Genomic DNA, 143,800 nt, shown 5'->3' with positions numbered 1-143,800 from the left:
CAACAGCCCATTCATGAAATGCCTTTTGCTATGGAAGCTAGCAAATCCCGAATAAATATAGTAAGAAACTCAAGATTAATGAAAAATATACGGTAGTGTAAACTAAACTAAAAAAATTCTATAAAATCTTCTTCCTCCTATCTATAATGATAGTTTCAAAACTCTCCCACATCAACCGTTGACTCGCCCGAGTCGACTCCTTTTTGAACATCGGTCGCTTTTTTGTCAGAGTCCACAGTTTGCATTACAAAATCAATCAAGCGTCACACTGAGTCAAGTAGGATTTGCTTTGGCAGCATTTTCACCTGCATCCGCATTTTAAAACACTGCCTATAATTATGGATGCATTACAAACCATCCATCACTTGGGGGAGCTTGTAAGGGTTGGGGGAAACTCTTGATTCTAGAAATAAAATTCCATGAAAAGAAATAAATAAGGCGAGTCTTAGAAAAGTCATCTTCCAATGAATACTCTCTTCAGAGAGTCTTCTACCTTAAATCCAAATTGGGCAAACTTGGATCTAGGGGAAACAAAACGATATGGTAACAAAGGTCCCAAGAACTACTAGGAATTTTTTCTCTCTCTAGAAAGTAGGAAATTTTTCGATTTTTTTTTAAAAAATATTCCCATGAAAAAGACTTAGCCAAACATTTAGAAACACTTTTTTTTTTTTTTGAAAAATATTTTTTAATAAAATTTTACTTACACTTGATACCATCAATCAAATGAGCTAATCAGGTACATGTGTGTGGAACATATGAACAAATGACAACTAATAAGGATAAATTGCCGAGAGAGAGAGAGAGAGATGGCTTGGATTTATTGAAGAAAAAATGGTTTCATTCTTTCACACTAGGTCTTTGGGAGGAATATAAAGTAGGTGGTGTGGATACCAAAACAAGGTAGTGCAAATATTAATCAGCTACTACTAGAAAATCTCTTTCCAACGAAAATTGGGTGGGAAAAGGGCAGATCTCGACAAGGATTTCTCTGGTCAGTGATTCCCTCAACCTCACTCAAAGCCACCTCCATTGCAAACAAAACACTAAAAAAAGAGAAAAGACAGTTCAAACATTCACAAAAGAGAGAAGAGGAACAAAAGGAAAAAGAGGACAAAAGAAAAAAGGTGACAGAAAAAAGCAATGGCTTGTACTGCTTTTTCTATTAGAGGCAGAAAGAGAGAGCACTCAATTCACACGTATACATATCTTACATTACAAAGAAAAAGAACCAACTTGGGTTTGATTGATCCAGTAGTAGTAGTAGTAGCAGGTGGGGTTTTTTTTTTTTTTTTTTCCCGACTTAGGATGCTCTCTTTCTTTATCCCAAGAGATGGAATCCACACCTTTGTCTACGTGTATATGTAAGAGAGAGAGAGGAGGGAGAGAGGCAGTGAACCTTATTCTCTTTTGTCGCCACTCTGACTTCTCCTGCAAATAAGGGCAAACAGGAGAGTCAACAACACTGTTACCATGAAATGTTCAACAGAGGACAGAGATGTGGGTGGAAATATCATTTCTCTAATAAATACATTTGCCTTGATATGGGAGCACATCGGGACAGTTTCGAGTGTCATTCATTGAGGTGGGCACTTACTGCATACACCAACTTCATTCATTGAGGCGAAACAACAATTACTCCAAAAGCTTAAGCTGTTGAGAGTGGTGTTATTCAATCATTTATACTTCAACACTCACTCTCATGGGGCCCCTCTTTTTTACTTTGGCCCTACACGCAGCACATGTGGCCCCTCTTTGGGTTCGCTGTACACTTGAAATTTTAAATATCAAGGAGCTCTTGGGTTATTCAACAAAGGACCTCCCATGAGGCAATAGTATATCATAAGTGATTTGTTTTGAGAAAGTAATTTGTTTCACTTAATGGGGGTTCCACACAAAAGGCAAATATCCCACACCTTGAAAAAGTGCATGGATGTGGGCCTCGTAAGGACATGGGCACCCTCCCCTTGGGAGCGAACAACGGACCTCCGGGGTTCCAACAAGTAGTATGGGGCAAAAGCAAAGATCTCACACAGGAAAAGTGAAAGAATGTGGAAGGGCTTATAAGGACTTGGCACTCCCTTAATGGCTAGCTTTTAAGGGTGAGTTCTAATTGGGTCCTTATGAGGAATATGAAATATATTTTTTTGGTAAGTGATGATACCGAAAGTTGGTCCCTTGATCCAGGGGTTGGTAGAACTCCAATCTGTGATATGCGCTCACAGAGTTATTTGAGGTTTTCCGAGGTTGAAGATGAAGTGAAGGGATCCAAAAAACGGGGATCTAGGTACCTTCGAGCGTGGGGGCTTTTTTAGGGAGAGGGGCTCCTACACCGTGATTCAGTGTGAAAGCTACGTGTCACGGCTCTATTGGCAAAGAGGTGATGATGGCGTGACGCTGTATGGAAAGCCCCTTTTTGCCTCTGGTGACGGCATGTGTCAATGAAAAGGTGGACAGGGAATGGGGACCAGAGGGGGTGGCTTTGCCGCGTGCCGAGGCCTTTTAGGGAGAGGGGCTCCTACACCGTGATTCAGTGCGAAAGCTACGTCTCGCGGCTCTATTGGCAGAGAGGTGATGATGGCGTGACGCTGTATGGAAAGCTCCTTTTTGCCTCTGGTGACGGCATGTGTCAGTGAAACGGTGTCCAGGGACATGGGGAACAGAAGGGGTGGCTTTGCCACGTGCCGGGGCCTTTTTTTCTTTTTTTCTTTTTTTCTTTTTTTTTTTTTTGGGGGGGGGGGGGGGGGGGGGGGGGCTTTACCGATTTTACCCATAAGAGTAGGTAAGCTGGGGTTTGGTGGGGACCCCTACCCCTACCGGTTTATTATATAAAGAGAAAAATGTTACATTCATGAGTACAAGACACCATCCAGCTCGAAATACATGAGAGAGGGGATCCAAAAGCTCGGGCTAGATAACCATAACACTAAACCTAAGAGATTACTCTTGAGTTACATAGTCTACTAGCTTGATGGGAGCATGTTGGGATCTTTGGGAGCGTCTTAAGAAATTCTTCTTGCTTCATTGTCCTCATCCACCAGAAGTGCAAAACTATTTTTGGTCATGTTGGATTGTGGCAATTTGGGTGAAATGTTCATTTCTTCATTCTATCATGTTTTTTCTTTTGTCCACTCTCTCTCTACTTTTCCATCACCTTTGGTCATTCTTAGATTTATTGATTTCCTCACTTGCTTTGGCTTTCTCTTCATTCTGGCAAATGTTGGTCTTGCAGCAGCTCTCTATTGTGAGATGGAAATCCCTACATATAATGCATGCTTTTGGTTTCCAGTCATATTCAATCCTATTGACGAATTAACTTCCGTAGAAGTTGCAAGATCAATGAAATCTGGGAGAGGGTCTCCTACATCAATTTCAATGCAAGTCATGCGTAGCTTAGTCTCGTTGATTCGGCGGTCTGGATATCCATGTACAATGGTTTTCCTATGGAGCTGGCAATCTTGCTCGAACCCTTCGGGATCCAAAATTTAATGCTTCGTTTGGTTGAACAAAAGCTCAGCAGCCGTCGGAATTTGGCTTGGATTTGGCATGCCATTCTACATTTGGTTGTCAAAATAGCATTGGACTATCTTAGATGTCTCCCATGTAATAATCACTTTTGTGCTGACGTGGATTCCTTGTCCCATTCTTATGACTTTTAAAGCAGATCCTTCCAAAAGCAAAGAATTTTGGTTTAATTTTCTAGGGAATGATGCTCTCTCTCTCTCTCTCTCTCTCTCTCTCTCTCTGAATTGGTAATGACAACCCTTCTTATTCTCCTACTCTTCGAGGATATGCCATGCAACCAAGCACTACTTACACTATTCTCCGAGGTAATTCAAGACAAATCAAAATGCTTGTCTCCTCCCTTTTGACTCCTTTTGACTTCTTATTCCACTACTCTCCGAGCCACCCCCGAGCAACCAAACAGGCCCTAACGTGTAGGCCTGGAAGACGGATCCAGATAGGGATAGAATTAAGCTTTAGCTTTTCCATATATATATGTCTGGCTTCCATCTCCTGCGAATTAGGGCCCCCCATCCCCCATAGTTGTGGTCTACATTCTCTAATACCTAGGTACAATCTTTTGGGTTGCTGAATTTAAACAAGAAGAAACCATTATTCAAGGCAAAGAGTTGAAATTCGCCCTTTAGCTTCCATTTTTTGGTGAGATAATCTTTTAATGCCATGAAGTATGTTCTTCTTCCAAGAAAATACCCAACTAGAATATTTTCCCATCTGTCCTCATCTTCTTGTAGCTCTTCATTTGAGAATTTGATCTTCGTGTTTCCTTCAATATCTCAAGAAGGTGCGATGTATGTGAGCTGAGACGAGGCTGTTTGCTTTGGTTGTTTTGCAAACAAAGAACTCTACGGCCAGGCAAAGTTTTTCTTCGAAGATCTGGTTTCTTTTTTTGAAGATTTGTTTGCTTTATTGCCCGGAGGATCGTTTTGAATTCAATGATGGTGTGCTAAGTTCTTCACCGATCTCCTTCAAAAATTGCTCTCATTTTGAATCCAACGTCTTTGTGCCTCAGTTCTTCTATCTCCTTCGAGAGTTGCTCTTTTTCTTACTCCGTCAAGAGCACATCCAGCAAAAGGCGCTGAGGATTGGGGGATTTGCAAGATTCATGCAGATGTTCAGAAAGCACACATTGCTCTGATGATACTAAACGGATCAGAATCATGGACCCAGACGAGATTCAACCCGACCACTAAACCCAGAAACCCTTTCATACGTGTAGAGAAGAGGGATTGAAGTGGAAGAACGGGTTATGTCCTTTAAAAGAGACAAAAATCTGATCTTGCGAAAGGAAGAAGAGAATCGATCCCTAGATTTATCAGAAAACCAAAATATCACGATTTCTAAGTTTTTCCCATCGTCCCTTTTTCTCTGCTTTCTTCCACTACAACCCTCGGACAGAGGGAGTCTTGTTAATATCTATGAAGCATGGGTGCAGGTACGACACAACACGACACGGGTACGTGGGTACGTGATTTTTCAAAAAAAAAAAAAGAGGGTGCGGGTACGTTCAGGTACACCGAATATAATAATATATTTGAATATTTTATTATATATTTATAAAAATTTAAAACAATAAATAATTGGAGAGCAATCAAATAACAATAACATCATCAAAATGAAAAATTCTAATATTACTCTTCATTTCATAAATGATTAAGTTTCATATTTCCTAACATGAGGCATCAATACATCATTCATTAGAAGAAAAAAAGTCTGTCGCCTTGACCAGTGTGTTGACCAGTGCCTGACAAGATGAATAATTTTTAGAAACCAAATTATAAGATTTTTTATACCGGACTTTTGGGATATAATAATGTTTGGACATGATAGATTTTATGAATTTTTAAAATTTGAAAAATACCCCGCCGTTTGGAAGTTACGAAAGTTAAAATTTTGACCCGACCCTTTTTCTTCGAATTTTGTACTAGAATAGGAGAGTTGACTTTTTTTCCTTTTAGATTTGGATCTTAAAACTATTTTTAATAAATCCAAATGGGGGGTATTCCGTTATTTACATGTAAATCTTAAGTAAATGGATATTTACTTAAGTGGTTTACATGTGGATACTAAGTACAGGAGAGGAGAGAGAAGAAGCAGGAAAGATTTACACCAAATGATAGAAGCAGGATGTGTCGGGTACGCGTGGGTGCGCACCCGACATGCACCCAACAACCAAAATTGGGTTTTTTTTCCTTTCTAAATATGGGTATGTACCCGGGGCGTATCCAAACGTACCCGCACGCAATACGTGTAGGGTACGGGAGCCCAGGAGAGTACCGTGCTTCCTAGGTTAATATCAATAGCAACCTCGGATTGGAACATATCAAGCGCCTGAGAAACAAATGAGAAGCCTTTGCGCTATCGCCAAATCCCGAAGAATGGGAGTTCTTCTCTGGTTGTGGAGGGATGGGAGCCGATCCACAACTAGAGTTATCAGCAAAAATCTCTCCTCTGACACGCCCCTCGATTTCACTCGGACTCATTTCTCCATAAGCAGATCTATGCGATGGTGTTCGTCCATGGAACCCCTCCATGCCCGAAGATCTTCACCTCCTCCTTCCATCCCCTTCCAAATATCATATCTCCACCCATTTGCCAGCATTTTCACTTACTTTTATTCTTTTCATTGAAAATGAATTTATTTCCAAAAAAAGACAAACAAAATGTGGAAATGTAGCAGTCCCTCATCCAATTCCTTCATTAAATAATCTACACAGCTCCATTTTGGCAATTGTAACAACCCAAGAATAGGAAATGGATGAGTGGTTGTTCTGAAATAAGGCGCTCCCAAGTGTACTCCCCTCAAGTAGACTCTTCCCCCGGGATTTATCAAGTTCAACTTTGATGGGTCTGAGTTTGGGAACTTCAGTCATAAGATGGTACCAAATGGGTCTTTCCGGTCATTTTAGACAATCGAATTCAATTAATGCGGAAGTGCTATTACTGCTTTACGTTTTGTGGAGTAGGGGACCTCGACCTGGACCATCCCATTATTGAGAAACTCCCTATTGCTCTGTTTGGTTACGTTTTTTTGAGTAAAATAGCAGGGAATGTAATTCTCCTGATTACCCGATGGGTGTTTGATAGGGATTTACCAAAAATTGAAATTTTGACCGCCGGTTATGTCGGGCGATTGTCGGTGACGTGTAACCCTCGAAATTCGCCGGACGAATTTCTCAAAATCAAAGGAAAAATGGGAGAATTTCTCAGGAAAATTCTTTTTCACCGTAATTGTCATAACTTTTTACTTTTGCTTGTAGTTTTTCCGTATTGTCATATCTTATTACATTTTGTTTGTATTTTTTCGTAATTTTCAAACTTTATAACCATTTCTCCGTAATGTTTCATTTAAAACTTTACAATTTCTGTTATTTTACTTTTTTTTTGTAATGATTACTATTTTTGCTTATTTTTGCTTTTGCTAGCAACCTTTGCCCCATGTGCGCATCTTTGCACCAAGGATGGCCACATGCCAAGAAGTGGAGAAGTTTGCTAGCAAATTCCTATAAAATAAAATAAAAAGGAAATGTAATCAACACTACTGTTTTTTTATGAGGGCACTCTCACTTTATTAAAAGTACGGTATGGCCCACACCATAGGATGATCCAAACCGTCCATTAGATGGGCCATAGCCTAAATAGGTTATGCTCCAAAACTCATTTCCATAGGATGATCCTAACCCTCCAATCTGAATGTTAGAGGGTTGATCCTAACCCTCTATAGATCGGAGGGTTAGAATCAACCTCTGGAAATAATTTTGGGGCATAACCTTTTTAGGCTATGGCCCATCTAATGGATGGTTTGGATAATCCTATGGTGCGGACCATACCGTACTTTTGATAAAGTGAGGAGTGCCCTCATAAAAAACAGTAGTGCTGATAACATTCCCCAAAAAAATCTTAAAAAATACGGTAAAAAAGCTCCTGCACATCTCCTACCCCTAACCAAACAACGTCGGGGAGATTTGCTCACAATCTCCCCGTTGACTGATTTCCTTTTGATTTCCTTTTTATTTCCCTTTGACTTCTTCTTCTCTAAATCCCCCCAACATCTACCAGCATCCAAACAGAGCATAAAGGTGATTTACTAGACCTCGGTCGGGACAATGCGATTAAAGAGATTTTAGACCGAATCAGAGATGGGTATTCATCTCCGAACTAGGGTGGACAGGAAAGCATTGGAGATTTTTTGGAGCTGATATTTACACCCTCCCTTTAATTTTTGCTACATTCCACCCTTCCCCTCCTTCTTTCAGAATTACATGCAAAGGGGGTGCAATTATTGTAAGACGCGTTAGTTCATAAGCCGAACGCGTTAGTTAGCCGAATGAGTGGACCATAGAGAGCGTCTAAAGAACGTCTCACGCATCAACCTCTCATAAAATTATTTCCCAACGCCCCACAAAGAAAACAGTGCAAGTAATTATCACTGAGTCTCTATCAGACTCGGACCGATTCCAGAATGAACTCAGCTAAAAGCTAAACAGAGATGAACATACCTGGTCAATCAATGGCGGGATTGGGATGTGGGTGTAAACAAAAATCTGATTTCAGTCCCTGAAAATGACACTCTTGGCGATCTCCATAAGCGGTTCAAGACACGCCGGAGCGAATTTCCTAGCAAAAAGATATGAATATGTGGAATTGGATCGCCGGAGTTCGTGAATCAGATCCGGCGAGATCTCGGCAGGGCCATAAGTATGTGGGTGGCCCCCAGTACTTCCGGTCCAATTAACCCTAGTGAGTGTAAAATGACTACACCCATTAGGGTCCTCCATTGACAAAAGAGTCGGAAAATAGTGTTCCTCCGGGTAACATGATTCAGTATTCCGGCAAGGCAGCCGGAATTTACGCCATAGCCTCTGGTCTCGGATCACGAGGACGGCGTGATTCCGGGTCAGAATAAAGAACTGAGATCCGACCCGGAAGTCCGAGAACTTCACCTCAGGCAACATAGCATCAGTCCCGCGGGCCGTGTAGCGGTCCCATAGTGTTGGCTCGTCGGAGAGGATCTCGATGAAGCTTCGGTATCGGCGGTGTCGGGGGGTGGATGAGGAGAATTGGGAGGGGGAAGAAAAAAGAGTGTGGTAAACGTAACGAAAGGAGTGGAGAGGGATACAATGTTGGGAAAGGAGGGCGAAAAATGAATTTGAAGGGTCATCTAAAAGGGCGGTGGCGAGGAGACGGCGAGCGGCGGAGATTAGGGTTGGGGAAGCGCGGTGGGTGTGTTTGGAGGCAATGAAACGGTTGCGGAAGACGCCGGTGGGAGGAGAGAGGAGGCGGGTTATGGTGGGGTCGGCGTGGATATAGATGTTGTAGAGTTGGTCTTGGTTGAGGAAGAATTGTTCCCATAGAGGAGAGAAAGTGAGGTTAGAATTGGTGAGGAAGAGGAATGCGATTTTGTTTTGGGAGCGATGGAGGTTTGGGATTGGAGAGGTGGAGGCGAGGGCGGCTCGACGGAAAAGGGCGAGATCGTCGAGCTCGTCGGGGATTGAGATTGGGAGGTTTTTTTGTGGGAGGATTCGCGGGGCGAATAGGAAGAGAAGAGGGAGAGAGAGAAAGATGGCGAAAGAGTAGACGAATGGGGTCGAGAACATGTTAGCCAGACAATATAGGAAAAAAAATAAACGAGTGACCGATCTTACCTGTAAGAAGATGAGTAAAGAAGTGAAGAGAAGGAAATGAGATTGGGGTTGTTTAATAAGAGGGAGTAGTAGAGGGGAGCAAATGAAGGGAGAAACAAGATCTCATGAGGGAGATTAGGGCTTTCCTTGAAAGATTAAAGGGGAGGGGGAATTGGGAATTGGGAAATGGGAGACAGAGAGAAAGGGAAAACACTGGTAGAAGCAAAGAAAAGTTGGGTTGAGGGTTTTTCCATAAAAGGGGGAGAAAAATAGGGTTTTAGTTTGGGAAGAGATAAGGAAAAGGAAAGCGGAAGAAGAAGACTAAGGAAAGGAAGGAGATGAGATGAAATTTGGGGGAAAGTGAGAGAGTGAGATTTGTTTAGTTTTGTTTTGTTGTAATATCGGATTCGGACGAGAATGAGATCTCAATACCTGTTCAGTCGTCCGATCATGACGGCGTTAGAGGACCGTTTCTCTTCCCTGTTTGAAACACGATCTGACATCAGCTAACGCCGTCAATCCTACCGTCAAAGAATCAACCACAAAAATTAAAAAAGAGAAGCGTGGCAGTAGCTCTACTGCTTAAAGTCGTGCTCTACTTAGTTTCAACATTGAATAAGATATAAAGAAACTTAAGAAAATCAGTGTCTTCCAATTTGCATTTTGTCCTTAACGTAGATACTATTCCCTCATACGACCTCAGTCAAACATGTATTTATAAAATGAACAGCTTACGAAAAAAAAAATTTATTTTTAATTAATTGACTTAGAAATAAATTTTAATTAGTTTATATTATGGGTAAAAGACGAATAAGTTGCATGTTAAGTATGAAATGGATGATGACTGGGGTGTACATACGACCCTTTTGCCCTATTCTTTTTCTCTAAAGTTTTTTGGTTTTGTCATCCAAAAGAAGAAAAAAGAAGAATAAGGTGCGAGGAAAAATGAAAAGTGCCGGAAAAAATAGAAAAGAAGAGGAAGAAGAAGGAAAAAAGATTAAATCGGTATAAATCGACTTAAAATGGAGTTAAATCTACAAAAATCAGATCAGATTAACAAGAAATATTAACTACTAGCCAAGGTTAGATTTATCATAGGGTGCAACTCAGGTCGGGTTCAACCGGAATTTTCGGTGGGTTGAATTCGACTTCTCAAAATTTGGGTCAGGTTCAGGTTCGGGTTGGGTTCTGGTTGGGGTATCGGGCAATCCGACCTGACCCAAATCCCAACTAAATTTTGAAACATCCCAAAAATCAAAGTTTATTTCTTTAAAAAATACAGGTTAACCCAACCCAACCCGATCCAAATTGGGAAATCGGCTCGTGTTCAGGAGAATAATAATCAGTTGGCTCGAGTTCGCACCGTCGGGTTGAGAGCCTGGGTGTCGGGTTCAGGTTGGAGGATTAGAGTTTTGGGTTGGCATCAACCCGACCCAACCAGAGCCAAGTTGCACCCCTAATTTATCACCTACTAGGAACTCATGATGGTGAAATTTATCAACAAAAGTGAAGAGTCAAATCGAGAAGGTCAGTTTTATGGTAGAGATTCAAAAGATTAATGCTTGTGAAGGTAAAAATTTATCAGCGAGGAAGATCAGATTTACCACGAGAGGATAAATGATGAAAGTCAAAGTTATTGATATACTGCTCGCTTAGATTCATCATTAATTAGTAACCCAAGGTTAGACTTATCATCGAGAATGAAGGAAACAACACATAAGTGATAGCACAGGATCACGTGCATTGTCTCACCCACATGCAGAACATATACTGAGCAATAGTCCAAATGTTTTTTCTTGGGAGCAGATATTTCTAGTTTTCTACCCCTGATATTTGGTATCTTCCACCCACCATTAAACACTATCATCTCGAAGAAAGAGAAGAAAAAAAAAGCAAAGTGGCAACATCAAAGTAGATGACCCACGTAGGAAATGTGTAACAGATTAACATTGCATCAGTCTAATGGACTTAATAAATTATTATTGCAGGCGAGACAGAGACTGCAAGAGAGAAGGCTCGTAGGAGAATTCAAGTTGAAGTAGCCCAGCTAGAGAGAAAAACTATGTACATACAAACTCAAACAGGACTCAAATTTTCCCCTCAGCACCTCAATTTCATAACTGAAAAATGCAAATGGGTTCTTCAAGTCTGCAGCTCCATCATTCCCTGTTGTGCCAGATTTGTAGGGTTTGAATCACGTCTTACTTCGGATTTAGCTCTAACCTTACTGAGTTTCTCTGCATTAGGCATCTTGTTAACTGTAGTTCGATTGGGACGCCTCACCGACTGTACTCCAACACCTGTTCGCGATCACAGAAAAAAGAAAATGTAGCACTGATTAGTCTAGAGAAACCAAAGTTTCAATATAGTCATACCCAACAGAACAAGTAAATAGATCAGAAACCCGCTAAGTTATCGGCTGTTTTGGCTCGTTTGTTCACAACCATATACATAATGAGGAATGCTAGCGAGACCGAGAGTAAGACCGAACAGGGGGCCATACAAATGGGTTCCCGCTGCACCATTACAAGTGACGTAAGCCAGACCTAGGTTTAGGAAAATCAACAAAAACCAGATTTTTTATTATTATTTTTGCATGCATGGCACATTCTCATTGTTGGGCTCTTCCATCGGTCTTGCTCTACGTCACGATATCATTTTCCTATGCATAATTGCAAAACATAAGCATGCAGGATAGAACTAATAATAGACTGAATATAAGAGAATCACCAATTAGTAATCAATCCATAAAATTTCAGTATGTATTCGCGTGTAGTTGCAAAACACACCCCAGCAAAAGAAACAAGTAATCATTCAGAGACCAGAAAAACCAGCAATAGTCAGAAACCATTGAGGTTCCTGTAGCAGTGTTTTTCTAGCTTTTTTTTTTTTTTGGTTGGAAAGCAGGGATTGAAGCCACAACCTCATGTCTCTGATTTGCAAAGCACTTCCAAATGAGAGGGAAGTTGTGCTTTCATACAGAGGTGGGCATGTGGGCAAGCACAACATTACCCTCCAATCGTCTATTCAGATGAATTTCAGTAAATGTTTTTCCCACTATAATAGGCATCACAAATTTTCTTTTAAGAAATTATTACTCCGTAAAGTCCACACTCACCAGTGCTAGGTAGGGACAAGCGCTTCTTTGCCTGTGTATCTGGTTGCTTGGGCCTCTCTTTTGGATTACTGTACGAACGGGGACCCACTCCAGAAACTCGGGAGTTGGCTTTTTCAATTGACTGTTCAAGTGATGTGTTGGGTTTTGGCTTGACAGAGAGCGTGTTGGATGAAGAGCCACTTCCATCAGAATTGGATGGAACAGTTTTCTGATTCGAGATGTTTGAATGGAGACTAGGCTTCTTGGTGGTGGAAATGAATTGATTCTTGGCGATGTTCTTTCCCCCTATAGATCCTTCCTCGTGGACTGTCACTCCATCTGTAAGGTTTATATCGACAAACCGGTTTTCCCAAGGACGAACGGCCATCCATCGCTCCAGCCAGTTCCAACCCCAATTGTTTCTATCTGGTTCAAACCCTGCAGGTGCTGATGGCTGCCTTGATCCTGCTTGCCACTGGAGAGGAAAAAATACGGCCATGGTTACTTCCAAGGAGCAAAAACAAAAAAACAAAGAAGCAGCTTCGATAGAAAAATGGAAAAGAAAAAAGAAAAGGAGAAAAAAGAACAAAAACAAAAACACAACAGCTAAGGAGTGAGCAAAATTTTCAAAGATAATGTTAAATGGAATCACATGACTCTTGATTCTTTGGTGGAATTTCTGTCCCACTTTATGTGCGGTGAGAGGGACAGCTGACCTAGTAGGCCCCCACCAGAAATGTGATCTGAAAGATTCCCTCCCAATTGGAGATATATCTGCTGGATAAATGCCTGCAAATATGAACGGGTAAATTTTCTTACTAAAACCCTCCATTTTTATTGAATGGGTTAGGATCAGCCAAAATTTCGTTCAGTAGATTACCAATAAATGTCATTATTAGAAATTGGAGATCAATCATACTTGACAGGTTGCATCATCCAAAACCAACACTACTAAATTTTGATGATAGCACAAAAGGGAACCCCGTGCCCGTCCTAGTTGGGAGAGTTTTTAGGAAACATTTAAGAGAAGTAACCAAAGCCTATTTGGGTCTAGTTGGAAAGAAATTGAAATGAAGTGGAAATGTGAGCCCTCCTCACTAGCCTTCACATTTTCAATAGACACTCCTAAAATCGTACGGTAGAAGGTAATTCTAAACATGTAAGCTCATGGGCCCAAACTCATTCAGTACAGAGTTTTTAGAAATCATTTAAGAGAAGTAATCAAAGCCTATCCGGGTCCAGTTGGAAAGAAATTCAAATGAAGTGGAAATGACAGCCCTCCTCGCTAGCCTTCACATTCCAAAAATGTAAGCTCATGGGCCCAAAGTCATTCAGTACATTCGTGGAGGCTTGCAGGGTTGAGAATGGAGATAACTGATACTTTCAGAAGGATAAACTTGATGTTTGAACACAGGCTAAAATAAGCCAAAGAAATTGCAGAAATTTTGGCAAGGCACGCGGTGGAAAGAGAGGAGCTCATGGTAGGAAAAACATTTTTGTTGCAATGTGAACTGATGCAGAAAAAAAAAATAGTTTTATCATATTGGCAACAGCGACAACTTGTCCTACGTTTTCATTTTGTACTGCTATTTTAGCTCCTTTGGAATAAAATCAGTTGTTACTGCTCAAAAATATTGGAAATAAAAAAGAGGATTGATGGAGATTACAATCCAGTAAATTGTTTCTGAATTATCAATTGAAGTATAATCCCTGTTCAAAAAAAAATCAATTGAAGTATAATAGAGCTTTCAATATCAGCCAAAACAAAGATAGTGTCATCATGCACTACGGATTAGAAATCATTCTTCATGGAGCCTCTGTGTTTGATTTCCTTCTATTTATAATTTTATTGATGTGACTAGTTTTACATGCGAAAATTGTGAACTTTCCCATTCCATCCTCTAAAGCTAAAACATACCCAGGGATATCATTCAAATAATAAAAATAAAAAATAAAACATAGGTAGGCTTTGTAAATTATGTATACGCATCTTTGTCTTATCTAATGGTATGGGAAACCCGTACATGTCCTAGATTATGGAAATCCAGAGTCTTATCCCCATTCCATGTCTACGTCTGCATCTATTTTCATATATGGGTATCATAGATGATGAGGCTAACCTAAACAACATTGATGTTTCTTCATAATGAGGAGTTATTTAAATTTTAAAATTCTGCAAGTATTTCTCTCCTTATCAATGACAACCAAAATCATCCGTAGATTCATATACTGGTGATGAATTTAAAATTTCACAAGAACAGGCAATAGGGTTTCAAAATTGGTAGTACAAACAACCACAAAGACACGGCAATCTCTACGGTGACAAACAAAAATGTCCAAAGCTAATAATCTATCAAAAAAAGCATAAGCATCAACGTGTACTTTAAGGTAAACCCGGTCAACTTAATAAACAGTAATACGGCCCAACATTTGAGAACAAAAGGCAAAAGTAACAGAATTAATGAAACATGGAAACGTTTTCAAGCGAGAAGAGAGTGACTCCCACAGTTACATGAAGTTTTTCAGTTATTTCAAAAGGAGAACTACGGTCTACTTTAAAAAGAAAAATTCAGCAGGAACAACCTGGCATTTTGATCCTTTAAAAATCCTTTATTGGTCAAATTCATTACAAAAAAAAAGCCGAGGTATGTGTGTGTCATATTTGACAAAAGGCTTCAATCCAAGGCTCACCTGATGAGCCAGGGCATATGCCATGGCTCTCTCACGCTTGGCCGCAGCTTCTTGTCTCTTTAACAACTTCACTTGAATATCTTCCACGGATCCAACGCCATCACACCAACCTTCCTGGATCGGCAATCGAACCAAAGAAATAAGGTGGGCATATTAGCATTCCTCTTTTCATATAAATTTTCTACTCTGCATTAAGTTCTTTTTCTACTCTGCATTATTGTTCACATGACACACTAAGAGGTAAAGAATACAAAAACTTTTAAGAGAATTCATAACATGTTCAGAAGGGTGAGACCAGGTTTGACCCCAGTAAAATATGAAATGATTGCCATCATCAGGCAAAAGTCACAGGTAATTTGATTGTATATAGGGGTGCAACTCGGGTCGGGTTGAGGCCAATCCGGCCCTGACCCGAGCAACCATTCACTCAACCCGAACCCGAGTTCCAACCCGATGAGGTTCAACCCGACCCGACCCAAACTCAACCCGAACCCGACCCGAAGGATACCCAACCCGACCTGAGTTGCCCAATTTTGTATATCGGCATGCCTATCATGTTTCAGTAGTTCAGTTGCCCAACTTGCTTTACCTCTATCTCTCGAACACGGGCCTCGTGTACAAATTGTTGCTGAAGCTTTTGGTGCACCAGCTGACTCTCCAGTGCCATGCGAACACGCCTCGCTCTAACACGTGCCTGGACTCTCACCAAAGCTTGCATACATCGAAGTGTTATTGCAGCTTGTTTTCTCACAGCATGGCCCCTTACAAGTGCCTGAAGTCGCACCAATCCTTTCAAAGCTCGCAGAGCTCTCCTAGCCTGACACATAAAACAAACCTTCAAAGCACAGTTTCCTATGAACAGAACTGCAATAGTCAACAATCCAAAATGTCAAACATATATTCACACAAGATTCTACATTAACTCAAGGACCCACTTGCTTTTTTTGCTTTTTATAGTCAAATTAACATCAAAGGAAAGGACATTAAGATTATTTATTTTTCTGAACCAATTATAATAATCAAATATGAGAACTTATATGGTGGCCGACCATTGTCATGAAGGGCGGAGAGAGAGAAAACCTGTCTCCCTTGATTTTTAATGCAAGGGAAAGCACAGTGTTTGACTTTTCCTTGGTTCAAAAACCAAGGCAGGAGGTCTTGTCTCCTTCCGTTCTTTACAACCTCACGGTCGGGCATTATAAAAAAACTCATCAAATATTAGTTTTTCTTTTAGAAAAATGACAATTGTTACAGAATCACAAACTGGTTAGGATTTTGATCACCACCAAACTATTTGACTGCAGTTCATTTATAGAGAGCCGGATTACTGTGAGAAAAAGGTATGAGACCATAAGTAAAAGCTCAAACCCAAATGCTTTTGTTGGATATAGTTGGATATATGTAATAAGCTTGAGCGCATAGATGTAATTATGCTTCTCCATTATTAATAAATATATTAGTGAGGGGGAGATCATCTCTCTAACTCACTTTTCTTCTCTAATTCTTTCTCTCAACATGGTATCAGAGCCCTAGGGTTTTTTATCCCTAGGGAAACCCCTTAGCTTCCATCTTCTCCATTCCTCAACCCTAACCCCTTTCCTCATCCTCCTCTTTATCTCTCCCTAACCCCTTCCTCATTCTCATCTTCATCTCTCCCAAGTCCTAAACCTAGCCCTAACCTTCCCCATATCCAAAACAGATTTCATCTTTTTGCCCCCCTCAAACCCACTCGCGCCCCCCTGAAAACCCAAACAGTCCGTGTTTTGCCCCCCCTGAAACCCACCGCGCCCACTGAAAACCCAAGCAGCCCGTGTTTTGCCCCCCCCTCAAACCCCCCCCGCGCCCCCCCTGAAAATCCAAGCCGTGTTTGGATCATAGTTACCGGATTCACCATACCCCCTCCGATCCGCGATCCGGGGTCGCACGATCCGAAACGTGGTTCACTAACGACCCGGATCGCCAAAAATGACGAACCGCGGCGACCCGCGGGAGAGAAAGAGAGAGAGATGCATATAGACTAGAAGAGAGATGGAGAGAACTACAAATTTTATATATTTTGGGTTGAATTGGAACTAGAGCTTTATTTTGAAAAAAAATATGTGGGCATACATGAGGTTTTTTTATTTTTTTATTAAATGGATGTAGTATGGACTATGGAAGGATATTCATATATTCCAACGGGAACTTTCTTTTTGAAAAAATATGTATGACATACACGAGGTTTTTATATTTTGTGTATTAAATGTGGGTAGTGTGTACTATGGAATGACATTCTTGTAAAAATATATGAAATTATATATATATATATATATATATATATATATATATATATGTATACCCTCATCGTACCGCGTACCAGACTACCATCGTACCCCGTACCCGTTCCCGTACCGCGTACCGGAACGAACCGCGTTCCAGGTAACCTTGGTTTGGATTTCTTTGTTAAAAGCCTTATTTCTTTCCATCTTTCTTTGATGTGTTAGATTTCTCTCTTCTTACTACGTCTTCGACATCTTCCTAGTCTCTATATGGGTCTCTCTATGCACTTGGTCCTTTCTTGTGCGCTTTTTCTATGACCTTCTTGATGGATTAGTTAGTTCTTCTTCATCTTCTCTACGTCTCCCCGTTGGAGCCCTTGGTTGTGGTTTCTTTGTTTCTTGATCTTTGTTGTCTTGATGGATCCTCCTGTCATCGTTGATCCATCTCTTGGCATGACCACTGAGACTCATGCTTCTACCACACCGCCGGTTCCTTCTTCATCATCTCCCCCTTCCTTGGCACCTGTGGAGGGTTCATACCCACAGTTGAATATTGCCAAGTTTGATGGACCTAACTACCTTCTCTGGAAAGTTGCAATTGCGACCTATCTCCTTGGGAGAGGTAAGGTTAGTTTTCTTCGTCAGGACCCCTCTCCACGTACGGACCCGTCCTTCACCCGTTGGGAAATGGAAGATGCCTTGATTCGTAGTCTTCTATGGCAGAGCATGACGCATGTCATTTCATCCACGATGGTTCTCCTTCCCACTGCGAAGGAGATTTGAGATCATACCGCTGACACTTACTCTGGGGTTGAGAATTTCCGGCGTACTTGCTCTACTTACTCTGAGTGGATGCGTCTTCGTCGTGGTGATCTGTCCCTGGAGACACATTATGGCCAGTTTCTATCCTTATGTCAGCAGCTTGACATCTACTTACCCCTCACGTCTGATAACAATGTTCTTCGTCGCCAGCGTGAGCAGATTCGGGTTGTTCACTATCTTGAGAGCTTAGGCCCTGAGTTTGCTTCCTTCCGTCAGCAGGTCCTTGACTCGGGCACTATTCCCTCCTTACGGGAGACTTATTTACGAGCATAGCAGTGTCTTGATGATCCATCTCCCAGCCTTCCATCTGAGAGTGCAGCTCTAGTTTCTTCTGACAGTTCTGGTGGGTCTCGACCACCTAGAGGAGGTGGCTACTCTACTCGGGCTCGTGGCCGTGGCGGTGTTAGTGCTGGCTGTGGTCGTCCTTATTGTACTCATTGTCATAGGGATGGCCACCAGATTGAGACATGCTACACACTACATCCAGAGCTTCGCACAGGCCAGTCAGCTCATCTCACTGTGCCCGGTCCGTCTGACAATGTGACCTCTTTGCCTTCTCTATTTCTGTTGATGAACCTTTCACATTCCCGAGATCAGATTATGAGGAGCTGCAGCGGTTCAGACAGAATGCCTCCCATTATACTGCTGGGTTTGCTCAGCCAGGTAGCTCACCCACGACCTTACTTTCTAGCTCCGGGTCCTGGATTATTGACTCGGGAGCCTCCAATCACATTACTGGTAACTATTCTCAACTTGCTTCTTTTCATTCCATTCGGACAGGAACTCAGGCTATTACTCTTGCTGATGGGTCCACTTCTCCCATCACTGGTATTGGCACAATTTGTCCTTCACCTAATATTTCTTTATCATCTGTTTTATGTGTTCCAAAATCTCATTTTAGCTTATTGTCTGTTAGTCAATTAACGAAAAATCTCCAGTGCTCCATCTCATTTTATCCATCGTATTGTGTTTTCCAAGATCTTTCGACTGGGAAGACGATTGGATCGGGTCGTGAGGTGGATGGTCTCTACCGCCTTGACTGTAGACGTTCTCCTACAGTCCCGCATACATCCGTCGATGCCTTTCAGTGACACTGTCGTCTTGGTCATCCATCCCTTCAGCGCCTTCAGCAGTCGTCTTATGTTCCATCTTCTATTTCTCTATTCCAGTGCGAGTCGTGTGAACTTGGGAAGCATCACCGGGTGTCCTTTCCTTCCCGAGTCCTCAGTCGTGTCGATAGTCCTTTTAGTTTAGTTCATTCTGATGTATGGGAGCCCTCTAGGGTAGCGTCCAATAATGGTTTTAGGTATTTCGTTGTTTTTATTGATGATTATTCACGTATGACATGAATCTAGTTGAAAGACCGCTCCCAGCTCTTCAGTGCTTTTCATGTTGAGATAAATAACCAGTTTAATTGCAATATCAAATGTCTACGTACTGATAATGCTCTCGATTCTCTTCTACACATGCTTTTGAGGATTACCTTACAGGTCATGGAATTATTCATCAATCTTCGTGTGCCTACACGTCGCAACAAAATGGTGTCGCCGAAAGAAAATTGAGATACCTACTTGAAGTTACTCGCACGCTCTTGTTTCAAATGCGAGTCCCTAAATCTTTTTGAGGAGAGGCCGTGTTGACGTCATGTTTTCTTGCAAATCGTCTCCCATCTTCTGTCCTTCGTGGTTCCTCTCCTTTTCGTCTATTGTATCCTCAAAATGAGCCGTTTCCTCTCCTCCCTCGCGTCTTTGGGTGTGTCTGTTTCGTTCACCTTCTTGGACCTAGTAGGGACAAACTTGATCCTCGGTCAGAGCGTTGTGTCTTTCTGGGTTATTCTAGGACTCAGAAAGGTTATCGCTGTTATAGTCCTCGTTTACGAAGATGGTTTGTCTCCGCCGACATAACATTCTTTGAATCAGAACCTTTTTTTGGACCTTCGACTCCTCCTGCTCCTAGCTCCATCCCGGATGAGGTACCCTTGTTTCTTCCTTCGCTTGCTGACCCTGTCCAGGTACCACTCCAGCCTGCGCCACACTCAGAACCGGCACCCTCTTCTTCAGTTCCAGTGGTTCGCCCACCCATTACAAAAGAATATCAGCGACGGGTGCAGCAGATGAGGCTTCCACCTCCTCATCTGCTACAGTCGAGGTCCCACTCATGCCTACTGAGGTATCTTCTTTACCATCATCTGCTATTACTTCTGATTCTCCCATTGCTTCTCGTACTCGGTCTCATTCTACAGCCCATCATATTTCTCAATTTGTTTCTTATGATCGACTAACGCCTTCTTTTCAAGCCTTTGTTTCTTCCTTGTCCTCTGTCGAGTTACCCAAATCATTACAGGAGGCTCTTAAACATCCTGGCTGGTGAGCTGCTATGGATCTGGAAATGGGGGCACTTCGATCCAACCAAACATGGGAACTTGTTTCTCTTCCAGCTGGGACTCGACCAGTTGGTTGTCGTTGGGTCTTCTCCATTAAGTATTTACCTGATGGCAAAGTTGAACGGTTGAAAGCTCGTCTGGTTGCTAACGGGTACACTCAGACCTTTGGGGTTGACTATCATGAGACTTTCTCCCCTGTAGCCAAGATTACTTCAGTTCGTGTCATCTTATCCATGGCAGCTAATCATGGTTGGCCTCTGCATCAACTTGATGTGAAGAATGCCTTTCTGCATGGCGATCTACAAGAGGAGGTTTACATGGAGCAGCCTCCAGGGTATGCTGCTCAGGGGGAGATGTCCTCCTCTGTTTGTCGCCTTAAGAAATCCTTATATGGCTTGAAACAATCTCCAAGAGCATGGTTTGGTCGATTTAGTGAGGTCGTTATTCGCTTTGGTCTTAGACAGTCTGCAGTAGACCATTCAGTATTCAGTTATAAATCCTCTGCAGGATGCATCCTTCTGATTATGTATGTTGATGACATCATTATTACAGGAAACAACTCAGGAGGAATTCAAAGGTTGAAGAGTTTCTTACAGACAGAGTTTGCTACAAAAGATTTAGGTCGACTTAGATACTTTCTAGGAATAGAGGTGGCCTATTCTTCTCAAGGAATATCTCTATCACAGAGAAAGTATGTGTTAGACCTACTAGAAGAAACAGAAAATCTTGGAGTAAAGCCTATATCTGTGCCTATGGATCCTAGTGTGAAACTTATTCCAGAGGAAGGAGATCTGTTGGAAGACCCTGGCAGATATAGACGACTAGTTGGCAAGCTCATATATCTTACAGTTACTCGCCCAGATATCTCTTATGCAGTTGGAGTAGTCAGTCAGTTCATGAGTGCTCCTCGTACTTCTCACTGGGCGGTAGTAGTTCAGATTCTCCGTTATTTAAAAGGAGCACCAGGGAAAGGACTACTATTCAAGAAAAATAGACATGTCAGAATAGAAGACTATTGTGATGCAGATTGGGCAGGATCTCCAGCATATAGGAAATCAACCACTGGCTATTGTACATTGGTGGGGGGCAATCTGGTGTCTTGGAAAAGTAAAAAGCAAGAAGTTGTTTCGAAGTCAAGTGCTGAGGCAGAATATCGAGCTATGTCCTATACTAGTGGGGAGCTCCTTTGGTAACGTTCCCTCATGGCGGAGATTGGTTTTCCTTGTTCTTCTTCAGCACAGCTTTATTGTGATAATAAAGCTGCAATTTACATAGCCACCAATCATGTTTTCCATGAGAGAACCAAGCATATAGAGGTGGATTGCCACTTTATTCGTCAGAAAATTCATAAAGGAGAGATACAGGTTTCTTTTACTCGATCTGTGGACCAGTTAGCTGACATATTTACGAAACCCTTGCCTCAGTCAAAGTTGAATGATATTTGTAGCAAGCTAGGAATGTACAATATCTACATTCCAGCTTGAGGGGGAGTGTTGGATATAGTTGGACATATGTAATAAGCCTGAGGGCATAGATGTAATTATGCTTCTCCATTATTAATAAATATATTAGTGAGGGGGATCATCTCTCTAACTCACTTTTCTTCTCTAATTCTTTCTCTCAACAGCTTTAAAATTGAGCAATGACTCGTAAAGTGTAAAAAAAGAAGAAGAAAATGATGTGTCAACCAACATAAAGCAACTATAACTAATTTCATGCCAACCTCCTGGGAAGTCCTCGTGTTGCACCCCTGTCTCTATCTTACCATTTGAAAGAAAAACCTTATTTCATGTCAATCTAGACGATGACAGATTTAAATTGGAACTGAAATGGTGGCTAACTACAAATCCTGCTTCTACTGACTGTTAAATGGTGACAAGAAATGCATTCATACCAGAAATGCACGAAAAGCAGTTTGGATATGTGTGGCAGCCCATTCCTCTTTCGCATTCTGTTCAATTTGAGAAGCATTCTGGACGTGAAGGGAGCTAGTAGGAGAGGTTCCAGTGTTTGAGATTGGCAGGGAATTGGCATCTGTTGGTGAAGAAGCATTTTCTGCAAACTCATCGTCAAGAATAGCACTTTCAATCTCAATGGATTGCTTTCTTCGGTGCCAAAATCGACTAGCATGTACAGTTTTCTGCAATACTTCCAGAATAATTAGTAAAACCGGATAGAATTGAGAGATGTGGAAAACAATAGATGATGGGATCTAGCAGTATTACCATTCAAAAAAATAAAATCTAGCAGTATTAACTGATAAATATAGATATATTAGGAACGGACATGACTCAGTTAAGAACAACAACCAACATTGTAGATGCGAGTTACAGGCCCATAGTCTGTTAGGGATTCTCATTACTGAACATAGAAATTTCAAAACATAATGTCCACTTATTTTTTCAGGGAAGTGGCATCGAGAAAAAAAGGCTTTTCCATTTTAGAAATGAAAATTCTATTAAAAAAAGGAGGTGAATTCCGTGTTGTACAACAATTATCTTTGACTATTGTTAAAGAGTCCTTGTAGGTGTAAATCTCTTTAAATTCTTCAGGTTAAGCAACTAAATCAATCTTTCACAAATTAGGAAAGATTTTAAAATCATAGGGTTTGTTTTTTTTTTGGAATGGTAAAATCATAGGTTCTTTAGGCACCATTAAGTAGAAAACTTACGGCGTGTTTGGCAACCATCTAAGTACCGGATTCTCCTGATTTTTAGGTGTGGAGGATGAGTAAAGCAAAAATATCTCAAAAATTGAGTTCGGTAAGCTGACCCGCTAAGGTCCGTTTCTAAAATGTTGCCTTCTTTTTAGACTAAAAAGTAGGATTTTATGGAGCGACAAATTGTCGCTTCTCGCGATTCTCATCGACCCGTTTCTCGCCCGATTAATTAGGCGAGAATGAGAAGCCTTGCCGAACCCGCCCTTAATTCCTTAAAGATCTTAGCTTAAAGAATTCCATTTTTAATAGCTAGCTTAAAGAATCCTTTTTCATTAGGAAAGTTTAAATGGATAAAACATAACATTCATTCATTCATTCACACACACACACACAGACATCAGAAAACTTTTTAAAAAATCAGAAACAACAATAAAATTACTAAGTTTTCATTTTTCATTCAGACCCATTAATTGAAATAGAAACTACTTTGATTATTCAATATCATAATATAAATTGTTTGCAAACAAACTTGTCACATACAAATCATTCATTTCCCATCTAAACCCATGCATATTAGATAATAATATTAAAATTATAACAGACACAAGTTCATATCAATTCTCCATGCATAATGGATAATAATAGTCTTAAAATTTTAAGAGACACAAGTTCATATCAATTTTCAAAGTCTCAAATATCAAATGACAAAATCAATTATAAAAAATGGTAAGCCATCATTGTTGTCCTCGTTATCATCATCTCCCTCCTCGATGAAAGTAATGCCCTCAAGCACATGCAATGTGCCTGAATGACTTGCATGTGCCTGAATGACAGCACATACTGACATATGTTCCCAAAAGAACGTGGAAAAAGGAGTGAAAGTATGTTTCAGTGTTAATATTTATGTGCATATTCATTTTTTAAAAGTAAGTGCGCATGCAGTAACCATAAAAAAATAGTGTGAAAAATAAACAAAAAATTTCTAATCTCACCAACTCCACCAGCTTCTATTCTTAGTCAAGAAGATGGCATGTAATCCCCACTTCGAATCTCAGCCAAGAAAGCAACATGCAGTCCCCACCAACTTCTAATCTCATTTTGGGGAGAGAGAGAGAGAGAGAGGTGATGACTGACAAACAACCATTCTCTGCGGTGCTTTTGTGTTTTTTCCCGTGCAAATAATGAAAAAACAAAAAACTAGAGGAAAAAAAACATTCTGCAATCCTGACCCACAACGCTCATTTCTCCAAATCCCTCCTTTTGAGTGGTAAAAGAACAAAAATTTTCGAAGCGACGTGAAGTCGTTGTCAGAAAGAGGCAGAATGCGAAATTTTGCTGAACGAAGACAAAGTTCATGTGTTGACTTTTAGTCCATAGCTACTTTTAATCTCAACCAAAGAATTTGGAGAAAAAATAAATAACTTGCGTTCTTCAGGCGATGAGTTGATTCAGGTGAGAATTGACTTATTCAAGCGGAAGAAGACCACAATCAACAGGTAAGTTCTTTTCGTATTCGTCTTCGACGTCTTTTTTTGTTTTATGGTTCGCAACAGCTTGCATACCATAGTTTCATCACGCATTCCTTAGAGACCATTCGTGGTCATTACCTTCCACACCTCTTAGATCGTACTCCTATGCCCTGCTCTAGAAAGCCCAGTGTCGGGGCCGATGCGGTCATCCACTACATTGAGGTGGTTCATTGAGAGGTGTTAGAGAGATTGCGACTGAGTATTGAGAGGAATGACATGGCCGCTGACTAGCACCAGAGGAGTCACTTCTACAGCATTAGGGATCAGTTTGTGATTGAATTCAATCATTATCCATGCCTTGAAGACTTGCCAGAGCCTATTATCATCACCTCATTGTCTTCTAGAGTTTACGACATGGAAGTTCGAACGATGAGGATTCCGCCTAGGATTTTACTGGTGATACCTAGTTCGTTGGAGAGCAAGGTTTTAAATTTCGGTTTCGGAATGCGTTTCAGTCCTCACCGAAATTTCAGGCGAAATTTTGAAATGTTGTTTGAAATAGGAAAAAGTAACATTTTATCCTGTAGGAAATTTTGGTAATTTCGATAATTTCGGGATAATATTAAGTAACGAATAAAATTCAGATTTTTTAGGGATATTCCTTAAATTAGGGGATAACGAAATTTCGATTGATATTTCGGTCGAAACTTTGTAATGTTTCGACTTAACCCAATTTCGACAGAAATTTCGGATTTCGGTCGAAATTGAAAACCTTGTTGGCGAGAATGTTCTGTGATTGAGTATTCCTGGTTGGATACGATACAATTACGACAGCTTCGTGAGGACCTATTTCGGCACATTGTAGTTATTAACTTGAGGGAGTCGAGTTCTTCTCACATCGGGAAAATTGTTTTAATTCAACAGTCTAGTCATTAGATTTGATTGTTTTACGTGGGACATATACTATTTTTTCTTTTATGTAAGATTTTATTTAGATGTAGTGACACTTATTCACCTAGATGTGAGGGATGTCCACATGAACTGATGAACCTAAGGCCCACCACTACCCATTACCCATGGCCCATTACCCGACCCCAAACACATCACTAATTCAAAATACTGACTTACTATTGTGGTATGTACGAGCTTACTATTTTTAGTAAATATGGACTTACTATTTTTAGTAATAAAAATTTAGCAAGCCCCCATATAAAAGACATAGATGAAGCCCTAAAAGGATTTTGATGTTTTGAAGAAAGCTCAAGGATCTCCCACTCGCAAGGTATTCTCCTCCTCCCCTTTCTTCTTCTCTCCCTTTCTTCTTCTCTCTCTTTCAACTCCCGTGCTCTATTACCGCTCTCTTTTCTATCCTCTTACATACTACATTCATTTTCTCTCATTTCCATTTCACCCTACCCGGTTGGGTTTATAAATCGTTCCCCTTTCCCGTTACCGTTTCTCCCCCCATGATATTCCTTCCCCCTTTTCTTGATCTTATCTTTTCTAGATCTTGATCTTTCTTTCTCTTAATAATCTTGATCATTTCTTGATCTTAGTCTCTTTGATTTTGATCTTCTTGATCTTTTTTTTGAAAAGGATTGATCTTCTTGATCTTGATCATTCTTTTCTTCATTTGTCCTTGTCTTGGTTGAGACTGGCCCTTCTTTCCCCCACTCTAGCCTCTTTCTTTCTCCTCTCGGCCATTACCTGCAACAGACGATCAAGACACGAAGCCCGGCACGTCACTCCCTATTATGTGTCCAATCATCCCTATCTTTCCAGCCCTTTCTATAAACATTTTCCCTCGAAACCTTTCTCCATCACCCTTACAAACCTTACCTAATCATTCCATAACCCTTGTCACTTGGTTACCTACCCAGATCCACCCACCCACCATTACTCCCATACCCGCAAGTATTTTTTGGGGTCATATTTATTTTTTATAGATTTGATTTCTGTGACAAATTTGAATTAAGATATGCTTTTATTCATTAGTTGGCAGTCATCTTTTGGGATTGTATGAAATGTGTTTGGGATGAACCAAATTCTTTAGATGAATAAACTCTAAATCCTAGAATTTCTTTCAACATCATAACTGGGTTTTGATTATTATGTTATGTTTATGCTGATTTGGGAATGCATGTTGCCGGTTTTATTGAATTAGAACTCATTTTATGCTCCTAAATTCCCAAAAAGTCACATGCGAGCCCTAGGTTTGCACCAAACTGGTATTAGAGCCCAAATTTGCATCAACATCCATCTGAACATTCTGAGCCTTGCTCAGCCCATCATGTCTAACTCCCACTGCCTAAATTAAATAAATATAAAAGCGAGCAAAATTTGAAAGACAGGAAAATGAGCATGCACATTGCAAGACGGCTCATTGTGTTGAAAAATCTCTAATCTATAGCATCAAACCGAACTCAACTCTTAAGAGATTATCTCCATCTTACGACATAGATCATGTCAACAAATGTGATCACCATGAGAGTGCATAAATTACGGAATGGGCATTCAGAAATCAATGGAAACAAATGATGATTGTGAAGGAATTGTGTAGCAGGACTGTTGGATTCCACTGAAAATGTAATATTTATGGCATCTACTGCTAGGTTTACCCACTAGCTCTCAGCCTTTTAGCAAGGAAACAAAGCCAATTGCATACAACGTCTTATAGTCTCACATAAAAGAACAAAAGCACTAGGCTGTTAGGCATGTGTATAAATTCAAGGAAGTAATTAATTGTAAAGGCTTGGAACTGCAATATACGCAATCCTGATCCATGTTCCTTCCAGAAGAACATATGAATAGAAGTGCGCCAAATTGCAGCAATTTTAAAAAAGCAACAGAAGCAGAATATACACATTAGTGTCGCATTCCTCATTAATGTAAAGCAATGTTGTTACCCACATTCTCATCCTTCTCTGACGCTTTTGACTTCTCTGACTTCCTTAAACCAACCAATGTTTTAAACCACTTCCCAGAAACACCCATAATGCCAGTCACTTTAGCTTCAGCAAATTAACACCTGCCATGGGATAAACTCCAACAGATCAGAACGGAACTGTACCTACCAATCCCCAAATCTACCATAAGAAACAAACCTTATAGTAAAGACAGTAGCTTACAATGATCACTAAAGCCAGCTTACCTTCCTAAAAAAACTTACAATGGTCACATGGAATCATGACTAAACAGAAAAACAATACTAAAGCAACTAGATAAAGAAGAAAGGAAATTCCAAAACTGAATCCAAAAAACAATTGAACTATATGTCGACAACCTACAAGGAAGATGATTAGAACATCATAAATAATGGTGTCTACCGTGTATATCGCCCAATGCATAAAAAAGATGGATCTGATTATTTGGTGGTAGCAAATGCAATCCACATGCATCATTGAAGCAATTTTAGTTTAACCATAAACAAAGCTATTAACATTTCCTGCTTACAACAAATCAGCAATTACAACCCACAATGTAGAGTTTTTGGATCCAAAGTTATCAGTGATGGTGACAAATAAAAATAGTTTCTAAGTTTCTAACACCAAAAGTATGAGAACCAATTTTCAAACAATCAATCGAACTAACCACCGCTCAAAAATTCAGACTGGGTTTGGAAATTTTCCTTCTAATTCTATAGTTTGGCAAAGGGAATAACATAAAACTGAGAAATAACACAGATGATCCACTCCAAATCCTCCAATCATACTACAATATCTACAGGTTAGGATTGACGAACCCATCTAGTTCGATCGCTCAAAACAGTGGTATTAATGAAGGATCAGTACTAAAATAAGAAGAACAAATGAAACAATGTATTTCACCCAAACTCTAACTAACATACTTAAGACTAAAACACCCATATGTGCCAAGCAAGGGACTAAACCATCCAACCCCATCATCCACAAAAAAGAAAAGGAAGAACCTTAACTTTGCATCTTTCTAGATATAACTTTGTTTTTAATAGAACCACTTACTGTCATTAAGGCTCCGTTTATTTAAACCTAAAATGGGCATAAAACCTAAAATGGGAAGAAAGAAGAGACAGTCACAAAACCCAAAACCCAAAACCCCCAACTTGAAATTGCAACCTAAATTCACATATTGAAATGTAGGAAAAAAATGAAAATAAAAACATTTTCATATTGAAATCAGTAAACAATAATATGTAGCAGTAAAATCAGAGAATAAAACTAAAAAAAAAAAAAATCTTACTAATTTAGATCTGCACAGAATGAGAGAGAGAAACCCTAACTGACCTGAAAGAAGGAGAAAATCCATGAGACGAGAGAGAGAAGGAAAAATAGGAGAGGGGAGTGGCAATATCAAAAGAAGGGCTTTTGTGAATGAATGAGAGAGCAAACCATGTGTCAAATCCCTGGATCTTCTTTGGGTTGTTGAGAGAGATCCGCTCTCTCTCTTCTCTCTCTCTCTCTCTCTTATTTTCTTCTCTTCGTCTCTCTCCTTGCTTCCAAAACAATAGAAGCTCTGAATAAGTCTTCTTTTTTATTTTATTATTGTTTTTAGGGTGATGATATTTTCACCCCTGTAGTACTTGCACATCCCCTTATAACGTGATTTGACATAAAGCTGCCCACTTTTCACGTCGAATAAGGTTATAAGGGGAGTGTGCACGTACTGAAGCGGGGGTGAAAATAGCATCTTCCTTTTTTTAGTATGAAAATGCAACAAAAAGTCGGTATTCATCGTGGGTAAGAGCGGTTACCGCTAATATGCGCCGGGGGCGCATAGGATGGAGGAGCCAAGTTGAATGAGGCGAGAGGGAAAATTAGAGAGGGGAGTGCCAATATCAAAGTAAGATGACCTCCATAACAAAGGCCTACGGAGAACAGACAGGGAGTGCCGATTCCTACTTTGATTCTCCAATGAAAAGAATAAACTAAAATTTAGGGTGATGTTAAATTCGCACCCGATGTAGGATGATTCACACCCCTCTAATGTGAATTGCCGTCAAAAAGCGTTAAAGTCTGAGGCTTTAATTCTGCCTGGCCAACAAATAACTTGTTTGGATCGTTGAAAAAAGTGGGCTCCACCTCACATTTTTTATCTTGACATATGTGCCTCATCAATAATTGAAAAAACTCAGCTTGTCCTATTCATTTTAGTTGGCTTCCAGAGCTTTTTGCGAACTGTAATAGCGATTGACAGCTGCTTAAAATAATAAATGACAAGATGAAGATGACTTATTGCAATTATCAAAATGTGTTGTGCCAATATTAGTTACCAGTACGGAACCGTTCAAGCTTAGGCCTTCAGTACTAGAAGTGGAAGCTAGACCTTTGTACAATTGGCATAAGATAGAAGTTTAGGGCATGCTTGGAAAGCATGAAAAATTATGGGAAATGATAAATACACCCTTTTCATTACATGGGACAGCCCCCTGCAGTGTACGTTGCAATCAAGCCCGTTGAATACTTCCCGCATCAAGTACATCAGCACCTCTGCAGTTATAGATACAGTAAGGCGGTTGTCCCAAGTTAAAAAAGGGGCCGATATATCACTCCCCAAAATTAGGGCCATTATATCCTCAACCCACCCCCCCCCCCCCCCCCCGCTCTTTTAAAGTTGCCTACTGTTCACGTGTAAGGGGGGCGAATGCGTACTAAGGGGGTGAAAATATCAGCGCCTCAAAATTATTCCATGTAATTTTCGTGGGCCCAACTATGTGAGAGGGGCTCGGAAGTGAGAAGGAAGGAGAGGTCAGAGAATCGAGTGCCATTACTCTTTCTTAAAAAGTGGTGAAAAGACATCTATCTATAATTGGTTTTTTTTTTTACCTAGTTTTTAAGAGCTTTTCACACTCTCCAGTCTCGCCACTCGCACTCAGTCTCTTTTCATCTTCCGCACAATTGGACCCCCACATAATTCCATGGAATGTTTTTGCGTGGTGACCAAATGTGGCCACCATATTACTAAGGCTCCTTTTGTTTTGGATCCGGTGCAACTCGGGTCGGGCGGGTTGGGTTTTCCAAAACCCTACCCTACACGAGAATTATCTCGGGTCGGGTTTTGATTTTTTTAGCGTAGGATAGTGACTAATTTTAAAGATTGTAGAAAAAAAAAACAAATCTTTACTCCAAAAATTTGTAAATTTATGTCATCAAGTGTATAACTTTAAGAAGGACACTATATTTTCACATAACAGACATGATCACGTCAATCAAAACAATTGTATCAATATATTGGAAAATAATTTTCTATGTTATTCAAGAGATATTTAAGAAAGTCGCAGTGCACCCATATGAGTCGGGTCGGGTTTCGGGTTTTTTTTTTCTTAAAACCCGGCCCTACCCAAGATTGAGTCGGGTTTTCCAAATTAAAACCTAACCCCTACCCAAGACCCATGATTTCTAAACCCGACCCATGTTATTTTTGGGTCGGGTCAAGTTGCAACCCTAGTTTTGGACTCAAAAATTAAATGTCAATTTGAGTCTAATAATCAATTTTGGACTCACAATCGATTCTTAAAATCCAAAACAAACATGACCAGAAGGAGTACGGCCTAGAGTAGCAAGAATTATGATTTAGTTGATAAGTTAAACGTATGAATTTTTATACAACGTTTTTTTGTATTTAGCGCTAGAAAGGAATATAGGGGTCCACCTTTTTTTATGATCTAGACCATTCATTTGTTGGTCCCTAGCATAGATAAGTTATGCCGCAAAAGATCTTCTCCGTAGGTCACCACCGTAGGTCACCATTTGTTGATCTGAATCGTTGGATGTACATGTGTGGTCACCATATAGTTTTATCTTAAATTGTGTATGCGAGTCCCTTGGGTGAAACTAAAGGATCTTAATCATCCAGAAAGAGCCTACAATTGCCAAAATCTTTAGCTCTAGGGGCTAAGAATTACTCGTTTGGTGTGAAGTGTCTCCCCAAGTCAACGATCATGATCAAAATAAACAGCAACAACATATGCAATTGAGCCTGAAAAAAAAAACGATAATGCTCTGTTTGGATGCCGGTAATTCGTTGGGGGATCTATATCCCAGTGGTCAAAGGGAGGATTAAAGGGAAGATCTAAAGCAGATTAGTCAACGGGGGGATTAGGGGTGGAAGAAAGAAACATTGTTTGGTTTGTCTTGCAAATATTGGGGGGATTTGGGGTAAGGGCAAAAAGATCTCCCCAAGATCTTCTCCAAAAATTTCATCGATTTGAAGAAATTTGGAGAGAAGATCTTGAGCGTGCCACATCACCCGACCGTCGCCCGACAACGCCAGTGGTCAAAGACCTTAAAAGGCAATCAAACAATCTCAAGAAGATCTCAAGAAGATGTTCTCCCCTCAATCTCCTTAAAAATAGGCAACCAAACAGAGCATAAAAGATTCACTTCATGCGTTGGCGAACCATGAATTTTTTTAAATGGAATATTAGCTTACCCAATGGGAGGGAGGGCAGGAAAGGGGGACACTTAACGGGGACCCTGAGTGAGAAAAGGACAAGAAAAGCCTGAAAAACAAGAAAAAAATAGAAGTCCATTCTGCCTGCCTTTCGTCCATCCCCTCCATGTTGTGGGTTCTTCTCCTATGGCTACCAACAGCCCTCTTGCCCCTTCTGATCCATCTCATGCAAATCATGAGAGGATTTATGAAGCCATTATCAGCAAAGATAAGCAGTTGTCCCCATGGAAAAATTTGTTCTCTAAATCATCTTCCCCTCCCACCCCAACCAATCTTGAACACATCATTCCTGAGGATTTTGAAAAAACCAATATGGCATTACTCTTTCAAGATGCAGAAATTCTGAAGCATGAAAACAAATGGGCAAATTGCCTCGTCGGATATTTTCTGGGGAAAATACCTTATTTTGTCTCCCTTCGAGATGGTCTTAAGGCTCCCTTCAAATGTTTACCATGGAACATGGGTTCTTCCTCTTTAAATTTTCCTGTGCTGAAGATTGTTCTCAGGTTCTGGAAGACTCGGGACAAAACTATGGAGAAAGGCCACTGATCCTCCAAAGATGGAACCCAGATATCTCAATGGAAAAAAAATAAAAATAAAAATTGCCTGAAGTTCCTATTTGGATTAGGCTCTATGGTCTGCACCTAAAGTTTTGGAATCCTCACTACCTAGTAGGATAGCTAGTTTGATTGGCAAACCCCTATATATGGACTCACAAACCGCAGAGACTACTAGGCTCAATTATGCAAAATTGTGTGTCCTGGTTACCGCAAATAGTCCTCTCCCAGACTCTATTAAGCTATGTACTTCTTCATGGGAGATCACTCAAGAAATATCTTATGAATGGAAGCCCAAAGCTTGCTCCTATTGCAAGGATTTTGGGCATCTGTCTGATGACTGTATCAACCATCAAGTGCACCTCCGTCCTAGGAAGGAATGGAAGCCTGTTCAATCGACATCTAAAATTGAAGACACTAGTACTATTGTTTCCTTCCCTTCCATTGCCCCACCATCTGAGACCCAAAATAGAAAGACATCTGAGGCCCAAAACAGAAAGTCCCTTGATCATATCTTTTGCTCTCCCATTCTAGCTCCCCGAGCTCAAGGCTCTTCCAATCGTTTTGCTGCCCTTGCAACCCCTGATCCCATATCATGTCCGGGTGAGGATAGCATCCAGCACCTTGATGAAAATTATGCTAAATCTGATCCTCAGCCTTCAATTATGGATCATAGCTCTTGGCTAAGAGTAAAGGATAAGAAAAGAAAACCGCCATTTACCTTCCCATCCACTCCATCTAGTGGGCTTCTTTTCTTCTCCAAATTAACTCTTGGAAGAAGCTTATGAGCCTAGTGCTCTTTGTGGTTGAGGAAGTCTGTTATCTGCTCTTCTCTTTGGAGTTTGGTGCTCTTGTTTTGCTTTTGGTTTAGTTTTTTCGATTGTTTTTGCTTTCCCTTGTTGTTGTTTGCCTCCAGCCTGTTGGTGGGTTTGCTCCAAAGCTTCATGTATTTCTCTTTATTTTTAAATATATCTGGTAGGGGTCTGCCTAACCCCAGCTTGTCCATAAAAATAAAATAAAATAAATATGCATTATTTTGTTCTTGCTTTTTAGCCACTTCTCACCCTCTCCACACTCATGCCCTCTCAAGCATGGTTTGAAATTTCGGATACCGGTGGGGACTGAAATCGAAAATTTTTGAAATTCAATTTTTCGCCATTTTCGGTCCGAAATTTCGGTTTAATGACATTATTTATTAAAAAAATAAAGTGTTACAAAATTTTGGAATTTGGGTCCGAAATTTCGGTTTTTGGTGGGGTCCGAAACGGTTACCGAAACCGAAATTTTAAACCTTGCTCTCAAGTCTTTGTTTCTCTCACCCTCCCTCACCATTTGATTGAACTAATATTTCATGGAAAATAATTTCATGGTTGTCAAACATGGCCTTAGTTTTTCTTATACAAAGCAAAGACTTGGAAAGCAATTTTAATGTTTTTCATGCAAATGAAGTCCTCTACTTTCAGTACTTTGTTTTGTTTGCAAAGTCTTGTATTTGGACCTGATCTTTAATCCTACACCGGAAAATGATGCGATGGGGAAGTGTGGATTTTGTCATTTTTGAATCAATGGTAGCCCAGTCGAGGCTCGTCCATGCCCAATCCCAATGGACAAACCTTCGATTTGCCGCAAGCTCAATAATCCACCCTAGTCCCTGAAAGCCCTACCGGGGGCCTAGCTCTTTTTCTCAACTCGAGTCTTAAGTTCAGTTCGGCGGTTTTCATCATTGACGTACACCTGCGCTAATAAGACAAAGAAATGGGGATTCTATGCCTTGAAAGCAAATAGAGTAATCACATTTGAGTGAAATTTGCAAATCATGTCATGCCATCAATTTGTGACCAAAATACCCACGGTAGATTTTTCACTCTTAGGGCACGTTTGGCTACCATGAATTTCTTTTCTTGGAATATTAGCTTATCTAGTAGTGAGGGACAATGGGAGAACGACAATTACATGAGGGACTCGTCTGGAGAGGGCAAGAAAAGCCTAAAAAGTAGGAAACAAAAAGCACCACACAAAATCTGATCTTTTTTCCCCCCTTATTTTTTTAGCCACATCTCACCCTTGATTCATTGGTGCCCTCTCAAATCTCTCCTTCCACCTGCACCACCCCTCTTTTTATCACTTGGGAGCACAGATTTACCATGAAAAAAAAAAAAAATTCCTGACAGCCAGACGTGGCCTTAAAAGACCAAAATGCTCGTGATGCTTGGTGATATGTTTTGATTTATGTGCCCCACCGACTCAACTCAAAACCATGCATCGGAGTAGGGCCACCATTTTGTCTCGTGTTTTTTTATGCTACAGTTCCTGTTGGTGCCAAAATCTGCTCTGCGTAAAGGTGCTTCGTAGAGGATGGGTCGGTGCTCGTTGTGCACTCGAATAACACGCGTTAGAGGGATCCCGGAGTATGGACTCCGGGAGACCACATCTTGCTCAAGTCAGAAATTGGCACACAAGCAGGAAATCCAATCAGTAGAAGGAACAAACGAACACTACTTGCGAATGATTGAAGATGCGTATCTTTGAGCGCGGGAGTGTATTTATAAAAGAGGAGACCAAGGTAGTTTAAGAGACTTGCCATTGTGGGAGTCTTTCCATATCGGTCGACTTTCCCTGGTATTAGTTTTCATGTGTATTTTGATAAACACGTTCCTCATGAGAACTAGTTTCTACCTTTGGCAACCGAGCTCTTAGGAGAAGTTGCCGCAGTGAACTAAAGACATTACCCCCGAGGCACTTTCCTGTTTGTTTGGCATTATTAATCGTGGAGATGGAGAACTCTTCTTGCCTTTATTATCCAAGAGACTAAGTTTATATGCCACGTGTTACCGTTATTGAAGATGCGTATTCTATCCCTAATAAGTCCCATGATCTCCACCCGACCCGAGCATGTATATGCAGTGGGGCCCGCAGTTTTACATGGCATGTTCAGGTGGGGCGGGCCCATCTTTTTTACATCGTGCATAGCATAGGTCAAGAATGCTACTGTATATATAGGAATCATATCCCCACACCCTTGTTTCAAAACTTCTAAGGACATTTTGGGTATTTACACGGCATGTCTAAGACTGTCATTGATATTATTTTTACATTGTATTTTTTGTACTTTCATGTATAAGGACATTTTGATCTTCTAATGAGTCCAAAAAAAAAAAAAAAAAAAAAACCATGGGTATTTTGGTTACAAATTTTTGGCATGACCTGATTTGCAAAATTCACTCAAACATGGCAACTCTATTTGCAAATTGTCAAACTAGAGGACTCTTTTCGCAAATACAGCAAAGTACAAGGCTTCTTTATGCAAAAACCCATTTTTTTCTAGACTTGGAATAAATAAAGTCTTTAAAATGTTTTTGTAACTTTTTCAATATAAAGGGGTACGAAACATGGCTTGCGAGAAAAGGACAAGATCACCACGGCATGGCAAAATTCTCGTAGGAAGAAAGGCAAGTCGCCCTTCCTTGCCTTGCTCTCCCCGACCTGTGGCATTCCCTCCCTCTCCAAACTATCCCTTGGGAGGAGCTTGTGATTAGGCTGATCAATCTCTCTCTCTGTGATTAGAGCGCTGGTTTCTTTTCATGAGTTCAATTGTATGGTGTTGTAGTTTCTGTTTTCCTTTATCTTTGGGTCCTGTTTTCTTGTGGAGCCTTATGATTGTTTTGGCTTGTATTTTCCTTTGTTTTCCCCTCAATGTTCAGGGGTTTGTTCTTGAGCTTCATGTAATCTCTTTTGTTGTCTTTATTAATATATATGGTCGGGTCCTGCCTAACCCCATCTTACCCATATATAAAAAAAAAGATCACCATAGCATTAACATTATCGATGAAGAGTGGTCCGCACTTACATGGTGTCTTCAGTAACCCAGATTTTGTGGTCCGCACTTAAGGAGCTCAGTTCATCCTCAATAAAGTAATTGCCTTAACTATCTCACGGGTGAAGACTCTACCAGATTTTAGATTTGTGTCAACCGATGAATTTATGGCATGGGTGGAGAGTAATATGTGAAGGAGTTGGCATCGATCCTAAAGTAGAACAAGCATGGCCACCTCATTCTCAAGGGTTCCTAAAATTGAATTTTGACGTCTCAAGTATAGGGAATCCAGGGCCCTCAGGTATTAGAGGCCTTTTTGAGAAATGAAGGAGGAGTGATCATCTGGGCATTTAGTGGGCCCATTGGAAGGCAGACACAAATGAGGAAAAAATGAAAGCTGTGTGCCATGGAATTAAGCTTTTTCAGAACGTGGACCTAAATAAGGTGGTAGTGGAAGGGGAGGTACATCCATATCTTTCTACCATGTCAATCGATCTGCAAATGGTGAGACGGGCAGATTAACTACAGATGTGGTGTCGAAAGAAAGTGTAGAGCTCTTCAATCCCCACCCCAGTTAGTTGACTGAAGTATTCTTGTCACTGTCTTTCTTTTTGTTATAGCTGTAATGCCATGGACCCTCTCGGGACCCATAAAAAAAATAAAAAAAATGAACCCTCTAGGTCTCTTTCTAAACTGAAGGGAGCCCTTGCAAAAAAGAGGTAAAAGGGCTCTCCTATTGGCTGCACATCACCGTTTGACTTTTCAGCCATTATTAATGCATGATGGTGATGTGCACCCAATGGGGGAGCCCTCTCACCCTAGTATAATGTGGTGTCCAACTACAGCGAAGTGAGTCCCACCACCCATCTTTGATCCGAACCGTCCACATCCACCTATCCAAGGCCATAACAATTCTAAAAAGAGCTCTCAAAAGCCAATTAAATAATAAAAGACAAAGGGAGTTGGCATCATTATCCAAACACTGAGTAGTCAGATACACTCACAGAACCTTTTAAATAGCCCGCGAGGAATCCTTGATTACCCCGCGAAGAATCTCCGCTTTCCGAAGCATCTAGAAAGAACATTTACAGCCGTCCGATCAAACACTCTATGATCATAATAATTTCACATCTCGAATGGTTTGAGATCCTTCCAGATTCTTCCATCACATCGGGCATTGTCGACGTTCAAAACCTTAGTTTCTCCTCTAAGAAACAATCTCAACCGTCCATCTATTTCTCTCACCAAAAACCCACCTTATAAATATCCAACTCTATAACAAAACGACCTAAAAAAAAAAGAGGAGGAACCCTCCTGTTTTTTTTTTTTCCGGATCTTCATTTTATCACTCAAGAGAACCTGAACCGTTGATCTTAGGGTTTCAAGATAAGCTTCTCTTTACATCGATTTCCTCTCGGAAGGTTTCTAGTGAAGATTTTTTATTGATCGAAGTTAGGGTTTCCGTTTTAGCTGCGATCAATTGGAACAATTTCATAGTTTCTTTCGAGATCTTGTGAGATAAGATGTTTGGGAGAGCGCCTAAGAAGAGTGATAATACGAGGTATTATGAGATCCTCGGAGTCTCTAAAACTGGGTCACAGGATGATCTGAAGAAGGCTTATAGAAAGGCTGCTATTAAGAATCATCCAGATAAGGGAGGAGATCCTGAGAAGGTAATGTAAAAAAAAAATGAAAAAATAAATCTCTCTTTGATGTGTTTTTTTTTAATCTTTCAGATCTTTATGTCTAGATTTCAATGGAATTATTTGTTTGATGATATTGTTATATTATTTACAGTGGATTCCAATTATATTGCGTGTCTTGAAATTTCTATCAATTTTAGTTATACTTGAATTGATGGTGTAGTTGTTGGGCCTGTAATTTATTTGCATAATTTAAAATTGGGTGATGATTTTTTCACCCCCTGTAGGATTATGCGCCCCCCTTGTCTGGTGATCTGACGTTAAAAAGCGTTAAAGTCTGGCACAATTCATGTGAAAAGGGGGGCGCATAATCCTACTGGGGGCGAAAAAATCATCTCCCTTCAAATTTTTTGTCTTCCTTTGCTTTCATTTCCATTTGAGGAAAATTAGCTGTTTCATTTCAATAAATTAGATTGGACTCGTGTTTTCTTCAGCTCTGGATTGTTTGAAGCATGCCCCCCCCCCTCCCCCCCAAAAAAAAAAAGAAAAAAGAAAAAGAAAAAAGAGGCTCTGTTCATTTGAGATTGTGGCGACCAATTGTGAACCCCAAATCTTATTATTGGACTCGATAATGTAATTTTGAGACCAATAATCGGTTTGAGGGCTCACAATCAGTTCCTAAGTCCATCTATCACTAATCTATACTTGAATTGATGGCGATTCTGGGCCTGTAATTTACTTGCATAATTTAAAACTTCGGTCTGGATTTATCCTCTAGGTCTTTTTCTCTCAATTCCATTTTTAGGAAAATTAGCAGTTTTTTTTTCAATAAATTAGCCTGGGCTCAGCTCTGGATTGTTTGAACCATGCCCCTTAATTCTATCTATCACTCATTTATACATGAATTGATGGCTATTCTGGGTCTGTAATTTAAAACTTTGGTCTTGATTTATCCTGTAGGTCTTTTGCTTTCAATTCCATTTTAGAAAAACTAGTAATTTTTTTTTTCCAATCAATTAGCGCGGACTCATTTTTTATTCAGCTCTGGATTGTTTGATTCATGCCCCCTAATTCTATACATCACTCATCTGGATTGTTTGAAGCAGTTCTACCTATCCGTCAAGGTGCTAGGTTGTAAGTAAATTTATATAACACATCTTGAAAATGCCATTGCTTCCATGAATTTCTTAATGCTTTTTTTTAGGCTTTGATGGAGTTTTTTTATTTAGTTAGGTTGGTTATAGTATTTTCATCTCCTGTCTGACCACCCCCTCTCTCTTCTCTCTCCATAATTTGTTTTTCTTTCTATCAATTTTGTTAGATTACTTGAGTTTTAGTAGATCCATGGGCAACCCTTGAAATCTCTATCCCAGTCTCGAATCTGATTTGTATCAGTCACAAGGAGGTGGGTTTACTTGAAAGAAAGGTTTCTGTTCTTCACTAAATCGCAAACTACTGCATATGGATATTCAAGCTGCGAACTTGGTGGACCTATTCCAACATCTCAGTAAGCATGGATTTGGTGCTGAAAGAGTATGTTACGAATTAAACAAGAATAGAGGACAGTATCTAAGGATTGGTGTGTCCGGCAAAAAAAAACAAGAGCTTAGGAAGAAGACAGTCCATGACTAGCTGATCTTGATACTTGTATTCGTTGTGGAATGAAAAACAGGTTCAGGTAGTGATAGCAAGGAGTTAGTAAGAGTAGAGAAGAAGGATAATAATTAATAAAGCAGATCAGTGTAATGCTTAAGCTAGAAGTTGGATCTAAAGATAAAAGAATGGAATCAACCATTCAAAAAAAAAAAAAAGAAAAAAAAGAAAAAAAAGAAAGAAAGATGGAGTCGATTCAAATCAGTTGCAAGATCGTAGGAAAATTAGCTAGGTGCCGTAGAGGTATGATGTGGTACAGGAATCAAACATGCAAAGTTGTTTTAAAACACATGAATGTTGAACAAGCACAAACAGATCTATCATGGCTTACATCCATTCATTGACAGATAACAGATCGTTATGTTTAAGAAGTTTATTGCTAGTTGAACAGCAGGTATTCTAAACTATGGAGATTCTTCAAGCAGAGATGAAATTGAATAACAGCAAAGAAGGATCAAAGGCTGGACAGTCCAAATGAACAAACTCTGACGGAATTGTATTGCAAGGAAAAATCATCAACCTGGAATTACAGGTTGAGAAGAAAGAAGAGAAGAATTCCTTACTCATCCAAGGATCTTCTTCTTCTTGCTGTATTGAGTACTCTTCTTTACTTTGAAAAATAGCAAATAGGATTCATGCTTATTGAGTATTCTAGGTAATTTCAGGGTCTACATTACCTGCATTACTAGCACTTTGACATCTGATGCGCATGAGAAAAGCAAATCAAATCTAAGTTATATACGTTCCAGCAACTCTGCACCTTGAAGTACAAATATTATAAAATGCATTTGATCGGGCTATTGAATAGCTTTTGAGTTTGCAGAAGAACTAATGTTTTCAATCCAACTAATGAATGAACGGGAAGAACTCCACCAGCGAGCATGCATCCAACTAGCGAGTAGAAAGCAAAAATCAATCCAGTTTTCATAAACCACTGGTTGGAGTGTGGCCCATTTGTAAGGGGGTCAATCCGTCCGTATATGGCGGGGATAAGCCGTAAAGTTGATCTTCCTCTATCTAACCGTTCCGAAACTACTTGTTTCGGTCCCGGGTTTTCTAACGGGCCGGAATCACCTCGCTTGTAGGGGCCTTGCCTTTCCTCTCTCCGCTGAATCAAGTGTTTCGGTCTCACAGGTCTACTTTCAGCAAATGTCTTATACTATTGACTTTTCTCAAACCGGTTGGGCAAATAGAGTCAAACTCGTTTTTTTTTCTAGTTGAGTTGCCTAATCGGGATAATGGGGAATGATGTTACGTCGCCCATTTCTTCGGTGTCATTACTGAATCAATTCCTCCCCGGGTGAATCCGGATACCAAGCAAGTATATCCATATGTTAATAGGGCTAATGGGAAGACCTATCCATGATCCGGAGAACCGGCACACTGAACCCTATATCAATCACCGCCTGCGTTATCAATGGAATGATTAGCTAACCCTGAAAGGTCTATTCAGTATTCTCCCCAGCTATTCAATCCTAGTATACGAAAGGGCATGCCCATTCATTCCCGAGGTAGTACTCTACCGAGCAAGAGGAATCTCTTTCTCATAGCCTATCACCGACGAGTCCGGAAATGAAACTCTATTCTGCATAAGGGAATCTTTGTCTAATGGGAGGTCTATTTCTCAACTCAAGAGGGAAGACTAAGCGAGGCCGATATTTAAGCGGCCTGCTTTAGGTTCAGTTTGGCATCCTAAAGCTATCCAGGAAATCGAATATCTTTGTTGAAAATAGGTGCCAATCAACTGACCCGACTCACGTACCACTTGAAACAGGAGCAAGACTCATTCGCTCGATGAAAGAAGGGGCTAGGCTAATATACCGATCACTTCTCATCTCGGAGAGGCAGTCAAGCTGGCAAATCATCAGCAGGCTGTTTAGGAATGGACGGATTCTTTTATGACCCGGCAACTGAGCAGTATACGTTGGTTTTGGAATTGGATTAGCCGGGGAGGAAGTGTTTGGCATTAGTAGATTCAATCGGTCCAGGCCGAGCATGATCTGGTCGTACGTTTCGTCAACTCGATTCTCTTTTGATACTCCCTCTTGTAAGGCTCTTCTCTATCTTATCAATGCCAGAGACCTTGCTCCCCCTCTCATTTTCCTCCAAAGGCAAAAAAAAAAAAAAAAAAAACTTCCAAATGAGATCCCTCCCCCTATTTATGGGTGGAAGGTGGGGGCTTAGAAGCCTCTTTGCTTGCTTGCTGTCCTCAGTCAGCTCATGACCAGCTGGCCATCTGATATGCAAGCCATGTTGCAACATCGGAGGCGTCCCATGCTAGTTGTCCCTCCTTGCCAAAGTGGTCCCAAGCCTCAAGACCGTCAATCAGTTGGCACATGGTGTGGTCCCAAGCCTTCAAGCCACCAATTAGTTGACACATGGCAGCTGATGTGGCAGGATTGCGGTCCCCAAATACCAAACGATCCACCTTGTTTTCTCTACTCTTCCCATTACAATGAGTCCTCACTACATTGCCCTTCTATTCTCTCTTATTACAATATTAACCTCACTACATTGCCCTGGCATGGTGGCTTATTTACAAACATCTATCACTCAACAGACTCACGAGGAATAAAAACATACACATGAAGGAAATAAACTAACAACTATCCTAGGCTAGAACAAGCCCAAAATTCCAGGCGGATTTTAGTCCACATCAGAATCTCATTTGTGCAGTCGGTATATAGTTTATTAAATTTTATAAGTCAATGGATTGCTTTGATGATCAAGGATTGGTGCTGTATAAGTTTTGGAAAACACGTCGAAAATGGGATTTCCTTTGGAAAATAAAGACGAAAGTGGAATTGACCAACGATTTGGTCATTATGACGGCGTTTTTTGCTGTTCGTGGGGATTTGAGCTCACATCACTGTCTTCTTGCACACCTCACAACGCAGGATTTCGGCTTTATTTTTCAAACGAAATTCCATTTTGCTAGCAGCACTCTAAAGTTTTTTATGGTAAGCTGTTACAAAACATCACAATGATGCATTTAGCTGCAGGTTGGAGGACTGAGACCGTCCATGCTGTGTTCATTGTTCCGTTGCATGGATTGATCTTTGAATAATTGGGCAATTTTAATTGCCACTGGCCTGTGGCAATTAAAATGTGATCTGGATCCTCAGTCAGGTGTTAATGTGTGATGAACTCATGCTGGGTCCTCTAACTAACCAAGAACCACCTCATATTGTAATGTATTGTAATTTTCATTTGTTTCTTGAATTTCAATAATCTATATGTTGATAGCTTTGATCAAGATTTGGAAATATATATTAATAACTCTAATTCCTTGATCCTCCCACCTTTCATTGGCGTAGCAGGGGGAGCTATTTGGGTGTGGTTGCTCCTAGTATGTTGTGCAGTTATTGTTAGCTAGTTTTAGCTATTCTGCTTCTGAGTCTTGTATTTCTTGGATAGATGGGACAACCCAAGTTGTATAATATTTGGTCATAGCATTGTAGTTGAATAAGCCTTGAGCTATTTGGTCTTCTGCAGTTTAAGGAGTTAGCTCAGGCGTACGAGGTTTTGAGTGATCCTGAAAAACGTGATATCTATGATCAGTATGGAGAGGATGCACTCAAGGAAGGAATGGGTGGAGGAGCAGGAGGACATGACCCATTTGATATTTTCCAGTCCTTCTTTGGTGGCAGTCCCTTTGGAGGTAAGCTTTTCAATTGCTGTTATAGTTATAGATTGCGATCATGATGAATTCGATTAGCACGGGCTTCTAAAAATCGTTATTGAGTCGTAAATCGTAACAGGGTTTGATTTGTAAATTGGATCTTAAATCATAAGATTTTCAGGATTTTATATAAAATTTAAAAGTATTAAAAATATAAATAGTTCAAAAACAACAATAAAATGAGTAATTGTCTATTAATATATACAACTTGATTTTTTTAACAAGCAGTAATATACTAATATGAATAATTGTTTGCAAAGCCAGTGACGTGTTTAATTTTATAGAACAATATACCTTAACAGCATAAATATACACAAATATGTGGACACAAAGTGCACTAAATATATTTAGTGCTTTATTTATGTTTCCATTGTTAGTGTTTACTGTTACAGCGTTACTGCTAGTGTTTATATTTCTGCAAATATATTTAAGGCTCTGTTTATCAGTAGACACTAACAGTTGAACACAAAGGACCAACTATACATTTATATAATGTTCGTGTTTAGATCATAGTTACCGGAGACTTCCTAGTAGGATGGGAAGCTCGCTTCCTTGGAAATTCGCTTCAGAAGCTAAGTTCTTCTCACTTCCCAAATTTAGGAAAAACACGCTTCCCATACGCTTGCCACATATTTCCTCTTAATTAAGGGTACACTTAAGGGTGTCAACGGATCCACATCGGATTGGTTCTACCTATGTCTCAGTCACGATCCATCTAAATCCCTTATTGGTCGGATCAGATTAGGAGTATTCTTCGGATACTACTTACCGTGTCTCGATCACGATCCATTTCAAATTGGACCGTCCATCGGAGTATCCTACTAGGTCCTCCTACTTACACTGTACACAATTAAATCTTAGAAGAAGCCAAGAAGACAATGGCGCGAGGGTACGCGTGATCCGCAGCTACGGTGGCACAATGGGTTATGGACTTAGGATCAGTGGTTATAGAAGGAAGAGAAGAGGGTGCCTCGTGACTTGAGAGAGATGAATGACAAAATACTAAAAATAGGAATGGTTTGAAAAAAATGCAGATGAATTATTTTACTAAAATCCCCTTAAAATAACTTTTTCAGTTTTAAAATAGTGAAAGGGTATTTTCGTAAAATAGTATAAGAAATTTGGAGTTAGGACGGTACCACAGGCTTTTGTTAGTTGGATTCGATCGAAAAAAATTTCGGATCCTATGGTAAGGATCCTAAAGGTGTCCATGGATCCTGATAATGTGTCTAGATCCTGTCCGTTTAGGTTCGGATTCCAATGGTCCATCGGACCGCCTCAGTACATTGACACTCGTAAATACAGTTCCTATTTAGGTGATTGTTTCTTCCTATATGAATATGTTTTCCTTTTGATGATGCTGAAGAATCGTATTAAAAAACATATTATTGACAACTTGAAAACCTATCTAAAGTTTCAAATGAAAACTGATCTAATGTTATGTTTCTTCCTAAATGAATACGTTTTCTTTTTTATGATGCTGAAGAATCGTATTAAAAAACATATTATTGACAGCTTGAAAACTGATCTAAAGTTTCAAATGAAAATTAATGCGGATCTTTTTTCCAAAAACATAACATTAGATATATATGAGTAAAACTTGTGAAACTGTAAATTCATAAAATTTGTAATTCTAATTAGTCACGAAGTCATCTTTTCTACTTGTAATAACAATTCCTCCCTAACCTACTACAATCCTACTCTTTCTATGTACTTCTTGTTTGCTTCGAATGAAGCTTCTTGCACCCTTCAGGCTGATTTTCAATGACGCTTTGCACGGTGACACTTCACACACATTTTCACTGTACTTTCTTTAGAGCTTCTCGCTTGCCACTCTAGCAACTACTGTTAGTATTTACTATTACTGTTAGTGTTTATATTTCTGTTATTAATGTATAAACAAAGTATTAATATTTATGGTTACGGTTTATTTCTGTTATTAGTTTATATTACTATTCGTGTCTAGTCTCATGTTTACAGTAAATTTACACTAACAACAAAAACTATGTTCACAGCTAGTGGTGTTTATGGCTTGTTGAACTCAATTTTTTTTCAAAACGAAGGGATAATAATAAAATCCCTTGGCAAAATAAGAAGAGAGAGAAAGGTGGTTATGCATTATGTTATTCCTAAAAGTAAAAGGGATGGACATAAACTTAAAATGCTTTAATCAAGAACAAAAAAAAGTTGACGACCAATGGGAAAAATATTCTTAAATTTAAGGAAATGAAAACTCTTGCGAAGGAAGAAATGAGTCATCGACGTTTCCAAAAGGGGGATTTATGTAACTCCTCATAAAAAGGGAAGTTGTGATCGTGGAATTCAATATAAGGGATAGGTTGGCAATTGCAACGGCTCAAAGAGGAGAAAGTTAGGATCGTGGAGTGAGAGATATAAGGGGTGGGGACGGTTCCTCCAAAGGAAGAAGAATCTCTTTAGAGTTTCTTTGGGAACTTAAAGAGCAAAGAAGACCCTTCTCTTTCGGGAGAAAGATCATGAAAAGGATGGTTCCCCAAAAGGAAGGAGAATAATGATCTCTTTAAAGTCTCTTCCGGGAGATTCAAAGAGCAAAGAAGACCTTTATCTTCCGGGAGAAAGATGATGAAAATGATGGTTCCTCAAAAGGAAGAAGAAAAATCTCTTTAGATTCTCGTTTGGGAGACTCAAAGAGCAAATGAGACCTTTCTTTTCCGGGAGAAACATGAGATGACCCCCCAAGAAGGCCTTTTCTTCCAGGAGAAAGAAGAGATGAAAAGGAGTTTCTCTTCAAGGAGAACCCTTTGCAAATAAGAGTTAGAGACTTAAGAGAGCCTCTTCTGGGAGGACTCTTACAAAAGAGTCGAAATAAGATCATAAAAAATGATTCAAAGGAATTTCTCTTCCGGGAGGACCCTTTACAAAATGAGTCGACTCAAGAGAGCCCCTTCTGGGAGGATTCTCTTGCAAATGAGCCGAAATAAAATAATCAAACAATCATCAAAAGTCAAATTTTCTCTTTCGGGAGGTTTGATAATCAAAATTTGTATTGAGATAGGTAACCTATTGGTGGATAATCAGAGGTATTTTTTTCTTCAAGAAATGCAATTAATGGCTATTAGAGTTGAAAGTGTACGTACGTCCCCACAAAAATTAATAAAACCTCTTTTCACAAGTGGGAAATTTGATCTCAATGCATTGTGCGTGTTGTGTGTTCGCAACAAATTTCACATGCATGAATATGGTCAAAGAGCCATCGGCACGATACGTCTCCACCTTAAAAATGGCAACCTGAGATCCATGGTCTTTTTCCACGTCATTGATGCTGAAACATCCTATAATGCTTTACTTGGAAGACCGTGGATGCACGATAATGGAGTGGTATCTTCGACACTGCACCAGTGCTTCTTTTTTTTTTTTTTTGTATGGCTACGCTACACCAGTGCTTTAAATATTATTTTGAAGGGAGTCAAGAAAAGGTGAATGCGGATGAATATCCTTTCACCAAGGCTGAAGCATACTTCGCGGATGCAAAATTCTACATGGTAGAAGATCCTCAAGAATGTACGGTTGAAGATCTTGAAAAGTCATTCATCGTTAATCCCAAGGAACTTAAAAAAGCAAAAATTGAGTCGTCAAAGGAAAAAGAAAAGAAACTCGTTTTCCAATACATATCAAAATCTAAACGGAAAGCATATGAAATTTGTTGTGAACATTTTTTTGCACGCCCGGTGGGACACAGTTCTCTAATCTTGAATTCAAAGTGGTGTTCCCTAACTCAAAAACAAAGAAAGATTCCTTCTCCTTAAAGTTTTCTGTTTTCTTTTGGTGTGCTGAGATAGGAAAAATAAACAATGGCCTTGCACGCACTCCATTTGTATCACTAAAGTCAATTTGTAATGCTCCACGAACTATGGAGTCATTCACTCCAGCAACGTCCAAAATAACGCTTTTAATTCATGTGAAAACTTCATCTCTCTTGTATAAGTTTTGGAACGATCTCTGCCATTGAACTCTCATCTTGCAGACTTCTCAAGTGAAGGGCGTCTACAACTGTTGGTAGAAGGAATAAGGCCAAGATGTCAAGCAGACTTGATTTCGACGTCAACCTCACCAAAAATGCCCAAGATGTCAAAAAAGCAAAGAGCTAGAAGGAATAAGGCCAAAAAGGAAATTGAGATGGAAGTTCCTGACTTTAGCCAATACGTGAGCCTGGTTACTATCAATATGGCTAAGAAGATAATTTTAAGGACTTTAGCAAAAGATGATTTAGTTGAGTCGGTGGAGTTTTGTCTCAAAATACACCATCAGTGATAAGGGAAAATCCATTATATGAAGACATCGTCGATCTTTGCTTAAAGCGAGCAATTTTCTGGAATTGTCGAAATTATTGACTCCCGGAATTACCAACTCTAGTCCATTCCCCGTCGAGGTCACCATCTCCAAGGTCGTCGACACCTTGGACTCCGCCAGGATTCTCCAATGAACACGTAGTTGTGTTATGACTGTTGCTACCACGTTGCTACCACGGAAAAAAAAATTCACTCGCCATGGAGATTGCATAATTAAGAAGAGAGATTGGAAGAAAGGGAGTCAGAAAACATAGTTTTGAAAGTAGGACAACCCTCAACCATGATAGCTAGTTCCAATGTTGATATGGGGGCATTAAAGGATACGGTGATACAAATGGTCTAAGAAGTTATTACGGCAGCTGTAGGACCCCTGCTTAATTATAAAAAACTATACCCTAGATACATGGATAATATCCTACTTCCTCTAAGATACAAGCATCCAAAGTTTGACAAGTTCGACGGAACTGGATGTCCAAATGAACATTTCGCACATTTCATTTCTGCAGCTGGTGATTCGGCTAAAAGTGGCACTCTTGTAGTGATGAAGTTTGTAGAAACCTTGAAAGACGCATCCTTCACGTGGTATACCAAGCTGGAGCCGAATTCAATCACTAGCTGGGAGTAGATGCAGTGCCAATTTCTAAGGCACTTCTACAACACTCGATGAGATGCAAGTGTTAGTGATTCACCGAAACCAGACAAAGGCCAAGTGAGTCATATTGCTCTTCGGAGGTAGGTACCTACTCCTTCGGTGTACTACTAATTTGAAGGAGTCATAACTCATTCAATTATGTCGGAAAGAGATGCATCTTGCTATTTTGCATCCACTATTGGCTACCGAAATCAGAAGCTTCGAAGAATTGAAGTAGAAAATGAATGAAACTTCAACTCCACAAGTTAATGAGGTGGCTTTTGCAGAAGTTGTGAAATATCGAAAATTGAAAGGAAATGAAAAAGTTGGAGAAAAGAAAGAAACAGGGAATGAAAGGATAAAAATAGACCAAAACCAAAATCTATCAAGGAAAGACAAGAGAAAGTCTATTCTTTCCTCAATGACAAAGTCGAAGATTTGTTCGAGCAATTATTGGAAGAGGGATTGATAGAACTTCCTTAGCCAAAATGCTCAGAAGATGTTAAAATTACCGATCATCCAAAGTATTGCAAAAACAATCGGTTGGCCAGCCATAATTTTTTTTTTGTTCATTGTTTTTCTTTTTTCTCTCCCCAGCTGAACCTTTTTTCGCTTTTGTGTTTCTTATTTTTTTGTCCTAGCTGCGCCTCCTCAAAGTTTTAATGATTTGAAGTCTGGTTTGTTTTGAATTTTGAGACTTTCAATCTGTTCTCATAGTTCAAAATAAAGAAGGCCAAGCCATAAAATACCACTAGCTGTTAACATGGTTTTGCTGTTGGTGTATATTTATTGTAAGCATGAGACTAGACACTAACAGTAATATACACTAACAACACTGAAATAGACATTAACAGTAAACACCAATGCTTTGATAACAGAATTATAAACACTAGCATATAAACACTAGCAGTTTATAAATATATTTAGTTCTTTGTGTTTATTGTTGGGAGTATAAACAAAGCATTTAGTGTAGAAAAAATATAAACACTAGCATCATAAATATTAACAAAGCATTGAATATATTTGCTTGTGTTCAACTATATTATTCTATAAAATTAAGCAAAGCACTAAATATATTTACGGATTTGAGTTCAACTATTCATATTAGTATATCACTTCTTGTTAAAAAACCAAGTTGTGTATATTTTGAATTAAAGATAGATAGTTACTCATTTATTGTTGTTTTTGATATATTTGCATTTTTATTTTTCTCTGAATTTTATATAAAAATCAGAAAAATCTTACGACTTATGATTCGATTCCGATTTTCAAAAACTTTGTTGGTTTTTTGATACTTGAGACAATATTTTTTTAAATCCTTCAATTTGTTTTTACTTATGTTTTGTAATGCCTGTCGCAAATTTAAAAAAAAAAAAATTATTTGAAAAGATCTGTGAGACAATCTTTGTCCCCACACCCTTTACTCGCTAATTTTTTTTATGGAAGGTCCCTATAGTTTTGTTTCTTTTTGGGGTGTCCAGGTGGTGGAAGCAGCCGAGGCCGAAGGCAGAGGAGGGGAGAGGATGTGATACATCCTCTCAAGGTTTCTCTAGAAGAACTGTACAATGGAACGTCAAAGAAACTGTCACTCTCTCGAAATGTAATCTGTTCCAAGTGCAAGGGGTGAGTAACTCTTGATCAACCCCTATTATTACCTGTGTCCTCAAATCCCCCTATCAATTTGATGCTGGACAATGATTGAATCCAACTAAAAGGTGTCTATTGGTTGCAGGAAAGGGTCAAAATCAGGGGCTTCGATGAAGTGTTCTGGGTGCCAAGGTTCTGGCATGAAGGTTTCGATACGGCAACTTGGGCCTTCTATGATTCAACAGATGCAGCATCCCTGCAATGAATGCAAGGGTACTGGGGAAACTATCAATGATAAAGATAGGTGCCCACAGTGTAAAGGTGAGAAGGTTGTTCAGGAGAAGAAAGTACTGGAAGTTGTCGTGGAGAAAGGAATGCAGAATGGCCAGAAAATAACCTTCCCTGGTGAAGCTGATGAAGCGGTAAATATTATTTTTTTGATCTTATTATGTTGTCACGATTAACATAAGTCCCTGTTTGTGTTTAATTTTGAGTCCAATAATCAGTTTTGGACTCACAATTGGTTATCAAAATCCAAATTCAAACAGGGTCCAGGTAAGATTTGTCGATTGACTGTGTAAATTTTTTTTGTAGCCTGAAACGGTGACAGGCGACATTGTGTTTGTGCTACAACAAAAGGATCATGCCAAGTTCAAGAGAAAGGGTGATGACTTGTTTGTGGAGCATGCACTCTCACTCACGGAGGCTCTCTGCGGCTTCCAGTTTGTATTGACCCACCTTGATAACCGGCAACTGCTAATCAAATCAAATCCCGGGGAAGTTGTTAAGCCTGGTAAATTCTTATTTGACTGGAATTGTAAATTTATTATTATTATTTTGCTTGCTATTGGAACCATGGTTTTAAATTTTGACCGAAAATGAAACGTACTGAAAATTGAAATTGCCAAAATGTGCCAAATTTCAGCTGAACTTTCAGAAATTTCAGCCCAAATTTTGATAAAATACTATTTAAAAAAAAAAAATCAGAAATTTGGCCCAAAAACTGACATTTTGGGACTTTCTACCGAATTTCAGCTGGAATTTCAGTTTCGGCCAGGACCGAAATTTATACCGAAACTGAAATTTAAAACCATGATTTGGAACCATGCTCTCTCATTATCAAATCAAATTGATATGGGGAATTTGGGTGTTTGTCTCAGAACAATTCAAGGCGATAAATGATGAAGGAATGCCTGTGTACCAAAGGCCATTCATGAGGGGGAAGCTGTACATCCATTTCACTGTGGACTTTCCAGACTCACTGAGCCCGGAGCAGTGCAAGGCGTTGGAGAGTGTGCTACCGACAAGAACGTCGAGCCAGCTTACAGACATGGAGATAGATGAGTGCGAAGAGACAACCCTCCACGATGTGAACATAGAGGAGGAGATGAGGAGGAAACAAGCTTCTCAGGCACAGGAGGCCTATGATGAGGATGAGGATACACCTGGTGGTGCACAAAGGGTACAATGCGCCCAGCAGTAAGAGAAGAATGAGTGAGTCATTCCATCCATATAGCATATAATATAGTAGGTGGGTTTTGTAATTGAACTGCTACTCAGTTTCTTTCTTCGTTTCATATGCTTATATTATGTTACCGATTTTGTGAAGTGATGGAAAAGGGGTGGAAACACTACAACTTTCTGTATGTTCTCACTTTTAAAAATTAATTATCCTAAACATCTCATCTATGTTTTCATAGTTTAATAGAACCTCATTATTGCTTTTGATAATTGGTTTAGCATCCTATAGAGTATGCCTTTAACCAACCGATTATTTGACGCACAATCGGTTTGAGATTGTGACAACTGATTGAATGCCGTAAGACATCTGCATTTTAACTAGATCTCTGCTTTCAAGTCCTCTATCCAGGCTCATGCCAGATCGAGCGCAGAGTGTAAAGGAGTCATAGAGCTATAGAGGGTTTGGTGGAATGCACGAGCGGATAAAAGTTACATCCCACAGAGGGGCGAGTGTTCTGCAACCATGGATTGTTTTTCCATGGAATATTAATTTATCGTGTGTTCGGTCTAGGGAGGGTAAGAGATGAAGAGACTTGAAGATGGCAAGACCAAGGAGAGGGTACCAAGCTGCTAAAAAAAAATTATTTAGAGGTTTTCTTTTCATTGTTTTCAGCCTTCTAAACCTCTCCTCACTCTTGCCCTCTCTAACCTTCCTCCAATCCTCCCTATCCCTCTCCCACCACTTGATAAACTTAAATTCTATGGAGAAAGTTTTCATGGCAGTCAAACATGGCCGCAGGTATTTGAGAATAATAAGGTGGGTTCGGCTTTCGGGGCTGTTTGGATATGCGGATTTTAGAATATTGAGTTTCCTCAAAATCCTGGACGAGACAAGAGAATGAGACATTCCGCTTCACTTCTCTTTAGAATCTTGGAACACATGGGATGATCTCCTAATCTCTTGCTGACGGAAAGAAGGGAGAGTGGTAAATGCAACCTAGGGAAGGGAGAGTGGTAAATGCAACCTAGGGTTTCTGAAATCTTCATGAGACATCATGCCACATTATTTCATAATAAAAAAAGAGTCTTCACAAAGCCCAATGCCACATTATTTCATAATAAAAAAAGAGTCTTCACAAAGCCCAACGCCTTTTGCATTGTCTGTGATCATGCTGATTCATCTCTTGTTTGTAGCCTGGTCACCGATAATAATCACTTCATTTGATACCAAAAATGACAACATTTGCATTGATGATGAAGAAAAGAGAAGAGAACAGGAGAGAGGAAGAAGAGGAGAGGAACAATTGGTGCGGTTGTCATCTAAAATATTGAATAAGGGATTGAAGTCTTTCATATTCACACTACATTCAAGTAAAAGGAAACAATAAGCACACGAGATAATATGTTAAATTGAATGACTCTAGATAAAATTTGAATATTTATCATAACTTTTTTTTCGTGTGAAAGAAATAAGAGATTTTAGGAATACTTTTCCTTTCCAAACTTTTCCAAAAAATTCAAGCAATCCAAACAGGGCCTAGAGATGGTTCTTTCTATACAGACTCATTTATTATTCGATCCCCCCCCTTTCTTTTTTTTCACATCCATGTGGTTAATGTCATACGATTTCTTTCATTAATTACCGCAAAATAACAGGAGGAATGATAGCTCCAAGGGCTCTCTTGCATCAAGGGCCGGAGAATAGCCCTTCATTGCATCCACGTCATTAAGTGCAACGGAATTTTAAATTTTAAGCTATTACCGTAAAATGACGTGGATGCAATGAAGGGCCCTTCTCGGGCCCTTTCACAAATAAGGCCCTTGCATCTATCATTCCTCATATATGAGGAAACTGTTGGTGAGCGTAACTTATGGTGAGCTAGCTTGCCCAATCACATGGGGGCCCACTTTGTTAGGATGATCCAAACCATTCATTTGAAAGTCCCTTACATAGATGGGGGGTGTACCAAAAATCAGCTCCATAGGATTATCCTAACGATTTTTGTCCTCCACAAATGGAGGGGTTAGGATGATCCTATGGAGCTGATTTTTGGTACACCCCTATCTATGATAAGGCCTTGCAAATGAATGGTTTGGATCACTTCCCAAAATGTGGGACCCATGTGATTGGGCAAGCTAGCTCACCAACAGTTTCTTCATATATATATATATATATATATATATATATATATATATATAGAGAGAGAGAGAGAGAGAGAGAGAGAGAGAGAGGTTCCTACACATATGTGTAGATAAGTTATCTACACACTAGCTTAAAATACAGTGGGGGCCACATTATTTGGGTGATCCAAACCATTCATTTTTAAGGCCCTCATATAGATAGGGCCCCCACTATATTTTAAGCTAGTGTGTAGAGAACTCTCTACACATATGTGTAGGAACCGTTTTCTCATATATATACTCACCAAACTTATGGTGAGCTAGCTTGCCCAATCACATGGGTCCCACATTTTGGGGAGTGATCCAAACCATTCATTTGCAAGGCCTTATCATAGATAGAGGGTGTACCAAAAATCAGCTCCATAGGATCATCCTAACCCCTCCATTTGTGGAGGACAAAAATGGGGCAGATTTGTGTCTGTCCATTTTTGTCCTCCACAAATAGAGGGGTTAGGATGATCCTATGGAGCTGATTTTTGGTACACCCCCCATCTATGTAAGGGACTTTCAAATGAATGGTTTGGATCATCCGAACAAAGTGGGCCCCCATGTGATTGGGCAAGCTAGCTCACCATAAGTTTGGTGAGCTATATATATATATATATATATATATATATATATATATATATATATATATAGAGAGAGAGAGAGAGAGAGAGAGAGAGAGAGTAGAGTTCCTAAGGTGTCACCTCATATAGCTTATATGAGGTGACGCTTAAAAACATAAGGGGCCTACTTTGTTTGGATGATCCAAAGCATTCATTTGATAGGTCCTCACATAGATAGAGTGTGCCCAAAAAATGAACTTCGAAAAGTAATAAAATCTGAAGTCGCCCAGCTACTAAAACCAATTGTTTCTTCAAAGAATACAATGTGTAGTAATTTTTTTTCAATGGGGGCCATCAGATACGGCACATGAAGCCTTCTTTATGGAAGGAGAGCTCAATATCAAAAGGAGGTTAGTTCTCCCTTCAACATTAATATAACAGAGATTGAGATTAATTTATTGCTTATTAGAACTCAGTCCTATTAAAGAATACATTCTATGTTATTTTTGTTACTTACCCAATGAATATAAAAAATATGTTAAAGATGGTCTATAAACCAACTTTGTTGTTGCTACTCTCAAAGGTCAATAGTTCACTACAAGACAAATGAAAACTAAGATATTCTTGCAGTTCTTATGATCTCTACAAATGTAGGAAAATGGGAATTGCTAGCGTCCATCGCATAAGGCTTTTCCGCGGCTGGTCTGTCGCAATTCAGACCAGCCACCTCGTGAGTGGAGACACTTTGTCTCCATTCACGAGGTGGCTGGTCTGAATTGCAACTTTGTCTCCATTCACGAGGTGGGTGGTCTGAATTGCGACAGACCAGCCGTGAAAAGCCTTTTGTAAAGAAAATAAGATGACTTAAAACGAGTTTTATTATTTAATTTCATTTAGACGTAAAATGGGTGTAAAACAAAATTTATGACAATTTTTCCACTGAAAATGTGCATAAAATTTGTTTTATGCCCCCATTTTACGTAGAAAGAAGCAGGGCTTAAAGAAAATTTAAATTAATATTGACTTAGGTTTTATTAGAGAGCATTTTTTGTCTATTCACATATTAAGGGGAAAATCCTTTTTTCTACAAGTCAAAGTTTAATGCCTTCGATGATTCCATCAAAGCATAGGTAGTGTTCAGAAAAAAATTCAAAACAACAAGTGGTCTCTAACAAAAACTTCTGCTTACTGTAACGTTATGGTGTAAAGAATACAAAACGAGTTGCTTTAACAAAGAAATGGACAAAAAGGCATTCATTAGAAAAACTAAGTATCCTTTCTGCCCTGTTTGGATTGCAAGAATTTTCTGGAAAGTTTGGAAAGGACAAATATTAGTCAAAGTTAGTAAGTTTTTACCCATAAAAACAAAGAGATCATCCCTCTAAATTAATCATAATCATATCATTTCCTTCTAAATTGTGATAAGAAAAAAAAATTTCCAAGAAAATTTTTTCCATCAGAAATGTTTTTCTTGCAATCCAAAGGCATGCATGCATGAGGGGATTGTTATTAACACAGTTTTAGGAGGTGTCCACTTACTATAATTATATTTCAGTTGATCTGAGTCATCCATTTTCCACTGAGTAAATATTTAGTGAGTGGGTGAATGCATATGGTAAAATAAAAACATAAATAGGATGATCTGATTGGCTATGAGAGGAGGGGCAAATAGCATATGGGAGAGAAACGTGAGAAGAAACACATCCACACATGTATGTTGGAAGAATCCAGCATGCATCCAGATAGATGGAACAGTTGACCTAGAAAACTTGTAGACAGAAACTTCCATTACTATATTCCCCATGTCTCTCTCAAACCTCTTTTTCCCTTCATTTCTTTAACCTCAAATAAACCTCCCTCTCTCTCCTCCACATGCTCCTCCCCTGAGAGATATTGTTACCTTGCTTGCTCCTCTTCACCTTTATAGTTGACATTCCAAAACTAAGGACTTTTTCCACCAGAAACAACCTTTGATAAACAATAGAACCACATTGTCCATGGCTGACCAAACCTCTCATTCAATCCTCTCTCCCCTCTAACATCCATTGCCTCCCACCTCGACGGCGATGAACAGCACCGTTGACTCCTCCGGTGGGTTGCTCGGCTCTAACCAGATCAGCGGTTTCGGCTATGGCATCGGTGTCTCCATTGGAATTCTCCTCCTCATCACCACCATTACCCTCGCATCCTATTATTGCACCCGTGGCCACCACCCTCCTCTGTCACACCACCCTCAGGACATCCACGACCCCGCCAATCAATCAATATCGTTCGATGTGGAAGCCGGTCTAGACGAAGCCACCCTACTTAGCTATCCCAAGCTACTATATGCTCATGCCAAGCTTCACAACAAAGACACCACTGCCTCTTGCTGTTCTATCTGCCTCGCCGATTACAAGGACACTGATATGCTAAGGCTACTGCCCGATTGCGGGCACCTATTCCATCTCATGTGTGTGGACGCGTGGTTGCGGTTGCACCCCACATGCCCTGTTTGTCGCACGTCTCCACTGCCATCTCCCCTCTCAACCCCTCTTGCAGAGGTGGTTCCATTGGCAAGCCGACCCGTATGAAGGATCAATCAGATATTTCCCACCTGTACACTGTATTTATATTCCGCATGGCCGGAGCTAGGGCGTCGACCCCCACCTGTGGTGACCTCAATAGTAAAAAATTCATTTATGTTTGTATCAGAGGAAGTTTTGCATCTAATTAAGCAATCAGAATATCAATCCTAAAGATCATTCTTTCTTTCTTTCTTTCTCTCTTTCTCTCTTTCTTTCTTTCCTTTTTTTTTCTCATATTGACTTGCAGATATTATAGATAGCTAATCATGATTCATGACAACCTTGATTAAATGAGCAGAGTCGTTTCAATCAAAGTATGCTCTAGTTGTACATGTATATATAGTCATAGAGGTAATTTACTAGAGTTTCCATGACTGACAATAGAATGATTGCATCTAATTAAGCAATCAGAATAAGCTATTTTGAAACTGCAATGCTAAAAGCCTTGAACATTGCAGTTTACAGACAAGTTGCAGCCAAGATGGAAAAGAGATGCACACCGAAACTACAACTGTTTGGGAATCACAAGATGAAACAAAGTACACAGAACCTTAAGAGAAGTAGCATAATGCATGAATAGGAACAGAGTAAAGGGGGAAAAACACACAAGTTATCTTAGAATCCAAAGAGTCCAGATTCATTAGTTGCAGATGTGTAAGACACACCAAAGCAGAAGATTCATGCAACTATGAATATACATTTTGTGTATCTTTCAAAAAAAAAAGTAATAGACCTTTTGTGTTCAAGAAAAAAAAATCACACATTGATTAGAAAGTGGGAAGCAGGAGCAGGGTGCAGGGAGGAGTGGCAACTTGTGAGGAGGAGCAGGAATAGCAAGAAAAGGAAGAAGTAAGGTAAAAGAAACGAAGGTGGGAGAACATGTCTGTAGACAGAAGAGAGGCTTCAAGAGTCAATTAAGGACCATGAACCCAATATTCAAAACAACAGAGCCAATCTAGAGTTGGTGACTTCCTTTAGACTCACCCGTTCTTTCACTTATTCTCTAATCTATTCTTCTTCCCAACCCTTATTATTAAACTAACATGCTATCAGAGCATCTGATCCATTGCTTAGTGTTCCTTTGTATTTCTCCTCTCCTCATCTTTATCTTCATTCTTTTTTCCTATTTCTTTGGTACAAATCCTAGCGGACTGATCCATGTTTCCTAGTTTTTTTTTTAATTTTGTCGTGCAGTCATCCACAGACTCTTGTGAGCTTCTCTTTATGAGTACGTGGGTCTGAAGGTGAATGTGAAGGTCTTGTGTAAATCTGGTGCAATTCTGTGATGGACTTACAGATGTGTGTGTGACAGCATGCCAATGCAGTTCTGAATCTTTATATTCTTTTTTTGGTAAGAGATCTCTTCATCAAAGGTTCTGATTTGTGATCGGGGGAAGAACGGTTTCAACTCTCAAGTAATGAATCTAAGGTTTCCAAACTGAACCTGTTTGACACCTTTGGCCTTCAAATGACATGCGAAACTGAATGGTATTATTTACTTTGGGCCCAATCTGTAAATCTATTTCTGGGTGTTCGAGACAAACTGAGATTTTTCACCGATAATTTTGGGAAGTTTCCAATTAGAGAAACGGTAGTGGGTTAATCTCTTTTACGCAACAATATGTAATTCACTTTCTATTTTAGTGTGAGATGCTTTAAGACAAAATTACGGTGTCTTTATGTGAGATTTCATAAATATGAGTCTTAAAATCCTCTACATTGTTTTCATTAATATAAAACATACGGGTAAACTAGATTCTACATGCTAAAGACCTGTATAATTTCAGTTCATATAGAATGTAACACATCCTAATTTATCCAAATGACTGATCTCAGGCATAAAATCCTAATTCTCGTAGTAAATATTCAGATGGTCGGAGAGATTCAAATAGGAAACTGACATGTTCCTATAGGCAGTAAGGTAAAAATTGGAGAAAAGTTCCAAGTAGAAAAAATTCCTATGCTTAATCCATCCAGATTTGAGAAGTACGTGATGTGGATTGTGACCTAGACATTGGTAGATCCAAACTGAATCTCTCTTCCAAAGTATAATTTTTTATTTTATTTCAATGAGTAACCATAATATTTTTTTTTTTGAAATGGTATGAGTAACCATAATATCTAAGCCTTCCGTTCTTTGAGCAACCATAATATCCTCCAATTTTAACCAAAAAGATGAAAGTGGAAACTGATCCCCAAGATTTCTCCCTCCCTAACTCCTAACCCCAAGCTCAAAAGATGAACCACCCACCTACTCCTTACACCCAAAAGCAGCATAGCCCCACAAACAAATCTTTTTTACCCTATTTCTTTAAACGTCCGTGTTTTCTTTAACTGTTTTTTTTTTTCAAGTTATTGACTGCTACGAAACAAAAGGTAGCCATTTCGCAGCATATCAGGTGATGCAACACCGTGAAGAAAATTGAGGAAAGGAAAGAGAAATAGACGAAAGGGGATAGAATTAGAAGAATAGGGGAAGAAGAGACGAAAATAACAAGAAGAATAGACGAATTTAGGGAGAGAAGAAAAGAAATCAGAAGAGAGAAGAAGAAAACCAGAATTAGAGGAAGAAAAATCTTTATTCAATATCAATAATCATCAAAAGTTACAAAATAAGCTGTAAAGAGACCTGTATATAGGCAAATAAACAACTTAAGAACTAGAATCCTACTTCTTCTTTTTTAATATTAAAAACTAGAATCCTACTAAAACATGAACTCTTAAAGAAGCCTAGAAGAGACGAAAATAACCAGAAGAATAGACGAATTTAGGGAGAGAAGAAAAGAAATCAGAAGAGAGAAGAAGAAAACCAGAATTAGAGGAAGAAAAATCTTTATTCAATATCAATAATCATCAAAAGTTACAAAATAAGTTGTAAAGAGACCTGTATATAGGCAAATAAACAACTTAGGAACTAGAATCCTACTTTTTTTTTTTTTAATATTAAAAACTAGAATCCTACTAAAACATGAACTCTTAAAGAAGCCTACTAAGATAAGAACTCTAAACAGAATAAACTGCCTAAAATGAAAAATAAAATCCTAAAAACTAAATAACATGGAAAATAAATTCCTAGAAAATCTAAAGGGCAAATATGCCTCTTATTTAGGCCTAAAATTTGCATCATCAGGTTTAGCAGACAGCTAATATCATAGAGAATTCTTACAAACACTCTCCAGTTCCAATAGTGTACAGGACAATCAGGAAATTAGGAGCAGAAGAAATGAAATGGTACAGACTTCACACTCAAAAGTCCCCAAGTTTGGGTACTAGACAAATGGAATGGAGGGCTCTACCTTTCCTTGAAGATACCAGAGTATCTGTGGGATTGAAATTTGTGGCTCACCTACAGTTCTCGTGCACAACCTTGCTATGAATAGAAGGCTTTTAAGCTCCTTGGAATCATAACTACTTCCCAGATCTGCATCCACCATCTTATGCATGGAATGAATAAAACCTGATTGTTGGACCCATTCAACTAAGTCCAAATCTCCGTTGCCCAATGATTGACCAGTTACGAGTTCGAGAAGCAGCACACCAAACTGGAAAATAATTTGTCTGCATTTCTGATCAGTGTTGCCTGAGAATCGAAATAAATAAGAAACTCTGATTTAACAAAAACATGGATGCATATATGCAATAGATGTGCAAATGACATGTGTAACCTACTTGAACATGTAACATCAGATTCGAGAATAGGGCTCCTAGAAGCACCAAGAAAACCCACATCGGAGAGCTGAAACATCAAGATAAACCGTCATCTTCATATTCGTTCTTTCATATCTTCATATAAGTAGCAAAGGATCCAACACAAACACCCACACATTGGTACATTTCACCTTGCGAACTACCATAAAATCTGCTCCATAGGATGACCCTAACCCTCCGATTTATGGAGTTTTAAAATTGACATCACAGTATAGATAAATAACCATTAAATTGTTGGGCACGCCATCCAAACCATACGATGATTATAACCATTCATTAGTTGGGCACACCCTATCTTCGCTCGGGCCCAACAAATGAATGGTTTGGATCACCCAAACAATGTGGGCCCCACTCTATTTCTGGCGACGGACAAGTTAAGTTATCTGATCGGTCGACCATAAGCACTTTTTCGTGTGTATATATAAGTGTATATATGTTTTCCGTGTGTGTGTGTGTGTGTCAGGAAAAGGTTTCTGAGGTAACGCGCAGCCTGAGCAGCCCTCTATATACGCCATCTCCCATGTTGTTTGACTCATCCAACCTGTTCATTCTATAGGACCTAACATAGGTAGGGTGTCCCTAAGAAATCATCTCCATAGGATCATGGTATCTGTTGATTTGTGGAGTTTTAGAATGGACGGCTAGAAAGTGGGCTTTTACAGATCGAGTGGTTAGGATGATTGTATGGAGATGGTTTGTTAGGAACACCCTAACTATGTGAGGTTCTATGGAATGAATGGGTTGGACGAGTCAAACAACATGGAGATGGTGTGTTTATAGTGGCTTGCTCAGGCTGAGCTATAGCTCAGAATATGTATGTATGTATGTATATGTATATATGGGAGCATACCTTGGCCACAAAATTCTCATCCAAAAGAACATTACTTGAATTGATGGATATGTGATATATAGGGGGTTCACAAAAGAACAGCAGATACTCCTGCAGAGAGCACAAGGTAATATATAAGAAAATATTGATAAAAAAATGTGCATATAACTGTGTGTTGGTATATTTCTGCCACTAAAGAACCTACCAGAGCAGCTGCTACGTCAATGGCTATTTGCAACCTGGTCCTCCAATCCAAGGGAGTCTTAAGTGGGTCTGCCAATAGCTTACCCTATCAAATAGTTTCTTATGATACTAGAAATAGCAAATGCATGGATCAAGCTTCAAAATGGTACCATGAAGATGATCCTTCAGGCTCCCATTTTCCATGTATTCAAATATAAGAAACCTGGAAATGATATCAGATTTATAATAGAAGAAAGATTATAGTGGTGTGACACTGTTCCAGACAACATCTTCTCTACATGGAAATCTGAATAGAATTGACTCAATGTAGTAACAAACATGGGAAAATGGAATCTTTGTTGATCAAACAAAACAAGACAACAGACCTATATTGTCCTGCAGAGAACCCTCGAAATGTGACAAGGTGGCGATGATGCAAGCACCACAAGAGTTGCACTTCCCTGCAGAAGGCATCCTTCTCTTGTTGAAAATCTCTTAATTCTCTCACTGTGGCAACAAGACCATCTGAGAAATGAGCTTTATAAACAGCTCCATGAGAACCACTTCCTATAATTGTACAGAAGCCGTGTGTTGCTCTTTTGATCTCTTTGTATGTGAAGTTCCTAACAAATGGTATTGGGCCTGTAAGAAGCCGACAGAAACCAAATCTCACAAGTTATTCAGTTAGCAACAGCATGTCAGAGCTGGCTCCACTTGAGTAAGCTACGTGTTCTTCTAAAAACCAAAAAAAAATAGGCTAGACTGATAAACAAGGACATCCACTTTGATGTGACAAGCAAAAAGGTAAAAAATCTCAAAAAAACAAAGAATCATGATATACCAATTTTTTTCCGCAACCGCTATCTTTACTTGATTACCAGCAGCTTAAAACTAGACATGCCCAATTTTTTTCTGTACTCGATTAGTTGATTGTCATCACAGTTACAAGAAGCAGAAAAGACAGCCAGTTTGGAATCTCAAGGCACAGATTCACTTAACTACAAAAATGACTTATTTCCAAGGACTTGGGCTTGTGGCAGAAGCATTATATGAGATCCCGTCGTTAGAAGATTTGACCTTTACATATAGAGGCTACATGAAGATTTCAAGAGCAACTTAGGATTTCAGTTCAGATGAGAATTGACAACTATTAAGATTAATCTATCATAATAGCCTAGCCACATATAAGCCTACACACACACCAATGGAACCTCATCTACCATCAGCTTGTCACATTTTGCTTCACATATGTCCTACAAGAAAATGAGAACTCCCTTCAGTTTTAGTTGGATTTTCATACAGACTGGATACATATCCATCTGCTGAAAGATTTATTATTTTTCACACATTTTAGCAAAGGTGCTTCCATTGGTACAATTTCTATAAATCGAATAGTAATACAAGAAAATAGATATAAGTTGCATTGTTCATGGGTATAAAAGTGGAGGATAGTGAAATGCAGGGAACTGTGTCTCTTCTTCGTAGGTAAAATTGGAAGAGGTGTGCAAACTAAGAACAGTGACACCAATAGACCCTTTGCGAGCACCAATCTGAAAAACTCTTTATGGCTACCTGATCAGTTTATCTATTTGCGAAGATAAATAGCCATTGGCAAGAGTACACGAATACCCATTTTCTCCTAATTGTATTTGCTAAATTCGATGGGATAGCATGGACACCTTTCATATGCTTTAATGTTCAACGGATCACCTTCCACTTAAAAACCTACCCCTAATGAATCCATGAGAAAGAAGTACCTTGAAGAATGTAGAGCTTTCACTTATTTGTGTCCAACCACCAAACAGCCCACAGTATGCTTATTCTAAGGAGCCCTTATCTCATTCAAGGCCCCCACCCCCACTAGCTCTAGATTTTCCAAAAGAGTTCCCATCAAAATTTAACTTATGGTAAACTTCGAAGGCCAAAAAGAAGTGAGCACCTTGTTAATCACAATAACCATGTTTCCTTGCTTATCATAACATTATGCAAGTTTCTACGCAAACCCTCACCTCTACACCCTCGAAATTCCTAATGAATCTCCCATGATAAACTTTGTAGTCCGGGTATTGGGGGAGTTTTTAGGGATGAGGATGGGGTGGTGAGATGGGCTTTCTCGGGTATTGGAGTTGCAGACTCCAGTGAGGCGGAAGTTTGGGCGGTTCATCAAGGCATCAAATTGTTATCGGGAGAAGATTTCAATTGGGTGGTGGTGGAAGGAGATTCACTTAATGTGATCCGGTGGTTATGCGGTTCTCATACTTTTCCGTGGCGCTTTGCGGACTTCTTTAATGAGATAAAAGACATAGTGGGTGCTTCTAGTATTTCCTTCCGGCATGTTAGAAGATCGGCCAATGGAGCTGTAGTCAAGGTAGCTAGAAGTGGGGTTCTCTTGGAGTCCTTAGAGTAAAATGACCCCCCCCCCCCCCCACCCCCCACCCCACCCCCAGATTTCTGTTAGTGTATTTTGGTTTGCCTGTGCATAGAACTGGAGCTTTTCCTTTTCCTTTTGTATATGTTGACCATGTCGGTCCTGTTAATGAATTTTTCACCATTAAAAAATTGTAATACCTTACATTGAAGATATTATGCACTCTCCAAATGGTTCACAAACCTGTTGCCAAACATAACTTACATACAACTCGACTTTGGGAAGGAATAGACCATCTGAACAGACCACCAAAAGATTCCAATCCTTCCAGCCATATTCCAGGAGACATCAAAATATTTAGAAAAGAATACCAAAACTTCCAAGCAAGTGACACGGGATGGATGTCACAACCATCCATTTTGCCTCATAACATAAAAAAAAACACACCCTCAAGAATAAAAAACAACAAAATGTAGATGGCCACATGCGAATATCTTCTTTAAAATGGCCATCCAAGTGTTATGACTTGCGGAAAGCCTGGAATTCCCTGTCTACTTCCATGAAAAGAACGAGTTGGGTTATCTAATCAACATTCCAAGCAATATTTTAAAGAGAAACCCTTCGTTTTGAATCTTCAAATTCTGAATTTTGACTTATTCAATAACACAATTTTAGTTTAACAGCCTACGAATTCAGAGCGAGTCAGCAATACCATATGTCCTTCCAAAACCGAAATTCATCCCAATGTTTTGAAAGGCAAAGGTGTTATCCCTATCTTAAGGCATAGCCATCACAAATTTTCTAGCGTATTTAAAATTATAAAATAATATAACAGAAAATAAGAAAAAAAGGAATTCCCCTCTGTAAGACAGATTCAAATGAGGCAGAAGTTCTTGCCCTTTTGCACACACGTTTAGATTTAGGATCCTTTTCAAAGAAATGACAAATCTTGTTACAGCATCAAGTGCTCTTATTCACATATTCATCGAGAGGACAACGTTAACACGGACGATCTTGCAAATTTGGAGTTACAAGCATAATGCGGACACTCTTCCAAATTTGGAGTTACTTGTAACTGAGTTTTTAACCCATCTTGTAGTTTTCTTTTCTTCTCTCTTTTTTTTTGCCACGGGTAGGCCACCTGTGGCCTCTCTGGTGTTGTTCTCTTTCATGTTATAATATATTTCAGATGCTCGAAAAAGAGGGATTGCAATGTGGACCCTTCCCTCTTTAACTCTTTGGTGGTGGAAGGGGGTTTACTCAACGCTATTCATTGGGTGAAAGATGGAAAATGGTTTTCCTGGAGATTTGCAGATGCCATGGTGAAGATCTTAGATACAATGAAGGGATTCATAATGTAGTTACAACATTTCCTTTGATCTGCTAACGGTGAGGCAGACCAGTTGGCACGGTCCAACTTCCGAGATGGAGAGAAGGGTTTTGAGGTGTCCAATCATATTCCCCTTGAGGAACCATCTGTTCCAATTAGACGAAAGGTGACTGCCCAGATACAAAGGATACATAGAGAACTACATAGGAAATTATGTAACTAACAGAAGAAAAAATTAATCAAGAATCTCTAGTTACCAAGTTCCAAGTCTATGAGTGATTAGGTGTCATCCTTAAGGACCTTAACAAGTGAGGGTATAATTCAAGTATCAAGAAGAATTTTAAATGCAACTCTGCTAATGCCTTCTCACTGAATTTTTTTATTTTTTTTCAATTGCACCTTAGCATTATCAATCCAAACATAAGGAAGTTAGATGCCATGCATTTGTAAGAAACAAAATCCACTGAATTTCTACCTACATGAAAGGTCTTCCATTTCTTCAAATTTATGATTGTTATAGTCTGATATTTATGACCAACTCAACAGAACACTTCCCCCTCCTCCTGTTGACATTTTTTTCTTTGTCCATTCTGAATGCAAGCTTGTTTCCAATGATTCATGGAAACTAATGAATATTAATTACACCCATCACTCCATACAATTAAAAAGATCGACCACTAGCCCAATTGCCCTACAGATCACATTGTACCAACATCTAAAATTAGATGGGGCCCATTGTAGCAGGCCAACAGCACAAAAATCTCACCCAATTTCTAATTGGTATTAACCAAGAAACATAGAAAATAGAATATCTCCACATTTTTACATTCTTGTTAAAAATTCCAAGAAAACATGTTCCCAGTGGTTGTCAAATAGTTCAGTGTTAATTTGTTAACGCACAACGACTATAAGAGTAAATTTTCCCATCATATAAAAGAAAAAGAATTCTCAAATAGTTCACAATCACTATAACTGCAAGTTTGCCCATCATATAAAAGCAAAATATCCATCATTTTCCTCATCAATTTATCGACTAAAATGTTTCCAAAAATTCTAAAAAAAATTCATCCATGATAAAAAAAAAAAAAAAAAAAAAAAAAAAAAAAAAAAAAAAAAAAAAAACCAAATACAATAAAGTCCTTCCATCATTTTCATTGTCAATTAATCAAACCACATGTTTCCAAAAATTTATTGAGGATTATATTTTTTTTGAATTTCAATTTATTGAGCATTATAAATTTATAACTAACACATTTTGTATAATTAAGAGAAAAACATGTAATTCTGGATTATAACACAATAGAATATGAGAGATAAAAAGGAAAAAAGGAGAGAAAGAAAGTGATACCAGCAGGAGAGAGATGAAGCCATGGAAGGAGTAAAACCCTAATTCTAGAGAAGAAGCCATCCATTTCCAAGGAATTGAGCTTCCCCTAAACTTTTCCATTACCCGAATCTCTAACTTTAAATTGCTTTGGCTGGAAAAAGGAAGAAGGAGCCCTAGAAATGAAAATCTCATTTCCAACTCGGAAACGCGGGAAACAAAGAACAAAGAAAAAGAAAAAGAAAAAGGGATGACTGTCTCTCGCTCTCGGGAGTGGGAACTGTGGTTGAGAAGTTTGAGTCCTGTTAGACGTGGCGAGGGCAAATTGGTCAATTAATTATTCCCGCTTCCCTTCTCTTACTTTTTTTTCCATGTATTTCTTCTGGGAGTTTGATATTTTCTAGAGAAATGCATGCACGATTTTTAAAACCAGATGTAAAAAGACCCTAGTGCCCTTCCTAACATAATAATGCAAATAGATTCCTCGTATTTGGTGGAAGGCTTCACTTGCATGTAAGGGTGTCAATTTTGGCTCGGCTCGGAAGCTCGCTCGAGCTCGGCTCCAAAAAGCTCGGCTCGTTAAGAATTTAATATATTTAAATATATATATTATATATTAATATATACACTAAAAGGGTTATCCAGGGAGTGAAAGGGGGAGGCAAAATATGTCACTTCATTTTAGGAACCCCATTTGTTACTTGGACCACCCCCCATAGTGTAAAAAAAGTAGTGAAATTACACTATATAGGGCTGTCCAGGGAAGATGAGGGGTGTGAACTTAATAAAACCCAAGCTCGGTAAGGCTCGCGGGCCTGGCCGAGCCGAGCCGAGCTTGGCTAAGCTCGGCTCGGCTCGGCTCGTTTACACCCTTACTTGCATGATTCTATTTGCAGTCACCTTTTTCACTATTTTAGTATTTATTGGAGAAGAACATTTAATGCATTTCACATCCCCAAAGCCACCTTGGCTTTTATTCTTTAATTCATTTGAACCCAAAATTTTTTAGGTTTGTTCTAATCTTGGACATCAGCAATAAGCAGAGATAGTTGGATCACAGATTTTGATGGAAAGGTGATGTATTTCTTTACTGCTGGCTTTGGTTTGGTTTGAACATGTGTTTGAACCCATAAATTCCGATAGCGTACTTGATATTCTGGAGGTGTATTTGGTATTTTGGCGGCGTATTTGAGATTCTGGTGGCGTACTTGATGACTTGACCCGAAGGAGTTAATACACAAACCGAATACCGGCAACGTTCCAGATAGTGACGGAGTCAGAGGGGGCAATTGCCCCCCCTGAAAAATGGAAATTTTCCAAGTCCTATATATACGGACAAAGTCAGGGAGGCGAGTGGGGAATCATCACCCCTTAAAAATAGCTTTTCCCCAACTTGGAGTACCCTCAGTTCAGAATTTGTCTCCTCTGCAACGATTAATGTGTGGCTCTTTGGCGTAAAGTCATGGGTTTGCTACCCAGTGACGAGCGTTCGAATCCCCCTTGCTCACCCGATGCGCGTGGTTTCCAGGTGATTGCGTGCATCCATAGGGAAATAGTCCTACCCCCGAAGGGGGTGGGGACATCCTTCGTTACCAAAAAAAATACTCTCTCTCTCTCTCTCTCTCTCTCTCTCTCTCTCTCTCTCTCTCTCCGCTGAACTGTAAAATCACCTAGACTTTGGTTCGAAGTTCGATCATCTTATGAAGTGGGCCAAGTAGTACTTTGGAAAATAATGAACTTCACACGAGCACACACTCAAAGGTGGCAAACGGGCCGAGGGTTCATGTGTCGTGCCATGTCGGGCCGAAATCCTCGAGGCTTGGCACGTCACGGTCCGCGATGCCTTGCCGTGCCGGCCCTTGTTTTTTTATTTTTTTGAATTAAAACATTTCTTGGAACTCCGTGGGATCCCCATGCGTATATCACAGTTGGCAATACTGTCATGTTCAAGTTAATGGATTTAGTGGAGCGTGCTTTCGTTCGTATACGAGTAGGGAGGAGGCAGAAGCTGAACTTACTGCGTTTTTACATGGCATTAGTGGGCCCAGCAAAGATAGGAAAGAAGAGGCTAACATTCCTGGGGATTCCCAAGCCTCAACAAGTTCTACTGACCAGTTCATCTTCTAGTTAGGTTTTATTGTGGGTTTTTTAATTATGATTTCCATTTTGTAGGCCTGTAACTACATCAGACTATGCAATATGGTTCAATGTGACTTTTCAATTTAGCTTTCCCTCTACAGTTTAACTGGCAAGTGAACAAGCACTGGAAACCTTTTCTCTGGATTTCTCAGGTTTATTCTGCGCAAGTGAACAGCCGCATTATTCATTTTCCAGCACAATTTCTTTTCCTTTCCTTTCTTTTTTGCCACGTCAGATTCCTTTCCTTTTCTTTCCCGAGAAAACAAGTGAACGAACCCTAAGGGAAACAACGTTTATACGTGCTATCCCCTTTATTTGATGTCTATAGATAAGCATGGAGAGGAAGCTTAGATTACTTGTGCAATTCAAGTCATCGTACCATGCATGCAGCCCCATTTTCTCATTGAGAAATACTAAAATAATAAGAAGTGGCTGCAAATAGAATGATTGAGGCTTACTGCCTTGCACCAAATACGATGAGGCTATCTGGGCTTTGATTATGTCATGAAGGGCATGTGGGTCGTTTTTCTACCCGTTTTTTTAAGGACTGTGTGTTTCGTCGATAAGATAAAAGGAGCCCCCGTTCCTTACTAATGCTGCAATAAATGCCCACGTCCCGTACTTTTCTCCTCCCATGGTGCAACTCGGGTCGGGTTAGGTTGGGTTGAGGGCTACCCGACCCAAGGAACCTTTTTCCCAACCATACCCTGGACCCGGCCCGATTTCCAACCCGACGTGGTTCAACTGTATGACAGACAAGTTGACAACTCTTTTACATTAGAGAGGTTGTCCCAAGTAAAAAAAGGGGGGTGAATATATCATTTCCCTACTTTTAAATGTATATAGGGAGAGATTATTACACCTGCCTTTCGTCTCATCTTTGCTTTCCCTCAGCGACTATTCAAACCCTAATCTCTCTCTGCAACAAAACCCAAAACCCAAAATCCCCCTTGTCCGTTTCATAGATCTTCCATGGCTGTGAATTCCATAGTAGGGATGGGGTTCTCCCTCCTCTTTTTAATGGCTTTTCTCCACCTGCCTTGTTCGATTCAAGCCAAGGCAGTCCGTTACTGCGGTGAGTGTTCTTGGTTTTACAGATTACAAGAGGGGGTTTCTTTTGATTTGATTTAGTTGAATTAGAAAATCCCACTAGATTTTCATTAAGCAAGGGAAATTTGAATGGGTTTCTCTAATTCGTTGACCTTATCTTGGAGCAAATTCTGATTTTTCTCTAGGGTTTTTTTTGGTGATTTGCAGATAAGAAAACTGAGTATAAGGTTAAGGTCAGTGGAATCGAGGTGTCTCCTGATCCAGTTGTGAGTGGCAAGCCAGCTACTTTCAGCATCTCTGCATCTACTGGTAAATTCACATGCTTTATATTGTTTTGTAGAGTTTGTTGATTTTGGGACATTCTAATTCCAAATTCTTTTGATTTTTCTGTTGCTGATGTTATTGACTTTGCATCTATAGGACTCAACTTGGGTTCTCTACTGGTTCATCACCCATATCACCAGCTATGACTATGACACTCTTGTAGTTAGTTACAAATGAAACATGGAATTTAGCTGAGGAATCTTATACTGGTAATCTGACCTTAGTGCTTAAGGTTTGAAAATTTAAAACTAATGACAGAAGGCCTCCAAGCCACTAAAATGTCGATTTGACTGTAAAATTGTGGTGCATGGCCAATGGGTTTACTTTTGCTGTTGATGGATAAAGACCATAGTTGTTAATTCCATTCCGTTTCGTCTGGAAGGGACGAAAAATTTCGTTTCGGACAGAAATCCGGGATGAAAGGAGTGTCAAATTCGTTTCGTTCCGGATTTCGTCTGTTCAGGACGATTCCGGTGAAATCCGGAATCCCGGACGAAACGGGCAGAATTCCCTGTTTCGTCCGTAACTCCCTATTTTTTTGTTTTCTTTTCACCTCTTCTTCGTGCCTCTCTTAGTTTTTTTTTTTTTTTTTTCATCTCTTCTTCTTGCCTCATCTTACTTAAGATTTTCATGTAAATAAGGGAATACCCTCTATTTGGATCTATTAAAAATAGTTTCAAGATCTAAATCTAAAAGGATAAAAAGTCAATTTTCCCGTTCTAGTGCAAAATTCAAAAAAAGGGTCGGGTCAAAATCTTAACATCAAAAGTAGGGGGCTTTTATCCAATTTTAAATATTCATAAATTTTATCATATTCAAGCATTAGTAAATCCCAAAATTCTGGTAAAAAAATCTCATAATTTGGTCTCTAAAATTTTTCCATCTTGTCAGGCACTGGTCAACACAAGCATTTCAGCTGATAGTGATTTTTTTTTAAGTAAATGTTGGAACTTATACATATTTGGTTCATTTAATTGGTTCTTATTTTTTTTAACAATTTCAATTTTTTTTTTTCATATTTTAAACCTTTTTTAATGGTAAAATGATTTCATTAATAAACACAAGACCGAGAGGGACCCAAATATACAATGAGAAAGAATGGAGATGGAATTAGAGAAACACAGTACAAAGAAAAGCAGAAATTAGGGAGGAAGAAAATCAAATTGTTCTAAATTCTCCTTAAAGACTCCTTCCGTAGCCAATTTTTCTGCCTCCCCATTGGCCGAACGCCTAACATGTCGGAAAGAGACCGAAGCCGACCCTAATCTATCCTGAATCTCATCAAATGAAGCATCAAATCTACAAGGAGCCACTCGCGAACCTCTTAGCCATCTGATTATATTGAGAGAAACTCCTTCAATCACTACCCTGTTCAATCCTACGTTGAGGAGAGCAATTTGACTCCTTGGTAAATAGCACAGACTTCCGCCTCACTAGCATATGCTACCCCAATCGGACCTCTGAAAGGCCAAAGAACTACCCCTTCTTCGTCCCGCAACAAACCTCTAATACCAGAAGGCCCAAGGTTTCCCAAACTAGAGCCGTCAAAGTTTAATTTTATGATTCTTTGGGCCGGAGGTGTCCAAGCTTGAATAATCTTGGGCTTATTGCTTGAAGCATCAAAAATCTCCCTCCACCCGTGCCATAATTCATAAGTCGATACAAATCTGGGATTTTACCCATGAAATTGTTAAGGCCATTACCTTATCGAAAAGGAAGTCTACTCCTTTAGAGATTCCCTTAAAAATTCTAGCATTCCGTTCTTTCGTATTTTTAACTATTAAAAAATTAAAAAAAAAAAAAAAAATCAATTGTCGTAGTGGAATGAAAGTTGCTGAACGAAACACCGAACAAAATGGAGGAAACACCGAAACGTTCCATCCTGGTCGCCAAAATGAAACGGCGAACAAAACAGAATTAATAACTAAGATAGAGACTGCTAGTGTACTTGTCTCCAATGCCTTATCTTGCAATTTGCAATTTCCCAAAGTGCTAATGATGCAATATAATAAAACTTTAGAGTTATACTTTTCTTTTTCTAGCATGCAATCTCAAATGCTGAGGCTTGGGTTGAACATTGACAGCTTGGCTGTGTCCTATGGCTATCTGATCTTCTGAGAATTTACACTCTTATTGTCACAAAATAAATCAACAGTGGAAGATGAAGTTCACAAATTACTCTGGATTAGTTTAAGCAAACTTATCTAGAAAAGTAATTGCCTGCATTAGAGACTGTTTCAAGATACTTGGTGCTAGCATCCGTGCTACATACAATGGGTGGTCAAGGTGGAGAAAAACAGAGATAATCAAGTGATCACACCATGATTAAAACCAAGGCATCAGAATGAGGTGGGCCCTGTTGCCATTAGACCTCATTCAAGATGCCAAAAGGAGGAAGGACTTGGTCAAAGACTAGTTGGAGGTTGGCCTAGGCTAAGAAGTGATAGTACCTCACAACTAGTGGACTTTCAGGCACTAGAAAAGCCTTGCTTGCTGGTAATCATGCTGTCCAACTTGAAAGGAATGTTCAGATATACATTATGCTTAGAGAGATATGCCCTCCTCCATGATAAATTCTGTCTCTGTTATAGTCATGGAGAGAGGAACAAGAATAGGCTTTGCGCTAGTATGAACTATGGAGCGCATTGAAACTTACGGTGAACATACTTGGGTCTGTATTGGATCCACATAAACTTCTACCTTTTGTCGAAACTCTTGGTTGCATTTCCATGACTTCTGATGACTTGCAATATGTAACAAGTCATCTTACCAGTTAGGTAAGGACTTGTATTTCTCTTAATTAGCAACAAGTTGATTTTATTGATATGGATGAAGGAGCTATTCAAAGAAAAAAATGATATGGATGAAGGATGAAGCTGTATACACGTAAGAATATCCCTTGTATCCGTCATATGCACCTCACCATTCTCATATCCTAAGGTTTCAAGATTTAGGGGAATCCTTTATCTGTTCCTTCTTGCAACAGATACTTGTATATTAATTCACACAACACTGTTTTCTTCCTTGTTTGAAAAATATGGTTTCAACAATACTGTTACATTCTTATGATGATGCCCAATGAGCCAATCTATTGTTTGAAAATAAGCTTTTTTTTATGACTGACATGGGATTAGGAGAGTATGACAGGAGAACACACTGTATAGAAGATTTGTACTACTTTTGGCTGAATTGAAGTTTCCTTGTATATCTTGATGCAGACAAAACCATCTCTGGAGGGAAAGTTGTGATTGATGTATCATATTTTGGGGTGCATGTTCATAGCCAAACCATTGACCTTTGTAAAGAGACATCTTGCCCAGTCTCTGCGGGCGATTTTCTGCTCTCTCACAGCCAGAGTTTACCAGGATTCACTCCACCTGTAAGTCATTGTTCTCTTTTGTTTTCACTGAACCATGCTATCAACACCTTTTGCTTCTGTAATCATCAGATATCACTAGATTAAAAAATTGCCACGTATTGCGATTGATTAGGATATTTTTATTGTGATTACAGTTCTATCACTCTTGTGGCCTTAGGACATTTGTCCAATTTGAATCAAAATATTAATTTTTGTTAATATATTTTCCCCATGCCACTCGTGTGAACAGGGTTCTTATTCACTTAAGATGAAGATAATTGGAGAGGAAGGACATCAGTTAAGCTGCATAAGCTTCGATTTCAGCATCAGTTGGGGTTCATCAGTTGCAGATAGTTAAATAAATGCAGTCATTTAATTGCCTATGAAGTTGTGTATAAAGACAACACTACTCCTGTTTATGTCTCTTATCAGATTTGCTTTGACATTATGTTACGTATCTATTTTGTTGAGACTTTTTAGGGATTGGGTATGGATGTGCGTTATTGGTTTCTGTAGGATGTTCTTATCACTTTGCAATTTTTAAGGAAAGTTTGCTACTGTTTAGGATTTGGCACGTAGGATGTTGGTTGATAATGTTTAGGTGACGTGGTAAGCTATTTTCTCTTTAAATGATATGTGACCAGTCGTTTTGAAGAAGTGAAGAAATTTATTCTGAAAAACTGTGACTTGCGCACAAAGGAGGACGACCATTTCCCCGATGTGGGTCAAGAGGCTGATCTTCCCTCTGAGAAGATCAATCCTCAATCCGTTGCAATCCGAGTCAAGTTCGTGACACATTACCTCACTACTGCTGCATTTACAGCTAAATCTCTCCATCCTCATCACTCCAGTATAATGTTTAACACCTTGATACATATGGGGTATCTTTATAGAAGAAAACTGAGTGTTGAGGCGCTGTATTGTTGCAAGTCTTAGGATGGATAACAGCTATGAGCGTGTCTAGTTGGCTTTGGTCACCCAATTGAAACATAGGTCTTGTGGATTGATCCATGGTACATTATTTTGCCTTGATGCCCTAGATTCATTCAACATCTTTCCACTTCTAATATCATCAAAATAAAAGTATAAAATCTCTAAGTCTCTTTCTATGAAGATGTTTGGATGCCCTGTTTGGATTGCTAGAATTTTCTAGAAAAGTTTCGAAATGAAAATTATTTCTAAAATCTCCTAATTTTTTTACACATTAAAATGGATAACTTGAACCAATCCTATTTATTTTTTATTTAAAGAGACCTTCGAGTTATCATAGTGTCTTTCCCTTTAAATTGTGGAAAGTCAATTTTCTCGAGAAAAGCTTCTGATAATGTCAATAGAACTGCCCTCACTACTTTCATGCACAAACAGGGCTTCAATGAAACTTGGGTCGGGTGGATAATAGAATTTATATCCAATCCGTCCTTTGCTATTCTTGTAAATGGTACTCCCCAAGACCATTTTACAAGCGTTTCACAACCCCATTCTCCCAAGGTCAGTTAGCCATCTCTCATCTACTATTTGCAGATGACTTAATGCTTTTTGGTACTGCTAATCCATTAACAACTACTTATTTACACTACAGGCCTTGATGAAATTGAGCTTATTAAGTCATTGAAGACTTGGAAAAAATAGGTTATCTGCAAAGCGAAACTAGGAGGAGGATTAGGCCTTCGCAAGCTAATAGACATCAATCGAGCACTGCAAATCAGACTTCTCTGGCACACGTTAATCTCTATGTACTCTACTGTGGTTAACAAAAAATACCAATATTTGAACTGGAGCTGAAAGCTATATGTGAAGGGATCAACCTTGCCGAAAGACAAGGAATAGAGCACGTCTGGATCAAATCAGATTCGTCTTTCGGGAGGCAAACTTGGTGGCTGACTTCTTATATAAGAGACTTTGCCTGTGCAAGGGGACTGATATCCCTCCCTCCAAAGCTGCTGGAATTGATTTCATCAGATAGATCAGATTCTGTGTATTCGAGAATGTAGCTCTATCTTGTTTGTTTCCTTCTCGTTGTGATCTTGGCGTCCTATTGTTTTCATTCTTGTCTTGTCTTTAATATTTCTGGTCAGGGTCACCATAACCATAGGATCAACCTATGGAAATGATTTCTGGGGCACAACCTATTTAGGCTGTGGCACATCTAATGGACGGTTTGGATCATCCTATGGTGCGGGCCATACTATACTTTTAATAAAGTGAGGAATGCAGTAGTGCTGATAACATTTCCCAAATTAATAAAGTGAGGCGTCGACCATCAAAATACAGCAGTGATGATAACATTTCCCTATAATTTTAGTGAAAAATCAAGAGGGAGGTTTTATACGGTGCCTGGAATTCGAAGAGAGGTGCCCTCCGGGAGGAACTGAATCTGTGGTCCTCTACATGACTGTAGAAGCATTAGATTTAAATGGCAGCCGCAAGCTCGTTCCCCACGAGCAAGAATCATCCATCAGATGTCCCAAATGCAATAAGAACGAATTAATCATCTGTCCCATTTGCTGCTGAAGAATCTACTAGCATTTCCTTTTCTTGTTCTTGGGTTCGTATAACGGAATTTGGATTTTTTTTTGGTCTTAAGGGTGAGGTATTTCTTTGTAGATTGTGGATATGAAACATATTTTACGTGTATATTTGGTTTTTCAGTAGACGCATAAGAGTTGTGGAACTACGAAAAGCGATAATAGCTTTTGGTTTGTTATGTGGAAATCAAACCAATTCCAACTGTTCTTTTTTCTAGAATCTTCACATGAATGCTTGCATGATGAATTGAATCTTCTAACAAATTTTAGAACTCTCATTCACAATTTCTGTATTTGTACTGTAAAAGACCACGACCCAGAGATTTATCTACGAATTTCAGCTACTTTTTCAATTGTAGAGGACGACCTGAAGCATAAGAAAACTGTTCCTCAACGTTTCTGGGTTTTTAGACCCGACTATAAGAGCTCCTCAAAGAATTCGCTTTGCAAATTTCCACTTAAAAGTTGGCAATAAAAGCCAGGGAATGGCTCCGCAATGAAGAACAATCTCATTTTCTAAATAAAAAAAAATTCATTCTTCACTGCTGAGAAAGGCAACATAACCCAAAGTAGGCAATTTAATACACTGCTGCTTGATCAGAAAATGCTGGTATTTTCCTGTGAGCAAACAGAGAAAGATGGTGAATCCTAGTTCCACAAAGACTAAGTGTCATGCCCCCAACAAGTACTTGGTTGATGGGGCAAGGGAATATGAGACTTTATTTTTCTAGAAAGGCAAACACATTCAATAAAGAACAGAGGAAAAAATATACAAAGTCTGAACAAAAAAACAATTGAGTAAAGGAATCAGGCACTCCAAATATAAAACCACGGGCAAAATAATGAAATTGAGCCTACCTTACCTTCAAGAAAGGGTACACAAGAACAATGAATGTAATATTCAAAAGATCTTGAAGAAACCAGACATAAGGAGGCTGATTGATGAACGACAGGTCAATCATATGACAAGCCCTGAGCAGAAACAGTAAGTAAAAAACATTGAAAATGTTAAAAGGATGGTGCAGTTACATAAGAAATTCCTGAATTACACAACTACAAAGACGAACATGGAAGACGCATGACAGGATCAGCAATAGCAAACACGCTGGAAGAAGCCCCAATAGTGATCCTAGCATGCATCCTCTCTCAAAAGGTGGTCCATCCTACAACAAAAGAAACAGAAAATTACATTTGAAGTAGCCTAACAATGAGAAGGTATTTTAACAGCTAACTGAGGGTGGCTTGGGCGGAAGCTGCCCATCCTCGCAATTTGTTGTTGGACACATCTCTGTAGGTTTCGGCTCCTTAGTGTCTTCATTGCTGTCAATTTTCGGCAACCCATCAGCAGCTTCTTGAGATGTTGCCTCCGCATTAGGCTCAGAGAGAGGTGAGAGTTTGGAGCCCACCTGTTGTCGGTCCTCTACCCCATCTTTGTGTTCCTCTGTCTGCAGGGGCAGCGACTGGTTCTCTTCCACTCCTCCCTTTTCTTTTGAACCAATCTCACAGACTTCTGCGGGGGTTTCTGTATCCTTCACTTCTTCCCCCTCGATTTTCTCATCCTTCTGCTCTATCTCCTGCTCGATAGTATCCTTGTTCTCATCCTTCACGTCTTCTTCGACCTTGTCCCCTTCATTCTCAGCTTCTTTCATTTCGGTGTCTGCACTTTCTTTGTTTTCTTCTTCTTTGGCTGCAGCATCTTCCTTCTCTTCAGTTTCTCCATCTCCATCATCCTTTTTCTTCTCTCCCTTCTTTGCACTTGATTTCCTCTCTCGTTTCTTTGGTGGCTCGCCTTCAGGTGTCTCAGTTGTTTTCACCTTTTCAATAATTCTGGCAGAACGTCTAGGGGTGTCGCCTGTTTGTCAACCGACCAAGAGAAAACAACATGTGTGCATTTATGCTATCAAGAGATGCATATAAAGACACACACACAGAGAGAGAGAGAGAGAGAGAGAGAGAGAGAGAGAGAGAGAGAGAGAGAGAGAGAGAGAGAGAGAGAGTACCAGTGCCCCAGTCAAAATCAGAGGACGATGGGCCTCCAGGATGGGATCTAATATACTGATCCAATTGCCTCTTGTTTCTGATCTCCTCACCCGTTGGCGATATAAAAACTATCTCATTCCTTTTGGGTGTCCCCCCTCCTCCTTTCTTTGGAGTAAACTAAAAATTGACACCAAAAGGGAAAAAAATATCAAGCCTGAAGACCTGGCATGTTCTGATCAATATTATGTTTTTCAATATTCAAAAATTTAGTTCATAGATAGGGTTACAGTTTCTACACAAAAATACACACAGTTTCTGAACATAAAATCATGAAATAAAGTTTGTGAACGCATTTATACTTCCATGAGAAAGTAGCCTACAGAATAATCTCTAAAACATAGGAGAAAATGATGCATTTAACAAATGATGCAGTACTACCCAGGACCTATATGAAGGCGACTTTCCAATGAAACCCTTAGAATGCTTCTGTGTCTGATGAATGAGTGGGAATAGGGAGAAAAAAAATTGCAAAGGTAAATCAAAACATAAAAGCCACTCACGCTGCATCAGCTGATGGCAATTTCAAAGAAAATAATCAAAGGCTCCATTAGGAGAAAAACCACAACAACAAAAATATTCAAAACAGCAATAAGAGGTGGCATGATCCCAACAAGCATCGATTCATAGCAATATGTGGGAAAAAGGAAGTGCTAACCCATTAGAGTCCTCATGGCACTTTTTTTTTCATTTCCTATTCTGCAATCTACTTTGAGAAATGCTACAAAACCACCCAAAATACTTCCTTAAAATGCGGAGAGGCGTCAGCATGTTAGTAGCCTCAAGCTATTGAAATACCAAGTCTGGTTTTACAAGTGTAGAACCAACCCATCTTTTGTTGAAAATAAAATCTCTACATACCAGGGAAGGTTGTAGATTTATTCATTTGCATCTTTTGCGGCTTAAAATAAAACAATACAACCATGTCAATTCGAAAATACAAATCTCTGTACAATACAAGTTTCTTGGATAAATGCCATGATGGGCACAAACTTATGAAAAATAATAAAAACCTACCTGAAATTCAACTGTGTTTCATTATCAACAATTTACTTTATCAGAGCTCCCCCAGGCAGCAAGGTGGAATCCTTCACCGTAGTATAAGGTTGCATTGGGGCTTAGGGACAAGCTGTTGCCTAGCTTTCTAAGGCAAACATATGGGTGGTTGGTACGGTCTAACAACAATCCACATATACGGATGGTATGCAACACTTTAGAGGGATAGCATTGATACTTCCCCATATGTAAGGGGGAAAATGAGTTTGGGGATGAGTAAATAAATACCAAAAAATCTAGAGATTGCTTCATGTTATTCATGTCAATTTTTTATATTCTATAATCCTTATATGCTTATAAAGAACAGATGTCTGGTGTAAACACTGTTAAATTAGGCATTATACCCGTGTCAGTTTGCCCTATATGTGCAAAAGTAAAAGCAAATCAAATAATACCATCATGTTGCAAATGCCTAGGTTTATGGCTATCAACACCAATTCCCTATAAAATTAGCAATACATTAATAATTTAATATACCGAAACAATTCTACTATATCTACATACATCTATGCGGCATCAGTACGGGTATGGGTGTCGGATTCGGCAAACCTCAAAAAGAAAGATTCGTTGATTAGCCAAATATTTAATTAATTCTGAAATTTTAAATATAATAAATAATATATTAAAATTTTAAGTAGGTTGAGTAAATATAATGTTTTATTTTCATATAAAAATATAAAAACTTACTAATAGGATGGATAAAACTTAAAACATGCAGTGATTGTAAGGTTGTGGTAGCAGTATTAAAAAAAACAATTAAAAGAGACCTAGAAGTGTCTCAATGAATCCTAAAGTATTGGAATCCGAGACGTGTACGGCACAGATTCCTCGCCCATTTAGAAGAATCCATGTAACATAGACATACATTGAACTACCAAATATATTTTTTTTAAAAGGGAAAACTGTTTCTGCGCTCGAGTACAAAAAAATAAGGCCGTACCACATTTTTGGGGTGATCCAAAGCATTCATTTGAAGGGCTCTATCATAGATAGGGTGTCCACAAAAAATCAGGTCCCTTGGGTCATCCTAATCCTCCCATTTGTGGAGGGGGGAAATGGGCAGATTTGTGGACAAACAGTATCTGTACATTTTTCCCTCCACAAATGGACACCCTAAGATGATCCAATGGACCTGATTTTTTCTGGACACCCTACCTATGATAGGGCCTTTCAAATGAATGCTTTGGATCATCCCAAATATGTGGGTCCACCCCTTTTTTGGCACTCGAACACAGATAAGCTATATGCACTCAAGCGCAGAAACAGTTTTCCTTTTTTTAAAATATGATTATGCATAAACTCTCTCCATATATATATATATATATATATATATATATATATATATATATAGAGAGAGAGAGAGAGAGAGAGAGAGAGAGAGAGAGAGAGAGAGAGGAAATGGTTTGTGACCAGCTTATCTGAGCATAGCTCACAAACCATAGGGGGGCCCACATTTTGGGGGTGATCCTAAGCATTCATTTGGAAGGCCCCATCATGGATGGGGTGTGTAACAAAAATCAGCTCCATTGGATCATCTTAGGGTGTCCATTTGTGGAGGGAAAAATGGACAGATACTGTTTGTTCACAAATCTGCCCATTTTTTCCCTCCACAAATGGAAGGGTTAGGATGATCCTATAGGGCTGATTTTTGGTACACACCCATCCATGGAAGGGCCTTCCAAATGAATGATTTGGATCAGCCCAAAAATGTGGGGCCGCATGTGTTTGTGAGCTCCTGCTCAGATAAGCTTATCTGAGCAGCTGCTCACAAACCATTTCCTCATATATATATAGAGAGAGAGTAAACAGTTCCTGCACTCGAGCTCAGATAGCTTATCTGCGCTCGAGTTGCAGGAAACAAGGTGGGCCCACATTTTTTGGGTGATCCTAAGCATTCATTTGAAAGGCCACATCATGGATGGGGTGTGTACCAAAACTCAGCTCCACGGGATCATCTTAGGGTGTCCATGGGTGAGAAAATGGACAGATACTGTTTGTCCACAAATCTGCCGATTTTTCACCCCACAAATGGAAGGGTTAGGTTGATCCAATGGAGCTGATTTTTGGTCCTCACCCCATACATGATGGGGCCTTTCAAATGAATGCTTAGGATCACCCAAAAAAATGACACAGAGGAAATGAAGTATGTGCTGCACAGCTAAGTTATCTGTGCATGGCTCACAAACCATAGTGGGGGCCACATTTTTGGGGGATCCAAAGCATTCATTTGTAAGGCCCTTCCATGGATAGGGTGTGTAACAAAAATCAGCCCTATAGGATCATCCTAACCCAATCAAAGTTGGAGGGGAAAATGGACAGACATTGTTTACATTGTTTCTGCCAATTTTTTCCCTCCACAAATGGCAAGGTTAGGATGATCCTAAAGGGCTGATTTTGGTACCCACCCTATCCATGGAAGGGCCTTCCAAATGAATGCTTTGGATCCCCCAACAAATGTGGCCCCCACTATGGTTTGTGCAGCCATGCACAGATAGTTTATCTGTGCAGCTGCACATACTTCATTTCCTCTATATATATATATATATATATATATATATATATATATATATATATATATATATAGAGAGAGAGAGAGAGAGAGAGGAAATGGTTCCTGCAAACGTGTGCAGGTAAGTTACCTGCACACATTTACAAAAACAGTGTGGGGGCCACTTTTTTTGGGGATCAAAACCATTCATTTGGAAGGCCCTTCCATGGATAAGGTGTGGCCCAAAAATCAGCCCCATTGGATTGTCCTAACCCAATCAAAGGTGTGTCTCATATATATATATATATATATATATATATATATATACACACACACATTTACAAAAACAGTGTGGGGCCACTTTTTTTGGGGATCAAAACCATTCATTTGGAAGGCCCTTCCATGGATAAGGTGTGGCCCAAAAATCAGCCCCATTGGATTGTCCTAACCCAATCAAAGGTGTGTCTCATATATATATATATATATATATATATATATATATATATATATATATATATATATATATATACACACATTTACAAAAACAGTGTGGGGGCCACTTTTTTTGGGGATCAAAACCATTCATTTGGAAGGCCCTTCCATGGATAAGGTGTGGCCCAAAAATCAGCCCCATTGGATTGTCCTAACCCAATCAAAGGTGTGTCTCATATATATATATATATCAAACATGGTGGATGGTTATGTATAAAAGACTAAATTTATAGATATGCGTCCGTGTATTTATAGTACGAATGCATGCCTTACATCTGCTTCTAGCATCTCTCATAATATATGCTTATATACATGTGCCAAAAGAATCTACCACAGCACCTGTCCATTATTAGAGGGCTGCCAAGTGATGAGAGCTCCACTCAAGTTAGGGAGGTCACCTAGAAACCCTTGAAATTAGACGAGCAAACTAAAGGAAAAAAAAGAAGAGAAATTAAAAATGCATTCACATGCACAAAAAGAATATATGTTGATGTCCTATGTACTTTAAGACAATCATTCCCCAACCTCGTTTTATATTATGTAGGTGCAAAAATGTCACATGGTACAGAGCAGGCACACCTGTATGGTCTTCCAAAATCTGGAATTCAAGATACATGTATATTGGCAATATGTAGAAGCTAAAAGATCGGCATAAAGGAGTCTCCCCCAAAAACAGTTTCACCAGAAATAAAGGAATAATATGGGATCCTTGCCTGAACTTTAGTTCATTTCTATACTAACAAACAAAAGATAATTAGTATGCACATCTTGGAGGACATATAAGTTCTGGCTATATGTAGAAACTAGAAGATCTGCATACATAAGTCTCCCCCCCAAAACAGTTTCACCTAATAAACATAACAAATAATATACCCATAGTGAAAGATTCACAAGTGTTGTAAGCAATTATAAGTTGTTTTGATCTACCTAAAGGATTATACTATAGTGATGTCACTAAATTTGTGTGTTCGACCCATATGAAAGTCAAACTATATGTATAAGCAAGAGAGAGGGAGAGAGGGAGAGAATAAGGTAAGCACCTATCAATGAAGTACTTGTTTCAAATATTATTTATGACGTGTTGCGTGGGTTTCTTCTTTTTTAATTTGTTGTCAAGACACTGCAGAATTTTTCAGGCAAAAAAAAAAACAGAAAAATCTAATGACATTCTCACAAGAGATCTTACATATACTAAACCCAAAAGTGGACAATTGAAAAAAAAAAGAACTGTAAGACCTCTATACCCCCATTATATTCAATTTCATGTTTCAAGTACCAAGGTTGTGTGTTCCGTCACTACTTTTATATTTACTATAGGAACCATTTTAGATGTAATACAAACATGCCACTTCAAGTGATTCGCTAAATGAGCATTCGGGTTTATTTAAAGAAATCCACTGATAATTACTTCTAATCGATGTCAAATAATAAATTTGCAATAATCATATTACAAGCCAATTAAAATACAATAGTTTTCTAGAGTCAATTGTATCATTATGTTTATTTTAATTTCCACAATTATGGGCATACCCAATTTATTGCAACAATATCATGCAAAAAGTTAAACATGAGAAGATATCATCCATGATCCAATGTATCACAAAAAATAGAATATATGTTGATAATAGCTGCTAAGATTTCCAGTGCATTAAAAATCACTATCAACACAAAAAAATTATAAATTAAGCACATAAGAAATTAATAATACTAGGACAAGTTCCCTACAATGTTGCATGGACACTGAATTTTCTTAATGTGGTATCGAAAAGGCTAGACATGTAATTAAGAGGCCTTCAATTAAATAACAAAAACAGCCATGTCAAATACAACCCCATCCCATGGCAGGCTTAGTAATCAAACTATCTAGAAGAAAGAGGAAGAGCACCGTTCGCATCAATTCCGGCCACTGTCTCTCCGACATTTGAATCAGTCATCGCACCACCTGGTCCACCTCTTGATACCTTGACTGACTAAAGCCTCTTGGCCGTAATCCATAGTCCAAACAACAAATGCGACAAAGGAAGTCGGAATAAGTAAAATGTATGGCACTGATAGGGATGCATTGATCAGCATTCTTTCGGCACCATATCGTCTACCTGGCAAACAAGAAGATTCAAGCAGCATGACCCGGATGATATGCGCCCCAATGGTTCAGAAATTGCCACGCAGCATGCATGGGCTGGAAGTCTGAGGATTACCCGCTAAGACGTCGAGAAAAACATCAAGTTCCTCATCGGTCATAAGCATAGTGTGTCAAAAGGGGAACTGAATCAGAACTTCCAAATAAGGTTGCTCCGGAGGCACAATGATCACCACAAAAATGTCAAGTTGATGAAGCCTAAAACCGGCATCAATACCACTTGTACCGTTGTACCACTTGTCCGGGACATCCAAGTCTCAAGGATCTGCAACGTTCCAGACTACCTCAAGGCCAGTCTACCCCATATCCCTCCGGATATGCCTGGAATGGTTTGAAGATAGGGAACACCGAAAAAGCCCCACCAAGAAGGCTTTGGGTTCTACTCCGGGGAAAACTTCAAGCGAGACAAGAAAGCCCTATTAGCCCCTATCATGTAAGTTCAAGTCAAGTAATAAAGTCAAGCACGCGCGAAAAAAGCAAGCCAGGCTCCCGGTGGAGCAGAGAAGACGGTTGGGAAAACGAACTTGAAACACGGAGCCTACCCAAATTTTCGGAATTCTAAGGAGATTGGCGAACTATAATCTGATCCAACAACTACCAAATCCTTCTGCGGCGCCAACAAGACACCTTGTATTTGAATTTGATGAAGAGGCATCGACAACACTTCCAATCCACAAAAGTTCTAGTCAATGAAGCACGGATACAGGTACGAGGTGCGGGTATGACATGATATGGGTACTTGGATATGTGAATTTTTTTTATTTTTTTTAAAATAGGATACGGATACGTTGGGGGTACTCTGAATATAATATATTTATAGCACTGGTCTTTGAGGCGCGAGACCTTCATCTCGGTGGAAGGGTTCCATTGCGACACTGGTCTTTATCGTCGAGCGAAGCGAGTGGCGAGACAAGCTCTCGAAGCGCGCCAAGCAAGACCGCCCTTGTCCCTTTCTTTTCTCCATTCAGCCTCCTTCTTTGCTTTGTTCCAATAGAGTCTAAGGCAAAGCTAAAGTGGTTCGTATGCCTACCTTACCTACTTGACGAAAGGTAATGAACTTCGTTTCGTTTCTGGGTTTATGGATTGGATGAAGTCAGCCTCACTCCTTCCTTTTGATTATGTCGTGACGCTTTGGTTACTAGCGAACGCTTCCAAAGGCGACCCTCTCGAGTTTCTGGCTCTTTCCTAGACTGAAGTAGCCTTTCGTTGCCTTACTAATAGGACCCGCCGCCCTTGAGTCTTATGACAAGAAGTCACTATCAAACTGCTCGGGGGTACACTGAATATAATATATTTTTATATTTTATTATATATTTATAAAAATAAAAAATTAAATATTTTGTTAAAGAATTCAAAGAATTTAATTGGAGAACAATCAAATAACAATAACATCACCAAAATCTAATATTACTTCGATGTTGTTGGGTTTTTAATAATGGGATATATATATATATATATATATATATATATATATATATATATATAATAGATATTTTGATATACTCAACCCCCACTTTGAAATTGGGACTGCCCCTCTATTGTAAATATGTAATTTTCGATTTAATTCGAATCGGGTGCCACCCGATACGTACCCAAAATCCCAAACTAGATTTTCGTTTTGTTTGTTGTTTGGGTGCATACCCGGTACGCACCCAAAGAATACCTAAGAGCACTCGCACCCGACATGGGTGTGTGGGCCTCCGAAGAGTACACGTGCTTCTTAGGTTTTAGTCTTCCTTCAAATTTGCGCCTTCTCGTAGCACTTGCCATCTTTGTAACGCACAATATTCCACAGGCCTCCTCCCTCTTGGTATCATATTCCCTTGATGGATCACCTTCCACACCCAAAATCTCCTTGACTCCCCTAGTCTCATGTTCAAAAGTTCAGAAAAGATAATAACTTGATCTAACAAAATATGGAGGGAAATTTGTTCAAGCAAGAAAATAGAGGAATTTGTGGACCCCCTCCCCCTCCCCACCCACCCACCACGACCAAGTGGACCCCTCGTGACCCAGGCTTCGTAAAGTTCCTTTTTTTTTAATGGCTGTAAGAATTTTATTAAAAAGAACAAGAAAGGGTATGAGAATGAGTTGGTCACAAAATTGGACGACAACAAGGAAAAACACAACAACACATACCCTCTTCCGAAGGCTGAGAAAAGGACTAAATACAAGATAAGATCAGGGTAGAAGGAAATCAAATAGCTCTAGCTCCTCCTTGAACACCCCATCACTGGCTAGCCGGTCGGCTTCACCATTGGCAAACCTCCTGATGTGCTGAAATATTGTGTGCATTCCCAACTTGATCCTGGGTCTCGTCAAAGAACATGGTGAATCACCAAGGGTAAGGATGTGATCAATGTTACCAGGGTCATCATCTGATCCTCCAACTCGCGGTCCAGAGCCCCACAATCCCAAACGTGGGTCGTTTGCGACCCAGATCGCAAAAAATGACAACTTGAAGCTTCAGACGATTTTACAAAAAAATATGATGAAACACCATCCTCGCATGCTTTGTTGCCGACTTCTAGCACAATACCCACTCCTCCAAGTTCAAACAAGCCATCAATTCGTCCCCTAGACTACAACAAATTTGCATATCCAACTTTGCAAGAGGGAACAGTTCAGTGAACCAAGGAAAGAGACCTACACAATAGTTTATTCATTTGATCATTTATCACGTTTTTATATTTTATTTTAGAACTAGGTAGTTATTTTATGTTTGCTTTCAAAACTGAGAAGTTATTTTATGTTTAGCCAGAGAGATTAGGAGCATGGTTCTTAGTAGGTTAGGGATTGCTTGGGTGATTCCTGCTAAGCTCTTGGATATCTTTTGACTGGGTCTCCGGTCCCTTGGAAAAAGAAAGGTAAACTTCTTTGGAATGCATCTTTCTTAGTGACTCTACAGGTCCTATGGAAAGAAGAAATGCTAGAGTGTTCAAAAACCAAGCTAAGAGATCAACTTATTTATTCTTCAGGGTGATAGTGTTGGCAATATCTCGCATGAAGGCCTCCCCTTCCTTCATATTTGTACCGACTTTCGACCTTCGGTATCGTTGGTAGGGGATTTGCCTCAGCCTTGAGCAAGGTCAAAAGCCTATTCTAGCTTAGGAACCTCCTCTTATGGGGTTTTTAAAGCTTAATTTTGATGGGTCGAGTTTGGGTAATTCTGGTCCGACCAAATATTTCGGTTTCGGTCGCGACCGAAACGAAATTTACATTCAGTCGTTTCATTACAAGATTTCGGCGAAATTTCGCCGAAATGTCACCAAAATTTCATTTGAAATTTCGTTTTTAGCCTTTTTTTTACAAAATTTCCACCGAAAGTTTAAATAGATCTACCGAAATTTTAAAAAAGTCCACCGAAATGTTATAATTCCCACCGAAATTTATGAAATATTTCATCGAAATAGCCAAAATTTCCACTGAAATCGCTGAAATTTCGGTCGAAATTAAAAATAAAAACGAAATCATAATCATATTTTTACATGATTTCAGCCGAAATTTAAAACCATGGATCCGGCTGGTAATGGGGGAGTGCTTAGAAATGAGTTAGGGGAGGTTATTTGGGCATTGGAGGGCCCTATAGGCATTGCCGATGTAACTGAGTTGGAGGTGCGAGTAGTTCGTCAAGGAATTAACCTTTTGGATAAAAACGCTCTGAATAACATCTTGGTTGAAGGTGATTCTATGAATGTCATTCAGTGGCTCAGAGGTTCTCACCGTCACCATTGGAGATTTGACCGTTTCTTTGATGAGATTCAGGATTGGACGGCGACCTCATCGATTGGTTTCCAGCATGTTAAGAGAACTGCAAATGAAGTCGCAGATAGATTGGCAAGGGATGGAGTTAATATGGAATCGATTGTAGTTTTTGATTCCTTGATTTTTGTTTCCCTTTTTTGTCTTTCTTTATCTTGTATTGACCTCGGTCTCCTTGTTCATTAATAAAAAAATTCATCATTCAAAAGAAAAGAATGAGAATGCAACATATGGTGGTACTTAATTTAGTGATATTTGGAGATCTTAAAAGTTAAATATTTTCGGCTGCATTGGAATTAGAATTTTCATTTTGAAGAAATGTGAATGGCATACACGAGGTTTTTTATTCTCTTAATTAAATGTATGCAATATGTACTGTGGAATGATATTCTTGTAAAAATATATGAAATTATATTTTATATATATATATATATATATATATATATATATATATATATATATATGAGGAAACTAACTTATGGTGAGCTAGCTTGCCCAATCACATGGGTCCCATATTTTGGGGAGTGATCCAAACCATTCATTTGCAAGGCCTTATCATAGATAGGGGGTGTACCAAAAATCAGCTCCATAGGATCATCCAAACCCCTCCATTTGTAGAGGACAAAAATGGACAGACACAAATCTGCCCCATTTTTTTCCTCCACAAATGGAGGGGTTAGGATGATCCTATGGAGCTGATTTTTGGTACACCCCCTATCTATGATAAGGCCTTGCAAATGAATGGTTTGGATCACTCCCCAAAATGTGGGACCCATGTGATTGGGCAAGCTAGCTCACCATAAGTTTGGTGAGCTTAAGCTCACCAACAGTTTCATTTCGGTTCGGTTAATCGGTATTTCGGTTCGGTGCCGAGTAGCAATTTCATTAGATTTTGGTTTTCGGTTTCGGCGTCGGTTTTCTTTTAAATAATTTCGGTTATAACCGAAAAGCAGAATTGTGGAGGGTTCCTTCTTACCACCCGTCTTTTTTATTCAAAGAATTTGTACCAAAAAGAAGTCTAGACTCGTGACAGCTCTTCATATTGTAACGTGTCCACACCGACCTTCAAGATTTATCCTTCCGAGGCGCGTGCGTACTAGGGGTGGACATGGTTCGGTTTGGTTCGGTTTTGGGGCATACCCAGAACCAAACCATATATAATCGGTTCCCTAAAATTGGAACCAGAACCGAACCATATAAGTTTGGAACCGAACCGAACCAGAACCATATATAATCGGTTCGGTTCGGTTCGGTTCTGGGTTTACCCAACCGAGCTACAAACAGCTAAACAGGTATATATGGACTACAAACAGGCCCTATCAAACATGCCCTATCAAATTATATGTGAACAGGTATATATGGACTACAAACAGGTATATACCATTCGTATCAAAGTTTTGGGCAATTCCTAATATACAGTATCCAATGCATATCAAAGTTGGGATAACATTTATATATGTGGACTACAAATAGGCCCTATCAAATTATATATGAAGTTATGAACTACAAATCGGTAAAAGGGGGGTGAGTTAAAATTTTAAAGGCAAAGGAAAACGTTACAGAGGGGTGAATTAAAAGGGGGAGGACTGATTTTATCAAATCCCTAAGCGGTGTCGGTTCTCGGTTCTGGGATCCCAAACCCAGAACCGAACCGAATATTCACCGGTTCCAAATTTTTAGAACGGAACCGAACCATATATAGCTGGGACCGAACCGAACCAAACCAAATGTGCCGGTTCGGTTCGGTTCCCCGGTTTGAACCGGAACCATGTCCACCCCTAGTGCGTACTGTAAAAGACTATAAAGAGTTGATGGCAGCGTAATTTAGACTATTTAGTCATTCGATGCTGATTGCCCCACCCTTTATTTCTTTTTGTCTATGCCACTTTCACAGTTGTTCTCCACTAGACTCATATTGCAATTTCAGGTAAATGTCATATCCACTCATTTTTTACTAGGGACAACCCCTATATATATCACCTTTGCTTTATCTATAGTCTAATAGTAAAGAGTAAAATGAGATTTACATTTTTCACTTCTGTCGACCCTTCAGATTTCGACCTAGGGTTTTCTAAACAGCCGAAGAGGAGAATGGCGAGATTCTCAAGGCCACCATTTCAGCGACCTGCGAACCCACCCCATCACTCCGGCGACCCGCAGCCTCCACTCTCTATCACTCTCACCTTTACTTTTCCCTCCCCACTTCACAGCTCCACTTTGATTCTTTGAAGATCAAAGAATCTATGGTATCAAGTATGTTAGTTCTCCCTTATTTATTCTCTTATTCTTGGGGGTTTCTTCTTCTTCCTAGGTATTACTTATTAGGTTTCTTGTTAGGTTTTCCACTTTTCCTCCAGAACATTATTATTTTGCTGATTTTCTTGGCATTTTCTGTTTCTAATTTATGTATTTTTCCATACATTGGGCTGTCTGATTTGGATCTAGAGCATACTGTAATCTCTATAAGGGATTTATGACACTATTTTCATAATTCGGTTTTAACCGAACTAACCGACCAACCGAAATCATTATTCGGTTTCGGTTAGGTTCAGTTCTTATACATTTCGGTTTCGGTTTCGGTTGTGAGATTTAGCTAACTGAAATTTTTCGGTTATTTCATTTCGGTTCATTCGGTTTGGTTATAACCGAATGAACAACCCTAAGTACGAGAGCGACCCGAATTAGCGCTCCAAACTAACCCGCAACCCCAGATAGTGAACTAACTTAGCCTACTCCCATCGTACCAGGTACCATCATACCTTGTACCCTTTCCCTTACTGCATTCCGGGTAAATATTGGATGAGATCTCTTAAGCCATCGGATTACATTCAAAGCGTCTCCTTCCACCACCACATGCACTATGGAGTCTCGACCTAGAAATTTGATACCCTGATGAACCGCTCGCAACTCTGCCTCATTGGAACCGGAGAACCCTATGGGGCCCGAGAATGCCCATCTTACCGGCCCCACGTCGTCCTAAGCACACCTCCTACCCAGTTGGACCCGGGTTTCCCATTTAACTTTACCAGGCTTGGTAAAGTTAAATCTCGACCAATCGAGTTTAGGAAACCCTGGGCCCGCAATACCCAATAGGGGAGTCTTAAGAGATGAGGTCAGCGGCGATAAGTGGGCCTTCATGACACATTGGGATTAAGGATTCCAAATGAGGCAAAGTAATGGTGGTATTGCAGGCCATCAAGATTACATAGAGTAGTTACATAGGTAGACTTATTGTGGAAGGAGACTCCCTCAATGTTACAAGATGGATGGATGGGAGTGGGCCTCATCCGTGGAGGTTTGCGGACATGATTGAAGAGGTTCAAGATTGAACCGAGAGCTACAGAGTTCATTTTCAACATGTGAGTAGGTTGACTAATAGCGAGGCAAATTGCCTCGCCTGCCTAGAAGTAAACAGGCCCGGGTTGGAGATTTTTTACTTCCCCTTTAATTCTTCTTGTCGGTTTGTTGTATTATGCTTAGTAGAATGTTTTCTTAATGTACCGACCACCTTGATCGCAAGTTCCCCCCTTTTCGCTTATTAGCAAAATCCATTGTCATTCAAAAAATCCCAATGGCAGGCTTAGCACAGAAAAAGTATAAACACTAAGTTTAATAGAAAAACTACTGAGCTTTTCTAGATTTGCTTGGTTGGGGTTCTATTTCGTATTCACAATTATCGACTAAACCATATCCAATGAGGATAGGCCTATATAATTCACTTCTTCAAATAGAGTGGGTCTGTTGGTTCGATTCACTCCTGTTCCCATGAAATGATGTTGAACCTTGCTTAGAATATGCAAATACAAATTACATGTAGTGCAAGTCTTTCACATAGGGCATGTGGATGTTAGGAGGATTAATCTAGATTGTTGATGAGTTGGGCCTCTAATTTATTGATTTTTGAAAAAAAAAAAAAGCATAATGGCTTTACTATGAACAGCAAAATTAAAATACGAACAAATGTAGTCTTATATACAAAGAATTCCTACATGACGTTTTCACATTCAAGGTTTCCTTTAAAAAGATTCCAATCATGTTGCCTCAAATTTTAACAATAATGGTGTTACACAGAATTGAGGGATGAGAACTTCTGTTGGAGTCATTTTTAAATTTGCTAACATGAACAGATCCTTTTTCCTATACGACAAAATTGTTGCAGCTCATCTTACAAATTGAAAGGCATGGAAGGATGATGCAGGATGATATGAGAGGAAAATTTAATTAAGTAGTTCAATATCTGAACCAAGAGAAAAAAATTGGTTGTAGGCAATGATTGGAGTAAAAACTAGGTTCAGTTTAAAAAGGGATCAAGTAGGGACTGGTTAGGGCTAATATGGTCACTTCTAAAGGCTTGGAAGCACCCAGAAAATTTTCAAACAGTTCTAACAATCCCATTCTGATCTAAAATTCCCAAATCGGTACCAAAGCTGGCATATAAATTAACATTAAGAAAATAACAGAAAATCCATTATTAAAATTGTTCATAGGGTTTGAAACTGCTCACACTGAAGGTATCACACAAAAAAGGTCACGATGTCACACCTAGAAATGTAGACATCACATCCACGGGTTGGAAAGACTCCTAACGAAGGACTTGCATGATTAGAAAAGAGAAAAATTGAGATCTGATTGAATAGATGTGGAGAGAGAGAGAGAGAGAGAGAGAGAGAGAGAGAGGAACTTGAAGCAATTAGAAAGCAATAAGCAGGTCTAAATACTTCAAGAGAAATAGATAAAGAATACAGATTTGTTTGAGTCACACCAACGAGACCCAAGGCATCACACCAATGGGCTCTTAGGGCATCATACTGAAGGAGGTCACGTCGTCACACCTAGACAGGTAGACATCATATTCATGTTTTGCAAAGAGAGAAAATAAAATCTTTTTCTTCAAAAAGTCATCGTCATGCACACAGATACATATACACAGTTCTCCGACAACTTCATAACCCTAATATGTGTGAATAGTGGTGTGAATAGTAAAAACCTGAACTTCTAGTTCTAGAAACTTCTCACTAAAATAACAACTAGTAGCAAAACACTAACATGTGGGCTCCATGTGACTTGAAGTCTTAAACAAATAAAACCCTACATAAACTAACTACTAACCCATCTCAATTACATTAAAATAAAAAATCCCAATATGCCAACATGCCCTTACAAAAACAAAAAGACAATTACACCCCTACAAAAAAGAAAAACAAATTAATGCACTTCAAATGGGCACCACTATCATAATCAACGCTCTTTCTGATCTTTCTTAATGATGGTCCCCCAACACTGGATAGCTTGATAGTGACAATCTTCACTTATTACCAACCATGTCCTTGAATACGAACACATTTTCCACTTTGGCGAACAGATTTAGGAAGTCATTCACATGCATCCTTCCATGGAACTTCAAATAAGTTGGTTTAGTCGTTGCAAAACTTTTAGAGAATCTGCTTGGGTCAAAAACCAATTCTCTTGTGAAAAACAGTTATCAAAACCATTGACTTCTCAAATAGTTTAAATCTCATCAATGTGTTGCATTACACACATTAGGGGTGTAGCACGGGCTGGATTGGGCCAAGTTAAGTCCAACCCTAGCCCAACCGGAGGACCCAAAACCTCAACCCTAACCCGAGCCTCGGTCAAGGGTGGTCAACTCCATCCCGACCCGATTTTCCAAATCGGGTAGGGTTGGAACAAATTGGGTTCGGATGGCTACGAGGCAAAAACAAAAAAAAAGTACAAACAAAAAAAACCACAAACCTAAGATTTTAAAATTGGGATAAAATCACTATAAAATGGGGGGACATGGTTGGGTCTAGTTCGGATCAGGTAGCCCAAGGCCTCAACCCTAACCCAACCCAAAATTAAATCAAGTTGTCGTTTCCTAGCCCTAACCCAACCCAACCAGAGGAAATTCCAACCCAAGCCGAACCAAAATTGGGTTGAACCCATCAGGTTTGGGTTGAGCCCGGACCAAGTTGCACCCCTAACATATATAGAGAAGAGCCACAAACTCCAACAATCCAAAGGAAGACCCAACATTTGAGACTTTCTAGCGTCCACACATTTGAGAGACAAGGAAGCCCCAGCATTCTAATCTAAATTGATAAAACTTCTAAAATCAACTAAAAAATCCAGCCCTTATTTGCAAATAAGGACCTCTTCTGATGCCATCATAACAGAGTCCTTATTTGCAAATAAGATTATTTTAAGGGAAATTTATCAGCACTACTGTCTTTTGATGAGGGCACTCCTCACTTTATTAAAAGTACGGTATGGCCCGCACCATAGGATGATCCAAACCGTCCATTAGATGGGCCACAGCCTAAATAGGTTGTGCCCCAAAAATCATTTCCATAGGTTGATCCTAACCCTCCGATCTGAATGTTAGAAGGTTGATCCTAGCCCTCTATAGATCGGAGGGTTAGGATCAACCTATGGAAATGATTTGTGGGGCACAACCTATTTAGGTTGTGGCCCATCTAATGGACGGTTTGGATCATCCTATGGTGCGGGCCATACCGCACTTTTAATAAAGTGAGGAGTGCCCTCATCAAAATATAGTAGTGCTGATAACATTTCCCTATTTTAAATACTTCAAGACAAATAAGTTCTAGCATATCCAACAAGGCCAAAACACTTGTTCCCAAGAGAACTCGGCAAAAAGAACTACTAAACTCGAGACAACTAAATTTGACTAGTTGCTTTACAAGCCAAAATAGGACTATTTGCCGTAAAAGAAGGTACTTATCCAAGCCAAAAATTGTACTTCACAAATTGTTAAACTTTTCAAATAAGAAAGAAAATAGATTTTGTACATGTAGTCCAAAACAAATAAGTAGCTTGAGGACCTTCTCAAATTTGCTTGATAGAAACAAGAACTCTCTATAACTCAAAAAGAAACCTTAAACTTAAAAGCCCACATAGAACACCTCCAAGCAACCCAAATATATTCAATAACCCTTCCACCCACTTTTCTTGTTGGAAACTTTACAAATTATAACTATTAAAAAGGGTGGCCGAGTGCACGAGGCTCCCGCCACTGCGGGGTTTGGGAGGGCTAGATGTACATAGCCTTAACTCTGCTTTGCAGTGAGGCTGTTTTCGTGACTCGTGCACTGGGCCGCCCGGCCACAAATTATAACAATTCAAAAAAAAAAATCAAATTGTAATAACTTCAAATTCAACAATTCCGTAGCTAATAAAACGTCCAAATTGGACACTTAAACCCTAAAATTACAAAATTTCAATATAATTGCTTTAATTTCAAAACGGAATATGTTTGACAGTTCTTTGGGACCATTGGGTGATAATATTTGCATCAGAATGAGCATGTAGGCAATGAAGTCTCTATAGCTCCACAAAGCCCAAGTTAGGCCTTTGGAGAGTTCATCAGAATGTTTAAAATTAAATCACTACACGTAATGGATTACTTGTCAAAATGATTTTTTTTTACTGGTAAGTTTGTCAAAATGAATATTTGTCAATAATCATCCAAAAAACTTAATAATGCTTGACATGCCTTCTTATTGTCAACTTCACCTTATACATTGCCTCATAAATATAGCCCATCATGGAAATGTCATTTACATCTACCATTCTCAAAACGTTGACTAAGATCTTAAACACTTTTGCTAGCTCTTTTATCCTCTCCTAGATGACATTATCTAAAATGATATTGTTTACTTCATATTGAGAACCAGTTTTTGCTTGCCCAAGAATTTTGTGGTTTTGATTCATGAACGGGTAACTGACTAGTTTGTGGTGTTTTTCTTGGAGAAAACTCCACATCTTCCAAAAAATTGTAGCAAATTTCATGAAGTTTTTCCAATCTATGGTTGTAATCAACCTTGATCTGGGTTCTTTTTGCAGCAAAATTCCATATTCCAAGCTTATTGTTCAATAACGGTAAGTGTTGTTGATGTTGTTGTTACCATTCAGAAAAAAAGGTGAGTGATGTTATCATTGCAATAATATTTATATCTTGGGATATTATTTTCGGCAGATGATCCATGATAAATTTGGTATCAGAGGATCCATAGAAGATAGAATTATTCTTGAAGCAAGACTGGTACTGAAAGATCACTAATTATACAGCTCTAATACCAAATTGATGTAGGACAGCCTACTGACAGGGTAGGACAGAAATCAATGGTAAAGGTCCGTGAAAGTTTCTTGAATGGGTTTCTTAAATTCTTAAAAAAGCTTCTTGAATTCTTGAAATGGTTCAAAGAAAGGTTCGAGAAAGTTAAAGATTTGATAAAAAATAGGTAAAGAGCGTAAAGACAGGGTAAAGATCGATAATAATTGGTTAAATGGGGGAAAAGATTAATAAAGATTGGTTCTCGATCGGTTGGGCAGTTTATAGGTTGTGTAAGGGAGGAGATCATGAGTTGGTTTCGGTTGTAAAGGACATGGAAAGAGGAAAGAGGAAAGTGAAAAGGAAGGTGGAAATGGGGAAAAGGGGAAAAGGGAAGGGGGAAAGGTTGTGGGCAGAGGGTTTAAGGCTAGATATAGGTCGACAGATTAAGGTGATGGTGATTGATAGTGGCTTAGGAAATAAAGAACAATGGACTAGAGAAGTAGAAAGAAAGAATACGGATACAAAATGACATGGCATCACATAAGGAGTCTCCTACGCATCACACCATAAGATCTAAGGCAGCACACCCTCAAGCAAGAAAGCACCACACCACATCAAAGTTTAAAAAAAAACAATTTAATTCATCTCAAGAAAAAAGAAAGAATAGCGATACAAAATGACCTGGCATCACATAAGGAGTCTCCTACGCATCACACCATAAGATCTAAGGCATCACACCCTCAGGCAAGAAATCACCACACCACATCAAAGTTTAAAAAAAAACAATTTTATTCATCTTCCATCGTGAGAAATAAGGTCATAGGCCATACATATATAGACAATGTTTTCCGCGGTAAACCTCAATTTAGATCCTATCCAAGACTCATATGCACTTAAGACTCTTCCCAGGGACTTCCCTTCTTAAAATAAACTTCCGAAACCTACTAGGACTCACAAACCAACTACGACTCCTAAATAAACGAATAAACAAACTCACTTCAAGCCCCAAAAGTAGGACTCCCTTATGTTGCAACATGAGTCGTAGTAATCACTAAGTGACATGATGTCATCCTAAGTCATGTGGGTCCTTATGGTCACTTAAAACTCAGGTGAATTACATGATAAATGACTTAAGTGCTCTTATCGCTTAAGATTTTCAATATAAACTTGTGGACACCTACGACTTGAAAAAACTAGGTGATATGGGTGGAAAAGACGATGATACCCATCCTATAACTTAAGGGACTTCAAAGACACTTGAATAACACATAAAAATTTGAAGATGGACACTACGATGGTCCCCATCATACTCCTCCGATTGAAAAGATTCAACCCCGTTAGATATAATTATCAGCATCATGGGTGGGACTCCGACATGGGTGGGAGTTCATCAGCTTTGATCTTCGCGTGCATCCTCAAATTATGATCCATCCATTTTTTTAAAGATTATTTTGTCTTGCATCATCGTCCCAACGTAGGCTCAAGTTAAATTCCAACTAGTAAAGCATCACACCAATCTAGAAAGGTCAATGATGGTACCAAACCACTAAGTTAGAAAAGAGTCACACTTCTCTAAAAACGAAAGCTCAGAGTACATCGCAAAAACAGAAACAAAGTTTCCTTCCTTTGAACATACGTCATCCTCTTCGAAGAAATCCTACTGCAATATGTCGAAACAAAGTTTTGGTCAGATACCAATTGACACTTGACACATGAAAGGTATGGAAAGATCTCTAATTATGCAGCACTAAAACTAAATTGATTAGAACAGCCAAGTGCCAGAGGTAGGACAGAAGGTTTGATCAAGGCTGCCAGAGTCGGAATCGAAACGGGAATCGAATGCGGGAATCGAAGGCTCCCAAGGAAGAATCCTGCTCAAGGTTGCCAGAGCAGGAATCGAAGGCTCCCAGGGAAGAATCCTGCTTCCTTGGGTTTGATCAATAGTAATGGTCCTTGAAAGTATCTTGAATGGGTCTCTTAAATTCTTGAGAAGTTTCTTGAATTCTCGAGAAGGTTAAAAGAAAGGTTCAAGAAAATTAAAGATTTGATGGAGAATAAGTAAAGAATGTAAAGAAAGGGTAAAAATCGATAAAAATTGGTTCTCGGGTTGTGTGATAAAGATTGGTTCTTCAGATGTTGGGTGGTTTATAGGTCATGTGAGGGAAGAGATTGTGGGTTGGTTTGGATCGTAAAGGACATGGAAAGAGGAAAGTGAAAATGGATGTTGAGAGAGGAAAGGGAAGGTGAAAGAGGATGTTGAAAAGGGACGGTAGAAAGGTTGTGGGCAAAGGGTTGAAGGATGGATCTAGGTCGATGGATTAAGGTGAGAAAAAAGCTTCTTGATTTTTGTTAGTTTTTGGGATATATCCAAATATAACTAGCATGCTTTAACAAAACTTTTGTATGATGTCACCCAAACTAGTGTACGAATACATAAGAGCAGTGTTTAAAAACGCGGATGAAGGTCAAAATGCAACCAAGAAAAATCCTTGAAGACTCGGCACGGATGCAGCCAAGAATGCGGTTGACACGGTCATAACTCGGGAGAGTCAAAGGAGTTTTTATTGACTCTGTAAGGCAAAATCTAGAAAGCGGTGGCAAAACACGGAACACGGCCAAGGGAAAAAGGGAGACGAGTCCACGATGACGTGAAAGAATTTTAAAACTATGGATAAGAGGATCAAGTGATCAACACATGCTAGCATATCCTTAAAATCAAAACAAAGAAAAATAGAAATCTAGGTTGTGGGGTTGTTTAAGCTAAAATATTCTAATAGAAATCTAATTAATATAAATACTCATTAATGTACTTTGCAAAGAAGATAATGGATAAGCCCCAACATTCACCAATGGCAAACACTCATCCCTTCTTGATGTCATGTGCAAGACTAAGACAATCCATTCTCCTTCCCACTCTAACATACACTTCAGAGAGGTTGGAAAAACTTGGAAAAACTTGAATGGGTTTTCATATTTGTAGCACGAACCAACGTAATAAAAGGCAGGTTATAGAGTAAATTGATTTTGGTTACGCTCTGATAGTATTGTGGTTATACGGGCATCACAAAGAACCCCTAAAAACACTCCTTAAAAAAAGGAAAATCTAACAGTTCTATTGTGAAAACTAGGCACCAAAATGAATGCCACATAAAAACCAACAAAATTAACAGATAAGAGCCGTAAAAAATAAAAAATCTGGTTTTGTTATAAACTTGAAGTAGGGGCATCTTAGAAACTCAACACAAATCCCCAGTGTAACATTGTCGGATTAGGTCGAAGCATGCAAAAAAGATATTCAACAAAAAAAAAACGATGTGGTCTTTGAGGAACCAAAGAAACCATGCAAGCAAGCCAACGAAAAAGCAGTAGAAAGATGATTCTGAGAACATAGTGAGAGCGAGAGCAAGAAACGCATAACAAACCTTGAAACTCAAAGTTGGAGACCAAAGCTACCACGAGGAGAAATGGTCAAGAAACGGCAACTACAAGGAGAATATCCAATAACAAACTCAAGAAAGAGATGCGTGCGGAACTGAACTGAAAAGAGAGACGAGGGAAATGGGAGTTTGCTTTAGAAAGAGGCGTGGATTGGGGGATTACTTTAAACCCTGATGAGAGAGAGAGAGAGAGAGAGAGAGAGAGCTGACCTTCTCTAGCTTTCCATTGTCGGATATCATCTGCAGCTCACTCGACAAAGAGGGTTGGAGGAGGAAGAGGAAAAATCGATAGATAGAGCAAAGCCCAAAAAATTCATTAAATAGATTATTCGAAGCGACAAACAGTCGCCCTGCATAACCACAGTTAAGAAATCTAATAGGCGAATAAATACATTCTCGTAATTAATAACAAACTGCATAACCAAGTTGATGTAGTAAAAAAAGGTAGGGGCAGAGACCGAAAACAACTTGGGTAGAAACAGTGAGGAAAGACTTGAGGACTAGAAACATAACAGAAAACATGACCTTGGATAGGATAGAATGGAAGAAAATGATACATTTAGACGAACCCAACTAGTGTCAAGATTAGACTTAGTCAATTTGAGCCGAGTAGACCCTTTCACCTTCTTCATGAAAATTTTCTAAAGGATTCATTACCCGACCCCAACTAGTTTGGGACAAAGGCTTAGTTGAGTTGAGTTGGTGTGTGTGTGGGGGGGGGGGGGGGAGGGGGTCCTTGCAAGCAGCCAATCTAAGAAAATCAATTTTAAAAATGGTTGTTGGACACACTCTTAAAAATCAAATCCTCTTATCCATGGATTAGACTTACCATAATTATTGGAGACCAAACTTCATGGATTAGACTTACCATAATTACAATATACATGAACTAGTTCAGATAAAGGAATGAAACACACGAAAACTCAGCATAACATCAACAGCATCGACACCCAAATGACTACGGTGTGTCCAAGCATATCTTATGCATATGGCACTATAAATGCCACAACATGGTGGTAAGTATTTTAATCTACAAATTAAAATTGAGGGTGAAGTTGTGAAATAACCAGAAATTATGTCCGTGAATATATAATTTGTTTCATCGCAACATACCGCATGGATTGTGTGATGTGCAGACTTTCTGTTGCTAGTGATACATTTATATTTCCGCCCATTTCAATCAACAAAAAATAAAACAAGCACACTAAATAATAGAGTCAAGAAATGATTTCAGCTCCACCCCCAAAAGAATTCACGAAACAAATAAGTGAAACAAATAACTAATTAATTATACACAAAAAAGTTAATTACTATTCTACCAAAAAAAGTTATCTTTTCACAACCTTCCGACAAGAAAGAGAAATTTCACTTGATTTATTCAAATGGAAATACTCATCCACAAGCAACTTGAAAAGGCACATGAAATATTAAACTATAGTATTAATCCAACGTCAATCATGAGATAGAATTGCATAGCAATTTCACCAGAGACACCAACCATAGCAAGTGAAGAGAAGCTCAGTGAGAAGTAACTAGGTAAATTCAAAAAATTATTGGCGGATTTATATCTCTTGTTGAATTGATCTCACTGACCAAATCAGTGTGAAGTGAACAGCAGCAAATCACCTTACCAGAGTTTAAATACATAAACATCACATCAACAAGAATACCAATAGGGTCACCATGTGAAGCAATTATACTGTCAATTTCAAGCAATTAGACTAACTCTAAAAGTTATTCACATATTTAGAATCTCTTCTGCAATTGATATCACTGACCAAATAGGGGTGAAGTGGACTACAGAAAATCACCTTAACAGATTAAGAATACATGAACCCAACAACAACATGACTATCGATAGGGTCACCATGTGAAGCAATTATGCTAAATATCAGTTTCAAGTAATGCAGGCCAGCATTTTTTTTTTTTGAATGGCAATGCAAAACACCATCATGCATCTTTTCTATTAAATACCAAGAGCACACAGATACTAAAGCAAATATTTCAAAATCAACACAGGGGTTACATCTCAAATGTCCTAGAGAAGTTTGCTCATATTTCATGATCGTGTCTTTAGATGAAGACGCCAACAAAATTAGTCAATTCAGTTATAATAGCATGCCAGTTAAAAGCAAAAGAAACTACTTTTTAACACCATTGACAGGTTGATGTGATCTAGGCTTGATGGCTTGGCATCTTCAGGGACATTTTATTTATAGTTTCTATTTTTTTCTAGTAGTCACTTTCTATTTTTTGTTTTTTGCTATTTTGGAGCCTAAATGTGGGGGTTGACCACATCACCTAGGCTCCAAAATAACAATGAATTGTGATTTAAAAACTATCATATCCTATTGGTTGTTGATAGGGGTTACTCACTTAATGCAAATCTCCCCTACAAATGTCATTTTACAACCATAATTGGAGGAATATTAGAGAAAAACGTGAATAGCAACCCGAGGTTAGCGTTTTCACTTTTCATCCTCCTTTCTCCTACTTTTCTCCCTTCTCTTCCCATCCCTTCATCTCTCCTCTTTCTTTCTATTTCTTTCCATCTTTCTTATCTTTTCTTGCTTTTCCTAACTTCTTCTTTCTTTTTCTTTCCTTTCCTTTCTACCCATCTCTACCTCAGAGTTTTTCCATTCTTGGAAAACCACATGACAGGATAGTGCCTCACGACTGCCTAGCCCTTGTTTCTTTCTATTTTTTCTATTTTCCTCGTCCTTTTTCACTCCCTTGCAATCTTTCTTTACCTATCATATTCCGATCTTCTTGCTTTCTTTTGCCATCTCAAGGACTGTTACTGCTTATCTAGAGCCTCTTTACCCGAGGTCTGGGGACAACACATCTACTTTTACTGGGTGAGATCAACACATCTACTTTTACTGCGTGAGATCTTTTTTTTGAAATGGAGGGTGAGATCTTTTCTATGACCTTTTCAGCATTTTATACCCTATTTAGTGATAAGTCTTCCTTTGAGTTGTTGTACCTATACTAGCCTTGTTATCAATACCATATCCGCCTTTGTCAGATTGTTTGTTGGGAGTTGGGACCTAATAAAAAAGGGCGGCCCAGTGCACGATGCTCCTGCCATTGTGGGGTTTGGGGAGGGCTAGATGTACGCAGCCTTACCCCTGCTTACCTTTTATTTGATTTTACCTTGTATCTAGACCACACATTTATTGCTGCCCATATTTATCTTTATTGTCCTCTTTTAGTATGACTTGTTATGGAAATTTCATGCTTGGATGGATTTAAGATCATTGTTATTGACAATGGATTCAAATCGGATCGTACCCTTAACGATTCGAATCAGCAAGGTGAATCGTTTTTCACTTGAATCATACAATTCAAGTAAATCGCACGATTCAAATTAAGCAATGTTTTTTGCCAGAAATTAAGCAATTTAGTAGTCTTTCTTATGTTAAAGTATAAAAGATAAATAACGCCTTTCTCCAACAGCTTACGCTTTCGGAGAAGTTGGTAAGTTAACATGGTATCAAAGCCAAAGGTCTCGAGTTCAAACCTCCCGGATAGCAAAAATTCACATGTGATGGTCGGCCCAAAATGGGACCACATGTGCCACGTGTTTGCCAAGTGGGCCACACGTGCGGGGGAGTGTTAAAGTATAAGAGATAAATAACGCCTTGCTCAACAGCTTAAGCTTTTGGAGAAGTTGGTAAGTTAATATCTTATAGTCTCTATGTCTCTTCTTGGTTCTCTTCTCTTATTCTCTCCTCTTCTTAGTATTTACATGTAAAGGCATTTAAGTAAATGTCTTTAATATTTTTAATGTCCATTTAATTATGATTTACATGAAAAATAGTTAAGGGAATACCCCCCATTTGGATTCATTAAAAATAGTTTCAAGACCCAATTCTAAAAGGCTAAAAAGTCAACTTTCCAGTTCTAATACAAAATTCAAAAATATCGGGCCGGGTCTAAACGATGGGGTATTTTTCCAATTTTAAAAATTCATAAATTCTACCATGTCCATATATTATTAAATCCTAAAAGTCCGGTAAAAAATCTCATAATTTGGTCTCTAAAATTTTCTCACCTTGTCAGGCACGGGTCAACACACAGGTCAACACAGGCATTTCATATGATAGTGATTTTCCTAAATTGGTTCTCAAAATCCAAAACGAACAAAGAATAAAATTTTGAGTCTAATAATCAGTTTGAAGCTCAAAATTGATTCACAAAATCTTTCTAATAATCAGTTTTGAGCTCAAAATTGATTCACAAAATCAAATTTTTCTTGTTTCTGTTACTATTACAGTTAGTTTATTTTATTGAATTGTTAGTGTTAGTTAAAAGGAAGTCCAAAAATCTTTCTAATAATCAGTTTATGCTACTATTATTGTCAGTTTACTTTACAGCCCTGTTAGTGTCTGTTTTTTTTTTTTTTTTTTTTTTTGGGAGGAATGATGCTCCGTATGTTCTTTTATGTTACTACTGTTATTGCTACGGTTAGTTTATTTTACATCCTGTTATTTTTTAGATTATTATAGATAATGAATGGATTTTGGTGATCAATGGTTAATTTTACTTCTGATAATCTGTTAACAAGCGTTTCATGTTATTGTATAGGATTACTAATCGTGAAATTTTATATTTAATTTAATGGTTTTGAATGTAAAATTGATAATTACTCAATTTATTCTTATTTTTAATTTGTTATATTTTTTGATAAATTTTCTGATTTTCATATTTAAATCTGAAAAAATCTTACGATTTACGGTTCGACCCCTCTTACGATTTACGATTCGATTATGAGTTTTCAGAACCTTGGTCATCGATACCATATCCGCATTTGTCGAATTGTTTGTTGGGACCTAATAACTTTTATTTAATTTTAGCTTGTATTCAGACCACACATTTAGCCCCCCTCCCCAGACCCTGCAATGGCGGGAGCCTCATGCACTGGGACGTTCTTTTTTAGAGGGTGAGCCTTAGCGCAACGGTAAGGTTGCTCCATTGTGACCTGGTGGTCACGGGTTCGAATCACAGAAACAGCCTCTCTGCAAAGCAAGGGTAATGCTGCATACATCTAGTCCTCCCCAGACCCCACAATGGCGGGAGTCTCGTGCACTGGGCTACCCTTTTTTTCGGACCACACATTTATTGCTTCCCATATTTATCTTTATTGTTCTCTTTTAGTGGTGACCTGTTATGGAAATTTCATGCTTTGAAAGATTTAAGATAATTAATGAAAATTCTTTAAAAACTATCTCCGGAGTAAAGCACTAAAGGCGGATTGATTAAATTTTCAAACACTTAATCTGAAATTGAGAGTAAAGCACTAATGACGAATTGATTAAATTTTCGAACACTTAATCTGAAATTGGGACTCATGGTGCTATTTATGTGAAGATTAATATATTAAGCTCCAAAGATTCTCCGAGATAACCTTGTGAATCCCTGGGTTTGCACCACGGGTTTGAAATTGCACTATATGATTGCAAACTACGTAAAATATAATATAACTCTTGCCGACTGACAGTAATTCAGCTTCTTGAAATATGACTCAATTCAACTTAAAACAAACAGATGGAAAGTAAACCCTAGTTCCTGAAAATTACAAAAGATGCAACGTACGTAGATTCTGAAATCATTCAGTGACGAGGAAAGACAAAGTTAGAAAGAGATGAGCAATAAGAAAGTGCAAAAAAAAAAAAAAGAGGCAGAAAACCTAATTACTTCATTTGTTATAGATTTCCCTCAAACCAAAGCTCAAAAACACATTTATGAGTCATCTACTACATTCAATACCAATACAAAGAAAATTAACCCTAATTATCAAATTTGAGCTGCACCAATCCTTCCTACCAGCTTACCATAACCCTAAACCCTAAAATGAAAGAAACGAGAAAAAATTAAACTCTTCGCTAAGCAAATCAATCAACAAAAAAATCCAGAAACTCAAGAACTCATCAAAGAAAGACAAAACTGTAGAAACCTTAACTCAAATCTAAGCCAATAATCCCGCACCAAAAAAAAAATGCTCATAAACCCTAGCAAGAAAGCTAAATAGCGCAAGAGAAAGAAAGAAAACATGATAAAAATAAATTTAAAAAAGTCAAAAATGTAGTTTTAGAAGAAGATTGTGGAAAAGAAAGAGAATTAGGGCATGAATGAAAGGAGAAATTCAAGGAAAACACAGTAGAGAGAGAGAGAGAGAGTTTTAGAGAGAGAGAAAGAATTCTAGAGAGAGAAAGAGAGAGAGAGAGAGATCTGACCTTTTTCTTCCAACCTTCAGGAGCAGGAAGCTCAACTGAGACAATTTCTTCTTTTTTCTCTTTGTTTTCAGTGAGATTTTCCTTCTCGATTTCTTCCACCATTTTCGAGTTTTCAGTTCCCGCTCTGATGCCAAAAAAATTTACATAAATGAGGACAAGAATACCGAGAGAAAGATATTTATATCCACAAAATATTCTCTCTCTCTCTCTCTCTCTCCTCGACGGAAACTGAAAACTGGATTGGAATTACGGTTTTGAAGTCCGGTATTAACTGGATTGAACTGTGCATTTGGAATCCGGTATTTTGATGGATGGCTGGGATCATTTATGGGGGAGCACGTGATCTTACACGCCCTCACGTTTTCATCGCAGAATGTTATTTTGGTGGGGCTCTTTTATAACTCAAACTGCTCAAATAGTACTGTTTTGGGACCACATCATAGGATGATCCAAACCGTCCGTGTGATGGGCCACAACCTAAGTAGGTTGTGCCTCAAAATTCATTTCCATAAGATGATCCTAGCCCTCCGATCTATACAGTTTCCATAATATGCAGTTCCTCTGTACATCAGAGGGTTGGGATCATCCTCTAGAAATGAATTTTTGACCACAACCTATTTACGTTGTGGCTCGTTACATGGACGGGTTGGATCATCCTATGGTGTGGTCCGTACAGTATAATCAGTTATGGGCCCACATTGGGTCATATAAAATAGAGACCCTTGATCTTTCTAAAGATTATAAGGTGACTAACAAGATCTTGGACCCACTTCGAGGAACACCAGTACATGAAAGAGAGATCATCTGATCAAGGTGGGGTCCAACGGACATAGGCCAAATCATTAAATCAATGATATAAATGTAACACTTAGACCCCCAAAAGGTGGTTAGTTGGAACTTGGAAGACAACCAAAACCGGCCGAAAAATAGTGAAAAGGGAATTGCCTGATTTGATTATGCTCTAATTGGAAATAAAAATTGAGGTTTTTTAATTTCTCAAAAAAGCAAGATTTGGAAATGAGTACATAAATTTTATGCAAAGTTTACATCTATCATGACCCTGGTTTTAAATTTCGACCGAAACGGAAATCACACATACCCGAAACAATACTTTATTTCGACCGAAATTTCATTTTTTTGCCCGATCATCACTAGGTGTGTTGCCCGGGGGACGGTTCGGACTAATGTACACCTGCCTGCATTAGTCATTGTGGGGCCGTGGCCACTAAACTAGTTAATCCACTAATTTTTTGGCCAAGAGATCAGTACTATAAAAGGATTTTTCAAGTCATTGGGGGTGGGGGTCCGGGTGGGGGGGCACGCCTGCTATATGTGCCTCCGTACTTGAGTATAGGGGTCCAACTCGGGTCAGGTTGAGGCCAACCCGAACACAACCCGAGAAACCGTTTGCTCAACGGTTCAACCGGACCTAACCCGAGTTTCAACCCGACGAGGTTCAACCCGACCCAAACCCGAGTTCAACCCGAGATTTTAAGCTTAAAAAATAAAAATAAAAATTATTAAAAATGTCGGGTTCACTCAGGTCAGGTTGCCCAAGCCCTCAACCCGACCCCGACCCCGACCCGAACTCAAAGCCCAACTTTTTCTGGGTTGAGCCCGCCCAAGTTGCACCCCTACCTGAGTATAGTTGTCAACCGTCGCCTTAAGTTTTGTTTTCCATCTAGAAACAACAAATTGATGGAAAATGAAATGAAACATTGCTTAGTATTCATTTTCCCAAATATCACCTTTCACCCCTAATGTGTTACATGTAGACTTGATCGAGGCCATTCATCGTACATTGAACAGCAGTCCTGTATGTTGTTTATGGTCCCATTTGATTGGGTCATCCTAGCCCTTGATCTATAGGACTCTTCATGTTGCCTTTTTCGGAACCCTTATGAAGTTTTTCACTTAATGTTGTCATTAAACAGTCACACATGCCAAACTGCATTAACAAATTTAACTTTTAGAGAAATGAGCTGGATTACCCAAAATTACTCAAAATGTCAATGTGATTTTGTCAAGGCACCAAGTGCATCATCATGACCATTCCGTTGTAGGGACTCTTAACAGGGTAGAACTCACCCCTAAAAGCTAGTTGTTAGAGGGAGGAGGGTGCGCATCCCTTATAAGCAAATCTACATCCATTGACTTTTCCGATGTGGGACTATTTTTGCTTTCACGTGGAACCCCCAACGGGTTGAGCCATGACATAGCAGTGGTTCTCACACTTAAGAGAAATCAGATCTTAAAAATTCAGCACTAGGAGCATTCATCACTTTTAGGCAAATGAATTTTCTAACCGTGGTTTTCTATTTCCAACCTTCTCCAACATCTAGTGTCATTTCTAGATATTTATCTCAGGATGGGGGAGAGATTTCAAAAACCAGGATGTCTTACTTAAAATCCAGGATAATGGATTGGAAAATCCAGAATTTTGCGGATAGAATCAAATATTTTCTATTGTTTTTTTATGTTGAGACATCCTCAGCCAACATTAGCACGTCGGGAAAATTTGCCCAAATGACATTTTTGCATTTCGAAACAACAGAACGGCCGTTTTAATGTGTTTTAATGACTGACCTGAAAAAATTAATATTTCGGCCCTTTCGACTCTTTTCCCACGTTTAAAAGCACCCTATGTAAACCTTTTTTTTTTTGGTGTTGGGTACGCTGGGATTAGGCAAGACCCCTACATATATCATTAAAAAGAGAAAAAAGTACAATCAGGGGGGCTCAAAAGCCAACAGTTTGTGGGGCGGACTCCAACAAAACCAGCAGCAAACAATGGAAGAAACCATTGAACAGATAAAGAGACAGACCAGAAACCATAAAACACCCTACGTAAACTTGTCAAGAAGGTGTTATAAAATACTAAATTATAAACTACCTCAATTAAGGCTTAAGCTTTCAATGAATAAACAAACTTTCAGCTAAACCATATACAAAGGTACACACTTCATCGGATGCACAGTTGGATTAAATATGACTGACGGGAAAATATGTATTTTCACGAGCCCTTAGCCATTTCGAAGTAGTTTGTAGGAAAAATTCACGTGCAGGAAATGATTGGTTTCAAATCGAACAATGGCACCCCAGAACAAATGTACCTGCTTAAATGGTACATGAAATCACTCTAGTTCTTTCAAAATTATTGTGGAAGTCCTCGAGACTCCAGATAGAAAACCATTAGTCTTGAACACTTATCATTCAATAATAATCTCATTAACATACTAAAAAGTGATCCAAGGCACTAGATTGGTTCGAAAAGTGTTCAAGATCCAACAAAAAACTCAAAGTAGGTGAAGAATGGACTTCAAGAATAGAAAACATACCCTCAAACATAGAAAATATGGATATGGCTTTGCCAGAAACGCGCCTTGCCGAAACTGACCAATAAGAGCGCCCTTTTAGCCGATTTTTGCAAGGGCGCCCTTCATTCTATCACTGCTCTTTTATTTTTATTTTTTTGAAAAATATCCCTTGGCCAAAAAATCAATGGCTTAGCTAGTTTAGTGGGCACCGCCCCTAATGACGCAAGTGTAAATTAGGAGATTTTATATGGTGGCCAACCTTTGCATGTAAAGGTCGAAGAGAGAAAACCCTCCCTCCCTTGATTTTTATCCAAGAAAAGCCCCCTTTTTTACGTTTCCTTGGATAAAAAATCAAGGGTGGCAGGTTCTCTCTTTGCCCTTTTTACCATACGGTCCCTAGCTCCGCCCCTGGCTATCACCGCTCTTTTATTATTGCGTAACATTTTATAAACGAGAGTAATTTTATTTGGAGATCATGAACGTGTTCCACATGCTAAACCTAGTTCATTAAGTCATATGTGAGGCCACAAAAAGTAAACTTTCTCACAAGTTATCCATAAATAACAGAATGAAGAATAAAAACCGAGAATGGTGTTCTTCAATGCCTACCTATTCTGCCCATTTCTTTTGTTTTTGACTCTTGAGTAAAATTCTGATGTGATTTGCGACAAATTTCGGAGCAACATAGAGTCACTCCACTTGATTCTCTTCCGTAGTTCCACCCCATTTCAACTGGTTTAAAAAATCGAGAATGTGATTTCTTTTAGGCCATGTTTGGATACCTCATGTTTTTGGATTTGGATTTGGATTTGAGTTTCGGATACAAAATGGGAAATGATAAATGCACCCCTTCTCATCACATGCGACATGTAGACCTGGCAAAAGCGACCCGTGCCCGCGGGTCGACCCGACCCACCCGCAAATTTGCGGGCACGGGTCTGGGTTTTAGTGACCTGTCAAAACTAACCCGCAGGTGACCCAACCCGCAAAAACACAGGTCGGGTCGGGTCAACCCGGGCACCCGCAAGTCACTTGGCTTTTTAAAGGGTGGTGATTTTGTTATGCTAATCTAGTTAGATGGCTTTTTTTTCTAATGCAAAGGATGATGATTTTGTCATGCTAATCTATTTTTCAAGGGTTTGATGCCTAAATAGGTTATGGCTGGCACCATAGAATATAAATAGGTTGTGGCTAGCACCATAGGTTGATCCCAACCCTCCAATTTGAATGTTAGAGGGTTGATCAGTTGATCCTAACCCTCTATAGATCGGAGGGTTAGGATCAACCTATTGAAATGATTTTTGGGGCACAACCTATTTAAGCTGTGGGCCATCTAATGGACGGTTTGGATCATCCCATAGTGCCGGCCATACCCCTCTCATCAAAATCCAGTGATAATATTTTCCAGAATAACCTACTGTTTGAATTTGCGGGTGACCCGGCCCACGCGCGGGCCGCACGGGTCACCAAAATTCTGACCCGCAAAAATGTGGGTCATCTCCTGACCCGACCCGTGTGACCCACACCCGCGGGTTGACCCGGCCCGACCCACCCGTTTGCCAGGTCTAGCAACACGCAACTGCAGTGTACGTGGCAATCAAATCCATTGAATCCTTCTAACGTGTAGTACATCGGCTCCTCTGCAGTCATTGATAGTTTCATACACTGCTGCTGGGTGTCCCAAGTGATGAAAAGGGGCGCATTTATCATTTCCCTACAAAGTACATCAATCATCCCGATGCTAATGTTGAGAGAGAGAGAGAGAGAGAGAGAGAGAGAGAGAGAGGGAGGGACGTTTGCAGCAAGACCCAGGAGCAATGAGGGTAGAGGTAATTGCCACAAATATTGAATTTCCAAATAATGTCTTGTAGAACAGATTTGAAAATCGGATTTATTTTCACAAGGGGAGCTGATTTGGAAATCTAAGGATCTGATCAAGTTCCAAATCTCAACTGCAAATGTGAAAAATCCAAATCTAAATCTTGTGGGTATCCAAACGTGGCCTTATTTCTTTAAGAGAGGAGCTGATGCATTTCATTCCAATGTACATATCACAGTTACAATGTTCTCCAAATAATTGGAGAAGCATAGAAAATTAAGGCAAATGTTTTATTTCTAGGGCAAATGATGAGAAAATGCAATGTTTATCGAAATTCTGAATAAAGGGTAGTAATTTGTAAATTATAAAAAAAGGGGTGTGAGGTAAGAGAAGATTTGTATGAAGACAAATATACCCTTACTTTCGGTTTTAACCTTTTACACTGTTTTTTTTTCTTACTTTCGTTTTTAACCTTTTACACTGTTTTTTTTTTACCTTTCTCTTCTCCGAGGAGAGTTCTCACCGCCGGTGGAGAAACGACCTTTGTCACCATCGTACGTCGGCGTGAATCTCAGTGACGCACGAGCTACTCGCCGGAAAGCTTCCCCTCTTGCCGGAAATCTGTTTCGTGCACTATTCCAAGGTAATTTTTAAACATTTTCATCTAGGGTTTTGTTAATTTGGGATTTTTTTCGTCATGGGTTGGATCTCACACACCACGAACTATGTTTGTTGGTATCTGAAACTCTTTTAGGTACCTCTTTGGTAGTTTGTGAGAGGGATTTGCATGAGTATGTAGTTTTGAAGCCTTTGAAATGCTTTGCAAGGGGTTTCATTTGTATGGATTTAGAAATTTTTGGGTTTTAATGGGCTGGAACCATTATTTGTTAGAAACAAAATATTTTGATATAGGGTTTATAGGTTTTGAATGGTTGGGCTTTGATTTTGTGTTTGAAAGTGTTTTGTTGAGGGCTTTAAATGGGAATAATGAGTAGAAAAATCAGAGGAGATCTAAATCCCAAGGGTAGGAGAGAAGAGTATGGGCATGGAATAGTCCTGACCAGTTTCCAATCATGTCTTTTTATAAAGTCCCCTCTCCTCTTGGGCAATCTATAACCTGGTGGCAAAGTGTGGCATGTCTGTATCCCTCAAAGAGGAGAAGCTTTCAGTTGCTGGGAGCAACAAATAACATTCTAACTTGCAATCATAACCAAAATAGGAAGATCCATCTGGGAAAGTGGTGAACTCTTGTACGAAGGCAGCATAGGTGATGAAGCAGTTCTTCATTCATTGTTCAATCGTAAGAGTTGTTCAATTTTAGAGATTAGTTTTTTTTTCTCAATCTTTCTGCATGAGATGATATTTCATCAGTAGGATGGTTGAGAGGGTCACTAACCGTATAACAAGGCGCATCTTTAGGAAACTATATCATATGCTAATATGTCATTTTGTTCAAAAACTTGAAAAGAGAATGGAAGATCGTATAGTGATAAAGGCAGATCCTTACTGGAGATGAAGATGTTAGTAATTTATGTGAGTTAGTAAGCATATTGAAGTAGTGTCATGTTGGTGAAAAATTCACTCCCAAAAAGCATTCAAAATACTGCGGCAGGATCCACCATAGAATCCCTGAAATTAGGAAACTGGTTAATGTGTTGAGTGTATTACATAAAACTGCAAAGGTGCCTTTCTTATATTAGCCTTAATATTCCTCTTTCCAGTATTTGAAACTAGAAAAAATGGGAAAAAAGAGAGACAAAAAGACATTTAACCAGTAAACATGATAAACTTGATGCAATGAAATGGACGGCGTAGTATCTAAGGAACAAGTCTTTCATGCGTGCCCCTTTCGCACTGTGGTGGTGCTTGTTCGTGTAAACTTACTGGGATACTCCGGCATTTCCATGCTTGTCATATGCTTCACGTTTTGCAGGGTCACTTAGAACTTGATAGGCCTCACCAAGTACCTTGACACATACAACAATATTGGAAAATAAAAAATACGCACCGATAATATAGAGGTCATGTAAGGACTGAGAAGATTAGGCTTGAGGGGAAAATATCTAATATCCGAAGGAATATATAGCATAACAACTTGTGACTGTTCCAGCCTGTATGTGCCTACCTGAAAATTATGAGCTGCCTGGGGATCTCCAGGATTTTTGTCTGGGTGAACTGACCTTGCCTGCATTATAAGGACAAAATAGCTAACTAAGTAAAAGAAGCTGACATAACATAGCAAAGGCTTATCAGCAATAAATTCTGAAACTTAAATTTTTTATTAAAAGAAAAGATAGTGATGGTTTAGGGAAAATGTCATTCATATATGTACAATGAAACCACATTTTTGGTGAATTTGTTTACAGAAATAGCATGTCAAATCGGTGAGGGAACAGGGACTGCTGATATGTGGAGGGGAATATATTCATTTCACAACATTCAGAAGGGAGTGCTAAAATAAGAGAAATAGAAATCAAATGGAGATAGATAACCAACAGAATTAACAATACAGAGCAACACATAAGATCCTTAGATCCATCAAAAGTATTGAAAAGCTAGACATGAACCTACCCACGTTAAGGAACTTAGCAACTTAACATTGAATTGCATAAGTTGAAGGTTCTAAGCAGAAAGAGGTTGTTCTAGCAATTGCGAAGTGCAAATATTGAGAAGAAATTTCAGACTTGGATAAAAAAAAGAAGTAAAAAACAATTAGAATGATGGCAATATATTACTGTGCACATTACGAAACAACTTTTATTTAATGGCTAAGGCACGAAATGCACTTTCATTCCTTGATCATGCAGGTCTGATACCAAGTTATCTACCAACATAAAGAACTACCGGGGATGATGATTTCTGCTTATACCCATAATTTGCAAGAAAACAGTAAATCTCTATCCTCATGTTAGTGGTTGCATATTAGGGCAATAAACAAAGGAAGAAGAAAGAGGAAGATGGAGAAAAGAAGAGAGGAGAGAATTGTGATAAGAGGGTAGTATATAACCCTCACTCACGTTGCATATTTATATACTAAAATTGCGATGAACAATAATGCGCATACATCTCCAGTTCTCCACCCATAACCTTCTATCACACAACATGACACTACTTCAATATGCTTAGTAACTGACATGGTAGACCGCGTTTCGATCCCCCCACTCCCATCAGTTGGTGAACTCGCGGGTTGCCTATTCACGGATTGGCGGTTTGAATCCTTCGCTTTATCTTGAAAAGGCTGTCATGTAAGCTGTTCGTAGTTGGAGTCTAGTGTGGAAAATCTTTGAAGGAAATCATTCATCAGTTGAAGCTGTAGAGTCCCCACTATATTCTCATGGTGCTCTCCTTCAATTCTGTGACTGGCTTATCCAATTTCGTGAAGCGGGTTCCGTCCGCCAGACCAGAACCGTTTAGCTCTGATACCAAATCTGTTACGTTCTTTCTGTTGGATTTTCCTATCCTCAAATATAGGTACTTCGAGGGAGCCAACTTGCAGGAAAGAGTATACTTTTTAGGAGAAGAAAGTTGTCAGCCTTTCATTCATGAGAAAAGAGTTTAAGTACAATACAATTCTTCAAATGACAACTACCACAACTCCACAACTGACTCCACGTACTAGTAACAGGACTCCATAACTGACACCACAATCACTCAAAACCAACTCCTTTACATACATGGGAGTGACCCTACATATACTTAACATAAAAGAAAATAACTAAATAACTGGTACAGATTCTGCACGTAACAAGGATCCTCTATTTCGGCATTTTTCAATAGGTTCATCTGGTTTCTTTTTTTGTATATAGTTGGAACCAATTTTGGTTCCAAAGGGTTTCAATAGTTTAATTTTTGGTTTGAAAGGGTTTCAATGGTTTAGGCTCACATTTATGGTTTCAATGGTTTGGCTGGTTTCATTTAGGGTTTCAATGGTTGCATATAGGTTTTCAATGGTTTGAAGGGTTTCATTTGGGGTTTCCATGGTTTTCAATGCTTTTCAATGGTTGCAATGTTTTGAATTTGTTTGAAGGGTTTCAATTAGGGGTTTGAAAGTTAGAACCGTTATTCTATGGAAGTTGGATCCATGAAACCACATATTCTGCCCAAGTTGGAACCAGTATTCCATGGACCCTGTATCCAGTATTACTGGTTCAAACTGTGTAATTTGTGGTTCCGTACTTCCTCTATCCAGTTATTATGGTTTGAACTTTCTAATATGTGGTTCCACTAATCGTATTTGTGAACTTTCTAATATGTGGTTCCGTAGTTCCTCTATCCTAACATTGGTTTCAAGTGGTTCGAAGTCTCTAAATAGTGTGTTTTGTACGAACTTTCTGAAACATGATTTTCTTCGAAGTATCTTTATTTTCAACTTTTCAACTATCTTCTACTTGAAGTATCTTCCCCTCCAAGTTTATTCTCCTGCTTTCTGCAGATAAGGACCGGAAGCGGCTCCCTTTTTACTTTGTGAACCCCACTAAGCACCTAACCCAAAACCCCTATAGTCATGCAGTGCGCGAAGCAAAGAAAGAAGAATGTGAATGTAGATGAAGGGTCTTCCACCCGCAAACGGCGTGGGAAAGCTATCCGTGAGCCCTCCCCTAGTCCTCCTGCCTCTGACGAGGATATGGGCAATGAGGATGCAGATGTAGAGGTTGGGTCCCTCGGTCGTATAGAAAGGAAGGGCATACTCCGAGGTAGGAAAGTCATTTTTAAAGATGTCGAAGTTTTTAATGTGAAACCCTTATTTCTGGCCTTTGGATGGGTCAATTTTCTCGAAATTCACTGTGACTCGTACCCGACTCTCGTCAAGCAATTCTATGCCAATTACAGATTCGACAGAGATTTGAAGGTGTTCCAATCCAGAGTAAACAATAAAACCATCCATATGACAGTTCAAAAGTTTTGTGAAGTTGTCTCTCTTCCCACCACAGGCGACGAAATCTACTTTTGGCCCGGAACCATGGATGACATTAGTGCCTGTATACATGATCCGGGTGCGAAGGCCCACCTACTGACGGGTCAACCAACGTATCCTACAATTCCCTCAGCCCTATGTGCAAAGTCCTACACAAGATTCTAACGAGCAATATCACGCCTCGCAGAGGCAATGCTGACATGGTCCGGCCTTTTGAGGCTTTTATTATGCACCGACTTCTTCGCGGCACGCCCCTTCACCTTGGCTATATCCTCCTTAGGTTCATGGAGGACACGAGGACGAAGGCCTTGGCTAGTCTACCATTCAGGATGCTTCTCACGCATGTCTTCAACGATGAGAAGTTGATACAAGGTGGTGAAGAACGCCTTAGTCCCTCTACTATGTTCAATGCTAAAACTATAAAGGCCATGCGGCTTGATATACAGGGCCCTGCTCCCCCTCCTCGTCAGCCATCTCAGCGTTTTGCATCACAAGAGTTTGTTGCGCAGGAGCTTCGTGCACATCGTCAGTACCTTGACGGGCAGTTTACCACGGTTCATCAGCTTCTACAATCCCATCATCAGGACCAATTGGCGACTCAGCAAGCTTTGATTGGGGTATGCACCGAGGTCTCCACCCTCCGCCAGGACTACGGCACAGCAGTCACCTCACTCACGGAGCAGGTTTCTTCACTCACCAACTTGGTCCGCCGTTTGTTGCCCCCAGATCATTAGACCGTTGCTGTGCAAATTTTTTTCCCTTTACTGTTTTTGGCATGTATATGGATCGTATGTTATTATGGTTGTTGTGGTTGATTTATGGATTGATGGATGTTATGTTATATACGGGTTTCATATGTTATTATGGATGGATGGATGAAATGTTAATATGGTTATATTTCTGTGTCTTGCTTGCATGGTATGTTTCTGATGGTTCTTATGAATTTGATTCAAGTATCTATATAGCTATGGTTGTTTTAAGTGATTTTTTTGTGGTTTAAGTTTGAATGGTTTAGCTTGAGTCTCGTACGGTTTGTTATGGTTGCTATTAGTTGGGGAGCCATATGTTGTTTGAACCGATGTTTGATTGTTTAAATTTGAAGGGATTAGCTACGGTTGTCATATATGGTGTTGATGATCTTTACGTATGGTTGTTTCATGTTAGTTGGGGAGCCCTGTGTTGTTTAAAGTGATTACATATGGTTTTTCTATCCTTGTTGTTTCAATGGAGTAATACTGTGTTTGAATAGACTAATATTGTGTTTCAAGTTATTGTTGCTGGTTTCGACAGATACAGACGAAGTTAAGAAAATTGTTGATCTTTCCCATCAATTCTTTCCATCTTCGTCATGGTGAGTAACTGTTATATTTTCCGTCTGCATCTCCTCGTGTTTCTAGCTCAACTGTTTAATAGTGCCATTTTTTGCAGGCTAAATATGTCTTATCTAGATGCTGTCCGTCACGCTTTCACGAGTCCCTACAAAATATTCGGTTATGGGATGTGCATAGGAATTTCATAAAGGATACTCCATTTACAGATTTGATTCTGCATGAGGGCCTCGAAGATGTGGAGTTGCGGAAGAAGATTTTGACGACAATGGTAAATAAATGGGATTCCAAACGAAAAGCTTTTTGTTTGGGCGGCATCGTACTCCCATTTCTAGTTAGTGATGTAGCGAAAATATTAGGTTTAAGTATGATTGGGGAAAGGCCGCAATTTGATTAGTCTACCAGGGACACTGTGGATGGTTGGAGGTTTGGGAGTCCAACCGCCACCTTTGACGAGGTGGTCAAGGTTATTCATGCCGATATGGATTCAGACGAAGAAGACTTCGTGAAGTCGACTGTGAAGCATTTGATATTGTTATTCTGCAGCACTGTCTTGTTTGCGCAGAGGGACCAGAAGGAATGTTTTTGCCTCTTCCCGTATATTAATCTGCAGACTATAGGAAATGTTGCATGGGCTTATCCCGTTCATGAGTTCTTGGTCAGATCATTAGATTCACATGCTGCACTCCGTGGAAAGGGACATATATTGGGTTGCTCTATCCTTTTACAGGTAATTTTTCATTCATTGCATATAGTTTTTTTCTTTCTATCTTATGCGGATCTAATCTAGTTTGATATCAGGTATGGCTATTTGAGCATACCACGTTATGGGCACCTAATTCTCCTCATGCGTATCCGCATCTATTTAAGTGCACCGCTCAGATGAATACGAAGAAGATGGAGCATCAACAGTTGATTAACTGTATTCTTCATGGGACGGTGAAAGCCTCAGAGGTGAGAGTATAATGCATGTTGGTCGTTGTATGTCTTCCGTGTTATTTTTACAGTCGTATTTGTAATTAATAATATGGAATGTATTCCAGGTGGTTAGGAGGGTCGAAGCTACGGCAAGGGAAGAATCTCTACTTCGAGTCGATGATCAACACGACGATGGTAGTATTCCTTGCGATTCAGTCGGTTCAATTGTGGTTGCAGTGGGGGATTGCATGGGTCCAACTGTGCCTGTACTGAGGGATCCAATGAGGCCAATTGCGACATATCAGAGGAGGGAACGAAGGAGGAGAAGTAGGAGAGGAAGAGAGGAACATGGGAAGTCTGAGGTACATGACTCCGTTACAAAGAGGTCAGTGGGGGATGGCATGGGTCCAATTGTGCGTGTAGTGGGGGATTCAATGGCGCCAACTGCAGCAGAGCAGGGGATGGAAAGAAGGAGGAGTAGGAGAGGAAGTGGGGCACATGAGAAGTCCGAAGTAGATGAATCTGTTACAAAGGGTTCAGTGTTGGAGAGGTTAACCAAAGTTGAACGTGAAATGAGAGAGGTAAAAACTCATTTGTTTGGGAGAGATTCCAGAAAGAGGGAAGGTTTGAAGTCAGGGAATAATATCCCAACGAAGATAACGAGAAAGAGGGAACGAGATGCCGACAATATGGATGGGGAAGCCGAGATAGTGACTGCGAAGGGGGAAGTAGGGGATGGTGTTTTTGTAGATGATATGGGAAAACACATAGTTGATGATAGCGTAGAACATATCTCTATTGATAGCCTAATTACTAGGGATGTCAGGGATGCTGCAGCTAATATGGTTATCTTGCTTGACAGTCCTGATTTGAACCTCAGTCAGAGTAAGAAATCAAATAAGAAAGAAGATGAAAAAGTGACTGGGAGCATTGAAAAAAATGTGAAGCAACGTCGAAGGAAGTTACAACCTAGTAGAGCACTCAGTTCACCGTTTGTCATAAGCAACCGGAAAAGTATGTATGCTCTTCGCAATATCACCGGGCCTGCAGCGATGAAGGTGGATGCATTGGCAGCGCTAGAACCTAGGTAAATTTTCGTACAACCTACATTGTTTTGGAATTCTAATTTCTCCGATTAATTTCATACATAGGTTGTTTCAGTACAATTATATGACCAAAGGTCCATAGAGGTAGGTGACTTTTTACTCCATTTGCAGTGAGAGAGTCATTCACAGTGATGGGTACCACATGTGTAAAGAAGACTTGCTTATACTAACCGATCGTAGAAGGTGGTTATCATCTCCGGTAAGATGTTATATGGTTCAGTTAGTAACGTAAAGAGTGAATAATGCGTTGGTACACATATCTTGTTAAATTCCTTCTCGTTGACCTATGGTCAGTTCTGTAGATTGTTAATGTATATACGGATTACTTGAACTTGCGGGATGAATGTTTGCGAACAACAGAAAAGGGATCATGCATTTGCCTTGCTACCCATCTAGCCGTGAGATTTAATTCACTTATAAGTAATGGTTTTTGTTTTTGAAGTTGCGGGCAATTCTAACATTTCTTTTTCTGGTTGCAGTAACTTATTCTTGACGAAAGATGTGAACGTCCCGATGCATGTTCCAGATTCGTAACTCGTGTACAGAACATCCCTCTTCAAGAGATACGAAAAGTACTCATTCCATTTAACATAGATATGGTTCATTGGGTACTTCTAGTGTTGGATATGGGGCATCGTATATTCATTCTTTACGATTCTCTTTACAGTCGCACGGATTCTAGGAGGGTGCAACCCCTTGTGAGTACTATTCTTAACTTGATTCGTATGGCAATTATTAATTAATTGTTTTTTACTACTGCCCTAACGTACGAAATTCTTGATTTGTAGGTCGATTACCTTGTTAAATGGTTCAGAAGGGTCAAAGACATTGATATAAGTGCATTCCCCATTGATGTAGTGGTCGATCGGCCCCTACAAGGGAACAGGTATGTTACGTGCAATTACTTCAGTTTACGAAACCTCCGTAAACGATTAATTCTTCTTCTTGCATATTCTTCATGTTTTGCAGCCACGACTGTGGGCTGTTCGTTTTGAAAGAGATGGAATACATTACCCGTGACGCTAGCCTTGATTTCACCCAGAAAGATATTACGGCTATGAGAGTTTTTTCGAAAATGTTGAATGGGGTCTATGGGAAAGTATCCCTATAAGTTGTTGACATTCTTACCTGGGAGTCATTGTTGTTGGTTGCACATGTATTAGACTTCAATTGCTAGGCGGCTGATCCGATACTTGCTCTCTTCATTCCAGAAGTAGGTGGCGGAAATGAACCTGCTAGGGTGAGTGGATATTTTGCAAACAATTGGGAAACATCAAAATGTTGTAGTAATTCATTACGATAATTGTGCTTGTTTGCAGGTAAGCCTTGTTCCAAATCCTGGCTCTCTTCGGCGTTAGTGCCAACTTGAAGAAGTCGTGGATGAGGAATGGCTTCAACATCTGCTCCTTCAATAGCAAGCTTCTGAGTGACCAGGATCGGAAGAAGCAGAAGAAGTTGCAGGAAGAATGGGGAAGATGGGAGAAGCACTGGAGACAGTTGCATGAGATGGTGAAGCTAGTGATGAAGAGGAAGAATATGAAGCCAAAGAAGTGGAAGTTGAAGAAGTCGTGGATGTTACAGAAGAGATTGTCTCATATGATTTTTTTAGTAGTAGTAGTCATTGTGCACACTGAAATTTGCGTTCTTTTTAACTTCTAAATGTTGATTGTATCTTTATTTTGAACCCATAACTGACACAGCTGGGACTTTTTGTTTCAGTCCCTATGTTCAATGAAACCAAGAGGCAGGTGCTAATTTTTCCCCCCGCCATTGGACTCTCACTATTTATAAATGTAATCTGCAATTTATTATTTTCGCTGATATTGGCAGTACAATGTTTTGATATTAGGGCGAACTCCTCTTAAAGGTTTCATTTTGCATAAGATAGCCCCCTCTTTCAAACAGAAGCAATGGTAATGAAGACCCCATACACCCCTCCGAACCCCATTCCCCTTTCGAAACACTGGGATTTGAATTGGTGTTAGATAGGCAATCCGAAACTTTGTTTCGGACTTCGGAATGAAGTCCACTGAAATGGCCTTTCTATTGTACTGGTCATCCTTTGGAAGTCCGACGCATGGTTCGGACGTCCGACTAACCTTTCGGATTTCTGATTGAAGCCAGTTGAATGCCAACTCAACTGGATTTCCTTCGGATTTCCGACACGGAAGTCCGAACCATGCGTCGGACTTCCGATTCACTTTCACTAGAGACGCTTTTCTACTGGACTTCCGACGGAAGTCCGAAACTGTGGGCGGACTTCCGCGTCGGAAATCCGAAAAAACGTCCGGATTTCCGAATGAAGTCCAGTAGAGTTGCCATTGTACTGGGCTTCATTCGGAAGTCCGAAGTTGTGTTCGGAATTCCGAAACAACGTCCGGACATCCGAAGGAAGTCCAGTAGAGTTGCCATTCTAGTGGACTTCCTTCGAAAATCTGAATATTTGTTCGGAAATCCGAGTCGGAATTTCGAACACAGCTGCGGACTTCCGAATAAAGCCCAGTACAATGGCAACTCTACTGGACTTCCTTCGGATGTCCGGACGTTGTTTCGGATTTCCGAGTCGAATTTCCGAACAAAGTTCCGGACTTCCGACTGGAGTCCAGTGGAATTGCGCTTTCGCTGGAAGTCATTCGGAAGTCCGACACTGGGTTCGGACTTTCGAGTAATCGTACGTACACTTTGTTCGTCCACAGATGGAAGGATTACGATGATTCGATGGACCTGATTATTTGAGCACACCCTATATATGTGATGGCGCATCAAATGAACGCTTTCGATGATCCAAACAATGTGGGGCGACTGACTTTTCGGTAGTGAGTAAAAACCAATGATATTTCCAACACCAATGATACTTTAATGATCACTTTTACAACAGTCGCGATCAGCTGTACAACCAATGTAATACTATAAGTCTATAATAACATTTAATTTATACAAATTCTGTGTGAGTAAATATTTATGTGCAGTATGAAGTGTCCCAAAATCAATGCCACTTTGTACAAACAAACCAACAACTCCATCCCTAAGCAACGAAAGGAGGTGCGAATGAGACACCAGACCTACAAAAAAAACTTGCAACAATCAATAAAATTATGGGTTTGATAGAGAAATCATATCGAGTGAGTAATAATGGAACATACCTATTTTCTGTAGGTGCGGATGGACCGATGGGCGTCATATTTAACTGACGATTTACAAGGGGGGGATTTTTGCACGTTCTTTTGTTGTGTCCAGGTTCCTCACATGATTTGCAGTTGTGATGTTGTCCAAATTGTAGCCCTCTTTCCATTCGTACTTTTTTGGGTCGTCCAGTCTGTCTTCTTACTCGTGGTGGCAACAGTACTTCTAAAACATGGGATGGCTCCGGCCATTGTGTGCGATCTAAAGTAGGGTGAATCACATCGTCATATGTAGTCCGATAAGTTGAAGCCAAAAACCAATCCTGGCAGTACCTATATTTGTCCAGCTTGTTGACTCCCATGGCTGCTATGGCATGCCCACACGACAATCCCATAATTTGGAAAAGACCACACGTACACGTTCTCTTCTCTAAGTCCACACGATCCGTATTAGTTGACGATATCACTTCATATTCATTCCAACTACACGGCCAGGGTGTAAACTTACTGCCATACAGACATGATCTGGCTAACCATTTTTCTGTATTATGGGTCAAATGCGTTTTCCATTCAAAAGCAGCCTTGCGGCGAAGGTGGAAGTACTCTTGTACTTTCCATCTAGTGTGATCAACTAGAGCCGCGATTGGTAACTCCCGTGCGCCCTTTAATACGTTGTTGAATGACTCCGCTGCATTAGTTGTCAAAATATTCCACCTAGACCCTTTAAAGTATACATTAGCTCACTTTTCTTTAGGAATCTCAGATATCAATTTCTCTGCTGTTGCGTTCTTCGCTTTAATACATTCTATCGTCTCCTTATAGTCTCTCTCCCTTAAAGCATATGCGACTCTCGAAAAAAGTTTGCAAAGTATTTGGCTCTTAAAGGTCTTCAGGAAATTGGCATTGAGGTGACGAATACAGTAGCTATGGTATGATCCCGGCAATGCTTCGTCTATAGCTCTAGGCAAACCCTTCATCCTATCAGAGGAAATAGTGAATTCGTTGTTGTTTTTTTCTGCTGGTATCACCCTTTGGCGGAGTAAACGAAGAAACCATAGCTAGCTCTCATACATCTCATTCTCAACCACTGCATATGCTAACGGAAATAATCCACCGTCACCATCTACTGCAGTGGCAGCTAATAAAATTCCTTTATACTTGCCTCGCAAATGTGTCCCATCAATTAGTATCAGTGGTCTAATTGTTCGACTGAAGGCGCGAATGCTAGGGCCGAATGACCAAAATAAACGACAAAATGTATTATCTCCACCCGTCCATAGCTCACGACTTCGATATACACATATAATGGTGCCAGGATTGCATCTCTCCATCTCTTCAGCATATGCAGGAAGGATGCGGTAAGACGCTTCGGCATTTCCACATATTTTTTCGTGTATAATGACCTTCGCATTGAAAGCCTTCACATAGTGTAGACACCCCATTTTGACCGGACCCAAGTTCGCTATGCTTGGGAGAAACCCCATCCGATCATTTCCGCCATGTTTCGCATTTTTCCGTGAGAGGTTGAGAGAGATTATTCATAAGAATCCAAGCGAGGGAGAATTTGGACCCGTTTGGTGGGCCCGCATTGAACATTTGTTTAAAATTCGAATCAACCGAGGGCCCACATTGTGGGGCCCACGTTGTGGGGCCCGCGTTGTGGGGCCCACATTGTGGGGCCTCAGTAGGGCCTCTTGTGAGGCCTCTTATGAAGAACAATAATGATGGATTCTCCACTAAAGAAACATGATGGGCCCTCCACTAAGAACAATAATGATGGATTCTCCACTAAGAAACATGATGGGCCCTCCACTAAGAAGAATGATGATGGATTCTCCACTAAGAAACATGATGGGCCCTCCACTAAGAAGAATGATGATGGATTCTCCACTAAGAAACATGATGGGCCCTCCACTAAGAAGAATGATGATGGATTCTCCACTAAGAGGGACAACATGATGAGCTCTCCACCAACACATCTCTCTCTCTCTCTTTCTCTCCCTATATATATCTTCCTTCCCATCCATAAAAAAGAGGAGAAAATGAGAGATTTATCTTCCATTATCTTTTTCTCTTCCATTATCTCTTCCAATCACTCCCTCCAATCCCTTTCCCTATATTCTTCTTCCATTATCTCTCCCAATCACCTCCCAATCCTTCCCTCTAAGAGAAAGTGAAGACGGCGGAACGGATCGGCGGCAACATTTTTTTTGGGGGTTTTCTTTGCTAATTGAAAGGGTAAGACAAAGCGTATATCCGAGGATTACTTACCCTAGAGACAAGGAGAGCTAGCAAGGTTGGTATTCCAAAACCCTCTTTCATATATCTTAAACTAGAAGCATGCTAGGATTGAATTTGTGATTTATTTTTATTTTTTCTTATTGTTATTCAAAATATGTTTTTTTCAATCTCTGAGTGTTTTGAACATTAAGAAGTGTAGAAATCTAGAATTTCGAAGAATTTTGACTTCGTTTTGACCGTAATTTGACCTTTTGAACTTTACCCTCAAAGGGGTAAAATTCTAAAGATTGAATTTAAGAAGATGTCAACATAGATCCAAAATCAATGAAAATTTAAACATAATATAATTGTAAGATTTTGAATTAGTACGAATTTCTTTATGAATTCTTGATTTGATTTAAAGGGTTTAAAAATTCATTTAACTCTAGGGGTATTTTTGGAAAAAACCAATTTTCAAAAACTCTATAATGTTTTCAAAAGTGAAATTTGGATGAGATGCAAATTAAATCTAATCTAATCTCCCGTGAATTTTTCAAGATTTTTGGTTTCTGTTGGATATTTGTTTATGATTTTTTACGTAAAATCATGCATGCTGTATTAAATCTGATAAAAATAGTAAATTGCAATGAAAACTTCTGAAAATATTTGTTTGATAATTACTACTGGAATTACATGTTTTCATAAAGTTTAAACTGATTTGGATTTGATTTACTATGTGTTTCTTTGTTAATTCATAATCTGGATGGATATTTGTAAAATCGTAAATTAATAGTAAATCATTTTTAAAATTTATGACACTTTTACAGTAATCCTTTCTTATTGTAATAAACATACTATAGAAATTTCATATTGTTTTGAATTGATTTGCTATACGTTACTGTGTTAATTCACAATCTGGACAGAAACTTTCAACATTGAAAAACTAATAGCAAACCACATTTAAAATCTATGAAATTTTTATTATAATCTTATATAATTAAGGAGACGTTACTGTAAAAATTTCATCTTGTTCTGAAAAGATTTGTTATATGTTGATGTGTAAATCTACAATCTGAATTGAAACCTTTTAAAATCCTTGAGTAAATTGAATTAAAATCAAATTGTTTTAAAAATTTCCAGATCATAATATTCCATCACATATTCAATCATTAAATTATCAAAATAGAAACCTTAGGAATCACTGATTTCCTTTGTAAAATCCTGATGCTGTGATTAGTTTGTATGTTTTATTTTCTCATCACATTTACTCAAACTTAATCTAACAAAACCTGAAGGCATCATAGATTGCGCGAACTTATTGCACACACTTACATCACTTGCATCTAAACCCCTGCATCTCACATGCACACACGTCCTATTTTAGGAACCCGGAGTGTTATCTAGCATGGTTGACTGGGATTTCATCACCTGGTGCCTCTGTGCTAGAGAAGCATTCCACCCTTAGCCTAGTACCTTTATGGTACGTAAACGGATCTCTTGTTCACGTACTGATACGCCGGACACTGGTACAGTATATCGAACATGGATTCGCGCTAAGGGAACTCTTGGCCTTACCCCTAGATTAACCCACACATGCATGTAGTATACGAACACATGTGCATCACGTGTGTGAGCCTAGTTTAGGATATCCTACCCATTTGTGTCTAGATTAGGCCGTAGTCCATCTTCCAATGGCTACGATCGGTCCTAGGTACACAAACAAAGTCATGAGTCGAGATCCTTTCTCCACTCCGCTAGATTAGGGTTAGGGTTGATGCCTTCAGGTAACACTGATAAAATGTGTGAAGATTAAAAAACTTTTCCTTTGGGGTTAGGATGTAAATCCCATTCATTTCCAAAGATCTCATAGGATTAGTCATTCATGATCCATCCGTTGAAAGCAATCTTATGCTATCTCATCTCATCTTGATCACAGATTTTCAATCTTCTATTATATGATTCGATCGCGTTTCCATATCTTTTAGAGAGTCTTTTGACTCATCTGTCTTTAGCTGTTGTCAGTGGAGTCTTTGACTCGTGTTTTCTTTTCCTTTAGAGAGTCTTTGACTCATATATCCTTTAGTTGGTGTTAGTGGAGTCTTTGACTCGTGTTTTCATCTCTTTTAGAGAGTCTTTGACTCATTTATCCTTTAGTTGGTGTTAGTGGAGTCTTTGACTCGTGTTTCTTTTCTTTTAGAGAGTCTTTGACTCATTTATCTTTTAGTTGGTATTGTTGGAGTCTTTGACTCGTGTTTCCATTTCTTTTCGAGAGTCTTTGACTCACTTCGTTTTCTTAGTTGGTATCATTAGAGAGTCTTTGACTCATTTGTTCTTTTGTGATATTACCAGGGAGTCTTTGACTCGTTGGTTCTTCCGTTGGTGTTATTTGGGAGTCTTTGACTCATTCCTCCTTTAAGTTGTAGTATTAGAGAGCCTGTGGCTCATTTGTCTTCTTGAGTGCTGTTAGTAAGGAGTTTCTCCATAGTCTTGTTGTCATTTCTTCTTCTTTGGAGACTAGCCCAGTCTCATTATAGCTTTGCTTTTTGAGATCATAGATCATTTTTGTTGTCATCGATAGTCTAGTTTGCCTTGTTTAGGGGTTTCCCCTATTTGCCCTAAGGTTTGGTCCTAGGGTTTTGCTTTGTGTTTTCCCTTAGGTCTTTGACCAAAAGGGTGAAAACTCTTTACTTTAAAAACTTTTGAAAAACTTTAAAAATATGAAAAACAACTGAAAAACCTTAAAAAGCCTAAAGTGTTGAGTGTTTTAGAATCAGTAATTAGGAGAGTTTGTTTCGAACTACGTTGGCTTGATCCTCTTCCACGAGGTACGTAGTGCAGCTTGGGATCCACATCCCAAGTCCAGCCAAACCTTTAAAAATAAAAATTTTAAATCTTTCAAAGTTACAAAAATATTCAAACCATTTTCAAAAAGATCTTCCTCTAGAGTTAGGAGTATGTCCTAGCTGTTTAGGTTGTGTTCTAGAGTTAGGAGTTTGTCTTGATTTGTATTGATATGGTATGTCCTGTCGTGTGAGTGTCCCTAGAGTTAGGAGGCCTCGAGTCGATCGGTTAGACATTTAGTCGAACCGATGGCTAGACTAGGCATATAGTCATCCCGTGGTTTTCATTAGGTTGCACGGCCTAGTTACACATAGGATTGTAGGAACCACCTGCATTAGCTTAAGGCTAATCAATCTGCATTTAGTTAGGGCATATAGGATGTCCTAAAATCCACCATTCATTGGAATTTAAATAATAGTTCAAGAAGCTTTAATAACTAGTCCGGTCTTTTAGATCGAGTCTAGGATAGAGGTCTAGGTGTCTTAGGCATCATAATTTTGAATAGGGCATCGAACTACGTGGGCTCCGATTCTTCCCGAGGCCGGGATACGTAGTGCAGCTAGGATGGATGGCCATTCTGGTCCGAGTCCAGTCTTGCATTAGAGTTAGGCATGTCACCCATAACCTAGCTTTGCTTAGGTGACACATTTTCATTTTATGTGTTTATTTCTTCATTCTCAGGAAATGCATGCTTAGGTAGACGATTCCTGAGGATTGTTCCCATTTCATATGATTTTTACCCAAACTTCTTTGGAGTTAATGAAAATGGCATAAGAGACCAGGTGCTTGCACTTGGGCGAATTGGGGGCGCCTAATCCCTTCCCCATTCGTCATCAGGCACGAACCCTATTTTATATCTCTGGTTATCCGTTGCAACAGAGCATAGTATGGGATCCTTGGCCCACTTTCCTTGGATGGCGACTCTGAGTTCTTTTTAGGTACATCTCGGTTTCGAGCCCTGGCTCCTGATCAGGATGTATCTCATTCGTTTTGTATCGCCACTCGTGCTATGCTGTGAGGGTGGCATCCGTTTCGAGAGTTCCTTGGCAGAGCTCTCCTTCACATTGTGGAGATCTTAGAGGATTGCTGTGGGGACCTCGCGTCCCTCGCCGCACTCGTCCTCTCCGGATCGGGGTCCACAGGCTGGCGACTCTGCTGGGGAGTTCTTGAAACATTGCCTAACTCTTTAAAAATGCAATTTTTATTAACTTTGGAGAAATTTGAGCTAAAATCATTTTAAATGGGAACTCTATCGTTAGAATCCAGGGGCACCAGGTAGGTGCGTATGCTACGTTCGTCTTCTTGGTCTCAAAAGGACTTCCTTCTATGTTCCTGCCAGGATTCAGCGTCAGTATGGAGGGGAGCAATCCATTGTGCCTCCTCTTCGTCATTTCTATCCACCATGAGGATTTTTGGATCAAGATTGTCATTTCTTTTATTGAGTCAAAACTTGTAAATTTGATTCCATTATAGATGAAAATTCAAAAAATTTTACTTGACATGTTATAAACAGTCAGTGATTCAGGGTTTTCAGCGATTGCTGTCAGTATAATCAATACAAAGGATGTTTGTTTTTTCTTTTGTCTCTATTGGTACAAACTATCTTATTTGTCAATCATGTAACCTAGTTTGTTAACTTCCAATCAGGATTCTGAAAGATAGCAACCATCGCTCCTAAAAAAGACTTTCAAGCTAAGCCCACCTGGTCGAGACCTACCCCAGTGTCTAGACTCGTTCGCCACTTTGATTCCTCTGTGTCATCTTCAGTTCGTTTACCTTCTTCACCAGAGTCTTCAAATTTATTTAAAGTAAATCAAATGGCAGACACAACTGAACTTTTAATGAGCATGCAAGAGATGATGAAAAACCTCACCAGAGATATGGCGGGAATGAAAGAAGAAATGGCAAACATGAAAACACAGATAAGTGATAAGACTTCCACGTCTAGGCCCGTACTTCAGCCTTCTCATGTTCCAGCTCCGGAGTCGCATAGACCCGTTATCCAGTCTTTCGAGGTGGATTTAGATGATGGTCAGTATGCTGCAGAGTATTGTGCTCCAGAGGTTGATAAAGAAAAAGAAAAATTTGAAAAATTTGAGAAGGAAATGTCTGAGAAATTCAGCAAGATGGCTCATGAGATGGAGCAGATGAGAGTCCAGGGACCCAAGAAATTTGACGTCTCTGAATTAATACTGTCTTCAACAGTTTCTTTACCGCCCAACTTCAAAGCTCCTGATTATGACAAATATGACGGAACCGGGTGTCCGCGTAACCACATGAGGTGGTTTATCATTTTGTCCCAGCAGTATGGTCTGAGCCGTGAGCAGATGGCCCAGTTGTTCCCGATTTCTTTGATTGGGATCGCAAAGAAGTGGTTTCTAAGGCTAAAGCCCGAGGAGGTGAGAACCCTGGAAGATATTTCGGAGAAACTAATAGAGCAATTCTCAATGGAAGAGGGTATTGAGGTCACGAAGAGAGACCTAAAACAGCTAAAGCAAGGTCCTCAAGAGACCTTCACTTTCTTTATCAGGCGCTGGAGACGCAAATCTGCTCAGCTAAGCCAGAAAATGACTGAATCAGAGCAGATAAAGCTGGTTCTGAAGAGTTTGTCTCCCATGTATTTTCATTTTCTCGCTCCTCAGCATTACCCGAGCTTTGACCATTTAATCAAGACGGGTACTCAGACAGAAGATGCCATAGCAAAAGGCTTGAGAGCCAAGGTTTCTTCTGAAATCCGAGACGGGAAAAGACCAATGGTCCAGTCCAAAGAAATTCATGCTGTCAGTTATACCAGGCCTGTGGCCAGAGTTGCTGCAGAGGCTGCAAAAGCGCCAAGGAGAGTTGCATATGACAGAAAGTTTGATCCTCTTCCATATCCGATAATAATGATATTCAAAAGGCTCATGAAAGATAGGAAGATCCGGCTCCCGGATATCAAACCTCCACCCAATCCCTTACCCGCATTCTGGAAGATGGATCAATACTGTGAATATCACAGAGGTCCAGGGCATTTGACCGAGAATTGTTTGGCCTTGAAGCATGCTATCCAGAACATGATTGACAAAAATGAGCTGGCAGTGGAGAGACCAAACGTTACTCAAAACCCACTTCCTAATCATCATACCATGCCTCCTCCTGCTACCAATGCAATTTTTACTGATGAACCTCTGCTCGATCCATCAACCCTCATTTGTGCCATTACCACAGAAAAAACCTATGTAATGAAGTTTGACAAGGAAGATTTCGAAGCAGTAGAAAAGAAAGATCATTATGTAATTTCCTTTGATGACGATGAATTGGCTGAATCGTCTTCATCTCAGTTTGGTACATTTCAGATTGACAGTGCTGGAAATAGAAGGACAGCTCCTTATGTCTTAAGGGCTGAGGACTTTGAAGAAGATGAGTTATTGTTGTTGGATAACCATTGTGACGAGATGCGTCATATGACCCGTGGTGGGCGTGTATTCAAGCCTCAAGAATTGTGTGTTGAAAATCCTGCAGAGGTTGCGCGAAATACTGAAAACCAGAGACAGAATAAGGTCAGTAAGGTCAGCGCCGATGAAGAAGAAGAGAGCTTGTTAAAGCAGTTGAAAAAGACTCAGGCCAATATTTCCGTATGGGGTTTACTCATGGCCTCATCTAAGCACAGAAAATTAGTCCTTCAAGAGCTTAACTCAGCACAAGTCTCTGTAGACACTACTCCGGATGAGCTGGTAAGCTTGGTTGCCATGACAAGAGTGTCTAAGACTTTATCTTTCACTGACGACGATCTGCCTTCTGAGGGCCGAGACCACACCAAATCTCTGAAAATCACAGTACTTTGCAACAAGAAGAGAGTACCAGAGGTGTTAGTTGATAATGGCTCTGCTTTGAATGTATGCCCGTTGAGTACTGCAACAACTCTTGGATTTGGTCCTGCGGATTTCATCCCATCTGAACAGGGTATTCTGGCGTACGATGGCACTCGCCGAGATGTGATCGGAACTCTGGTCACCGAAATACAGATCGGAGGAGAAGACTTTGAGATAGAGTTCCAGGTTTTGGACATCAAAGCCTCATTTTTGTTGTTACTCGGCCGCCCTTGGTTGCACAAGTTCGGGGTTGTTCCATCCTCTCTTCACCAAAAGCTAAAGTTTCTTCGCAAAAACGGAGTGGTAACTGTGAAGGGGGACCCAGACCTGGAAGTAGGGCTGATTACTCAGGACCTGACTATGGAGAAAGCTGAGGATGTTAGTTTGACTGGATTCTCATTAGAGGTGGCTGCCATTACCTTTAAAGAAGCTATGAATGAGGAAATTTGTTTCCTGACCAGTACAAACGCAAATGTCGTCAGGATGATTCGTCGACAAGGATATATGCCAGGTGCAGGGCTAGGTAGACACCATCAGGGTTTGACTGAGTTCCCTGAATTCGAATCCTTCAATAATCTATTTGGGCTGGGGTACAAGCCTTCAAAGAAGGAAGTTAAAGAAATGAAGCTGCTGATGATGAAATGGGCTGAATGTCGCCGCAGGGGGTTAGAATTACCAATGGCACCGATTAATTTGACGATGAATGGCCGTTTTCGAAGAGAGGGTGCAGATGTCCCTTTCTGTGGCTTTGCCGAAACTTGGTTAGATGAGAATTCAGGACAGAGGTTGCCAGGATTTGAAATTTTCTTTGATCTGCAGTTAGAAGACAAGCAGACCGATGTGCAGACAGAAGTTGAATCAGAAGCTGATTGGGCAGAACATGTAGAGCCGAGCCTTCTGAGTTCACTGTTTCTCGAAGATTCACAAACTATTGCCGTAATTGATCGGAGGGCCTCGATTCTGAACCCTACTCATTTAATCACCCCGGCAGAGGAACCATTGACCAACTGGACCTTTCAAGTCATACCTCAGGTCACTTTCCTAAACAGTCATGTCCCTCCAAAAGAGTCAGTTGTCCATAAATACACGTCAGTCTTTGGGTCTAATTCAGAGTCTGTTTATTCTAACAATTCTGTTAATGCAGGTACTGTAAATGTCGAGTCTCCTAAGGTCGATGATGATTCCTCTTCTTCCAGCGGAATCAAGTCAGATGCTACTTCTATCGTTGATTCAGAGTTAATTGACATAAATGTCAATATGTTCGTTGAGTCTGTAAATTTTTTTCAAGCGTCTATTGTAAAGCCCGATGTGGGTAATTTTTCATTTGATGTACCTGATTCAGCATTAAATGAAATAAAGCATCCTTTCTCTGAGTACAATCCAGTCTCTACTTTTATTTCTAATGTTTCTGCTTCAGAATCTGATAAACTTAATAATAACAATCAAGACTCCCCCTCTGATGAGGATACCGACGACACTCCTCCTGAAATCAAATACATGATTCAACAGGATGAGAGTCGCCGAGCAAAACCACTCGAAGAGGAAATTGAAACCGTGAATATAGGTGACGAAACCTTGATTCAGGAGATTCGAATTGGCAAAACTTTATCTCCTGAAGAACGCGAGGAATTAATCGCCTTATTTAAAGAGTTCAAGGAAGTTTTTGCTTGGTCATATGATGACATGCCAGGGTTAAGTGAAGAAATTGTTCAACATCGCTTACCCTTAATCCCTGGTGTTAAGCCAAAGAAGCAAAAGCTCCGAAAACTCAAAACTGAATGGGAGATGAAAGTTTATGAAGAAGTTAAGAAACTGTTGGAGGTAAAATTCATTCAAGTAGTTGAATACCCAGAATGGCTTGCAAACATTGTACCGGTGCCCAAAAAGGACGGAAAAGTTCGAATGTGTGTCGATTTTCGAGACCTGAACAAGGCAAGTCCTAAGGATGACTTTCCTCTTCCCAATATTGATCTCCTGGTTGATAATACAGCTGGTCATGCTCTTCTATCCTTTATGGATGGGTTCTCAGGCTACAATCAGATTAAGATGGCTCCCGAGGACATGATGAAGACAGCGTTCATTACTCAATGGGGTACATACTGCTACAGGGTGATGCCGTTTGGATTGAAAAATGCGGGTGCTACGTATCAGAGGGCTGCTACAACTCTTTTACATGATATGATCCATAAAGAGGTCGAGGTATATGTTGATGACATGATTGTGAAAGGCAAGACTCGACCTGAGCACACTGTTGCCCTGAGAAGGTTCTTTGAGCGGATCAGGAAGTATCAGCTTCGCCTAAATCCGAGTAAGTGCGTCTTTGGTGTTACATCAGGAAAGCTCTTAGGGTTTATGGTCAGTGAAAGAGGGATTGAAGTAGACCCGCAAAAGATTAAGGCAATTCAAGAAATGCAGCCGCCGAAGACAGAAAGGCAGATCCGAGGTTTCCTTGGCAAAGTTCAGTATCTGAGACGGTTCATATCACATCTGACGATGACGTGTGAACCCATTTTCAAGCTTCTGAAAAAGAATTCCTCGAAGAAGTGGAATGAAGAATGTCAGGAGGCATTTGAAAAGGTTAAGCAGTGCCTATCCTTGCCCCCTGTTCTATCGCCAGTCACTCCAGGCCAGCCATTATTGTTGTACTTGTCTATCACAGATACAGCGATGGGTTGCATGCTTGCTCAGCAAGATTCAGAGTCTAAACGGGAGAAGCCCATTTACTACATCAGTAAGAAGATGCTGGAATACGAATTAAAGTACACAGTTTTGGAAAAGACGTGTCTAGCATTAGTTTGGGCTACCCAGAGGCTTAGACATTATTTGCTTTCAAGCAAGATCTTTTTGCTTTCGCGGATGGATCCGCTAAAATACTTGTTTGAGAAACCCGCCCTTACAGGACGAACCGCAAGATGGTTGTTGTTATTGTCTGAGTTTGACATCACTTATGTCACTCAGAAATCAATTAAAGGGCGTGTCGTTGCTGAACAGTTGGCTGATGCACCCATTGAAGAGAACGCTTTTCTGAAGGCAGACTTCCCTGACGAAGAGATCATGGATATTAAAGAAGAAGCTTCGAATACTAAGTGGCTTATGTATTTTGATGGAGCTGTAAACAGTCGAGGACAAGGAGTAGGAGCTGTACTTATATCCCCTCGGAAAGAATATATTCCTGTCTCTATCAAGTTGCAGTTTGAGTGCACCAACAATATGGCTGAGTATGAAGCTTGCATCGCCGGGTTAGAGGCAGCCTTAGCTTTGGAGATTCAGGATATTGATGTGTTTGGGGATTCTATTTTGATCATTTGCCAAATTAATGGGCAATGGAAAACTCGAGAAGATAAATTGATCCCTTATAACACTTATTTGGAATCTTTGGTCAGAAAGTTCAAGAACATTACGTTCACTCACTTGTCAAGGACCAGAAATCATTTTGCTGACGCTTTGGCTACTTTGGCCTCGATGTTAGACATTTCTGTATCAATGGAGGTTCAGCCGCTAGTTGTCAGACTTCAGTGGGCTCCTTCGCATGTGAATGCTATAGAGATCTCAGCCAGGTGTCCAGATGGGAAGCCTTGGTATACAGATGTCAGAAATCTTATTGCTGGTAAAGGACATCCCCCAGAAGCTTCAAGCAAAGAGAGGAAGACGCTTCAGAAGTTGGCTGCCAACTTTATTATTTGCGGAGAAGAGCTGTACAGAAGGTCATTTGATGGTATACAGCTTCTTTGTGTTGATGAAGATAAAGCTGCAGAGCTTATTGAGCAGACCCATGAAGGAGTTTGTGGACCTCACATGAATGGAAAAATGTTGTCAAGAAAGATTTTGAGACTCGGATTCTATTGGCCCACAATGGAAACAGATTGCTTCGCATTTGTGAAGAAATGCCATAAGTGTCAAGTCTATGCAAATCTTATTCACGTTCCTCCTTCGGTGTTGCACTCTATGACTTCTCCATGGCCATTTTCAGTATGGGGAATTGATATAATTGGGAAAGTTTATCCAAAGTCTTCGAGCGGTCATGAGTACATTCTGGTCGCAATTGATTATTTTACAAAATGGATTGAAGCCGCTTCGTATGCTTCCATTACTTCGAGCACAGTTGCGAAGTTCATTCGTGCCAATATTATTTGCAGATATGGAGTGCCTCACGAGCTGATTTCAGATAATGGGTCGCATTTCAAGAAAGAGGTGTTACACCTGTGTGAAGAATTCAAGATTAAACATCACAAGTCATCTCCTTACAGACCTCAAACAAATGGGGCTGTAGAGGCGGCAAATAAGAATGTCAAAATCATTATCAGTAAGATGACTGAGACCTATAAAGATTGGTCGAATAAGCTTCCATATGCCTTATGGGCTTATCGGACATCAATCAGATCTTCAACAGGTGTAACTCCGTATTCTTTGGTGTATGGAATGGAGGCAGTCCTCCCTGTTGAGCTTAGAATTTCCTCTTTGAGAGTGATGATGGAAGCTGACTTACCAGAGTCTGATTGGGCTAGAGCCAGGTATGATGAGCTGCAGATGATAGATGAGAAGAGATTGAGAGCCTTGTACCATATTCAAGGATATCAGAGGCGGATTGAGAGAGCTTTCAACAAGAAAGTCCGTGTTCGAGATTTGAAGCCTGGAAATCTTGTTTTGAAGTCTTACAGAGCACCGGTATTTGATCCCCGAGGGAAATTCAGGCCAAACTGGTCTGGTCCTTACATCGTCGATGAAGTCCTGCCTGGAAAAGCCGTAAGACTCCTCAACGAAAATGGAGAAAAATTAAATGAACCTACAAACCTGGATCAGTTAAAGAAGTACTATGCTTAAATACACTAAGAGGCCGTCTTTGATTGATCTGAGCTTTGAGCCAAACAGCCTAAATATTTTAAACCGTTTTGCAAACCCTTTGGGCTTATAAAATAATTTGTTTCTTTGATAAACCCAAACCAGGGGCATTTTTTTTATATATATATAAAAAAAATAAAAAAAAAAGTAGTTTGAACTACGTTAGGACCTGATCCTCCATTTTGGGGTACGTAGGTAGTCTGGCTAGACCAGATTCGGTCCAAATCCTTAGAACCTTAGATATTCAGCCTACCTGAAAGTCCTCCTGATGTATTTAGGCCCAGGTTTGTAAAAAAAAAAAAAAAGAAAAAAAAAAGAAAAAAGAAAAAAAAGAAAAGAAAAGAATGATGGAGTCTTAAATCCGCTAAGCTGAAAACCTGAAAGGGCAGTTTAGGCAAAAATCAAGGTATTGAGCCTGCTGGATGGAAAATCTGCAAGGGCAGACAGTCCAGGCAAAAATTAAGGCATGCGGTCCGCTAAATCGAAAACCCAAAAGGGCGATTTGGTCACGGCAAGACTTCATGAAGGACAGAGCTATCTGAAAGCCAGTTAATAAGTGTCATCAGAGCTTCTTTGGTTACTCTTTGAGTCAGGAGATTGAAACTAAGTAATCTGAAGGGATAATAACCATGATGGAGATCTTGAAAAGAGGTTGAAACATCTTTAAACATGATATTTAAAAAAAAAAAAAAAAAAAAACTCTAAAGAGTGGTGGACTTTAACCATTTTTGAAAAAAAAATAAAAATGTTTATCAATTTAAGAAGCAGATTCATTCTCTTTTAAAGTCTTGTTTAAAACTCGTCAAAGTCTTTGGTCATTGTCTGTCAAACTCAGTTTGTTGTCGAATCAAAGTCAATTTCCAGAGTCCTGTTTAGTCAGTATTCTTCCCAAAGCCGGGGTGATAAAGACTTAGAGACTCAGAGAAGTAGAAAATTTGCAGTTCATGTGGATAATGTAAAGCAGAGCAGTGTTCAGAGATCGACAAGCTTTTAGCTCAGTTCCGGTATCAGCAGATGGCAGAGATGAGAAAATTTTGAGCATAACAAGTTTCTGGTGCCTATGAAAAACCTTGTAAACCCAGGTGTTTATCAGAAAAAATTTGTTGTAATCTCAAATGTTCAGCCTTTGGCCCATTCCTTTTTTTGTTGCTCTCTAATGAATTTTTTCATGGAAGTAATCATACTAGGGGCATCTTTTATGACTTATGTCATAAAAGATGTCAAGTAATCATTGAGATTTGAAATAAATTTTTGTATAAAATAGAGACTAGAGAAGTTCGAACACTCTTTATATTGAGCTTCTTAGTCAGGGTATTTTCCTTTGGAGTTGAATTTCTTTGAAAAATCTTTATCCCAGTGGAGTCTAGAATTCACTCCAGAGATTTTTAAATTTCAGTAAAATGCTTTGCGTTTTAAAAAAAAAAAAAAAAAAAAAAAAAAAAAAAAAAAAGGTTTGACCTTCAAAAATTCTTTCAAGATACTCGAATTTTGAAAGATTTTTAATAAAGATAGAAATTAGCAGATTCCGTGTTTCATGATCTGGTCTTTCTTCTTTTGTTCTGAGGAGTTTCTTAATAAAGATAGAGGTTACCAGAATATGTGTTACATGGTCTGGTCTTTTCTTCAAAGTGTTTTGAAGAGTGTTTTAATAGAATAAGAAATCATCGGATTTAGTGTTGCACTATCTGGTGGTTCCTTTAACCTGTTTTCAAAGATGTTTTACAAGGAAAAATTACCGAACTCGTGTTACACGGCTTGGTCTTTTTAAAGGTTTTAATTGTGGAAAATTTCTGATCCTGTGTTACAAGGATTGATCTTTTCTTCCTTCTCCCGGGTATTTAGGACCCTGATGATTAGTATTGTAATGTTAAGTAGTGACTTACCTAATCATCGTTCCGCAATGTGCAGCTTCCTAACGTGTTAGGAGTCATGTATATCTGCGAAGAGGTTTGTAGGGGACTGTTTAGCAGGACCTACGAATTTGGGTTTATGTGGAACTGTTTAGCAGAACCGCATGATCCGGAGTGATTCGCTACCTTGAAAGAGAGGAGTCAGAATTACTCGGATAGTTAAACAGATTTATTTTCATCAATGATCTGTATAACTATCGCTAGGCTTGAGACTCAGTCTCGCCTCGGGTATTTAGTACCCAGATGATTAGTAATGTAATGTCAAGTGGTAACTTACCTAATCATCGTTCCGCAATGTGCAGCTTCCTAACGTGTTAGGAGTCATGTGTATCTGCGAAGAGGTTTGTAGGGGACTGTTTAGCAGGACCTACGAATTTGGATTTACGTGGAACTGTTTAGCAGAACCGCGTGATCCGGAGTGATTCGCTACCTTGAAAGAGAGGAGTCAGAGTTACTCGGTAGTTACACAGATTTATTTTCAGCAATGATCTGTATAACTATCGCTAGGCTTGAGACTTAGTCTCGCCTCGGGTATTAGAAGTTTGAGTTTAGCTCGAATATTCGATTACCCTAGTAATTGGTCGAGTCTTTGACTGATCGGCATGATTTTAAAAAAAAAAAAAAATAATTTTTTGAGTGTTTGATTTTGAACTTGTTTTGGACGAGTTTTGATACATTGGTCTTTGGCCTATTTTTGTAGGTTTCTAAAAAAAAAAAAAAAAAAAAAAAAAAAAAAAAAAAAAAAAAAAACTCTTTGAGTGTTTCAAATTATACTTGTCTTGGACAAATTGCAATGTGGTTTCTAAAAAATTAAAAAAGAAAATGGAAGCTCTTTGAGTGATTGAAGTGATTAACTTGTTTCTTTGGTTGGTGCTCTTGGAGCAATTGTTATGTTTACTTTGGCTTAGCCTGATATATAAAAAAAAAGAAAAAGAAAAAATGTTTGTGTTTTTGTAATCGTTCGTTCGTTTTTTATTAATTAGTCGAGTCATGAGTATTAGGGAGAGACTATCTCTTTGAGATGTCTTAGTTGCCGAGTTAAGAGTCGGTGAGAGACTATCTCCCTATTGTTAGTAGAGTTTTATCTTTGTGAATATCGTTTTAAAACTGAAAACCCAAAAATTTGCTTTGTTTTGGTTTCGGGTCAGTCAAAATGTGTCGTCTGTTCAGCTTTGCCATTCGCGTGTTACACACGCTCTGCCAAAGAGGGGCATCTGTAGACACCCCATTTTGACCGGACCCAAGTTCGCTATGCTTGGGAGAAACCCCATCCGATCATTTCCGCCATGTTTCGCATTTTTCCGTGAGAGGTTGAGAGAGATTATTCATAAGAATCCAAGCGAGGGAGAATTTGGACCCGTTTGGTGGGCCCGCATTGAACATTTGTTTAAAATTCGAATCAACCGAGGGCCCACATTGTGGGGCCTCAGTAGGGCCTCTTGTGAGGCCTCTTATGAAGAACAATAATGATGGATTCTCCACTAAAGAAACATGATGGGCCCTCCACTAAGAACAATAATGATGGATTCTCCACTAAGAAACATGATGGGCCCTCCACTAAGAAGAATGATGATGGATTCTCCACTAAGAAACATGATGGGCCCTCCACTAAGAAGAATGATGATGGATTCTCCACTAAGAAACATGATGGGCCCTCCACTAAGAAGAATGATGATGGATTCTCCACTAAGAGGGACAACATGATGAGCTCTCCACCAACACATCTCTCTCTCTCTCTTTCTCTCCCTATATATATCTTCCTTCCCATCCATAAAAAAGAGGAGAAAATGAGAGATTTATCTTCCATTATCTTTTTCTCTTCCATTATCTCTTCCAATCACTCCCTCCAATCCCTTTCCCTATATTCTTCTTCCATTATCTCTCCCAATCACCTCCCAATCCTTCCCTCTAAGAGAAAGTGAAGACGGCGGAACGGATCGGCGGCAACATTTTTTTTGGGGGTTTTCTTTGCTAATTGAAAGGGTAAGACAAAGCGTATATCCGAGGATTACTTACCCTAGAGACAAGGAGAGCTAGCAAGGTTGGTATTCCAAAACCCTCTTTCATATATCTTAAACTAGAAGCATGCTAGGATTGAATTTGTGATTTATTTTTATTTTTTCTTATTGTTATTCAAAATATGTTTTTTTCAATCTCTGAGTGTTTTGAACATTAAGAAGTGTAGAAATCTGGAATTTCGAAGAATTTTGACTTCGTTTTGACCGTAATTTGACCTTTTGAACTTTACCCTCAAAGGGGTAAAATTCTAAAGATTGAATTTAAGAAGATGTCAACATAGATCCAAAATCAATGAAAATTTAAACATAATATAATTGTAAGATTTTGAATTAGTACGAATTTCTTTATGAATTCTTGATTTGATTTAAAGGGTTTAAAAATTCATTTAACTCTAGGGGTATTTTTGGAAAAAACCAATTTTCAAAAACTCTATAATGTTTTCAAAAGTGAAATTTGGATGAGATGCAAATTAAATCTAATCTAATCTCCCGTGAATTTTTCAAGATTTTTGGTTTCTGTTGGATATTTGTTTATGATTTTTTACGTAAAATCATGCATGCTGTATTAAATCTGATAAAAATAGTAAATTGCAATGAAAACTTCTGAAAATATTTGTTTGATAATTACTACTGGAATTACATGTTTTCATAAAGTTTAAACTGATTTGGATTTGATTTACTATGTGTTTAAAATCGTAAATTAATAGTAAATCATTTTTACAGTAATCCTTTCTTATTGTAATAAACATACTATAGAAATTTCATATTGTTTTGAATTGATTTGCTATACGTTACTGTGTTAATTCACAATCTGGACAGAAACTTTCAACATTGAAAAACTAATAGCAAACCACATTTAAAATCTATGAAATTTTTATTATAATCTTATATAATTAAGGAGACGTTACTGTAAAAATTTCATCTTGTTCTGAAAAGATTTGTTATATGTTGATGTGTAAATCTACAATCTGAATTGAAACCTTTTAAAATCCTTGAGTAAATTGAATTAAAATCAAATTGTTTTAAAATTTTCCAGATCATAATATTCCATCACATATTCAATCATTAAATTATCAAAATAGAAACCTTAGGAATCACTGATTTCCTTTGTAAAATCCTGATGCTGTGATTAGTTTGTATGTTTTATTTTCTCATCACATTTACTCAAACTTAATCTAACAAAACCTGAAGGCATCATAGATTGCGCGAACTTATTGCACACACTTACATCACTTGCATCTAAACCCCTGCATCTCACATGCACACACGTCCTATTTTAGGAACCCGGAGTGTTATCTAGCATGGTTGACTGGGATTTCATCACCTGGTGCCTCTGTGCTAGAGAAGCATTCCACCCTTAGCCTAGTACCTTTATGGTACGTAAACGGATCTCTTGTTCACGTACTGATACGCCGGACACTGGTACAGTATATCGAACATGGATTCGCGCTAAGGGAACTCTTGGCCTTACCCCTAGATTAACCCACACATGCATGTAGTATACGAACACATGTGCATCACGTGTGTGAGCCTAGTTTAGGATATCCTACCCATTTGTGTCTAGATTAGGCCGTAGTCCATCTTCCAATGGCTACGATCGGTCCTAGGTACACAAACAAAGTCATGAGTCGAGATCCTTTCTCCACTCCGCTAGATTAGGGTTAGGGTTGATGCCTTCAGGTAACACTGATAAAATGTGTGAAGATTAAAAAACTTTTCCTTTGGGGTTAGGATGTAAATCCCATTCATTTCCAAAGATCTCATAGGATTAGTCATTCATGATCCATCCGTTGAAAGCAATCTTATGCTATCTCATCTCATCTTGATCACAGATTTTCAATCTTCTATTATATGATTCGATCGCGTTTCCATATCTTTTAGAGAGTCTTTTGACTCATCTGTCTTTAGCTGTTGTCAGTGGAGTCTTTGACTCGTGTTTTCTTTTCCTTTAGAGAGTCTTTGACTCATATATCCTTTAGTTGGTGTTAGTGGAGTCTTTGACTCGTGTTTTCATCTCTTTTAGAGAGTCTTTGACTCATTTATCCTTTAGTTGGTGTTAGTGGAGTCTTTGACTCGTGTTTCTTTTCTTTTAGAGAGTCTTTGACTCATTTATCTTTTAGTTGGTATTGTTGGAGTCTTTGACTCGTGTTTCCATTTCTTTTCGAGAGTCTTTGACTCACTTCGTTTTCTTAGTTGGTATCATTAGAGAGTCTTTGACTCATTTGTTCTTTTGTGATATTACCAGGGAGTCTTTGACTCGTTGGTTCTTCCGTTGGTGTTATTTGGGAGTCTTTGACTCATTCCTCCTTTAAGTTGTAGTATTAGAGAGCCTGTGGCTCATTTGTCTTCTTGAGTGCTGTTAGTAAGGAGTTTCTCCATAGTCTTGTTGTCATTTCTTCTTCTTTGGAGACTAGCCCAGTCTCATTATAGCTTTGCTTTTTGAGATCATAGATCATTTTTGTTGTCATCGATAGTCTAGTTTGCCTTGTTTAGGGGTTTCCCCTATTTGCCCTAAGGTTTGGTCCTAGGGTTTTGCTTTGTGTTTTCCCTTAGGTCTTTGACCAAAAGGGTGAAAACTCTTTACTTTAAAAACTTTTGAAAAACTTTAAAAATATGAAAAACAACTGAAAAACCTTAAAAAGCCTAAAGTGTTGAGTGTTTTAGAATCAGTAATTAGGAGAGTTTGTTTCGAACTACGTTGGCTTGATCCTCTTCCACGAGGTACGTAGTGCAGCTTGGGATCCACATCCCAAGTCCAGCCAAACCTTTAAAAATAAAAATTTTAAATCTTTCAAAGTTACAAAAATATTCAAACCATTTTCAAAAAGATCTTCCTCTAGAGTTAGGAGTATGTCCTAGCTGTTTAGGTTGTGTTCTAGAGTTAGGAGTTTGTCTTGATTTGTATTGATATGGTATGTCCTGTCGTGTGAGTGTCCCTAGAGTTAGGAGGCCTCGAGTCGATCGGTTAGACATTTAGTCGAACCGATGGCTAGACTAGGCATATAGTCATCCCGTGGTTTTCATTAGGTTGCACGGCCTAGTTACACATAGGATTGTAGGAACCACCTGCATTAGCTTAAGGCTAATCAATCTGCATTTAGTTAGGGCATATAGGATGTCCTAAAATCCACCATTCATTGGAATTTAAATAATAGTTCAAGAAGCTTTAATAACTAGTCCGGTCTTTTAGATCGAGTCTAGGATAGAGGTCTAGGTGTCTTAGGCATCATAATTTTGAATAGGGCATCGAACTACGTGGGCTCCGATTCTTCCCGAGGCCGGGATACGTAGTGCAGCTAGGATGGATGGCCATTCTGGTCCGAGTCCAGTCTTGCATTAGAGTTAGGCATGTCACCCATAACCTAGCTTTGCTTAGGTGACACATTTTCATTTTATGTGTTTATTTCTTCATTCTCAGGAAATGCATGCTTAGGTAGACGATTCCTGAGGATTGTTCCCATTTCATATGATTTTTACCCAAACTTCTTTGGAGTTAATGAAAATGGCATAAGAGACCAGGTGCTTGCACTTGGGCGAATTGGGGGCGCCTAATCCCTTCCCCATTCGTCATCAGGCACGAACCCTATTTTATATCTCTGGTTATCCGTTGCAACAGAGCATAGTATGGGATCCTTGGCCCACTTTCCTTGGATGGCGACTCTGAGTTCTTTTTAGGTACATCTCGGTTTCGAGCCCTGGCTCCTGATCAGGATGTATCTCATTCGTTTTGTATCGCCACTCGTGCTATGCTGTGAGGGTGGCATCCGTTTCGAGAGTTCCTTGGCAGAGCTCTCCTTCACATTGTGGAGATCTTAGAGGATTGCTGTGGGGACCTCGCGTCCCTCGCCGCACTCGTCCTCTCCGGATCGGGGTCCACACATAGCTTATGGTTATACCCCACTTATCCTTGATGTATGCTCTTATCAAAGTAGGCCTCACGTCTCCTGGGCAGAGAAATAACCCAAGATAGGTGTCTGCTGCCCAAGCTGCTGTGACAAGGGGATGGTCATTACCCCTCATAGTACCTGAGCATGTATGCTCTGGCACAAACCTTTTTACCATAACATGATCCAAAGAAATTCTCCCACTGATTCTGAAGGGGCAACTTTTATCCTTGCATCTAAC

At 39.4% G+C, this 143,800-nt stretch overlaps 8 protein-coding genes and 1 long non-coding RNA gene across 13 annotated transcripts; 3 read left to right on the top strand and 6 right to left on the bottom strand.

The window, feature by feature from the left end:
- Positions 1–1,128: 1,128 nt before the first annotated feature.
- On the bottom strand, positions 1,129–9,547 carry LOC143858923 (glycosyltransferase BC10-like). Its single transcript, XM_077369631.1, has 2 exons — positions 8,022–9,547; positions 1,129–1,431 (listed from the first exon to the last, which is right to left on the bottom strand). Exon 1 carries the CDS (start codon positions 9,117–9,119, stop codon positions 8,073–8,075), a length of 1,047 nt encoding a protein of 348 aa, XP_077225746.1. The 5' UTR covers positions 9,120–9,547; the 3' UTR covers positions 1,129–1,431; positions 8,022–8,072.
- A 1,524-nt stretch (positions 9,548–11,071) lies between these two features.
- LOC143858919 (protein IQ-DOMAIN 5-like) lies at positions 11,072–29,046 on the bottom strand. 3 transcript variants are annotated; one of them, XM_077369622.1, is made up of 8 exons: positions 28,893–29,042; positions 28,744–28,787; positions 27,436–27,553; positions 22,292–22,537; positions 15,524–15,751; positions 14,935–15,048; positions 12,265–12,718; positions 11,072–11,446 (listed from the first exon to the last, which is right to left on the bottom strand). In XM_077369622.1, exons 3-8 carry the CDS (start codon positions 27,517–27,519, stop codon positions 11,289–11,291), a joined length of 1,284 nt encoding a protein of 427 aa, XP_077225737.1. In that variant the 5' UTR covers positions 27,520–27,553; positions 28,744–28,787; positions 28,893–29,042; the 3' UTR covers positions 11,072–11,288. The 3 variants fall into 3 exon arrangements, with proteins under 3 accessions (XP_077225737.1, XP_077225738.1, XP_077225736.1); XM_077369623.1 differs by having other exon boundaries at positions 28,744–29,046; XM_077369621.1 differs by lacking the exon at positions 28,744–28,787 and having other exon boundaries at positions 28,788–29,045.
- Positions 29,047–37,610: 8,564 nt separating this feature from the next.
- On the top strand, positions 37,611–51,531 carry LOC143859294 (dnaJ protein homolog). The gene is made up of 6 exons (XM_077370012.1): positions 37,611–37,997; positions 43,116–43,281; positions 49,743–49,884; positions 49,994–50,270; positions 50,443–50,641; positions 51,009–51,531. Exons 1-6 carry the CDS (start codon positions 37,848–37,850, stop codon positions 51,329–51,331), a joined length of 1,257 nt encoding a protein of 418 aa, XP_077226127.1. The 5' UTR covers positions 37,611–37,847; the 3' UTR covers positions 51,332–51,531.
- A 4,328-nt stretch (positions 51,532–55,859) lies between these two features.
- LOC143859253 (RING-H2 finger protein ATL70-like) lies at positions 55,860–56,782 on the top strand. Its single transcript, XM_077369965.1, has one exon. It carries the CDS (start codon positions 56,105–56,107, stop codon positions 56,609–56,611), a length of 507 nt encoding a protein of 168 aa, XP_077226080.1. The 5' UTR covers positions 55,860–56,104; the 3' UTR covers positions 56,612–56,782.
- Positions 56,783–59,420: 2,638 nt separating this feature from the next.
- LOC143859149 (Protein kinase superfamily protein) lies at positions 59,421–66,710 on the bottom strand. 3 transcript variants are annotated; one of them, XM_077369826.1, is made up of 7 exons: positions 66,372–66,710; positions 61,712–61,967; positions 61,496–61,548; positions 61,348–61,415; positions 61,164–61,253; positions 60,275–60,341; positions 59,421–60,185 (listed from the first exon to the last, which is right to left on the bottom strand). In XM_077369826.1, exons 1-7 carry the CDS (start codon positions 66,433–66,435, stop codon positions 59,875–59,877), a joined length of 909 nt encoding a protein of 302 aa, XP_077225941.1. In that variant the 5' UTR covers positions 66,436–66,710; the 3' UTR covers positions 59,421–59,874. The 3 variants fall into 3 exon arrangements, with proteins under 3 accessions (XP_077225941.1, XP_077225942.1, XP_077225943.1); XM_077369827.1 differs by having other exon boundaries at positions 59,948–60,147; XM_077369828.1 differs by having other exon boundaries at positions 59,988–60,163.
- Positions 66,711–69,341: 2,631 nt separating this feature from the next.
- LOC143859110 (uncharacterized) lies at positions 69,342–73,733 on the top strand. Its single transcript, XM_077369787.1, has 4 exons — positions 69,342–69,561; positions 69,744–69,845; positions 73,079–73,239; positions 73,469–73,733. Exons 1-4 carry the CDS (start codon positions 69,459–69,461, stop codon positions 73,574–73,576), a joined length of 474 nt encoding a protein of 157 aa, XP_077225902.1. The 5' UTR covers positions 69,342–69,458; the 3' UTR covers positions 73,577–73,733.
- A 2,983-nt stretch (positions 73,734–76,716) lies between these two features.
- LOC143859254 (uncharacterized) lies at positions 76,717–105,668 on the bottom strand. Its single transcript, XM_077369966.1, has 3 exons — positions 105,472–105,668; positions 77,744–77,900; positions 76,717–77,595 (listed from the first exon to the last, which is right to left on the bottom strand). Exons 1-3 carry the CDS (start codon positions 105,571–105,573, stop codon positions 76,964–76,966), a joined length of 891 nt encoding a protein of 296 aa, XP_077226081.1. The 5' UTR covers positions 105,574–105,668; the 3' UTR covers positions 76,717–76,963.
- A 6,562-nt stretch (positions 105,669–112,230) lies between these two features.
- Positions 112,231–112,790, bottom strand: LOC143859065 (uncharacterized). Its single transcript, XR_013239126.1, has 2 exons — positions 112,733–112,790; positions 112,231–112,574 (listed from the first exon to the last, which is right to left on the bottom strand). It is a non-coding gene; the product is annotated as an uncharacterized LOC143859065 (long non-coding RNA).
- A 10,264-nt stretch (positions 112,791–123,054) lies between these two features.
- On the bottom strand, positions 123,055–123,438 carry LOC143859420 (uncharacterized). Its single transcript, XM_077370133.1, has one exon. It carries the CDS (start codon positions 123,436–123,438, stop codon positions 123,055–123,057), a length of 384 nt encoding a protein of 127 aa, XP_077226248.1.
- Between the last annotated feature and the right edge of the window lie 20,362 nt (positions 123,439–143,800).

Source organism: Tasmannia lanceolata, unplaced genomic scaffold (assembly GCF_043159265.1).
Source record: "Tasmannia lanceolata isolate RefF3 unplaced genomic scaffold, GAP_Taslan_0.1 ptg000029l, whole genome shotgun sequence".
Taxonomy (NCBI): Eukaryota; Viridiplantae; Streptophyta; class Magnoliopsida; order Canellales; family Winteraceae; genus Tasmannia; species Tasmannia lanceolata.
This window is presented reverse-complemented; position numbering and strand designations above follow the sequence as displayed.

Excerpts from the sequence above, each read along its gene's own strand:
- LOC143859149 (XM_077369826.1), bottom strand. The coding sequence starts at position 66,435 with ATGGATGGCTTCTTCTCTAGAATTAGGGTTTTACTCCTTCCATGGCTT. Across the intron at positions 61,549-61,711 it reads TTCTCTGCAGGACAATATAG|GTTTCTTATATTTGAATACA; the intron begins GTCTGTTGTCTT and ends TATCATTTCCAG. Across the intron at positions 61,254-61,347 it reads TTGACGTAGCAGCTGCTCTG|GAGTATCTGCTGTTCTTTTG; the intron begins GTAGGTTCTTTA and ends TGCTCTCTGCAG.
- LOC143859254 (XM_077369966.1), bottom strand. The coding sequence starts at position 105,573 with ATGGTGGAAGAAATCGAGAAGGAAAATCTCACTGAAAACAAAGAGAAA. Across the intron at positions 77,901-105,471 it reads CTGAAGGTTGGAAGAAAAAG|TTTACTCCAAAGAAAGGAGG; the intron begins GTCAGATCTCTC and ends GTCAATTTTTAG. Across the intron at positions 77,596-77,743 it reads TGATTTTGACTGGGGCACTG|GCGACACCCCTAGACGTTCT; the intron begins GTACTCTCTCTC and ends GTTGACAAACAG.
- LOC143859420 (XM_077370133.1), bottom strand. The coding sequence starts at position 123,438 with ATGGGGTGTCTACACTATGTGAAGGCTTTCAATGCGAAGGTCATTATA.
- LOC143859253 (XM_077369965.1), top strand. The coding sequence starts at position 56,105 with ATGAACAGCACCGTTGACTCCTCCGGTGGGTTGCTCGGCTCTAACCAG.
- LOC143859294 (XM_077370012.1), top strand. The coding sequence starts at position 37,848 with ATGTTTGGGAGAGCGCCTAAGAAGAGTGATAATACGAGGTATTATGAG. Across the intron at positions 50,271-50,442 it reads CTGGTGAAGCTGATGAAGCG|CCTGAAACGGTGACAGGCGA; the intron begins GTAAATATTATT and ends TTTTTTTTGTAG. Across the intron at positions 50,642-51,008 it reads CGGGGAAGTTGTTAAGCCTG|AACAATTCAAGGCGATAAAT; the intron begins GTAAATTCTTAT and ends TGTTTGTCTCAG.
- LOC143859110 (XM_077369787.1), top strand. The coding sequence starts at position 69,459 with ATGGCTGTGAATTCCATAGTAGGGATGGGGTTCTCCCTCCTCTTTTTA. Across the intron at positions 69,846-73,078 it reads CAGCATCTCTGCATCTACTG|ACAAAACCATCTCTGGAGGG; the intron begins GTAAATTCACAT and ends ATCTTGATGCAG. Across the intron at positions 73,240-73,468 it reads TACCAGGATTCACTCCACCT|GGTTCTTATTCACTTAAGAT; the intron begins GTAAGTCATTGT and ends TCGTGTGAACAG.
- LOC143858919 (XM_077369623.1), bottom strand. The coding sequence starts at position 27,519 with ATGGGTGTTTCTGGGAAGTGGTTTAAAACATTGGTTGGTTTAAGGAAG. Across the intron at positions 12,719-14,934 it reads CATATGCCCTGGCTCATCAG|TGGCAAGCAGGATCAAGGCA; the intron begins GTGAGCCTTGGA and ends TTTCCTCTCCAG. Across the intron at positions 11,447-12,264 it reads CTTGTCCCTACCTAGCACTG|GTGTTGGAGTACAGTCGGTG; the intron begins GTGAGTGTGGAC and ends GATCGCGAACAG.
- LOC143858923 (XM_077369631.1), bottom strand. The coding sequence starts at position 9,119 with ATGTTCTCGACCCCATTCGTCTACTCTTTCGCCATCTTTCTCTCTCTC.